General features: G+C 34.7%; 1 non-coding gene across 1 annotated transcript; it reads left to right on the top strand.

Moving 5' to 3' along the window:
• The first annotated feature begins 86,699 nt into the window (after positions 1-86,699).
• LOC129483570 (U4 spliceosomal RNA) lies at positions 86,700-86,838 on the top strand. The gene has a single exon (XR_008658094.1). It is a non-coding gene; the product is annotated as a U4 spliceosomal RNA (small nuclear RNA).
• The last annotated feature ends 57,341 nt before the right edge of the window (positions 86,839-144,179 follow it).

The following is a 144,179-nucleotide window of genomic DNA, read 5'->3' as shown; positions in this document are numbered from 1 at the left end:
TTGTTTTGCACTGCTTTGCTTTTATTTCTTTTCCTTGAATATGCATCTACCTTTCTATGTGCATTCATGAGAATTTTTACCTTTTTCCTAGTTCATAAGTATTTTTATTTTAGTTAGTGAAGAATTGGTGTTTATTTTCTAAAATCAACCAATATTATCTATTAATCCTATAATAGGTTATCATTAACTTTTCATTATATCATTACTTAATTATTTCATTTGTATTTATATGTTCCCTATCTTCTATAGCAAAAACAGTTCAAAGATTTTTAAGTTATTACTCCTCCAATTTTATATAGCTTCTATCTTAATCTAAAATAATGTTTAATACATTTTAATTTTCATGACAGTAATTCTGTGTTCTACCTATCTTACATAAATCATAGGTATTATATTTTTTAAAATGTAATTACGGCTGGGCACGGTGGCTTACGCCTATAATCCCAGCACTTTGGGAGGCTAAGGCAGGCGGATCACGAGGTTAGGAGATCGAGACCATTCTGGCTAACAAGGTGAAACCCCGCCTCTACTAAAAATACAAAAAATTAGACAGGCCTGGTGCTGCACGCCTGTAATCCCACCTACTTGGGAGTCTGAGGCAGGAGAATGGCTTGAACCAGGGAGGCAGAGGTTGCAGTTGCAGCGAGTAGAGATTGTGCCACTGAGCTCCAGCCTGGGCAACAGAGAAAGACTTCGTCTCAAAAAAAAAGGTTAAAATAGTGTGTTTTTCTTCACCTCCTGAGTCTGGGCCAATCTAAGAAAAAAGTAGATACGTTCATATGGAACTACAATATAAGCATTGACACTGAAAGTGGAGTTGCTAAGAATATTTAAAATCTGTGGTCAAAGTCCTTGCAAACTCTCCGTCTCCAGCAATGCTCACAATACAAGTCTCAATACCAGGATATCACACACAGGAAAATGCACATTTTCAGGCTTCATGTATTTAGCTAGACTTATTGTTAAACATGGTAGAACAATAAAACAAGAACATGAATGATTCAGTAACGCTTGCAACTTATAATAAATTACTTCTACCCAATCAAGTAGAGTTAAGAAATGGATGCCCTTCACCAACATGATGAATAGGCACAGCAAAAAGGTGGCAATGTTTCTCAAGATGTAATCCCTCCACATGGAAAGTGGAGTTTTTGTAAATGAAAATCTCTTGCAGCAATCTTCCTTTATTCACTAATATTGACAAGAAATTTCTAAAACTGTCTCTGAAATATTGTGTATATCATGTCTAGACATAATAATTTTAACTGTTCCTTTTTTATAGTTTTTTTCCACTGAGAAGGCCCATGTTTGAATATTTTCATATATTTATCTCTGAAACAAGTTAATTTTACAAGATTCATCATCTAGAAATATATATTCTCTTGTTACAATTTCTGCTTACTTCTCTGGTTTATTATGAAACTTGAAAACATAAGTGGATAAACAATCTCCAATGTGCACCACCTGTGGAATTATTCCCTTCCCTGAAATACTTCTTTTTCCCCAAAGTCAGTTTCACTGGTCAAGACTATGCATTTCTACTCTCATTCTTCACAATATACCTCTTTGCATTGTATTTTCAGGAAATTGTGGTCTTTGGATTAATGTAGAAAGAAAACATGCTAATAACATTAGGAATGCCTCAAAAAGTATAGCTATACTCTCCCCATTTTTCTGAAAACATTTGTTTCTTACTCTTTGTAGTGGGTGTTATTTTAAGTTTTAAAATATATTGAAATTAGCCAGGCATGGTGATGTGCACCTGTAGTCCCAGTCACTTGGGAGGCTGAGGCAGAAGAATCACTTAAACCCAGGAGGTGGAGGTTGCAGTGAGCCAAGTTTGTGCCACTGCACTCCAGGCTTAGAGATTGAATGAAACCTTGTCTCAAAAAAAAAAAAGAAATAAATAAAAGAGAAAAGATATGGAAGTAATTGCAAGAATTTCATTTAAAAGTAAGCCCTTTTTATAAGAACTTTTTAAAGGCATTTATACACATTTTAGGTTTTTATTTGTTTGTTTGTTTGGACAGAGTCTTGCTCTGTCACCCAGGCTGGAGTGCAATGGCGTGATGTTGGCTCACTGCAACCTCCATCTCCTGGATTCAAGCAATTCTCCTGCCTCAGTCTCCCGACTAGCTGAGATTACAGGTGCCCGCCACCATGCCCGGCTAATTTTTTGTATTTTTAGTACAGACAGGGTTTCAGCATTTTGGCCAGGCTGGTCTTGAACTACTGACCTCAGGTGATCTACCTGCCTCAGCCTCTCAAAGTGCTGGGATTACAGGCGTGAGCCATCGTGCCTGGCCATTTTAGGTTGATTTTTATATTTCTGTTTAAATTATTATGTTTTTTAAATTGGAAAAGAAAATGAAACTTAAATATATATGAGTTATGCCTGTGCATTACATCTACATATGTTATAAACTTATTTTTAAAATAATTATTTTATACTATTTTATTATTTATAAAGAACTTAAAAGAAGTATATGGACTTTTATATTTACCTAAATATTTGTATTTTTGGTGCTTTCTCTGAATTTGCATATACTTGTATTATTACCTGGTGATATTTCCTTTCAGCCTAAAGTTCTCACTTTAATATTTATGGTAAACAACTCTGCCAGTGATAAATTATTTCTTTTTTCCTTATCTGAAAATGTCTTTATTCAATGTCTCTGGATTCAATTATATGATTTTTCTCCCCTCAGCTTTATTAATAAATAAAAATTGTATATATTTGCCATACAAGTATTCTAAATCCATTGTGGTCAGTTCAACAATGTTCACAGTATCTTCCCCAACAGCAGATTTCACCTCAAGAAACCACTTTCTTTGCTTATCCATAAGAAACAACTCCTCATTCGTTCAACTTTTATCATGAAATTGCAGCAATTCAGTCACATCTAGTTCTCTTCCTATTTCTACTACATTTAGTACCCTTTAACCCAGTTCTCTTTATCATCTCAGCTCTCGCTCATCCTTTCCAATCTCTGTTAAGTATTTTTCCACTCTTAACCTCCATGTGATCAACAAGATTTTAGTTCCCACATACTAGTGATTACTTGCCATATTTGTATTTTTGTGCCTCGTTTATTTTACTAAAGATAATGATCTCCAGATCCATCCATGTTGCTGCAAATGACATGATTTCAATTTTATGGCTGAAAAGTATTCACACTGTATATATACACCATGTTTTATTCATCCATCCATTGACAAATATATAGGTTGATGCTATATCTTTGCTGTTGTGAATACTGCAGCAATAAACATGTGAGTGCTGGTGTCCTTTGATATATTGCTTTATTTTCCTTTGGGTAGATATCCAATAGTGGATTACTGGATTGAACAATAATTTTATCTTTAGGTTTTTTGATAAATCTCCATGCTGTGTTCCACAGTGGCTGTACAAGTTTATATTCACATTAACAGTGTACAAGCGTTTCTCTTTTTCCACATCCACACCAACATCTGTTATTGTTTTGCCTTTTTACAACAGTTATTTTGATTGGATTAATAACACATCTCATTATAATTTTGATTTGTGTTTCTTTATTGATGTTGAACATTTTCTCATATACCTGTTGGCCATTTGTGTGTATTCTTTTGAGAAATACCATTTCATGTCTTGTCTCCAATTTTTAATGAGATTATTTATATTTTCCTGTTGAGTTGTTTGAATTCCTCATACATTCTGGATATTAGTCCACCATTGGATGAATAGTTTGCAAATATTTTCTTCCATTCAATAGGCTGTCACTTTACTCTGTTGATTGTTTCCTTTGCTGTGCAGAAGATTTTTGGCTTAAAATAGTTCCATTTGTCTGTTTTGTTTTTGTTGCCTATGATTTTGGGGTCTAGGTCATAAATTCTTTCCTAGACCAAGGTCCATGAAAGTTTGCACTAGGTTTTTTTCTTCTAGTAGTTTACAGTTTTTGGTCTTAAATGTAAGTTGTTTATCAATTTTGAGTTGATTTTTGTGTATGGTAAGAGATAGGGGTCCAGTTTCATTCTTCTCCATGTGTCTTGGAGACAAGACATGAAATGGTATTTCTCAAAAGAATACCTACAAATGGCCAACAGGTATATGAGAAAATGTTCAACATCAATAAAGAAACACAAATCAAAATTATAATGAGATGCGTTATTAATCCAGTCAAAATAACTAATTTTCTCAGCACTGTTTATTAAAGAAGGGTTTATTTCCCCAATGTAAGTTTTTGTCAGCTTTGTCAAGATCAGTTGAGTGTAAATATATGGCTTTATTTCTGGGTTCTTTATTCTTTTTAATTGGTCTGTGTGTCTTTTTACCAATACCATACTGTGTTGATTACTATAGCTTTGTAATATATGATGAAGTCAGATAACGTGATGCCAACTTTGATCTTTTTCTTAATATTGTTTTGGCTATTTGGGGTATTTTTGCTCCCATATAAATTTTAGAATTTTTTATAATTCTGTGAAGAATTATGGTATTTTGATTGGGATTGTATTGAATCTGTAGATTGCTTTGGGCAGTATGGTCATCTTAATGATATTAATACTTCTTATCTATGAGCATGGGATATTTTTCTATTTGTGTCATCATCAATCTCATTCGTCCATTTTTGCAGTTTTCTTTGTGGAGATCTTTCACTTTCTTGGTTAAATTTATTTCTGGGTATTTTACTTTAGTGTAGTTGTTGTAAATGATATTGTCTTCTTGATTTCTTTCTTGGCTATATTATTTATGTACAGAAATGCTACTGATTTTTGTAACTTGATTTTGAATCCTGAAACTTTACTGAAGTCGTTGATCAGGTTCAGGAGTCTTTTGGCAGAAACTTTAGGATTTTCTAGGTACAAAATTATATCATCAGTGAATAAAGATAATTGTACTTCCCTTCCTGTTTTTCCAATTTGTATGCATTTTATTTATTTCTGTTGCCAATTGTTTTGGCTAGGACTTAGTACTATGATGAATGGGAGAGTTGAAAGTTTGCATCTTTGTCTTGTTCCAGTTTTTAGCTGGAATGTTTTCATCTTTTTCTGTTCAGTATAATGTTGGTTGTGGGTCTGTTACATATGACTTTTACTACTTTGAGGCATATCCTTTCTGTGTCAAGTTTGTTGAGTTTTTGTTTTGAAAGGATGTCAAATTTTATTACATGATTTCTTTGTGTTTATTGAGATAAACACAATGTGGCTTTTGGCCTTCATTCTGTTGATAAGATATATCACATTTGTTGATTTGCATATATTGAACCATTCTTGCATCCTTGGTATAAATTCCACTTGATCATGGTGTATTATCTTTCTGATGTGTTGTTGGACTCAATTTGATAGTATTTTGTTGATTTTTGTGTCCATGTTCACCAGGGATATTGGCCTATAATTTTTCTTTTGTGTGTGTCCCTGTCTAGTTTTGGTATCAGGATGATACTGGCCTCAAAAACTGTGACAGGAAGAAATACTTTTTATTCAATTTTTGGAACAGTTTCAGGAGGATTGGTATACCAGTTCTTTGTACATTTGGGTAAAATTCAGCTGTGAATCCACTTGCTCATGGGCTGTTTTTGTTGCAAGATTTTCTATTACTGATTCAACCTTGCTACTTATTATTGGCTTCTTCAGGTTTTCTATTTCTTTCTGATTCAATCTTGGTAGGTTGTATATTTCCAGAAATTTACCCATTTCCTCTAGGTTTTTCAGTTTGTCAGCATATAGTTGTTCACAAGAGTCTCTGATGATCCTTTGTATGTCTGTGGCATCATTTGTAGTATCTTCTTTTCATTTCCGATTTTGTTCATTTGGGTCTTCTGTCTTCATTTCTTGGTAGTCTAGCTATTGGTTCATCTCCCATCAGTTATCTTAACTAAGTCATCTGGATAATTTGCTGTAGCTTCTACATCAGCACTTGCTGTTTCATCTTGGGATTTTATGCTGTAGATACAACTGCTTTCCTTGAACCTCTCTGATCCACCTTTGCCAGCTTCACACTTTTCTTCCACAGCTTCCTAACTTCTCTGACCCTTCACAGAATTGAAGCAATTCAGTGCCTTGCTCTGGATTAGGCCTTGGCTGAAGGGAATGTTCTGAATGGTTTTCAGAATCATTTATCCAGACCACTAAAGCATTTTTTACTATCAATAATAAGACTATTTTATTTCCTTATTATTAGTGTGTTCACCGATGTAGCCCTTTTAATTTACTTCAAAAAATTTTCTTTCCATTCACAATTTGGCTAACTCTTTGGCATGTGATGCCTAAATGTTGTCCTTCTCAGCCTTCCTCTCCAAGCTTAATCATGTTTTCTTCACATGCCTTCTTCACTCAGTGTAATCATTTTTAGCTTTTAATTTAAAGTGAGAGACGTGTGACTCTTCCTTTCACTTGAACACTTAGGAGCCATTGTAGGATTATTAATTGGCTTAACTTAAATATTGTATTTTTCTCAGGAAATAGGGAGAATTGAAGAGAGAATGAGAGATAAAGACACGACCAGGTGATGGAGCAGTCAGAACACATATAACATTTATCAATTAAGTTCACTACCTTACATGGCATGGTTTGTGGTGTCTTAAAACAATTAAATAGTAACATCAAAGATCACTGCTCACAGATTACTGTAACAGATGTGATAATAACAAAAATGTTTGAAATATGGTGAGAATTACTAAAATGTGACAGAGACATGAAGTGAGCACGTGCTGTTGGAACAATGGCGCTGATGGTCTTGTTATACACAGAATTGTCACAAACCTTCAATTTGTAAAACACACAACATCTGAGAAGTGCAATAAAGCAAAGCACAATAAAATGAGGAATACCTGTACAATGTCACGTTTTGATCTATGTATACACTGTAAAACGGTTAACACAATCAAGTGAATGGATGTATCTATCACTCTACATGTATCTTTGTGTGTGTGTATTGTGGGAACATTTAAGATCTAATTTCTTAGCAAATTTCAAATATACAATTCAGTGTTATTAACTATAGTCACCATTGCTATACATTAGATCTCCAGAACTTATTCATCCTGCCTAACTGAAACTTTGTGCTCTTTGACCCACATCTCAGCAGTATTCCCACTCCCAGCCCCTGGCAACTACCACTCTACTCTCTGCTTTTGTAAATTCCACTTTTTTAGATTCCACATATAAGTGATATCATAACATACTTGTCTTTCTGTGACTGTCTTATTTCACTTAGCCTAATGTTCTTCAAGTTCATTCACCTTGTGACAAATAGTAGTATTTCTTTCTTTTTAACACTAATAATATTCCAGTGTGTATGTGTATGTGTCTCACACTTTCTTTATCCATTTATTCCTTGATGGGCACTTAGATTGATTTCATACCTTGGCTATTATGAATAATGCTACAATAAACATGTGAGTACAGATATCTCTTTGAGGTCCTGATTTCAGTTCTTTTAATATATATCCACAAGTGGTATTGCTGGAATTTACATTCATTCTATTCTTATTATATGAAGGACCTCCATATTGTTTTCCATAATGGCTATACTAAAGTACATCCTCACCAACAATATGCAAAGATTCCCTTTAGTCCACACTCTTTCCAATACTTGTTACCTTTTGTCTTTCTGACAGTAGCCATTTTAACAGGTGTGAGATGATATCTCATTGTGGTTTTGATTTGCATTCCTTTGATGCTTAGTGATAGTGAACATTCTTTAGTATTCCTGTTGTCCATTTGTATGTTTTCTTTTGAGAAATGTCTATGTACACCTTTTTCTAACTTTTAATCAGGGTATTTGTTTTTTTGCTATTGAGTTTCTTATATGTTTTGGAAACTAAACTATCAGATGTTCAAATCAAGTTACATTCCTCTGTTTATGAAGCTATTGATTTTTACAGACAGCCTGTTCTAGTTGAAGTACCATGCTGTAGATCTGGGTAGAAAATAGCAGTTCACCCAGGTAATAACATGTCAGACTGCTCCTGCTCTTACTCAATGTTGAGTCATTTTAAATAAATAATACTTCCCAATTTGTTGAATACCTTTGGTTGATTTTAATAGCCCTGAAAAGATTCCTAAAATGATAACATTTTAAAATAAGTTTTTATTGGACCTAGATTATAAATAATGATGAATATTTATCTTGGAATTCTTAAGGAATATGTGCAATATTCTCTAAGAAATAAATGAAATTTATTACCCATGTAAAACAAAGTATGTTAATACCATAACCACAAAGGTATACATGGATAGTGCTATTGTCAATAGTGCCACCATTTACAATGCAGTCTTAATGTAGTAAGATTTGCTGTTTATTCTAGCAATGGTGATCGTATTCTCTCACTAAAGTATTTAAGCAAAGAGGGCATTAATCCCTGGTGTCTACCCTTAATGTGTCACTTCTCAGAGGAAAAACGTTTTACCTATAGTACAGAGATATGGATGGCTAACTTGAAGAGTTAAGAAACAAAAGTGGAAATCTTTCCTCTAATCAAGCCCAAGGTTATTTGATAGTGGCACATGTTAAGAGAAAGAAATGAGCTCACTAAAAAAATGCCAATCTATTTTCAAAAACATAAAGTGTGAGTTATTTTAGTGAAGCTTATTGTGCAAAAATGCTTAGTAACATGAATACTTAGTAGTACATTCTTTCAAATGTATTGTGCTATTAAATGTAACAGATTAGAATCATAATTTCTACATATCATTAAAAAGCAGCTGTTGTATTTATTTTCCGACACCAAATTCTTCTCATAAATATACAACATTTATTTAAAATCTGGCATACTTATTCAGAAACTGTTCATTGCATCATTAATTTTCAAACTATAACCTGAAGGTTATCAGATTTTTCATCATTACTATTGTGAATGTTATGTTTAGAAAAGTCATATGTCAAAAATATTTTATAAATGTAGATGGCACCCAAAGATTATAAGAAATATATTGTGACCAAAACTTTAGCATTTTAAGGATCTCTGTCATTACCTACCATCAATTTCAAGTAACAATTGAACTAATAAATAAAATTAAAAGAAACATGCTACTGAGATATGACTACAACAAAAGATTTCGTTTTAGAAGGGAAGACGTGTCAGTAACTGCTGGACAGCAGACTGTGTTCTCTCTTACAGAAATTATCTTTAACAGGTGAGAATTGCTCACTGATCAAGAATAGCTTCCACAGAATAGCCACAAAAGGAAAGCACAGCTCATTAAAATGTTAATAACATGACAAGAGGTAAATGTATTAATGAGAATATTAAAAATGTGAAACAATAGCATTTTTACATGCAGCTCAGTGTTTACATCCAAATAAGCCTAATCATGTGTTAAATATTGTAAAATATATTTAAGTAATAGACATATGAGCATTAAAAAGTGAGATAATGTCAGAAATTGGCAAATAACATGATCACATAGAGATAATAAACCAGGGTAAGTCTGAGAGATATTTAGAAAGCAGTCCATAGTCCAATCTGATTTCTACTTTTTGGAGGCTCAGTTTGTCAACTTTCTGGGTATTGACAGAAAAGGGGAAGAGTAGAATTCAGGAGAGCAGATAGAAGACCACTGGACTAGACAAGAGGCAATCTTGCTTAAATTTAGGATTGCAGGTGGAGATAAATGGTTGGATTGAAAATATGACTTTGAATATAGAACTCTCTGATAGGTTAAATACTGAGATTTATACCACAGTATTAGAAAAGAAATGTGTCATGACAGAATCATAGGTTTTTGGTTTTAGCCACAGGGTCAACTGATGGTATCAGTTGCTGAAATAGAAAATACCAAAGAACAAGACAGATTGGGGAGAAAAGATTCTAAGCCAACAGTTATTGGCATATTAACTTTGAGATGCTTCCTGACATCTAAACTGAAATCTTGAAGATTTTTAAAGATATTTAAGCTGAATTTATGGAAGAGGTATGTGCACCATTGGCTTTATATTTAAAGACATGCAGAGATATAGGGTCATATTGAGAGTGAATGTATTTAGAGAAGATCAAAGGACTGAGTCTTGTGTCGCATTATTTAACCACTCACCAATTGGTTAAAAAATGAGAAGTCACCAAAGGAGAGTGGGGAAGACCTTTAAAGGATACATCATTGACCTTCCCTGAAGGAACATACATTTATAAAGACAGATATGTGCTTTCATTACTATAATAGGGGGAAGCTTTGATAAGTGTATCAGTTGCTGTATGTATAAATAAAGTCCTACTACATTTCATATAAGAAACATGGCCAGGCAAGATGGCATGTGCCTTTAATCTCAGCTGTTTGGGAAGCCAAGTGGAAAGACTGCTTGAGGCCAGGAGTTCAAGACCAACCTGGATAACATAAGAAGACCCTGTCTCTATAAAAAATTAAAAATTGCTGAGCATGGTGGCACATGCCTGTAGTTCTAACCACTCTTGAGGCTCATGTGAGAGGATTATTGGAGCCCAAGAGTTTGAGACTGCATTGAGCTAGGATTACACTATTACACTCCAGCCTGGTCAACAAAGGAAGACCTTGTCTCTGAAACAACAACCAAAAGAAAACAAAAAGAAAAAAGAAAAGAAAGATAACTTTTAGGCAGGGATAATTCAGAGTTTTCTTGAAATTTCTGCTCTGCTTCTTCTCTTCTTTCAAATAATCTGTTCCTTCAAGAGTTTCAAATGAATGAACAATGTGTCAATGAATGCATCACTGTCCCTCATAATCTCCTTTCTCCATTCAGTGCTGGCTGGTGCAGTGTAGTTACTTCTTACACATGGTCAAGCCAGTCATTGACTAGACAGTGTCCTGTGGCTTTGCATGGAAATAAATTGAGATTTATCTCAGTTAACTGAATCAATAAGTAAAACAGAATGATGAAGAAAAGTAGAGTACAGTCGATTTATGTTAATTTCAGATGCTGGTGTTATATTGTATTGTCTCTTCCTGTTGTTTTCAGGAGTACCCTGCTTCCTACCCTTTCTCTGTCTGGCTTTTCATTTATTTCTGTAATTCTGTGACATCTGTCTGCCTCTCTACGTCTTCTTTTTTTCGTTGGATAATTTGATGTTCTATGTCCCTTATATCAAAATGAATCCAGTCATGAACAGGGATCAAAGCAAGTCTTATTAAAGAGAAAACAATTGAGCTGGGACATAAAGATTGAATAAAATTTTAGCTTGCAAATATCATGCTGTGTAAATGACTTCATCCTATCTCATGATGACAATTTGAATTTACACAATTTTTTAAACTCTGGCAGAAGATTAGATAATCATTTAAGTCAGATGGTCATATTCTAGTTTGGACACCTAGGTGAAAATAAACCCTCTCTTTTCAGTTGGGTAAGTTAGACTTAAAATGTCAGAATGTATTTTGTTCCTAATCAAGTGTTTCAATCATTACCACTCATCACGTCTACCACTATGTAAATCAACTCATCTCTTTACTTGCATAAGTTCTTTATACGCAAATTATTATTTCATTCATTAAAAAGTTACTTTCACTCATTCTCTGCGTAGAATAGTTTGCACTGTAACCCATATTGATCTACCCTTATTTCTGCAAATATTATACGCATGTATTTCTCTTTCAGACACTTGGCCCTGATGCTTTTTTTGTGAGGGCTTTTCCTTTTTCCTCTTGGATTTCCACTAAAAGTAGTTATAACATTGACTGTGTTCTTATTCCTCTGTGCCATTCCATGATTCTCTTTCCTTATTAATATTTAAGCTTCATATCTTGTGTCTCACACCCTTTTTTTTTGAGACAGAGTTTTGCTCTGTAGCCCAGGCTGGAGTGCAGTGGCACGATCTCGGCTCACTGCAAGCTCCACCTCCCGGGTTCATGCCATTCTCCTGCCTCAGCCTCCCAAGTAGCTGGGCCTACAGGTGCCTGCCACCAAGCCCAGCTAATTTTTTGTATCTTTAGTAGAGACAGGGTTTCACCATGTTGGCCAGGATGGTCTCGATCTCTTTACCTCGTGATTCACCCACCTCGGCCTCCCAAAGTGCTGGGATTACAGGCGTGAGCCACCGTGCCCCGCCATCTCTCACCCTTTTTAATTATCCTAGCCATCTATTGTCTTGTATGACCCTCTCAAGATGTATACATAGAGATGTATAAGCTTTTTCTTTACACGACTCTGGAAATCATCTTCAGTGATGTTAACATCTATATCGAGGATTCTTCTGAGTCTTTGATTATAAGATTCTTCAAACTTTTTAAGAGGACAGAATTTTATCTTCCTTCTAGATCATCATTATCTTAACTTTTACATGGCAAATTGTGTCTCTTTCCTCTTTTTTCTACAACATTAATACTATCTGTCATCTCCCTTATTCCAGCTCCCTACTATACACTAAACTTGCATTTGTTTCAAAATGATTCACTAATCAATCATATTCTCTGACTTTGCCAATGATTTTAGGTCACTTATTCATTGTGTTTTTTCCTAAGTTGCATAGACATTAAAATATAAATGCTAAATAAAAGAGTATGAAAAAAACTCTATGGAGAAAAATTGTCCTAATACAACCAAACCTATGCTTTTTCAATGCAGACAGCCCAGTCCCAAAAAAGCACCTGAAGCTTGTTTTAGTTTTCATTCTTCTTATCGTAAGAATACCTCAAAGAAGATGAAAAAGATCCTCAAAGCAATGAATCCAAGGAAAGAATTTCATAAAGTTGCAAGATATTGTATCCTCTGTACATAATACATCAAAAGTACAAGGTTTTTCTACGGATAAACTGGAGCTGTCTTCAGAGTCCTCTTTATCAGGGATGCCTGAATATCTCACATGTACAAAGTAGAATACCAAAGGGGCACTTGGTTTTGTGCCTGTAGCAGGTATTTTTTATCGAGCTATACTTTATTCCAAACTCCATATATTCACTCATCTCTCTATCTAGACTTCTGTTGACCAATGGAACTTCTTGTGAGGATAGATACATTTTACATCTTCATTGTGCTATGGTATCCACCAGGCCAATATGGCTATTAAATGAGGCTAGTGGACTGAACAATTGGATTTTTAGTTTAATTTAATTTAAACTCAAATAGCCACATGTAGCTAGCAGTTGCAGTAGACAGAAAAGCTCTAGAGGTATTCACTTGAAATTTTTTGACATAAACTGAGAACTTTAAAAACACGGTCAGTGCTATCAAATGTTATTTTCTCTGCCAAGCATCTTACATATTCACCTATATATGTGGCCTTTTGTATTTTCTAACAAGTTCAGATCTTGTCTATCAGAAACAAGCCAACATAATTGACAATAAAAAAATCAACTTTACCTTGACTCAGCTTTTAGTAGTATTCTTTTTTTTAACTTTTAAGTTCCAGGGTAAAAGTGCAGGTTTGTTACACAGGTAATCACGGGGACTTGTTGCACAGATTACTTCATCACTCGGGTATTAATCCTAGTATTCATTAGTTATTTTTCCTAATCCTCTCCCTCTTCCCATCCTTCACCTTCTTAAGGGCTCCAGCACGTGTTGCTCTCCTTTGTGTGTTCATGTGTTTTCATCATTTAGCCCCGACTTACAAGTGGGAAAATGTGGTATTTGGTTTTCTGTTCCTGCGTTAGTTTGCTAAGGGTAATGACTTCCGGCTCCATCCATGTCTCTGCAAAAGACATAATATCGGCCGGGCGTGGTGGCTCACGCCTGTAATCCCAGCACTTTGGGAGGCCGAGGTGGGCAGATCACTTGAGGTCAGGAATTAGACACTAGCCTGGCCAACGTGGAGAAACCCCATCTTTACTGAAAATACAAAAATTAGCCGGGTGTGGTAGCACACGCCTGTGGTCCCAGCTGCTCAGGAGGCTGAGGCAGGAGAGTCACTTGAACCCAGGGAGGCAGAGGTTGCAGTGAGCCAATATCACTCTGCTGTACTCCAGCCTGGGCGACACAGCGAGACTCCATCTCAAAAAAAAAAAAAACAAACATAATATCATTCTTTTTATGGCTGCGTAGTATTGCATGGTGTATATATTCTTATTTTCTGGTGCAACCAGAAAATTAAAAAGTTTGACTTCTGACCAAATCTTTATCACATTGCAATCTGGATTTTACACTAGAGTATTTCTTATGTCTAAAATATCTTAGAATGTATTTGTATAATATATTGGCAATCTAGATGAATGAGATATTGTTTATGCCTCTGAAAAGGAAAGTGGTGATCTAAAGAGATAGGAGAAATTTCCTTGGGACTCCATATGTTTGATTTTGAGTAGCTGATATTATTACTATTCTGTGAAATCTAAGTCTGTCTTAAATTCTGCGTCAGCTTCTGAGCATTGAACTTTTATTCTTTTTGTTACATATCTTAAAATTACTTTGAAAGATGTTAGATATAAAATATTTACAGTTATGACTTAATTTTGTACTATTAATACTGATTATAAATAATTAAAAGGGTGGTATGGAACTTAATATTTTACTTCAAATTCATAATATCATCAAATCTTGAATACAACATGTGAGATAAATGATTTGTTATTTAGTTCTTAATGTATGTTTATATGATTACAATAGGCATCCCAATCCATCAATGATAGACTTAATAAAGAAAATGTGATATATATACACCATGGAATACTATGCAGCCATAAAAAGGAATGAGATCATGTTCTTTGCAGGGATATGGATGAAGCTGGAAGACATCATCCTCAGCAAGCTAACACAGAAACAGAAAACCAAACACCACGTGTTCTCACTCATAAGTGGGAGTTGAACATTGAGAACACATGGACACAGAGGGGAACAACACACACCAGGGCCTATGGGGGTTGGGTGGTGAGGGGAGGGGAACTTACAGGATGGGTCAATAGATGCAGCAAACCACCATGGCACACATATACCTGTGTAACAAAGCTGCATGTTCTGCACATGTATCCTGGTTTTTAATTTTAGAAGAAATCAAGAAAAAAATAATAAAAATGAAAATTTAAAAAAAAAATCCCAAAATTTAAAATTAACCTTGAATAGATAAAGTAAAGCATTCCAAGCCAAGAAAACTGCATAGGGATATATACATATATATATATATATATGTATACTCACATATATATATAAACACATATATATACACTATATATATGTAAACATATATATATAAACATATATATATATATATATATATAAACATATATATATATATATATATATATATACTCACAAGCACACAAACACACACATATATAGTGGAAGTTTATGCATATGAGCAGAATGAAAATTTAGACTTGAAAGATACCTTTGCAAATTTAAGACCCAATTAGTACTTTCTAAATTTCCTAAGCTTAATACGAAAATTAATAAATATGTTATTCTATATGGGATAAGAGGAAGATTTTAAATGAGAAGGACTGGGTCTGGGTCTTGGGTATGTTTTGATTAGTTGTATCACTTCCATTTCCTCATTAGCAAAATATAAACTATACTAATGTCTGGCAAACCCATGTGGCATTATTGCTGCCAGGATCATATTGCTGTGGGGTTGAGGTACAATGTACATCTCCTCCTCTTTGGTGATTTCGCTGATAATGTGGATTTAAACATCTTTAACAAACTGGGAAAGGTAGTAAAGCTTTATATAGATGGTACTTCTCCCCGTACCTCCTAAAATGTTTTCTTGATACTTTTCGGAGAGAGAAATTGGGCCTGATGCTGAAGGAGAACTCTTCTGTCCCCTGCAAGTCCACTTACATGAACAGCTAAATAAATGAATGGGATTCTGAAGGACTGTATGTGGAGAGCAAGGTTAACCATTTGTGCTTGCTGCATGAGGTCAGAAAATGAGAAAAGAGAATGAGGAAATTTCAGCTGGGTCCTTCCCTTTAATTCTGGGTTTCTTCCCACTCTTCAGTGAATAAGCAATGATGAGTGTTAGGCTGTTTATTCAGATAACCTCATGCCACTGCAGAAGCGAGTAGAGGAAGAATACAAGGAAAAAGGTGTCTCCCAGCCTGTGGAAAGAGGATGGCTATTTCATCCACTAAAGGTATTAAGCAGAAATGTGAGCAAAAGATTCTGTCATTCCCAGAAATGACTAAAATAATATAAAATTCTAGAAATTTAAAATTACTGAGAACTTAATTTATTATTTGATAATACATAAGCAAAAATAATATAATCATAGAACTTATATCATAGCAAGAAGAAATATATATCATATCATAGCAAGAAGAAATATATATCATATCATAGAAAGAAGAAATTGTACTTACCTTTTTTTTTTTTTTTTTGAGACGGAGTTTCACTCTTATTGCCCAGGCTGGAGTGCAATGGTGCAATCTCGGCTCACTGTAACCTTCGCCTCATGGGTTCAAGCAATTCTCCTGTCTCAGCGTCCCGAGTAGCTGGGATTACAGGCATGCACCACCACACCCGGCTAATTTTTGTACTTTTAGTAGAGACGGGGTTTCTCCATGTTGGACAGGCTGGTCTCAAACTCCTGACCTCAGGTGATCCGCCTGCCTCGGCCTCCCAAAGTGCTGGGATTGCAGGCATAAGCCACCGAGCCCGGCCTGTACTTACCTCTTAAAAGAAGGGCTAGAAAATATCTTGAAAAATAGGCAAAGTTATATTGCAGGGACATACATGTGAAAATCCGAATGGAAAGCACTGTCTTGTCAGCATACCAGTTCAAGTACTCACTTTTCCCCAACATATATGGATGACATTTGCTAAGTCAACCAGTGCTCTGAGTTTTAATTTATTGTTAGTAAAATGAGAGTATTTTACATTACTATATCTGAGTATCAATCTCTCTCTCTTTGTTTCCATTGGAAATCCCTAAGCTTGCAGCTGTTTCGACAGCTGAAAATGTCTCCAAGTACCCTAAATAATGACAAATATTTGATTAAGCGGTAGAGATCACACTGCATATTTATCTTTCTTCTATTTCTGCAATAAGAACATGTTTGTTAATGACTATGGGCAGTCTTGAAGAGAAAAGAAGTTAATAGAAGGAAAACTGCAGAAACATGCAAGAGAGAAAAAAGTGTAGACAAAATCGATACCACTGGTGACAGTGGGAAAGGGAGTATGGCCTAAAACTTTCTTTATATCACCAGCTGACAGCACTGCTTTATGCAACCCACTAAGACTTTAGAAATGACTAAATTAATATCTAGTTAGAGTTAATTTTGATAAATTCTAGGTATTACCTATTTTATGTAGCATAAGAAGAGTCTATACAGCAGGTTCTCAAATATCTCCAAGTAGTTGGGTTTTCTCCCACATCCCAAAGGTGTACCCTTTAAATGAATTGGTATGTCTACATCATCCCAGTAGGAGTAAATGTCTGTGTGTGTGTACCTGAGATGAGATGATGTCTTGTCCAATGCTGGTTTCCTCCTTGTGCCCTGAGCTGTTGGGATAGGCTCCTGCGACCAGTGACCCTGAAGCAGAATAAGGAATAAGTGGATTGAATAAAGGAATGACGGATATAAATGATTGTAAAATAAAAATTTGTAAAGTAGATTATAATTACACAAGCACACTCTAATAAACAAGGTGGAATCAAAGCACACAGTGAATGCACCATGTTTGTGATTATTTTTGAATTGAGTGCTGGCAGGAGATGCTCCTGATAATTTTCATTTTCCAAACATTTATTCTTGGTTTTAACCCACCGCCACTAAAACCACAGTCACTGACTGATTCACTGAACACTGGGTAAATAATTATCATACTTGTTTGTATTAATCTTTCTTTTATATATGTATATATATATATATATAGCTCACATTTATTTTACACTTTATATTGGGAAGGCTGGAGGTATTTATTTAGAAGTTTGGAGATGTTTTTGCGACAACAGACATGCTGTAGGATCTTAACTCTTGTTTCTATCTATTAACCTATGGTACAATTGGTTTTCTTACACATCGTTTTGCTTAAATTTGTGGTTTCCAAAAAAATATGGACGATGTTATGCGAGGACTTAATGCATTTCAACACTGCCTGGGTGTAGATGTTGAAGTTGAGTGAGTGGGGATTATAGAAAACTAATACAAAAGCTATAAAGTCAGTGTTCAACATAAATTTGGCTGGGTGAGGTGGCTCATGCCTGTAATCCCAGTACTTGGGAGGCCGAGACAGGAGAATCGCTTTGAGCTCAGGAGTTCAAAAACAGCCTGGCCAAGGTGCCAAAACTCTGTTTATTAATTCATTTTCACACTGCTATAAAGCACTGCCTGAGACTGGATAATTTACAAAGGAAAGAGGTTTAATTGACTCACAGTTCAGCATGGGTCAGGAGGCTCAGGAAACTTACAATCATAGCAGAAGGCTAAGGGGAAACAAGGCACCTTCTTCATAAGGCAGCAGGAAGGAGACTAGCCGAGCAAAAGGAGAAGAGCCCCTTACAAAACCATCAGAGTTCATGAGAACTCACTTATTATCACAAGGCCAGCATAAGGACAGCGTACAGGAAACTGTCCCCATGATTCAGTTATCTTCACCTGGTCTCTCCCTTGACATATGGGGATTATTGAGGATTACAATTCAAGATGAGATTTGCGTGGGGACATAAAGCCTTATTGTATCGCCCTGTCTCTACAAAAATTCAAAAATTAGCCAGGTGTGGTGGCAAGAGCCTGTGGTCCCAACTACTAGGGAGGCTGAGGCTAGAGAATCACTTGAACCCAGGAAGTGGAGGTTACAGTAAGCTTAAGTCACACTGCTGCACTCCAGCCTTGGTGACAGAGTGAGACCCTGTCTCAAAACAAACAAACAAAACCCACACACATGAAATCACCGGAAAAACTGGATGTTATGTAACTTTTCAATTCACCTGCTAATTTTTTCTATAATGTATTTGTTACAAGTGATACAAAATCATCAAAAATATGTTTGCCAGATTTGACTTCCTGGTCATTTTACTGTAAATATTCCGAAACGATTTCCCTGCTTACTAAATCTCATGCAATCATTCAACTTATTAAAATAGCAAATCTTGAACACATGCAATATTGTAAACATTTGGTATGTTACTAAGGACATACCAAATCTTAAGGCATACAGAGAACAGATTTCATTAGTGGCAGATGTGTCTGGAATTGGTGGATTCTTGGTCTCATTGACTTCAAGAATGAAGCCGCGGACCCTCGCGGTGAGCGTTACAGCTCTTAAGGTGGCGCGTCTGGAGTTGTTCGTTCTTTCTGATGTTCTGATGTGTTCGCAGTTTCTTCCTTCTGGTGGGTTCGTCGTCTCGCTATCTCAAGAGTCAAGCTGCAGACCTTCGCAGTGAGTGTTACAGCTCTTAAGGCGGTGCGTCTGGAGTTTTTCTTTCCTCCCGGTGGGCTCATGGTCTCGCTGGCTTCAGGAGTGAAGCTGCAGACCTTCCCCGTGAGCGTTACAGCTCATATAAGCAGCATGGACCCAAAGAGTGAGCAGTAGCAAGATTTATTGCAAACAGCTAAAGAACAAAGCCTCCACAGTGTGGAAGGGGACCGTAGCAGGTTGCCACTGCTGGCTCGGGCAGCCTGCTTTTATTCTCTTATCTGGCCCCACCCACGTCCTGCTGATTGGTAGAGACCAGTGGTCTGTTCTGACAGGGTGCTGATTGGTGCGTTTACCATCCCTGAGCTAGACATAAAAGTTCTCCACGTCCCCATCATATCAGTTAGATACAGAGTATGGACACAAAGGTTCTCCAAGGCCCCACCAGAGCAGCCAGATGCAGAGTGTCGATTGGTGCACCCACAGACCCTGAGCTAGACACAGGGTGCTGATTGGTGTATTTACTATCCCTGAGCTAGACATAAAGGTTCGCCACATCTCCACCAGAATCAGAAGCCCAGCTGGCTTCACCCAGTGGATCCCGCACCCGGGCTGCAGGTGGAGCTGCCTGGCAGTCCCGCGCGGTGAGCTCGCACTACTCAGCCCTTGGGTGGTCGTTGGGACTGGGTGCCATGGAGCAGGGGGTGGCGCTCGTCGGGGAGGCTCGGGCAGCACAGGAGCCCATGGAGGGGGTGGGAGGCTCAGACATGGCGGGCTGCAGGTCCTGAGCCCTGCCCTATGGGAAGGCAGCTAAGGCCCGGTGAGAAATCGAGCGCAGCGCCGGTGGGCTGGCACTGCTGGGGGACCCAGTACACCCTCCGCAGCCGCTGGCCCGGTTGCCAAGGCCCTCATTGCGGGGGCCGGCAGGGCCGGCCGGCTGCTCCCAGTGCTGGGCCCGCCAAGCCCACGCCCACCCGGAACTCCAGCCGGCCCGCAAGTGCCGGGCGCAGCCCCAGTTCCCGCTCGCGCCTCTCCCTCCACACCTCCCTGCAAGCTGAGGGAGCCGGCTCCAGCCTCGGCCAGCCAGGAAGGGGCTCCCACAGTGCAGGGGTGGGCTGAAGGGCTCCTCAAGTGCCACCAAAGTGGGAGCCCAGGTAGAGGAGGTGCCGAGAGCGAGCGAGGGCTGTGAGGACTGCCAGCATGCTGTCACCTCTCAGCAGAGAAAGAAATAGAAAAAAAGTAAGCAAAACTTGATGATGTAGGAAACCCAGATAATATCGTTTATCATTACTAGTCCAAAAATGTCTGAATCTAAAGATTCCATTGAAAATCTTTTATTAATTAGATGTGGAAAATCAGTTAAATGTGTAAAAAATAAAGAATTTTCGGTAAGACCAGTTTATGTTGCTAAACCTATTCTTGTAGGTGAGTTTAGTTCTCCTCGGAGAAATGAGCTGAGGGCCTGAAATTGTAACTCAGTGAATTACAAAATTGTTATTGTTTCCCAAAGTATTATAGTTTCACATTTTCACGTTAAAATTTCTTCTTTTTGAAGATATTTGTTCCCTGTTACCTCTTAAATGTTCTATTTATATCACTCTCTTTTTAAAATTACTCACAGTTCAAAATCCTGCACCTGGTTAGATTTATTCGATTAACAAAATATTTTAAGGTGAGAAAATTAGCTCAGAGTCTCTTTTCCAATCTTTTAACTGATTGATTGCTTAAATCTAATTACAGAGCTGTGCCTTTATTTGGCATGACCATATAAAAGCTTATCCTGAACCCCTTAACAAACATATTCAATATATAATGACCATAAAATATCACCCATTTCCTGTGACCTTACCTTTTCCATGGCAGATCAGGAGGTAGAAATAAATAATATAATGAGACTAGAGTCCTCATTAAGTAAAGGTACAGTTCAGTTTATTCAATTTTCATATGGGTTTATACAAAGCCATGTGAAAATGAGAACCGCCAAATCTTACTTTCATTGTTCTTGCATACGGCATTTTTGTTCATAAATAGAAGGAGTTCCTGATTTTAAAAATACTTCATGTAATTAGCAGGCATTTAATCACACTCATACATAAAGTATGAGTAAGGAATTGAATAAACACCAAAGTTAGGTGTAGTGGGTTGAGATCCCACTTGTCAGCTATAACAGAGAAAGCCTATGATATTTCATGATAAGTTTGCATGTACTGTCTTGTGTTTTGGGGGCCAGGAATCCTTGATCATTACAGGGGTCTGCTGCTTGAAGAATTATCTGTTAGACTGGTGAGCAAAACAGACATATAATATTATAAACCTTGGCTACGTTAGCAGCTTCTAAGATTTCCTTTAAAGGTAAATGGTTTCACATCTCCGATATAAACTCCCTAGAGAACTATCATATTTAAATTTTTATATTTTATAAAATGCTATGTCAAATTTCAATTTAACAAGATTTTTAATACACCTCACAGAATATTTTACACTAGTGACGCCAATAAATAGCAATACGACCATTTGAATGAAGAAGACTGTTTTTCCACTTAAGCTTTCTACTTGTATCTACTTTTTTCATTTTATATTATTTGATCATAAAATTATTTAATAACCCTCAGTAGTCTTCAAGGGAAAGTTGAAACTTCTAAATTAGGGCTTGTGGTGAATAGTGATGTGACATCTCCCTAGTTCTAGTTTAAATTCTACTATTCACTCTCTTTCTTTGGAATAAGTGCACCACTTATTCCAAATAAATCAATCAAGTTATGTTTACTTGAATGTAAATGGTCATTTACATTTCCCCGTAGCTTAACTTCTATCATAAGTAGCTACTTAGGACATGCCTGGCATATAAAATGTACCAAATTAAAATCAGTTTTTGGGGTGCCGTGGCCCATGCCTGAAATCCTAGCATTTTGGAAGGCCAAGGCAGGAGAATTACTTGAGCCCAGGGGTTTGAGACCAGCCTGGGCAACATAGTGAGATCTCATCTCTATGAAAAAATTTACAAAAACTTCATCTGGTTTGCTGATGAACTCCTGTAGTGCCAGCTACTGAAGAGGCTGAGGTAGGAGAATTGCTTGAGGTGTGGAGGTCCAGGCTGCAGTGAGGTGTGATCACACCACTGCACTTAAGCCTGGGTGACATAGCGAGACTCTGTCTCAAAAAATAAAAGAGTTTTTGATTCAAGACACTTTTAAATCATTTTGGAAGATGCATAGATATATGTATTATAATTATACATATATAGAAAGAGATTGATACACCTATAGAGATATGCAGATTAAATAATGTTAATGTATTATTTCCCTATTGCTTTTATATTGTCTGTAACAAATTACTGTGAGAGCCGTGGTTTTTCTCCCGCCCCTTGCGACCACGGGACGTGGCTTTCGCATGCAGCGAACATGCCCAGGTTCCCGAGCTGGGAGGGGACAGGGCATGAATTTGTCAAGTGCCCTGAGTGCCTGTGGCTGTGGGAGTGGAAACAGAAACCACGTTGTTCTGATTTGCACCTTTGATGGCTGAGCCAAATGCTCATTCTATTTAATATTATAGCCGTAATCTGTAGCAAAACGCTTAGCATTATAAAGGAAAGATCAGAACCATTTCAAACCACGAGAGAAGAAAAGACACCAAAGGAAGTCTGGCGTTCTTGGCCAACGGAGCTCAGTCTTGGGGCCTTCCAGCAAAAGATGCCTTCATTTGCCCCGGGGCTTTACTCCCGATCCACGTGGTGGTTAGACCTCCCCGAAAGGAAACAGAGCAGGAAAGAGAGAGGTGGCAGGGTCTTGGAAAAGAGACAGATCCGACAGTTTTGCATTTCAACTCACCCTTCTGATGAATATCCCAGACGGAGCCCCCAGATGAAATGGCCACGGCAATGGCCACGACGGGCAGGGGAAAAACCACAGCTGCCACTGGGAGCCTGCACAGTTGGCTGGCTGGCGCTTGCTGCCCGGTGTGCCAGTGGAACTCTACCTCCTCTGGCCAAGGAATTCAGCTCTGTCTGAACCGGGGGGAAGCATACAATGATTAAAGAGACACATTTGCGCTGAGCAAGGGGTTCTTCCCCCAGCACCTTCCCCTTTTGTTCCTTAAACTGTTTTCTCTTTTTTTCCTTTTCTAAGTGAGGTTTGTTCCCCAGCACGCTGCTTCTGTTAGGGAAGTTAATGGAGGAGCGACCCCTACTGGCTGATAAGTGCAAATTTAGCCGGGCTCATTTGAGATAGTTTAAACAGATTTGCATACAGCCACTTGAAATACTTTTTAGTCCCAAACTTGATTACAGGCTTCAGGCTGAGGCCCTAGAAAGGAAAACCAGATCTGAGGGATCCAAAGCCAGGCAATAGGCACAATGTAAATGGGCAGGGCCAATTCCTGCTGACCAAAGCCCCCACCCCACGGAAACAGGCCATGCTCTGTGGCGTAAATGAGACCTAGGAAACTCAAAGGTTGTCAACAGCAGGGAAAGATGGAGGCGTAGGTAAGGGCAGAAAATTCCTATTCTCTACGCTTTCCCTGTTTTATGGGTGCATGCTGCATTGGCACCCATGAGCAGTACCTGCCAAGGTCACCGGGACACAGGGATAAAAAGATGAAAGAGAAAGGGAGGACACTTGTTTTCTCTCTCCACACCCCGAAGTTCGCTGAAAGAAGGAAGGGAAGTGAGGGATGCCTCTATAGTCTATCTTTCGGAATGAGTAACCAGCTCTCTTCACCACCCCCAGCTTGTACTCTTCTGGAATGTATTCTAAACCATTGGGATTGCTTTGACCCTCAGAATCTGGAGGAAAAAAATGTCTCATAGTCCTCTGTACAAAGATTTGGTCAAATTATGATTTATAACAATTACTGGCTTGGCCTCAGGAAGGAAACATTTATTTCAATACCATCCTGCAATTGGACCTTTTCTGTAAACATGAGAACTAGTGGTCTGAGGCCCCATATGTGCAGGCTTTCTATATCTTGCAGGGCAATCCTGATCTTTGTCGACAGTGTAGGATTGATCCAGCCCTCCTCCAATTTGGGAGAGGCTACTAGGGGCAATCTCAAGGAACTAAAGAAAGAAACCCCAGAGGCCCCCCCAGCAGAGGAGCCAGCTCCCTCTAACCCTGCTCCTTCAGGTCCTCCCCAACTTCCCTATCCAGCTTCAGGCTCTCACATTTGCCCTCCAAGAAATTATCACCCTAGACAAGCCCCAGTCTTACTCTTGCCTCTGCAACAAGCGCCTGGTGAATTTGGCCCCAGTAAGGTCCAGACCCCTTCTCTTTATAGGACTTAAAGCAAATTAAGGGGGCTATTGACAAGTTTTTAGATGACCCTCACAGATCTATAGAGGCTTTCCAGAATTTCACCCAAAGATTTGAACTCTCCTGGAGCGATATTATGTTACTTGTGAATCAGACCCTGATGGATACTAAGAAGCAAGCCACTTTGCAAGTGACAGGGAGATTTGGGGAGGAGCTTTGTATAACATATAGCATCAGGGAAGAGGGTGAACATTATCTAACTGGAAGAGAAGCAGTACCAGTGAATGACCCTGGATGGGATCCCAGTGATGAGACGAGAGACTGGAATAGGAGACACTTCCAGGTGCGCATAATCGGGGTCTTACCTAAGACCAGGATCAAGCCTCCCAATTATACTAAATTGTCCATGATCAATCAGGGATTTGATGAAAATCCCACTGCCTTCTTGGAATGGCTAAGAGAAGGCTTGGTAATGCACACCTCTTTGTCTCCTGATTCCATCGAGGGACAACTAATCTTAAAGAATAAGTTTATTATTCAGGCAGCCCCTGATATCAGGAGGAAGTTGAGGAAACAGGCCCTGGGACCAGATAGTACCTTAGAGAACCTTCTGAAAGTGGTCACCTCGGTCTTTTATAATAGGTCACTGGAATGGATTCTTGAATTTATTATACCCAAGTAAAGGTCTGGGAAATGGATGGAGCCACTTCTGTCAACCCAGAAGAGCACCCAAAGTACCAATGTGAAGAGATCAGGGACCTTGAGCTAAAAATCACAAAAGATAAGTGTTAATAATTAACCTTCCATGGACATCCTCTATATAGTCTTGGCTATGCTTGCTGTTCTTACCTTTGTTTTGTTCTGTATCATGGGGCACAATAGTGTTTTCAGAATAATTAATATATTTCGCTTCTTATTTCTGTAATTGTTGGCACTAAATTCTTTCCTTGTCCAATACACATGTTTAACCTATGCATACATAACTTTATAAGAATTTGTTTTGTTTCTTCTCTCACACTGGGAGGCTACCGAACTCCAAACGGTCAGGTAACCGGAGCCTCGGACAATGGCTCCCCTTTGCCAGGAACCCTTAGATAGACCTCTGGAAGGAATCTGACTTCCATTTTCCCCAAAACAAAGTCCCCTGTCAACAGGAAGTAGCTAAGACCGGTCGTTGTCTATATTCTAACAGCAGTTAGATGTGCCTCTTCAGAGGGAGGAAATGATACGGGAGGAGGGCAGGGAAGTGCTGGGTAGAGAAGGTAAGAGTCTCTGGTGAGAGCGCCACCCTCGGGCCTGTGACTGCGGACCTAAGTGAAAACAGGCACTCCTGTTTTCACATCTGAATGTTGCATTTTCCAAGACCACTCTGGCCTGCCAAGCACCCCATACTGTGCCGGTATAAACCTGAGACCTTAGCAGGCATACACACAAGTGACTGAACATCAAGAGGAGCAGAGAAACAGAGCATCAGGGAATGGCAAACAGTGGCAGAGGAAGGAGGAAAGAGGTGTTTGAAGGTTGAGAGAAGTTCAGCCATTCTTGAGGAAGATTATCTCCCCGCAACTCCACCTTCCCACTCCAGATCCCTAAAGCCACCTCCACTAAAGTCTCCACATTCATCACCTTTCAAACAGTTCATGTGAGCTGAGTCATCCAGGATGCTGGACAAAAATCTGGGTGGGAGGTGGTTAATACTTAGCCACCCGCGGGCAGCAAGGCTTGTAACACACACCTATTGGGCTTTGGCATCTATCCATCTGCATACTCCCCCTTCCCTCAGTGTTTGAGATTCAGGGCAACCCAACAGGTGAGCCACACCCCTGTCACACGTCCTGTGAGGGGAATCAGGGAACTCTACCAGTTCATTATGCATATTTTAAATCAAACAGCTCAGCTATTGAATTAAATTAAATGACACATGTTTGGGGTTGTATTTATTAGTCTTAAATTTTAATTGTATGATCTCAAGGACAATTTGTTGTATATTCTTTAATATATTGATTATGGAAATGCTGAATTTCCTGATTTATTTTCAATGTTAATTAATATGATCAATGTCAAACTATCTACTGATGGTCTCCGCCATTTTTGGAGGACAAATCTAACCCTCTAAAACTTAATAGGTAGGTTATTTTAATTACAAAAAAAATCCATATTACTGTCTAAACAATAGATAGACCACAACTGGATTCTTTTGCTGTACTAGAAGCAATTTCAGTTTATGATCTTACTAAAGAAAAATAACCTATTGCTAGGATTTAAGTTGTAAAAGTGCAACATATAGTTATCTCTATTTAATGATCATTAATTTTATAAATAATATTTAAATTAAAATGTAAGCCATGATGTTTAAATTTAAGTAAAGAAAGAAACTATATTACTGGTATACTAGTTAGGGTTCTCTAAAGGAACAGAACTAATAAGATATATGTATATATGAAAGGGAATTGACTCACATGATGATAAAGTACAGTCCCATGATATGTCATCTGAAAGTTGAGGAGCAAAAAAGCCAGTGATGGATCAGTCCAAGTCCCAAAACCTTAAAAGCAGGGAAGCCAACAGTGCAGCCTTCAGTCTGCGGCCAAAGGTCCAAGAGTTTCTGGCAAACCACTAGTGTAAGGCAAAGAGTCCTAAAGCTGAAGAACTTGGAGTCTGATGTTCAAAGGCAAGAAACATCCAGCATGAGAGAGAGATGAAGGCCAGAAGATTCAATAAGCCTGTTCTTTCATCTTCTTCTGCCTGCTTTTTCCTAGCGATGCTGGCAGCTGATTAGATGACACCCACCCAGATTGGAGGTGGGTCTGCCTCTTCCAGTCCATTGACTTAAATGTTAATTTCCGTTGGCAACACTCTCACAGACCCAAGAACAATACTTTGCATCCATCAATCCAATCAAGTTGATGCTCAATATTAACCATCACAACTGGGTTAATGTAATATGTAGAATATTTGATCATTTAGGCTGCTGACAGAATTTGTGCTGTCAGAAACTGATCCATCAATTAATTGGGAAAAGAAATAACAAATTTTGCAAAAATTTTAAAAATAATAATTCATAATCAAATAAATCATATCCCAATCTTGTTTTTCTTAGAATAATAAAATATATGGCATTCCTGGTATCAGTTTCCTATTTGTGAAATATGGAGGTAGGTTAATTTAGTACTTCGATTTCTTTTATTTTCAATATCCTTATTCCAAAGCGTATAAGGTTATACTTACATAGTAATCATTAAAAATTAAAACAATTTGAAATTGTTATATATAAATATTTAATATATACGACATCACACATTAAATGTAAACTTTAAAATGTATCAATCATTTTTTAAATAAAATTATATGTTTCACTATGACAGAGTACAGGAAGCCTTAGAAGATTTTTCACTAAATTAAAAATACTAGTTTTTTAGATATTTTATTATTCAATACTAAATTCATATTTCGTGGGTTGCCTTATAGTGAGCAATCATTGTCTAAGTGCATAGCCAATCAGGTTTCCACCAGCATGAATATCATGAGTGAATGTATACAAGTTAACAATGATTGATGGTTCCCTAAAGCAAGGGTTGACTAACCATGGCTAGTATAAGCCAGATCATGTCTGCTCCCTGGTTTTGTAAATCAAGTTTTATTGAAAGTTGATTCAACATGCCCAGTTACATGCCTATTGTCTAAGATGCCTTTCACACTACAATGGCAAAATTGTAGTAGTTGCAACAGACCATATTGCCTGCAAAGCCCATTATATAAAATAGTTGTCAATTCCTTTGAGAATAATCAAGAACTAAACAAACACAGAAAACAGTAATATTGAACAATAAGCAAAACGCCAGAGTGAGCATGAGTAACAAATAGAAATTGAGAAATGAATAAGAATGTGCATTTTGTACAAAGGGTTTTTCTGAATTGAGTAAATTAAGTAGATTTCACCTGTAGAGTTACATAAACAAAAATTAAATATAAATATGTGTGTAATACCAATTTAATAAACAGTCTGGGTCTGTGATCTTTTTCCCATTGTCCATGAGCTGGAACAAGCTTAGAGTGAAATAGTTGCAGAACTATCCATGAGGCTTGATGGTTAAACAGTATGGCCAACACACAAGTGGTTGTCTACATCAAATGTAGACAAATGAGTTCTAAACCTAAATGACTGACATAGTATCACTGAAATCATTAAATTATTTAAAACAGTGTAAGCCCCAAGAACTTTATAACTGTAAATGTCAAGAAAGGTCCCTGGCAATAGTTGTGGGTTCTTTAGGGCTTTTAATGACTTTTCATCAAGGGTAGCTCAAGCTCAACAAGTAAGATCTTCTGTTCCTGAACAGAAGCAAGTTTCTGTTGTTTTAATTAATCCCATTGGTTTTTATTATAGATCCCTTGACAACAGTTTGATTTAGGAGTTGCACAAGGCCTAACCTTGAGGATCCAGCGTCCACACTATTGGCATCCTTTCTTAAGAGGAAGAAATTCGAAGCTAATAGACTCCAATGAGACCTACTGTGAGTTCATTCTGTAATCTATTTGCATTATTTTATTTATATTTATATTATATTATTTATTATTTTTATTTATTATATCTGCATAAATTATATATTATATATAAATTATATATATAATTTATTATTACATTTTAATTATATTATTTCCTTTCTTCTATATTGGGAATCTAATAACAAATGATATCCTATAAAGTTACTCTTATTGAAAGGCCACATTAGTTTGGGTTTCCACATTTTTTATTAACTGTCAATTCTATTTGTGAAGTCCAAACTATGAATAACAAAGCATAAATCAGTAGAGAAAAGAGAAAAGGGTTCATTCCCTTCCACAATCCAGTACATACTGTGACCCAGGGAAAGGCAGTGATTATTCTTTAAAAATTTAGTGGTCCTATTAGATGAGACAATAATACTTATTTCATGATTTTTGAATAGTCTTTTGCCTTGACCACCTATAATATATGAGAAAAAAGAAAATAATAAGGAAAAGAATAGGTTAAAACGTGGAAAAAGATTTGCTTTTTAGTGGAATTGACATATCATTTTTATGCAAATGGGTCTTCCCTCTTTCTATTCTGTGAGCTATTTCTCTCAGAAAAAGATTTTTAGACTAATTGTTGTATCTGCCACTTGCTAAATCTGTTTTCTAAATTACAAATTCAGCCTTCGCTGCGGGTGTACTGCCAGCCACTTCTTTCACAAAAGATCTTTGTACTAATTGTTTTATCTGCTGCTTGCTAAATCTGTTTGCTAAATATACCTTTCATTGAAATAACAACAAAACCTACTCAGGAAGCAATTAGCAGGTATGGACAATTTTTTTTGAAAAAAAAGCAGAGCTTATATATTTTAGATTGTGTAGGAGGGCCTGAAAGATAGATGTACAAATAATGTATCAGTCAAGGTATTACAGGACTTTTAGAAGTACATAATGTTACTTCACAAATGCATTTTCCAAGAGTTTACCAAAAGTAGGTCTTGATACTCATGGGCCTAAAATCATGTAAGTATGATATGAGACTTTTTACGTGCTATTATCAAAAATAAATTTTTAAAATATGTGTTCTGAATCTTAAATAATGTTTTGCCAAGGTTTTAAGTTTTCATAGATTTTCTTCTCTAAATCTTAATTAAAATTTGCTGAATATACTATAGTTTTGCCTCAGAAACAGACATATAAAGCACTATGCTTCTAATGGTTAAAAAAGACATAAAATAAACCAAAGGAAAAATTGGCTTTTATTATCATTATTGTATATTACCATGTTGAATTTTAAATTTATGAACTAATATCAATTTTCTTTCTTTAAAAATAATATGTATAAAATTATTCATTTTTAATTGGTTTAAAATCTCAGGAAAACAATCAATACCAACAAACTAAAAAAAATTTAGGGGATTGCTGAATATATGTGAAGCAAATTTTATATTGTTTGAAAATGAGTCTCTCATTTCTGCCACAGGCACAGTTGAGGTTGTGAATTAACCATGTGATTTACTCGACTATGTTGATACTTCTGTAGTGTTTCATGTAATGAAATTTACAAATAATGTGAATTTTCTCATTCCAACTGCATTTTACTAATAGCAGAAAATTTTCTAAATTTCAAGATAAAAACAGACTTCTAATGTTCTAGATTCTCTTTCCGAATGGAAATTTGTTCAAAGTGTTGTTTTAAACTTGTTTACAATGTTGTTTTAAACCTGTTTAAAATTTTAAAACCATATGGACAATGGTTTTACTCTTAGACTTTTAAACAGTACAGTTTTATCATGGATTCCCAATGTATCGTGACAACTTCTATCACAAAATAGTCTATATCTAAATAGAAATTGATAAAAATGGAATAAAACTTTCTCTATTAGAGTGTGTTTGCTTGTAGCACGTTTGGCAACATAAATGGTAGAAATATAAGTTAATCAGTGAATATTAATTTTAAACTATTTATTATATATCCGTGTTTTGAGTCATATAAAGAAGAAATATGTCTATTATTTTACAAACAATATCAACAAATACTTATGGTGGACAGATTGACAATAAATCTGGCCCTGAATGGTACTAGAAATGTGAATATTTTCTTGATGCTCAAGAAAAGAAAGGCAGTATAAATAACAATGTTAATTTTGCTTCTGATGAAATATCTGAAAACAGTAATTATTTAAGTTAGAGCATTCAAAATAAGAATATTGCTTACTCTGCAATATTCTTCATTGCAATTTTAGAAGAACACACACTTACATGTGTATGTGTATATACATGAATATAATTTTCCACCTAATTTGCAATTTATTTTACTAAAATATAAAAAATTTAAACATGATATTCTATACACAAATGCTAATTTAAAAATAAATTAAATGACAAAATTGAAATGTAGTTTTTACTTGTGAATTAAAATACAAACTGTTTAATATTATTGGTAAAATATTATTTTTCCTCCTTTTTATTAAGCATACAATGATGCAGCTTTGATTTATTTAATATTCTATTTTTTTGCTGATTTTTATCCATATATGTTATTGAATTTTTTTTTTTTTTTAAACAGAGTCTCACTCTATCCCCAGGCTGGATTACAGTGGCTCAATCTCAGCTCACTGCAACCTACACCTCCTGGGTTCAAGGGATTCTCTTGCCTCTGCCTCCTGAGTAGCTAGGATTACAGGTATGCATCACCACACTTGGCTAATTTTTGTATTTTTAGTAGAGACAGGTTTCACCATATTGTCCAGGCTGATCTCAATCTCCTGACCACAGGTAATCTGCCTACTTTGGCCTCCCAAAGTACTGGGATTGCAGGCATGAGCCACCATGCCTGACCAAGACATTGATTTTTTATTAAATTACCCTTACAAGGACTTAAGGATGCCATTTTGTCATTTATTCTAAATGACAAGAATAATTGTATGCACAATTTGTTGCTCCTCGGTATTTATTTTTATTGATATAAAATTTTTACTTTTCTTATTAAATTAAAGTGAATTCAATAATTATAAAGAGTATATAGTTATGAACATATTATCAGTATTTCTCTTATATGTATTTATAATGTATTAAGTTATTAAGTCATAATAGTCCCTAAATATCTTTTTATTCCAAATTTTTATTGTAAAATATATTTTAATTTTGACCTGCTCTACCATCAGTTTAGTAAAACTACTATCTAGAAAAACACAGGGACTCAATGTTTGGCACATCTAATTGCCTTGTATGTTTTTTTATTTTTATTTTTTTAGTTTGGTTTTGTGTTGTCTTCTATTCACGTGCTCTGTTTGAAATTCTTTCCTCCTTTGTAATCTGTAATAGAATCTTTCACTTGATTTTTATTCTAAATTGATAACAAACTGGATTTCAGTTTCATTTGTGAAGTATGCACATCCTAAATATAAATGTTTTTTAAGTTGTCTCATTAAAAAAATCATTTTAAAGCTATCCCCTAGAAATCACATACTCTAAGAGTTTTCTATACAGATGCTTATATATTCTAAGTCTTCTGTATTTTTGCTTATGTCTCTGTAATCCAGTCCCATATTAGCAATAGCCTGTAGGTATATTCACATGCTTACTTTAAATTTAATATGCTCAAAATAGAAACTACAGTCATTTCTTCAACAACAGCTCCTATAGACATACTTATTTAAGTCATCACTAGCATTAATATATAAATCCATCTTTCTATCTGATTGTTGCAGCATTTAGATAATTTCAAGGTCTGGATGTGTTGACTACTTTATCTTTTAACAATGGCTATTTTTTCTAACTTTTTTATATAACACATCTTCTTAGATTTTAGAATGAAAATTATGTGCAAATGAACAGTGGAGAATGAGGTAAACATTTATGTTTTGAAATGGGTCTGTCCTTTCTTTTGTCAAGTCATAATTGTAAAGTATTTAGTCACTGTTGTCAGGAGTTGAGTTGGGTTTGGGTTTTGTTGTGGCTACATTTATTACCTTTATACTGAGATGTCAATTTCCTTTCATCTTGGTCAGCTGGTACCATATACTGGATGTGGGGTCTGGGGTGTTGAAGAGATTTTTGTGTTCCTAATCTATTTCCCGCTTTCCGTAATTTCTGAACAAGCCTGTGCCACAGGGAGTGTTTATATATCATTTTGTCCCTTCCACAATAAACAGTAGACTGTCATTTCTGTTAATGGGTGCAGGTGTCAAAGCGGAGGTAGGGTTGGTTCTGTCTTCCACTTCGTCAGCCTCATTGACTTGGCCTGTAGAAATGGAGCTTTTTCAGTGTGACTTATGACAGCCATGATCTGCCTTGTGTCTGAGAGAGCCTTGGGTAGGAAACAGTTTTCACAACTTACCATGACAATACTGATCTCTTTGAATCATTGCTTTGAATCAATCAACCCCAGGAGGCTTCTTGCTCTGCACCAGATACTGCCATGTTTTGGGTCTATTCCTCCCTCAGAAGCAGTGTGCCATTGCCTGGGACTAGGTCCAAGTTGGCAGTTTCCTGCTTCTTTCCCAGTGATATTGCTTATTAGTTTGTGCAAAGCTTGTTGTGACAGCAGAGGTAGTTTGTATCTCTTCCCCCAGAGGTAGATTGCTTCTGCTTCTACCTAGAGGCAGTGGATTTATTCTACAACGCTGGGAGCGGAACTGTTTCCTGCCCATAATGGAGCTGTTTATGGTGTTTACTTTTCTATGAGAGAAAAGTTCCAGAACATGGTCAGGGCTTCGTGTCACTGTCCACGTTAGTCACAGTTTTGTGCCTTTGTCCAACCAAAGGTTCCTCTCTCAGCTCTTTGCCCTGCCTGTAGTTTACCTCATGAGTATCTAGAGGTGAAAAAGACCTCACAAGTTAGTGTAAACTCCATTATGTCTGAGGCTCCCACTACACTCTGTTACTTGACAACATTTGACCCTGAAGAATTTGTAAAGTTTTCATTGTTTTCTTCTTTCACATTTCTAGAGCATGAAACTCTAAAGAAAGAAGCACAAACTCCTTGGTACAATGCTCCATCTTGTGTTTCTTGGAGAGGCTTGGCACCTTGGTTCACCTGGTTACCTTGGAACCACAGCTTCCTGATTGATGCACTTGAGAAATGTTAGGATTCTGTTAACTACCCTGTTGCTTTTTGTTTGTTTGTTTGTTTGCTTTAGGGTGGAAGCAATGTCTACTTGCAGCTTTCCACCTTCTAAGTGGAAGCAGAACTTGGTTGCAAGTAATTCATTTAGGAGGTAATTCCTGCAAACAATGTTGAGTGAATGGGAAAGTGAGCAGCCGGTGGAAGGCAATACAAATTGCGTCAGAGAATAGGTTGTAACTGTATAACTAGAAACCTCTGGGAGACTGTGTAGTGCTTGTCTCAGAGCTTTCTTACCTGAAAATCAAAAAGCTGGGGTACTCATCCACTCAGTATTTTCTCCATCACATCCATCTTCATCAACTTATTTCTAAGGTTATTATGATAGGCAAGTTATTTATTGGAAATTACGAAATTATGAATTTAGCTTCCTACCATTTAACTGGCTGAGTCTGATTACTTTGTCTTTCTGCTTTTCTTCAAAACTGTTAATGCTTTTCATAATTCTAACCAATTTATATATTTTAACATATTTTAGCATGACAGGAATTTTTGAGAAATTAATTTTAATAAGCATATATCAAATTTATTTTGCATTTATATATTATATAATATGAAGTTAATGTTTATTTTGTTTTATAATGAATGATTTATAGAATTCTGGGAGTATGGATAGATTCTCGTGGCAATTTACATATCTCTCTTAATACATCACCTGTGCATATCAGCCCTCAGAATATAAGTAAACCTCTCTGAGCCCAATAGAGTTTATAGTTTCAATTTAATCTACTCTCCGCCTACAGTAATTAATGGCCATAACTGGAAATACAGTAATTGGTAAATGTGTACTAGGAAAAAAGGGCTGTATCTGCTGATTGTTTTGTAATTAATCACCTTGGTGATTAATGTTATACTCAAATCTTCAGGTATGATCTTCAGCTAAATAATATATGACTCCAAGGATGTTAAATAATTTAATGTTCAAACTGTCTATTTCAATCACGAGTTATCACAAAAGCCAATAATGGGGAGTGCTTTCAAATCAAGAGCTCAAATGCCAATTAGAAGATATGTAATAAGAGCCCAGAAAAAAGACCATTGCATTTGGTACAGAAATCATGCAAAAGCAGTTTTTATACAGTTATGGGGGGTGAAAGGGCTTCCAGAGAGAATCTGAGACAAGCGATTAAGTGGAAGTACTATTTCCCCTGCCATGAATGGAAAGACAGAAATGGAATGGCAGCCAGAGTGGGGTGTATTTGCGTCTTTGTTTGCTATTTCCTCTGAGAACAACTAGAGCATATTTATATGCTGATGGGAATTTTCCAGTGAAAATGGCCATTGGGAATTAATGACAGTGGGGGGTAGAAATGCTGAAGTCAAGTTTTTGCAAAAGGTATAGCGTGTGGAAAACAAAAAATAATTTAATGAGTGTGTTGTCCTTACATAAGAACAATAAGACCATAGTAAACACATCATTTTGTAAAAATATAAAACATACATATTATCACTACAAAAGCCTAGGCTGATGATTTGAAGTGTGATAATGAACAAGATTCTGTTTGACAGCTCCTATTTTCTCATTAAGGTAAGAGGCCTTCGGAAAAATGTATGTGTAGGATTACTGGCATATTTAAAGCACATTTTAAATAAAAATTATATATGTTACACTAGTTCTTCATATGATGAGAGCTTTAAAAATAGGAAAATATTTAACAAGATAATACTTATTTTTAGTCTGTGAAATCATTTCCTGTAAGCTCTGAAGCAGAGATAATTATGTTCCACTACAAAAGGAGTTGTTTGCTCTCCTATTAATGTGGATAAGAGATTTCCAGGGTTTTTGTAGGTTTCTTATTTTCCTTTAAAAGTGAAAACAAATATATAGCATTTTTTTTCTTAGTCCTCTTACTGATGACTTCTAGCATGCCTTTGGTTATAAAAATAAATAATTGAGACATATAGCAGACACTTCACTTAAACACAGATTGGTTGTAAGCATAAATAATCTGCAGTATTTTTATAAATCCTAAACCAGCAAGCATAGTCATATATTCATAAAAAGTGAAGCAGCTAAGAAAACATGGGCAACAATATTTTCAACTAAAATATCATGCAACATGATGGTTTTTGAGTAATTATCAGAGACTGATACAAGGGAAGTATTCTCTTAATCAGAGAGTTTTGATTAATTTAATCACACTTTCACTGTGCCTATGAAAATAATGTCTCCACTGGTGTTCTAATTTGAAACAACAGGTTCCTTTTATTATTGAATGAAAGGAAGGTACCAGTCATAATGATAGTATTATGGCTGAATATTCACTCCTGGAAAGTAATATGACAGAAATAATAAAGTTGATTACCAAAAAAGTGAACATTCACTGACATATATTTACCTGGCAAAATAATAGCCATCACTAGCCAGGGATGGAGAAAGACATTGTTCAATTAAATATACTGTTTTTGGCTCTGAGTCTGTTCAATGCCAATTATTTTTATCCCGTTTGTAGATATATCCCACATTCGGAGCATAAATACATTTCTTTAAAATAATTTTATATGTCAGTATTTATACATTGTTACTATTTACTAGATTATCAACTTTATTTCTCTCCCTATTCTCAACTATGGTTATGTTGTTTTCATGTTATGTCATTAACTATTCACAAAGCTGATTAAAATAAACGGATTCAAAAACAGATTTACAGCTATAGGACTCACTTATTTTTTTTTTTTTTTTCTTGAGACGGAGTCTCGCTTTATCGCCCAGGCTGGAGTGCAGTGGCGCAATCTCGGCTCACTGCAAGCTCCGCCTCCCAGGTTCACGCCATTCTCCTGCCTCAGCCTCTCCGAGTAGCTGGGACTACAGGCGCCCGCCACCACGCCCGGCTAATTTTTTGTATTTTTTTAGTAGAGACGGGGTTTCACCGTGGTCTCGATCTCCTGACCTCATGATCCACCCGCCTCGGACTCCCAAAGTGCTGGGATTACAAGCGTGAGCCACCGCGCCCAGCCGGACTCACTTATTTTTAATCTAGAAAACATAAATATATGCACTCCAGAAGACACGGTATTTTATTGACACAAAGAAATGCCAATGGGATCTTGAAAGTGTATGCAAATCTAAATCCAAGCACATCAAAACCCAGGTGTTGAAATGCTATGATTCCTGGTGCTCCAACTCAAGGCCAGTGGCTGAGTTTTGATGTGGAGAAGGTATTAACTAAAGTCGAAAGCATTAATTTGAATTTGGGATGATGCATGGAGCCAGGAGGCAAAGAAAAGGAAGAATTTACCTTCCAGAATCTCTAGACTGGCACAACACTTACCAAGAAATCACATGATTAATTTTGTCCTGTTCTATTTAGCACAGTGAAGGGTAGTGTCCCCAGCACCTGCAATAATGATGCAGCACCCAGAAGTGGCTTCCCACTCCTTATCCATGAATACTCTGGTTCCCTGTCAATGGCTTCTAATTCAAACATCCCTAAAGGTCTATTCTAAACAGTATGTTTTTTTCCCAAGTCAAAGGATCAGAATATTTCCTCATGCATTCTAAGCGCATCTAGCCAGCGATTATGCCAGACACCACGGGAGTTTTGTAGTTTAGGCATTCTCATCAAACTTGTAAGCAGTGACACAGCCAACAGACTTCTCATCACTGTGATGGTTAATACTGAGTGTCAACTTGATTGCATTGAAGGATGCGAAGTATTGTTCCTGGATATAACTGTGAGGGTGTTGCCAAAGGAGATTAAATTTGAGTCAGTGGACTGGGAAAGGAAACCCATCCTCAATCTGGGTGGCCACAATCTAATCAGCTGCCAGCGCAGCCAGAATAAAAGCAGGCAGAAGAACCTGAAAATATTAGACTGGCTTAGCCTCCCAGCCTACATCTTTCTCCCGTGTTGGATGTTTCCTGCCCTCGAACATCACACTCCAAGTTCTTCAGCTTTGGGACTCAGAATGGCTTCCTTGATTTTCAGCTTGCAGATAGCCTATTGTGGGATATCACCCTGTGATTATGTGAGTTAATACTCCTTAATAAATTCCCCTTTATATATACATCTATCCTATTAATTCTGTCCCTCTAGAGAATCCTGACTGATATAATCACCTTCAACATTTTCTCATTTCTGGACTTCAGCTTCTTTTTTTATCAAAACATGGAAGTTCAAATCTCTATGTCATTGAAGATATTAAGGAAGGTAAAACCATTCTGCCCCAATAGTTAGGCCATTGCCTTCACCAACAGATTGACAATCAGCTGGCTCCTGTCAGATTTAGCTACACTTATTAGGGCTGCGAAGAATTGCTCTGGGCTCTTGGAAGACTTAACAAATTCAGCTTCTCCCTTATCAAGAAACAACTTGCTTTCTAGAGCGTGTTCATTCCTACTATGAAACTGTGACTAGGAGAGAAAGTCCATAAACATTTTTTTTTTTTTACATAAAAATCTGTCGTTTGGAAAGTGGGACTAGGTATGCTTCCATCTGGGCAGTCTCAAATTTATTTTTATTTCTGGAAGCATTTTTGACCTGGAAGCATCCTCTGCATGAAAACAGAAGTTCTCAGACAGGATGAAAAGACAGCAGATAAGTCAGCACTGGCTTCCTCCACTTATGCGCCCAACAAATCTTTCAGGAACAGAACATTCTTGCTTAGCAGGTATTTGAGAGCTAGAGTAATGCTTCCTTTAGGCATAGAAATACCATCAACCTGATCCAGTAGGTTCATAGGGACGATTAGCTTGCCTTTATTAACTAAATGAAAACATTTATCTACTAGTTGTTGATTATCACAGTACATTAGAGGAAAACTGAATTTTGCTTTTATGTTGTCCATTCTAAACTTGTTAGAAAATGGCAACTAGGCATCGTAGGAAGCTCCATTATTCACCCAGGAAGACAATATAAATCTGCAGGTTCACAAAAGGGCATTTACCCTGATTTGATTATTCTACATTGTATACATGTATGAAAATATCACATGTACTCCATTGTAACCTAAAATTATGTGCAACTGTGGTATTTTAATAAAAATATAAAAATGTCAAAATATCCATAAATATATGCAAGTCTATTATCTACATTATTATTGCTTAAACTATTGGTGATAATGCATTATGTTTGTGTTTGTAATTTAGTCTTTTATTTGCATTTTGTTATGGCCAAATACTTTTGTAAAATACTAGAAGTAATGAATTACTAAAATTAAAACACAAATTCATATAAAAAGGCATTTATGCTGAGAATGTCCAATCATTATTAATGTGCACACATATACAGACACACACACATATGTATTTCAAATAAGCCTTTAATATGCCCATATAATTCTATTATTTTCTTTTTTAACTCAAATGGCATATTTATTTGAAATTGTATTTCGATGCTATACGATTAATGAAGAGAAGAGATTGTGGACTGCCATCTATCCTATCATGTCCCAGAAGGTAGTCATTTGTGACTATTTTCCTGGCATCATCATTATAACGTCAATTTTTACTCTCAGGAGAGTCACAGTTTAGATGATAAATAGATGGTTCACTGAAGTTAAGGTGATGCAACTTTCTGAAATGTAACATGGGAGAGGTGGGTGAGTTGGAATTGACCAGATTCTAGGATTTTCTTTTTAAAAGTGTTACATTGGCCACATTCATAGAGAAGTGGGATGTAATAAAACTAAAAAACTTCTGCACAGGAAAAAAAAATAGAGTAAAAATGCAGTGCATGAAATGGGAGAAAATATTTGCAAACCATATATCAAAACCATATATCATGTCAGGAGTTACTCTCCAAATATAAATATAATATATATAAATATAAATTGCTACATCACAATAGCAAAACAAAAACAAAACAATAAATAATCCAATTCGAAAATGGGCAAGGAATTTGAACAGACAATTCTCCAAAGAAGAAATATAAATGGGCAAAAAGTAAAAAAAAAAAAAAAAAAAAAAAGGTGCTTAACATCACTAATCATCAGGAAAATGCAAATCAAAACCACAAGAACATATCACCTCACAGCTATCAGGATGATTGTTATTACAAAAAAGGAAAAAAAAAAAGACAAGTGTTGTTTAGGATGTGGAGAAATTGGAACCCTTATACACTATTGGTGGGAATGTAAAATGGTGCAGCCACTGTGAAAAACCCTGTAAGTTTCTTCAAAAAACTAAAAACAGAACAACCATATAATCCAGCTGTCCCACTTCTGGATATATAGCCGAAGTAATTGAAACCAGGATTTCACAGTTACCCACATTCTCATATTCGTTGCACATTATTCACAATAGTCAAGATACAGAAAAATACCCTGAATATCCATCAGTGGATGAATATAAATAAAATGTGGTAGACATGATATGGAATATCATTCAGCTTTAACAAAGAAGGAAATTCTGCCCTACATGACAGCCTGGGTGAACCTGGAGGACACTATGCTAAGTGAAATAAGCCAGTTACAGAAAGACGAATACTGCACGAGTCCAGTTATATGAGGGATCTGAAATAAACTGATAAACACAGAATAAGATTACGGTTGTCAAGGGTTTGTGGGAGGAAAAAATGAGAAGTTGGTGTTCAACAGGTATAAAGATTCAGTTATAGAAGATGTGTAAGTTTAAAAGATCTACTGTACAATATTGTGCCTGTCAACAATACTGTTAAACTTAAAAAAAATTGTTGAGGGTACATCTCATGTTAAGTGTTCTTACCACAATAAAAAAAATTATCTATAAAGATGGTTGAGCCTGGAGCGAATAAATACACAACAATCATGTCTGGAAGCATTTAATAAATTAGGGAGTGTCAGAGAGGTATGTGGAGGTAGAGAAGATGACATAGATTTTTTTTTTGCTTAATTTGATAATGGAATAATGGTCATGAAACAAGACTAGTGAGAAAGTAAGACAACAAATCTACTTTGCAGTCCTCAGGTGTAAGAGAGAGAGAATAAGGAATACCATTTAGGAGGACTTCAAAAAAAAAAGATTTCCTTGGAGAAGAGCTAAGCTTCAGTTAAGGTAAACTGGCAGAACACAGCAGTTTAAAATAACAGCTTAAGACCAGGTGCGGTGGCTCACGTCTGTAATCCCAGGACGTGGCACGGGGGGCAGGGGGTGGGGGGTGGTGGTGTCACCTGAGGTCAGGAGTTTGAGACCAGCCTGGTCAACGTGTTGAAACCCTCTCTACTAAAATAATACAAAAATTAGCTGGGCGTGGTGGCGGGCGCCTGTAATCCCAGCCACTCAGGAGGATGAGGCAGAAGAATCACTTGAACCTGGGAGGCAGAGGTTGCAGCGAGCGGAGATCATGCCACTGCACTCCAGCCTGGGAGACAGAGCGAGATTGTATCTCAAAAATACATAAATAAATAAAATGACAGTTTAAGATATTACCGTATTTCCTGGATAAGAAGCACCAGTTACAAAAGACACAGTAAAAGAATTCTCGCTGTAGGTAGATGGAGATAAAATGAAGGAACAACTAGAAATGGGAGAAGATAATAAGTGGAAATGCTAATACAGTGGGGCATAGATCTGTATCTCTGCATGTGTGCTTCGTTCTTTGTATTGTACTTTAAGAAGTCACAAATAGTACTCAAATTGTAAGAATATTAATCATCTTAGCAAAAGAGTCTTGCAGTACTGGGATTTATAGACAACAAAGAAACACATAGAAGGGGTTAATCCAGTTGGTATGTATAAGAAGTTTATAAAAATTGAATTCATAATTGTGTAGTTTTGAACACTGTGATAATATAAATTGTACACATATAAGAGAAAATCAGATGAGAATAGAGCCATGACAAGGCTGAATATGTAGCAAACAAGTTGTCTATGGTAACAAACTCTACGTGTATTAAAATAAAATGATTTCAAACAAAATGAACAGATACAGCCCTGGAAACTTCCCTGAGGGGAGTACTGGCGGGAATCTAGAGGAATCTCAAATGAGAACAAAACAGAGAATGATTTATTATTATTTTATCTATTTGAATGACTTTGTAGAACCACGTATTTGTGTCTGATAACACCAGAGAAACTGAAAAGTTTCTTCCGAGTTTTCTGGCAGTGACCATGAACTTAATAAACTATGTAGTGACATACATTTGTATTTTGAACTATTTCTTACTAGTTAATACCATTTCTTGCAGAATGTTGTGTAATGGTTTAGAGAGAAACAGCCTTTTTGTGGCTTCTGCTAGTTGAGCTTGGATTCAAGTGTTCAAGTCATCCAACCTCTTATTTTCTCTTTCCATGTTACTGCCTATGAAAGATATGTTATTATTTCTTCTGATGCCCGAATAGCAGATCTATGCATATAGCACAGTGTTAACTAATTCAGGTAGCTTTCCATCTCAGCATATTAGTATTACTTCAGGGAGTAGGAGAATATGGAGTTCTTTTTGATGGTACATGTGTGTTAAATTGATATTGTCCTGGTAATGGCACACTATAGCTGTGAACTCTGTCCATATTACCCTCTTCCATCAAGAATAGATGACACTATTCACAGATAAAAGTGAAAGGATCAAAATCATGATATATTTGGACCTAGTAGTCTCTTGAAAAAGGCAGGGTAGAGGTCAGAACACTTATTTCAATTGAACAAAGTCTACATTTTTGGAATGCTGCTATAAACCAGATGTCATATCAGTAACTGTCTTGAAAGAAGTGTGGAAATGTATAACAGCTATGAAAAGAGATATTCTTATTAAAGGAAATATTTAGAAACATATTCCTGAGATACTGTTGTTTTTAGTCTTGAAAAATTGCTTAAGTAAAATTAAAGTAACTAACTACCTCTAAGTGAGCACAATTTTGAAAGAGAGGGATCTCTATTGTTATGTAACAAATTAAGGGAAAGCACCAAATGGGAACTAGAAGGTAGAAAATGTTATCAATATATTTGAATATTGTAAGTAGAAATAAAAATCAATTAATCATATTTTAACAAACCAATTAAAGTAAGCCTTAAAGAAAAAAAAGCACGTGTTTAAATTTTTAAAGGCAAGTTTCTGACAAAACTCCCTATATAGAAGGTTATAGTTTTTTTTAAAAAGCCACAATGTAAAACTACATTGACAACCAAAACACATATGTTTTAACATGTAAATAAATCTATTACCCATTTCAACAGTGATATACCAAAGAAAGAACTCATTAGCCATTTTTCATAGAATAGTCAAACATGTTAAAATGCTATCACTCCGTATTTGCAAGTTGGCCTGTAGAAATATACTGAAGATTTTTTTAAAAGAAGATTGAATTTAATTCAAATAACTCATTTTAATTTAAATGAAACTAATATAAATCAATCATCATAAAACAGATTGAAATTTCACTGTTAACCATGCTCATAATTCAACTTACATTTAATTTAGAAGAAATAATAGCCAAATTTGTGGTTATTAAAAAAACCTAGAGTTTAATATAGCATAGAATGCATATAATTTTTTTCTTTCACACTAATTGTATGACTAAACAAAATTTATACAGAATATTTCTTTAGTTCTTTATTTTCTTTTCGTGCAATTTTCATATTTGTTTCACTGATTTGTACTGCATTTACCAAAGGATAAGGTTTTTTTGAAGTACAAACCATTTACCATTAGTTTTGGTATCAAGAAAATTAAATCTCACCCCCTTCACTATACTTGTATTCAGTTATCCACAGTTGAAATTGAAGTAAAAAATTACAATGTTGCAAGCCAGGCATGGCTGTGCATGCCTGTAGATCCAGCTACTCTGGAATCTGAGGCAGGAGACTTAAGCTGAGGAGTTTAGAGCTGTAGCGTCCTATGATTGTGCCTGTAAAAAGCCACTCCACTCCAACCTGGACAATATCACAAGAATCTGTCAAAATAACGCAGATACAATTCTTTAAAAATAATTTACAATATCATGATTTCTCCAAATTTTACATAAGACTTAGAGCTACCTTAAGTTAAAGGTAGCAAACAGTTATAACTCATTTTCATGAAGCTTTACGACTTCATCCTTTTATCACTGCAATAATTTTAATTTATAAGTCATTTTTTGAATAATATAGTATATTTTCTTGTCGATTTTTAAAATGCACACTACTTGTAGATTTCTTCTTGCATTAGAAATGAACGATCTGGTGACCACTGGATGTGGTAAATGAGGAAAACTTCAAAAGTAACCAATAAGTAATAGATTAACATAATAATAATAAAACCTTCCCCATTTCCAAATTCCAGTGGAAATACTTACAAACACAGACCAAACATAAATGTTTAACTATGTCTATGCGTGTGTAAATTTGGAAAAATAATAGTAAAAAATATTGATAAAATATCATATATTCAGAAATTGGAGGTGTTTCTACATCTTGATTAAGCTAACAGGGGATACTGTTGACTCTTTCAAAAATAATAGTTTTAAAATAAGGAGCCTACATTTCCAGTTTAAGACAATGGACTGATCAAATGGTTCAAAACATCAGTAACAATGATTATATACAAAAAGGAATATTTTTAAAATGTATGGAATAGAGGTGACAGCAATTGTCCAGAGTTTCATAAATTTTTGGAAAACAGGAGAAATATGGCATCCCATGATCAATAAACTCATGCTGAGAGGGCCCCATTTTAGAACATGTAAAGGAGAAGGATCTGTGTTGGAACTGGAGAATAAGGGTTGTAGAAATCAAGGTAATTGACTTATGGACTGTTACAAAATTTGAGTTACCCTAGGTTTAGATTGGAAAATTATTTTATAAGAACTATTAAGGTATCTAACTTGGATTGGCATATTTCTGCTGGAAAGTCAATACCCATGCTGTATTCTCCTTATTATGACATGTGTTTATTTGTGACCCAATTTACGTCTTTAAAATAATCATTATAACACGCCTTAGGCACATGTACCTGCTGAAAATGAACCATATGAAGGGGGAAAAATTAGCAGAGGAATGGAGTGATAGCCAGTACTGTCAACCTTCAGTATCCATGGGGGATTGGTTCCAGGAACCTACAGATACCAAAATCCACAGATGCTCAAATCTCTTATATAAAATATTGTAGTAGTTACATTTAACCTATGCACATCATCCTGTATACTTTAAATCATCTCTAGATTACTTATAACCAATACAATGTAAGTGCCATGTAAATAGTTATTATACTGTATTTTGTATTTTTTATTGTTGTATTTTTATTTTTTTTTCAAATATGATCTCTCCAGTGTTGGTGGAATCTGCAAATTCAGAAGCCGTGAGTACAGAGAGTCGATTTTACTTCCATGAATCAATAGATTCTTTCAAATATAAATAAAAATAGGCCTAAATGTTGCAAGACATGCTAAGAAAATAAGCAGCAAAATAGGGAAAAGAGAAGAAGAAACAAAAAAAGATTTAAAAATATTGATCTATAATTTATCATTAAGGAGATAAAACTTACTTTTCAAAGTAAATATATAAAATATCAACCAAACTGATTCAAATATATCAAGAGCAGACCTCTTTTCAGCAAGTGTGGATTCTAGAAATTACTACAAGATACTCTCAAAGTTCTAAGGAATATCCATTTACAAATATGAGAACAAAATAAATAAATAAAATAGATATAGCACATTTACTTCCTAAAAAAAAAAGTATGTAATCCAACAAATCCCAGAATAAATCTAAGATAGAAGCCATGAGAAGAATTTAAAAAACAGATCTGAAGGAGAAGAAGAAGGAGAAGGACGAGAAGGAGGAGGAGGAAGAAGAGAGGAGGAGGAGGAGGAAGAAGGAGAAGGAGGAGGAGGGAGAAGGAGGAGGAGAGGAGGAGGAGGAAGGAGGAGGAGAAGAGGAAGAAGAAGAAGAGAGAGAGAGAAAGAAAGAAAGAAAGAAAGAAAGAAGGAAAGAAACAGAAAGAAAAGAAAAAAGAAAGAAAAGAAAAAGAAAGAAAGAAAAAGAAAGAAGAAAGAAAGAAAGAAAGAAGAAAGAAAGAAAGAAAGAAAATTTCTAACTTGCAAAAGGTCAACGTGGTAGTCAACTTGAATTACAGCTTTCAGCAAACACTATGATTCAGCAGCTCTTTAGTAAAGCTGTAAATATTTCTCCTGTAATAATTATAAGGAGATAAGAATTAAGAGTCTGATGTCTGAGGATAGCATAGCAAAACTATAAAGTAAACTCAACATACTAACCTATATTGGACAAATAATGATGACTCACAACAAAGAGGCATTCACTTTCCATCTCCACTTTGGGTTCTCTTCACATCTATAAGACTACTTGTTTTGGACAGGAATATTATTTAAACAATTACTTACTTGAATTATTATGATTATTATTGTATCTTTCAAAATCAGTAGATCATGCATAACTTAAAGTTGCAAAAATATTAATGTAAAACAATGTATAATTAATTTATCTGTGAGATAATTTGGTGGGACTGATAAGATGTGAAAAAAACGGTGTGGGACAAATTTCCTCAGTGTGTATGATGGGGTGCCAACATAAAAGTCCTAATATTATTGAACTAAGATATAGACATTAAAGGTATTATTTACAAGAACTAAAATTACCACTAGGAGGTACAAATACCTTTGACATCAGGGCTAAAACAGCTGAAGCTTACATTTGAAAAATCAATAAATGCAATAAAATTTATTTGTCATTGTGATACTTAGAAGTATTCATCCAATGTGCTAAACATATAAAAAGCCAAAAGTGTTCCTCCGTGTAAGGAAAAGGGTAAAGAATTAAACATTGAAAACAGATTTTTTGGCCCTCGTTTAAAATAGTTTTTATATTTTACTTCTATTTATTAAAATATAGGAAAAATCCAGATATTAAAAGGTACATAAAAATCTATCCAGGTCACTGTGTAGATAAAAGAAATTAGAAATGTAAAGTTGATACTACTGAGAATGAGATAGAAACAGGAGAATTTTTAAAAACTCATACATACTGATTGTACATTTTGCTGAAGTATATGTGATGTTTTGATACATGTATACAATGTGTAGTGATCAAATCAGAGTAATTGGGATATTCATTAACTCAAACTTTTATCTTTTTATTGTATTAGGAATATTCCAAATCTCCTCTGGCAAAAAGAGTAGAAATATTAATTTTTGTTTATTACATATATTTTTTATACCTTCAAAAATATTTATTAAATAAAATTCCAAATATGGTATTAAATTAGATTTAAACATTCAAAATCACCAAAAAAATTTACAATTGTATAACTAAAGGTACTAATTAGTCCTATAATTACAAAAAGTATGGCAAACAATTTTGTAATATTTCCACCCTGATCTAGAATTCCTTACCTCCCACATCTCTCATTATCTTTTTTCTTAAGGTTGTTTTGGTTTTTCAGACAGCCCACTTAACTTTTTCAGGATTATTTTTTAATTGAATAAACATCTAAAGTGAGAGGAACTTCCAAAAGTATAATGCTGTATCTAGAAAGGTAATTTCTATCTCTTTGAAAATGTTCATGTGTTTAATTATGAAACTTGTAAAATATTCAGAAATATACTAAAAATAACGCAGCATCCAATCATGTAACAATTATGCAGATTTCAGGAAATGTTAATATTAGATTATATTTTCTCTTTCCTTTTAAGGTATATCTACTATCTTGTATTTCTTGAGTACTTATCCATATATAATTTTAAACTTTTATACAAATGTTTTTTCATCTATAACATATAATACTGTAATTTATAAAATCTATTTTGCTGTACATATCATTTTGAAACTTACTTTTTTTTTGTTCATCATGGTTTCCAAAGATTTACCTACTTTTACTTACTAAGAGCTAGCTCTCCTCCTCTTGGTTAATTCTGTATGACACATCATTCTATGAATATATCACAAGTTGTTTATCAATTATTTTCCCAACATAGCTTTAGATTGCTTCTTGTGTTTTGCTGTTTTCAAGCTTACATACTACTCTTACTCTATGCATCTCTTTGGGCCCATAGTAGAAAATGAGAATTAAAATATTGTAACAAATACCAAGTTTTTTTTCTAAGTTGCTGCAATAATTTACACTTCCACCATCCATAAGACTGCACACTTCCAACATGTATGCTACACGAAGGTAATATCAAATCAGTATGAAATGGAATTCCTTTGTTGTATTTTGCCTTTTTCTAATTTGCATTGATGTACAAATTTTGATACGTTATTAGCAACTTGGGTTTTGTCTTAAGAATTTCTAGTCCGAAATATACTTGTCCAACTATGTTTTTTTTTTATGGAGTTCTTTGAATGTATATTTATAGGATACTTAATATATTGATGACATTAATAGCTATTGAAATGTTTATGTTGAAAACATTGCCATTTCTGGTTTATCCTTTAATTAGTTCATAATTTCATTATAATATTCTTTTAATATTTTGATATAGCAAGGATTTTTCTTATATGATCACACTGCATTAGAAATACATCAATATCCTGGTATTAAAATGTATTTCATCTCAAAATTTTTGCTTTTCATATTTAAGTCTTTATACTATGTGGAATTGATGTCCAGTGTGAATTTTCACTACAATTTTATCATACATATTTGGTAGCTATCCTAGCATTATTCTTTCTTTGTTTTCCTAGCTGTTGTGTAGTGCAAAGTGTATTATCTGAAAATTATGCACATGTGTGCTCATATGTCTAGGTTTTTTATTCTGACTGACCTTTTTGTCTATCAAAAAAATTTTCATCAGTTATAATTATATGGGTGTTGTGAGATTAGTGCACAGTACCTATAAACTTGTTTAACACTGGAGTTTTTTGTGGGTATGTGCATGTATGTGTGTGTGTATACATGTATGTGTAATGTGTATCTATACGTGTGTATATACATATACATACTGTATGTGTATATGTATATACTATATGTATATATGGTCTTTGTCCATTTTGTGTTGCTGTAATAGAATAACCTAAGACTGGGTTATTTATAAGGAAAGAAATTTATTTGGCCCACTATTTTGGTGGCTGAAAAGTTTAAGATTGGGCAGCAGCATCTGGTGAGGGCCTCATGCTGCCTCCACACATGGAGGGAACCCGAAGGGAAGTGGGTTTGTGCAAAGAGGTAGCATAGTAATGGAGGAAGCAAGAGAGAGAAACCAAGAAAGACAGACTTTTGTTTTTTGAACAACCAGCTCTCTCAGGAGCTAATCCATTCCCATGTAAGTGAGAAATCAGTCCTCTTGAAATGTTTCTCTAGTAATTCTGTTATCATGTATTATCATTTTATGTTAGTTTCGAGATTCCTACCGTTAGTATTTCTTAATAATAACTGATATTTTTTACATTCATGTTCAAAATTTGTCTTGAATATCTTGTGTCATTGAGTGCTTTGTCTACGTTTTAAAATTTAAATATTGAGTTACTTTATGTTGAGTTACTTTATGACTCAACTCAGAGAACCAGCATTTAGTGTTGTAGATCTTTTCTTCATTTTTATTTTATTAATTTTTCATTACGTTCATTGTTTTCATGCTTTTGCATTCTTGATTTGGCTAAAACATTTTTTCCTGCTTCCTGAAATAGTTACTTAACTTATTGATATTAAGTATTTTAAAACATTTGCATTTACAGAAAAAATACTTACTACTTATTGCTATAGATTCATCCCTTAAGAATAGTATTTTTTTGATTTTTAAAATTTTCGTGGCTGGCCATGGTGACTCATGCCTGTAATCTTAGCACTTTCGGAGGCTGAGGAGGGCAGATCCAGATCACTTGAGGTCAGGAGTTTGAGACCAGCCTTGCCAACATGTTGAAACCCCGTCTCTAAAAATACAAAAATTAGCCAGGTGTATTGGTATCTGCCGGTAATCCCAGCTGCTCTGGAGGCTGAGGCAGGAGACTCACTTGAATCATGGAGGCAGAGGTTGCAGTGAGTTGAGATTGTGCCACTGCACTCCAGCCTGGGCAACAGAGTAAGACTCTGTCTCAAAATAAATTTTAAAAAAAGCTTAAACTTTTAATGATTTTAATTTTAAATAAAACATTAAACTTTTAAAGTTTAGAAGTTAATTTGAAATCGTAAGTTTTTATTGACAACAAAGTGTGCAGATAATTATACAGTTTATTTTGTTACTTTGAGCCTTCTTTTGAGACTTTGTATGTGAGCAAATTGAAGTAGACTCTGTATGCTTATAGAAAATTGATATACTTCCATTAGTGAATGATTTGATTTATATTTATCATTTGTTAATATTTTACAAATTATCTATATCCTTATTGCTTTGTGCTTTGATGTGGTTTGGATATGTGTCCCTAACCAAATCTCATGTTGAATTTTAATCTCTAATGTTGGAGGCAGGGGCCTGGCAAAAGCCGATTGGATCATGCGGATGGATTTCCCCTTTTGGTGCTTTTCTGGAGACAGATTTCTCACAAGATCTGGTTGTTTAAAAGTATGTGGCACCTCCACCTTCTCTCTCTTCCTCCTGCTCCCAGGCATGTGAAGTGCCAGCTCCCCACTTCACCCTCCACCACAATTGTAAATTTTCTGAGACCTCCCCAGAAGCTGAGCAGATGCCAGCATCATGCTTCCTGTGCATCCTGTGGAATCATGAGCCAATTAAACTCTGTTTCTTTATAAATGGCCCAGTCTAAGGTGTTTCTTTTTAGCAATGCAAAATTGAACTAATACAGAAAATTGGTACCGAGCAGTGGGGCATTGCTATAAAGATACCTGAAAATGTGGAAGTAGCTTTGGAACTGGGTAACAGGTGGAGGTTGGAACAATGTGGAGTGCTCAGAAAAAAGACAAGAAGATGAGGGAAAGTTTGGAACTTCCTAGAGACTTGTTAATTGTTGTGACTGAAATGCTAATAGTGATATGGACAGTGAAAGCCAGGCTGAGGAGGTCTCAGGTGAAAATGTGAAACTTATTGGGAACTGCAGTAAAGGTCACTTTTGCTATGCATTAGCAAAGGGGTTGGAGGCATTTTACCCCTGCCCTTGGAATTTGTGGAAGTTTGAACTTAAGAGTGATGATTTAAGGTCTCTTACAGAATAAATTTCTAAGCAGCAAAGAGTTCAAGATGTGTCCTGGCTGCTTCTAACTGATTATGTTCCTATGAGTGAGCAAAGAAATGACTTGAAACTACAACGTATTTTTAAAAGTGAAGCAGAGCCTAAAAGTTTGGAACATTTGCAACCTGGCCATAAGTTAGAAAAGGAAACTCCATTTTCTGGGGAATAATTCAAACAGGCTTCAGAAATTTGCATAGCTAAAAAGAAGGCAAGTGCTGATAGCCAAGACAATGGGGAAAAAACCTTGAAGGCATCTCAGAGACCTTTGTCGCAGATCTTCCCATCACAGGCCTGGAGGACTATGAAGGAAAAATGGTTTCCTGTGCCAGAGCCAGGCCCAGGGCTCTGCTGCCCTGTGCAGCACTGGGACACTTTCCCCTGCCTCCTGGCCACTCCAATTCCAAGACACCAACTGTCTCTAAAAGGAACCCAGATACAGTTTGGGCTGCTGCTTCAAAGGGTGAAAGCTGTCAGCCTTGGTGGCTTTGACATAATTTTAAGCCTGTGTGGTACATGCAGTGCAAGAGTTGAGGTTTGGAAACCTCTTGCTAGATTTCAAAGGATGTATGGAAAGCCTGAATGTCCAGGCAGAAGCCTGCTGCATGGGTGGAGTCCTCATGGAGAACCTTTATTAGGGCAGCACAGAGAAGGAATGTGAGGTTGAAGTCCCCTCACACACAGTATACCCATTGGGACACTGCCTACTGGAGCTGCAAGAAGAGGGTCACCATCGTCAAGACCCCCTGAATAGTTCATTAATAGCAAGTTCTCCCTCAAAAAAGCATTAGAACATGAACACAATTCGACCAAGTTTATTGACATTGTAACAAGGTTGAACTTTCCTTCAGTTTCTTATACCTTGTTCCTCACTTCCATCTAAGACTTAATCAGAATGGCCTTTAGTTTTCATATTTCTACCAACATTCTGTTCATGATCATTTATTATTTTATTTTATTTTTCGAGACAGAGTCTTACTCTGTCGCCCAGGCTGGAGCGCAGTGGCGCAATCTTGGCTCACTGCAAACTCCACCTCCCAGGTTCACGCCATTCTCTTGCCTCAGCCTCCTGAGTAGCTGGGACTACAGGCGCCCACCATCTTGCCTGGCTAATTTTTTGTATTTTTAGTAGAGACGGGGTTTCACCGTGTTAGCCAGGATGGTCTGGATCTCCTGACCTCGTGATCCACCTGCCTCGGCCTCCCAAAGTGCTGGGATTACAGGTGTGAACCACTGCGCCTGACCCCATGATCACATAGATATCACTAAGAAGACTAAGCCATTTTTAAAAATTAGGACAGAAATCTTTATTGAAATGTGTCTTTCAGGATATGTTAGCGTACTATATACACACATACATATATACTCTTTAACACAACTCATGGATTGCCACCATTCATTTAACCAATAAATTAAAACTAAAATGATGGGAGGGAAGGGAAGGGGAACTAATGACAAACTTTTCATCTTGTATCTGGTAAGAAATTGTGAATTTCTCAGAATTTCCCTGGAGAAAAGCTGTGACCAGAGAATCTTTGAAATAAAATATATAAATCCCTGTCCCCTACCAAAAATACTTCCAAAAGATGCAGTTATTACAATAAGTGTGCTTCTCAGAACAGGAGCATTCATTCCACTCCCTGCTCTTGCTTCTGCACCTCTGGCTTCAAGACAGTCTGTCCCTCAGTAGGGCAGTAAGGTTCATATGGGCAAGTAGGCTCAGTGCACCTTGGGCTCTGGGGGTCAAGGAGCAGGCTACGGTATGGGAGCCGAGCGAGCAACACTCCTCTGAGGTTATGTCTGGTACATCATCTGACTGACCATGAGTTTTCCAGGTCCTTGTGGATGCTCTCAGGCTGGGCCAGGCTGATGTCTCAGAGTTTGCTGGCCAGGCAGTCTTTCTGTTCACAGCTTTGGTGTCTGTTGGGGGATCCTCTTCACCACTTCCATCACCACTACCTTCTTCTTTGTCCAGTTTTCTTCTGAGTCTTCACCAAAATCACTCTTAGATGTTCCATTCACAGCAATACATTACAGGCCAAACTCATATCAGGTCAGCATTCACATCAAAATACACCTTATTTTTTGATACCAGTTTCTATCTTAATTGATTTGTGCTGCCCTACCAAAATATAACAGACTGGGTAAGTTATCAATAACAGAAATTATTTCTCCCATTTCTGGAAAGTTCAAGATCCGTACCAGGCATTAGGTGTCTGATGAGGGCCTTCTTGATGCATCCGTACATGCCAGAAGGCAGAAAGGCTAGAAGAAGGCCAAACTCTTCCTCAAGCCTTTTTGAGAATACTAAATCTCATTCATGAAGGGAGAGCCTTCATGACTTAACCATCTCCCAAAAGGCCCCAGAGCTCAATACTGCCACCAGGAGAATTAAGTTCAATATTAACTTCAGAAGCGACAACATCATTCACACCAGAGCTCTCATTATTGTAGGGCAGAGTTGGAAGATAGGGCCATGACCACAGGCTCTGCCAGAGCAGGGGTATGGGGTAAAAACACCAAACCCAGAAACAACTTTCTCTGACAGGAAAAAGAAAAATAGCAAAGCAATACTTACTGCTACATTTTTCAAGCATGCAAAAATAAAACATCTAGGGACAACTTACAAGTTTGCAGGAAATTATCATTTTTAAGAAAAGTTTCATTTTGTCTTCTTAAAAAGAGAAAATTAAAGCTGCTATGTCAATTCAAACAATACAAACTAACAGGCAGAAAAAGAACACAGATGTGAGAAGGAATGCAAATCACCACACTAAAAAGCTGAGAAATTACTCAGCAGGATCCAAAAATAATTAGGATCTGAGTGAACATATTGGTAAAATATTAAAAGTACTTTGAAAACTTTTAAGTGACGTTGCGTTTAGAAGGAAATTTCTTCTTGGATAGTATGATGAGACTTTTTTGAAAACAGATCACCAGTAGGGGTTGACAGCTGTTGCAACATTTATTTTTCTTTTTTTAAAAAATAAAACAGAGGTAAAAAGTGAGGTTTCTGTAAAGATGAGTCCTAATAAATAGAAGTATTTCATTGTATTGGGGTACTGTCTACACTGGAATTCAAGGACAGAAAAACCAGAAATATATGACACAAACACGCTTCTTTATTCAAATTCTAGACTTATAAAAACCAAATAAACAAAAACAAAGTAAAGCAAACAAACAAAAAAAGACTTCAAAGTATGGGTTCTTCTGGGCAGAGTTCAAGAAATTTGCTGCTGCTTTCAATTTAACAGAAAGCTTTTTTTAAAAAAGACTCTTTTATTTGATGGAGCATTAAAATGAACAATAATTCTTATCTAGGTGTATGAACAACTACAAAGATTTCAGCTATACTAAAATCTTCCAATTTTAGTGCAAGAATGACCTTTCAATTTTGTTAGTGGATTAAAAATCAGAGTGATATTGTAACTTGAACTAATATTTTAAAAACGTGTTAACACATATTTCCTTATTAATGAAGATTTAAAACTAAAAGGTTTTTTTTGAATTTTTAGGAGAGGCAAAAATTCAAAAAAATATCAAGTAAGGAACCAGAGGAAAAAAATCAACTGGATAGAGCAGAACTATGTGTCCTAAGCTGGGGGAAAAAAATAATGTGAAGCATTGGCTGGTAAAAATAGTCTACAGATAGCTATTGAAGAACCTAAGAAAACCCATTATTGACCCCAACAGACAACAGACAATGAAATTGCAATGGTGTCAACTGGTACTGAAAAGCTTCGGTGCTCTTCTGAACACTGAAGTTAAAAAATTTAAATACAATATAACCCTTGCATGCTTAACTTTCCTTCCTCCCAGTTCCACTCTGCTTCCTCCACACTTCCAAATCTCCAAATTGTGCAGTCACCTAAAATATTTACCAGGTCAATTTTTCTTTATCTCTTCTCAGGATACCTTTGCTAATATTGCCAGGAAAGCTACATAGAGTGACCTCAACACTGCCTTTCTAAGTAATGTTGCTTCTTGTGTCCTCCTGAAGCCTCTACAAACATGTTGCCAGAGGTACTTTACGCTAACACTTCACTGCTAAGGTAAGGAGAATCTGGTGTCAACTTGTCTAGTTAAGTGAAAGGAGAGGTGGCCCTAAATTTCAAATATATCTGTGTGGACACTGTTTATATTTCTGTTTGTAAAAGATTGCAATCTGAGACATAGGAAGGGATTCATCTTGGGTATTTGGTGGATCATTCCACAAACTGTCATAACCCCAAATTCATCGCACCTGATATGTCAACATTTTGGCAGGTGCTTCGGCTTCTTCTTGCCAAGGAACCCTTTCTCATTTCCCATGCATCCATATATTCCTGTGTTCTGTAATCAGCTTGTTGACACAAGACTAGTGCTTCATTTCGAACTTTCATTACCTTAGCTTTATTGTCTTTGAAGCTGCCTAATAGCCATTTGTTTTTAAAACCTAAGCTAACACAGAATAAAAATAAAATACCTCATTCTTTTAGGTTATTGCACCCAAAAACTTTGATTATAATTTCTGGATTATGATTAATAGTCAGTATAATTCCACACTGCTTTTATGAGCTGTAACACTCACCACAAAGGTCTGCAGCTTCACTCCTGAAGCCAGCAAGACCATGAGCCCACCGAGAGGAACGAACAACTCCAGACGCGCTGCCTTAAGAGCTGTAACACTCACCACGAAGGTCTGCAGCTTCACTCCTGAGCCAGCGAGACCATGAACTTACCAGAAGGAAGAAACTCCGAACACATCCAAACATCAGAAGGAACAAACTCCAGACGGGCCACCTTAAGAGCTGTAACACTCACTGCGAGGGTCCACGGCTTCATTCTTGAAGTCAGTGAGACCAAGAACCCACCAATTCTGGGCACAAAAGGTCAGATTGCCTAAAATGGGAAGCCCATCAGCCTCTTTGCAGAAACCCTACAAGCCAGTAGAGAGTAGGGTCCAATATTCAAAATTCTTAAAGAAAATAATTTTCAACTCAGAATTTCATATCCAGCCAAACTAAGCCTCAAAAGTGAAGGAGAAATAAAATCCTTTACAGACAAGCAAATGCTGAGGGATTTTGTCACCACCAGGCCTGCCTTACAAGAGCTCCTGAAGGAAGCACCAGTACCAGCCACTGCAAAAAAAAAAAAAAAAAAAAAAAAAAAAAACCCAAATACAAAGACCATCGACACTATGAAGAAACAGCATCAACTAACTAATGAAGAAACTGCAAAACAACCAGCTCGTGTCATGATGACAGGATCAAAATCACACAATATTAACCTTAAATGTAAATGGGCTAAATGCCCCAGTGAAAAGACACAGACTGGCAAATTAGATAAAAAGTCAAGACCCACCAGTGTGCTGTATTCAGGAGACCCATCTCATGTGAAGAGACACATATAGGCTCAAAATAAAAGGATGGAGGAATATTTACCAAGCAAATGGAAAGCAAAAACAAACAAACAAAAAACCGGATTGCAATCATAGTCTCTGATAAAATAGACTTTAAACCAACAAAGATGAAAAAAGAAAAAGAAGGGCATTACATAATGGTAAAGGAATCAATGAAACAAGAAGAGCTAACTATTCTAAATATATATGCACCCAACACAGGAGCACCACCATTCATAAAACAAGTTCTTAGAGACCTCCAAAAAAACTTAGGCCCCACACAATAATAGTAGGAGACTTTAACACCTCACTGTCAATATTAGACGGATCATTGCGACAGAAAATTAACAAGGATATTCAGGACTTGAACCCAGCTCTGGACTAAAAAGACCTAATAGACATCTACAGAATTCTCCACCCCAAATCAACAGAATATACATTCTTCTCAGCACCACATCACACTTATTCTTAAATTGACCACATAATTGGAAGTAAAACACTCCTCAGCAAATGCAAAAGAACTGAAATCATAACAAAAAGTCTCTCAGACCACAATGCAATCAAATTAGAACACAGGATTAAGAAACTCACTCAAAACTGCACAACTACATGGAAACTGAACATCCTTCTCCTGAATGACTACTGGGTAAATAATGAAATTAAGGCAGAAATCAAAAAGTTATTTGAAACCAATGAGAACAAAGAGACAATGTACCTGAATCTCTGAGGCACAGCTAAAGCAGTGTTTAGAGGGAAATTTATAGCGCTAAATGCCCACATCAGAAAGTGGGAAGGATGTGAAATAGACACTTGACCGTCACAATTAAAAGAGCTAGGGAAGCAAGAGAAAACAAATTCAAAAGCCAGCAGAAGACAAGAAATAACCAGATCAGAGCGAATTGAAGGAGAGACACAAAAAACCCTTCAAAAATCAATGAATCCAGGAGCTAATTTTTTGAAAAAATTAATGAAATAGATAGACTGCTAGCTAGACTAATAAAGAAGAAAAGAGAGAAGAACCAAATAGGCAAAATAAAAAATGATAACAGAGATATCACCACTGATCCCCCAGAAATACAAACTACTATCAGAGAATACTATGACACCTCTATGCAAATAAACTAGAAAATCTAGAAGAAATGAATAAATTCCTGGACACATACACCCTCCCAAGACTAACCAGGAAGAAGTCAAATCCCTGAAGAGACCAATAACAAGTTCTGAAGTTGAGGCAGTGATTAATAGCCTACCAACCAAAAGAAGCACAGGACCAGAAGGATTCACAGCCAAATTCTACCAGAGGTACAAAGAGGAGCTGGTACCATTTCTTCTGAAAACATTCCAAACAACAGAAAAAGAGATACTCCTCCCTAACTCATTTTATGAAGCAAGCATCATCCCGATACCAAAACCTGGCAGAGACACAACAAAAAAAGAAAATTTCAGGCCAATATTCCTAATGAACATCAATGCAAAAATACTCAATAAAATATTGGCAAACCTTATCTAGCAGCACATCAAAAAGCTTATTCACCACAATCAAGTCAGCTTCATCCCTGGGATGCAAGATTGGTTCAATATATGCAAATCAATAAATGAAATCTATCACATAAACAGAACCAATGACAAAAACCACATGATTATCTCAATAGTTGCAGAAAAAGCCTTCGATAATATTCAACACGACCTTGTGCTAAAAACTCTCAATAAAGTAGGTATTGATGGAACATATCTCAAAATAATAAAAACTATTTATGACAAACCCATAGCCAATCTCATACTGAATGGACAAAACCTGGAAGCATTCGTTTTGAAAACCAGCACAAGACAAGGACGCCCTCTCTCACTCCTCTCACCACTCCTACTCAACATAGTGTTGGAAGTTCTTACCAGGGCAATCAGGCAAGAGAAAGAAATAAAGTGTATTCAAACAGGAAGAGAGGAAGTCAAATTGTCTCTGTCTGCAGATGATATGATTGTATATTTAGAAAACCCCATCGTATCAGCCCACAAAAATTTCTTAAGCTTATAAGCAACTTCAGCAAAGTCTGAACTCCCATTCACAATTGCTACAAACATAATAAAATACCTAGAAATACACTTACAAGGAACGTGAAAGACCTCTTCAAGGGAACTACAAACCACTGCTCAAGGAAATAAGAGAAGACACAAACAGATGGAAAAAACAATTGGGCTCATGGATAGGAAGAATCAATATTATGAAAATGGTCATATTGCCCAAAGTAATTTATGAATTCAATGCTATTCCCATCAAGCTACCATTGACATTCTTCACAGAATTAGGAAAAAAATACTTTACATTTCACATGGAACCAAAAAAGAGCCCATATAGCCAAGACAATCCTAAACAAAAAGAATAAAGATGGAGGCATCACACCACCTGACTTCAAACTATACTACAAGGCTACGGTAACCAAAACAGCATTATACTGGTACCAAAACAGATATACAGACTAATGGAACAGAACAGAGGCCTCAGAAATAACACCACACATCCACAACTATCTGATCTTCAACAAACCTGACAAAAACAAGCAATGGGAAAGGAGTCCCTATTTAATAAATAGTGCTGGGAAAACTGGCTAGCCATATGCAGAAAACAAAAACTGAACTCCTTCCTTACACCTAATCCAAAAATTAACTCAAGATGTATTAAACTCTTAAATGTTATACTTAAAACCACAAAAATCCTAGAGGGAAATCTGGGCAATACCATTCAGGACACAGGCATGGGCAAAGACTTCATAACTAAAACACCAAAAGCAATTGCAACAAATGCCAAAATTGACATATTGTATCTAATAAACTAAAGAACTTCTGCACAACAAAATAAACTGTCATCAGAGTGAACAGGCAACCTACAGAATGGGAGAAAATTTTTGCAGTCTATTCATCTGGACAAAGGTCTAATATCCAGAATCTACAAGAAATTTATACAAATTTACAAGAAAAAAAAAAACATCAAAAAGTGGGCAAAGGATATGAACAGACACTTCTAAAAAGAAGACATTTATGGGTTCAACAAACGTATGAAAAAAGCTCATCATCACTGGTCATTACAGAAATGCCAATCAAAGCCACAATGAGCTCCCACCTCACACCAGTTAGAAGGGCGATCATTAAAAAGTCAGGAAACAACAGGTGCTGGCAAAGATATGGAGAAATAGGAATGCATTTTCACTGTTGGTGGGAGTGTAAATTAGTTGAAAAATTTCAGAAGACAATGTGGCAATTCCTTAAGAATGTAGAATCAGAAATACCATTTGACCCAGAAATCCTGTTACTGGGTATATACCCAATGATTTATAAATCATTCTACTATAAAGACACATGCACACGTATATTTATTGTAGCACTATTACAATAGCAAAGACTTGGAACCAACCCAAATGCCCATTAATGATAGACTAGATAAAGAAAATATGGCACATATACACCATGGAATACTATGTAGCCATAAAAAAGAATGAGTTCATGTCCTTTGCAGGGACATGGATGAAGCTGGAAGCCATCGTTCTCAGCAAACTAACGCAGGAACAGAAAACCAAACACTGCAAGTTCTCACTCATAAGTGGGAGTTAAACAATGAGAACACATGGACACGGAGGGGAACATCACACACTGGGGCCTGTCGCAGGGTGGGGGGCAAGGGGAGGGAGAGCATTAGAACAAATACCTAATGCATGTGGGGCTTAAAACCTAGATGAGGGGTTGATAAGTGCAGCAAACCACCATGGCACAGGTGTACCTATGTAACAAACCTTCATGTTCTGTTCATGTATCCCAGAACTTAAAATTTAAAAAAAATTTAAAAAGGAAAAAAAAAAAAGAGAGAGAGAGAGAGAAGTCCGTGTTTGCACTCAAACAATGCAATATGTAAAATACATGACCAACCATTGCTGACTTTGGAGATAGAAGGGCCCCATGAGCCAAGATATATGTGCAGCCTCTAAAACTAGAAAAGGCAAAAAACAAACAAAAAACACTAATTCTTACATAGAACCTCTAGAAAGAAATGTGACCCTGCTGACACCTTAATTTTTTTCCCCAGCATGACCTGCATCTGATTTCTAATCTATAGAGCTGTGAAATATTTGTGTTATTTTAAGCCACTACATGTGTGGTAATTTGTTACAGAAGCAAAAGAACACTAACAGATCTTGGAATCTAGGGATGGTGTATTGCTCCAGAGACATTTTAACAATTATTTTCTCTGAATGCATCATAAAACTTTCTAGATTGGTGAAGATATGAATTTTCAATTTTCTTCATCGGGGAATATGTCTTTACTTTCCAGAGTAAAGTGTTCAATTTTCACTCTCTTTCCTAAAGGGAAGAATGTCTGATGTGACAGTTTAACTATATAAACTCTGATTCTTATAATCTTGGCGCTTCTCTCTTATGCAACCCTGCCATATTCAGAGTGAAACGTCAAGCCTTCATTATATCACTCTTGTACCTTGAGACTCAAGGAACTCCCAGTAGGATACTCTGGAGTAGTAAGTGGTCTATTCTCTAATCCTGAAACCTTATATTTTCTGTCAAGATACAGAAATTTGGGAGGAAGCCAGAAGGTAGGAGAGGAGAGCACAACATCTTTATCTTGAAGATCCCAGCGGAAATATTTTTTTTACATAACAAGAATGTCAGGTGCTGATGGCCCAAACTTGTGTAGGGACCTCCTGATGCTCTCAAGTTTCTAGGCATCTTCTATTTTCCACTCACAATCCTAAGCATGTGGCTCCTCTCAGTTAGTTGTTCTATACATAACACGTTTCTAAAATTTCAGAGAAACCTCAAAGAGAAAGAGAAAGAGCAACATTTTTATGCCAACGAGTTTTGTTTTTTTCATTAGGAATAGATTCGCTTTTTTTTCTTTTTCCCACAAATCCCCACCCAAAATACATACACCTTCTTACATGTCATGGAAGAGAATTGTGTCACATGGTTACTGCTACCTGGAGGGAGGCAGAAAATGAGTTCTTATTCATCTGTTTTTTAAATCTAGAGATTAAAAATCATTTTGGTAATTTAGTAAGGAAATGAAAGAGGAAATGGGTAAGATGTAGAAAACAAGGAGTACTTGCCACACACTGATATGGTGTCTAGTCATCATTTTTAATTTTTTTCTTGCCCACTTTAATATAGATAATTTCTATTTTTGAGTCATTTTAGACTACAATACATTATTGCCTCATTAGAATATCCTATCGTATAGATTTTAAATGATCTATTGGTAATTTATATAAAAATTTGAGGAGATCCTTCAAACCCAATTTGTTCAAAGTTGACAATAATTCCATTCTTCACCCCATTCTCTTGCCACTGCATATGGCAACCTCATTTTGAAATTCCACATGAATTTCATTGCACCACTGTTTAATCAACTCTGGAAACAAGAACCTTGAGAAGAAATCTGGACCCTGTTTTTCTTTTTCTTTTTGTTTTGTTTTGTTTTGTTTTTTGAGGCAGAGTCTTTGTTGCCCAGGCTGGAGTGCAGTGGCGTGATCTTAGCTCACTGTAACCTCTACCTCCCGGATTCAAGTGATTCTCCTGCCTCAGCCTCCCAAGTAGCTGGGACTATAGGCATCCGCCACCACGACCAGCTAATTTTTTGTATTTTTAGTGGAGACGGGGTTTCACCTTGTTAGCCAGGATGGTCTCGATCTCCTGACCTCGTGATCCGCTAGCCTCAGCCTCCCAGAGTGCCCGCTTTTCTTTTAATCCTTAGCAAGCAAACATAATGTGTATTATTTTTACAAAGAAAACATTTGCTGATTCAGTTGTTTTTGTTCATTTCTTTCTGGCAATGGTTTTAAAATCTTTTAGTGGGATGAAGGCAGCCAACATTTTTCTTGCTGGTTGCTCTGATTCTATATCCTTTTCTCTCTATTGTCCATGAATATTATTCCAGAGTTATTTTTCTACATGATTTCATGTCTTTCCACTCTTCAAGTTATCACAGAGGCTCCCATTGTTGGACTTTATAATAATGTCTTACATCCTTAGCAGGAAGAATAAGGCTCATCTTATTTTTGCTCCAGCTTACATTTTTAGTCTTATCTTCTGTCATATGTCATGGACTGAATTTTGTACCCACCAAATCCATACGTTGAAGCCCTAATATCCATGTGACTGTGTTTGGAGATACGGCCTTTAAGGAGGTCGTTAGGTTAAAATTGGGTAATAGGGCAGGGCTTTAATCTATTAGGACTAATATCCTTATAAGAAGAGGAAGAGACATGTGGAGTGTGCAAATAGAGTAAAGGCCTTGTGAGAACGTCTTGAGAAGTCTACTGTCTGTGAGCCAGGAAGAAAAAACAAAAGCCAATCCTGCCTGCACCTTAACCTTGGACTTTCAGCTCCAGAACCATGAGAACATAATTTCTGTTATATAAGCCACCTAGCCTGTGATATTCTGACAGCATGAGCAGATAAATTCATCATTCTTCTTCCAACCACCATCATATCGTACATACTATATTTTCCACTTTAGCTATGTGGTACTTGCTACTCTTTCCAACACATGTTCTGAGGTTTTGGAACTCTGTTTTTCCAGCACAGTGATCCTGTTTAGCTGGTATTTCATAAAGGTCACCTTTCCTTTAAGCTGTCTGTAGAACATGTTTAGTACTGTTGCAAGCATTTTGTGTTCAATTATATGAGTCATTTCTGCAGGTGTTTGTATTTCTTTTTTCTTTTCTTTTTTTTTTTTTTTTTTGAGATGGAGTCTCACTCTGTCGCCCAGGCTGGAGTGCAGTGGCACGATTTCAGCTCACTGCAATCTCCCCCTCCTGGGTTCTCGCCATTCTCCTTCCTCAGCCTCCCGAGTAGCTGGGACTACAGGTGCCCGCCACCACGCTCAGCTAATTTTTTTGTATTTTTAGTAGAGACGGGGTTTCACCGTGTTAGCCAGGATGGTCTCGATCTCCTGATCTCGTGATCTGCCCGCCTCGGCCTCCCAAAGTGCTGGGATTCTGGGATTACAGGCGTGAGCCACCACGCCCGGCAGGTGTTTGTATGTCTCATAAAACTAGGATCTACTTAGTCAAAGCGAGTCACAGTCAAATTGTCTTCACTTTACTTTCAAAAGTGCCTAAGTAGGTGACCTGGAAAAAATAGATGCTCCACAAAATATTAATTGACATAAAATGATCACAGAAGTACAGATAACGAGTTATCAGAGTTCAGAGGACAGATATTACCTGTTATCAGTGATTAAGAATGTGGCATTGGCCGGGCGCGGTGGCTCACGCTTGTAATCCCAGCACTTTGGGAGGCCGAGGCGGGCGGATCACGAGGTCAGGAGATCGAGACCACGGTGAAACCCCGTCTCTACTAAAAATACAAAAAAAAAAAAAATTAGCCGGGCGTGGTGGCGGGCGCCTGTAGTCCCAGCTACTCGGAGAGGCTGAGGCAGGAGAATGGCGTGAACCCAGGAGGCGGAGCTTGCAGTGAGCCGAGATTGCGCCACTGCACTCTAGCCTGGGCGACAGAGCGAGACTCCGCCTCTAAAAAAAAAAAAAAAAAAAAAAAAAAGAATGTGGCATCATTTTGGAGCTATGATATTAAACATATTTTAATTGATAGAATAGATTCAAATTAAACAAGGTAAAGGCAAAGGATTATGAACTATGCTGTATGTCCATAGAGGAAAAAAATACCCATTTTTGCATGATTGAAAATGAATGAAAAATTATACTTTTCCTGTGTCTTTCTCTCTCACTTGCTGTCACACAAACCCATTAGGTTACTGAACTTAGCTATCGTATCCAATATGATAATATGATCAGGAATGTATTTAGGGTAAAAGAAGCCTAAATCTTGAATGAAAAAATTAAAAATAAGCATATATGAAATTCTGAATTAACAAGAGATGTATATCATTTGACTTTTGTTTATTTCATTGGAAAATCATTTCTCTGGCTAGACTATATGAGCTCTATATAAGGTTTAGGAGAAAGCATAATTATTTATTTGGGAAACCACATATTTCACTGTATAAGATACTTTTCACAGAATATTCTTCTTACAGTATACTACTTATGTTATCAGAAATATTTTGAATATTCAATACCATTTCTGAAAAATTTGTGGGTTAAGAAGAATGTTGGGTTGAAACAGCCAAGGTCGTGTGTGTGACCTCAACCTTTTATTTTACTTTACTTTTCTCTGTCATGGTGGTTAATTGGTATAAAAATGAATAGTATTATTACTCTTAATAATGAAATCAAGGCAGTTTGATAAGAATATGGAAATGCATGACATTTTGTGACAGACATTTTGTCTATGAGCCTTTATTCTTTTTTTTTTTTTAGTGAGAGTATTACATTATTTGCATATTTAGTGTAAAGATAATAGGTTTTCTCTACGGTGAAACTCTTTTTGATAATTTATCCATAATTGAATTTGGCTCTTAGTTGGTATCTTGTGTGTATGTAAGTTTGTGTAGTTTAGCATCCTTGTATTATACTGCATGGGTTACTGCTTCAAAAAATTATGCACCAAGGAGATAAATGTCAAGCTCAAAAGTTCAAATTCTTAATTAAATCACCTGCCTTTTTTCTCAGACACAGTGCATAGCAAATGGTCCAAATTTTAAGCAACACTGAGTTACTCTCTTCAATTTGACTAGCTTTGTTTTTTAGCTGCAAAATCTTCTTAGACTTAAAAATATTTAACAAAAATGTATTGTGTGATACATTTACTTTTGGAGTGTGTGATCACTGTCAGTTGTATGATATTTTGCAGTGTTTTCAGAGAAGTGTTGTATATTAACAATGACTGTATCCTTAAGTTGAATGATTGAATAATTGTCTTTTAGAAATGATTTGGAAATAGTAAAATAATGTGAGTTGACAGATACCAGTGATTTCAACAAGCCATTCAGAAACTACTCCATGTGATTTATGTGAGCTTTAACCCCTGAGTTTTAATGTGAGCTCAACTGAATGGCCAAATATATTGCAATCATTTATATATTGCAATCCCCTGGGATTCTAGAGTTTAAAAAATATAGAATTGTTCTCTTAGTGCTAGAAGCTTAAATCCTTTAGAGAATGTACAGTAACTTTTTAATAAGAGCAGTGGTGACTACATCAAACCTACTGTGGAGTAAGCTGTTCCTATAGTTGTTGAGTAAATTCAAATTTATGAATTTATGAGTTTTATCTAATACACGAAACAGATAATGAATACATTAAGTACATATTGTCTCTATACAGTTTTCCCTTGATATCCATGGAAGATTGTTTCCAGGATCCCCCATGGATACCAAAATTCACAGATGCTCAAGTCCTTTATATAAAATGATATCATATTTGCATATAACCTATGCAGATCCTCTCATATACTTTAAATAATCTCTGGACCACTTATAATACTTAATAAGATATAAATGCAATGTAAATAGTTGATAATTTGTATTATTTAGGGATTAAGGACAAGAACAAAATGTCATACATGTTCAGTACAGACGCAACCACCTATCTTTTTTTTTCCCTGAACATTTTCTATTCCTGTGGTTTTGTGGTTGAATCCATGGATTCATGGAACCTATGGAGGGCTAACTGCATTGGCTTCCCTGTATCCTTTGAGAAACTGCTTCTCCTTTACTCCACATAATTAGGGTGAAGCTGTGAGTCCAATGATCCTGCCTTTTATGTCGTAAAGATGCATATAAGACCCATGTTGGCCTATCTGTGTCAATTCCATCTCCTTGGATACGTGATTGTGTGGTGATAGGGATTAGTAAGTGACTAAGCAAAGCCAGAAAGCTTTCACCGATTAAGAATGCTAAAGATGTTGTCTGAATGAAGTGACAAATATCAGTTTTAAAATTTAGAACAAATTGCCTAAGAGGTTAGTATAGAACAAATCAGACCTTATGGAGAGAGGTGTGAGGGTATGAGAATATGTGTGCAGTTATGTGTGTGCATGTGCACATAGACTTGCGTGATTTTGGCTGAAGGGTAAATATTTGATGATACTTTCTTTGTTCACACTGCTTGAACAAAATACCACAAGTTGGTAGCTTATAAATGACAGCAATTTATTTCTCAAAGTTCTGAAATCTGGGAAGTTCAAAATCAAGGTGCTGGTGAGTATTTATTCTTCACTGACAGAGTTTTTGTTGTGTTTTTACATACTGAAAAGGGCACACAAGCTTGCTTGGGCCTCTTTCATTAGATCACTAATATCATCCATAAGGGATCCACCCTCATGATCTAATCAGCTCCCAAAGGTCCCACCTTTTAATACTATCACACTGGGAATTAGGTTTCAACATAGGACTTTTGGGGTGTTGCAAACATTCAGACCATAGTAAGACTATTTGATTTTAACTCTGTTTTGAATTAATCCATTTCTTTTATGTTATTGTAGATTGCTACAAGCTTAAGATGAGCACTGTCCTCCTAATTACTTACTAAGTGTACAGAATAATATTGCTGACTGTAGGTACAATGTTTTTCAGCAGATCTCTAGAGCTTGTTCATCTTGCTTGACTAAAATTTTACAACTGTTGATTGGTACTCCCCATGCTTTCTTCCCCCAGCCCCTAGCAAACACCAATCTACTCTTAATTGGTTTAATTTAGATACCAGGTATAAGTGAAATCACAACATATTTGTCTTTTTATAGTGAACTTATTTCACTTATAGGTTTTCACGTTCATCCATTTGTTGTCTATACAGAATATTTTCTTTTTTTGACTGAATAATATTCTTTTGCATACATATGCTGCATTTTCTTTATCTACTCATCTGTCAATGGACATTTGGGGTGTTTCTATATCTTGGCTACGGTGAATAATACTGCAATAAATATAGGAGTACAGATATCTCTCCAAGATCTTGATTTTAATTCTTTTAGATAAATATTCAAAAGTGGGATTGCTGGATTATATAATAGTTCTATTTTACGGTTATGTGGAATATCCATATTGTTTTATATCGCTTCTGTACCATGTTGCCTTCTCACCAACAGTGTGCATGGATTCTAGTTTCTCTACATCGTTAAAAATATTTGCTGTGCTTTTTTTTTTTTTACACAGTAGCCTTCCTGACATGTCTAAGGTGCTATGTCATTGTGCTTTTTATTTGCATTTCCCTGATGAATAGTGAGGTTGAACATTTTTAAATATACTTACTGGTCATTTGTATGTCTTCTTTGGAGAAATGTCTGTTCAATCTTTTCCCTATTTTTAAAACAGATTACTGATTTTTTTACCATTGCATTGTAGGAGTTCCTTATATACTTTGGAAATTAATTCCTTATTAGTAATATGGTTGGCAAACATTTTACGCCATTTTGTACGTTGTCTTTTCACTCCATTGATTGCTTCCTTTCCTGTGCAGTGAATAAAGCCACTTTGATTTCCATTCATGAGTTAAGTTTTTGTTTTGTGCTTTACTTTGCATTTTTTAAAAGTTGATTTAAATTTAATCTCTATTACTAGGATGCTTTATTAATTTGAAATTATACTCCCAATTCAATAAAACATTTTAAAGATTATCTGACAATTAAAATGCGGTAACAATAGTATTATTTTTTATGAACTACAATATGTGAGTACCATTTTTGTTTTTCTCCTAAATGTCACTGAAAAAAAGGAGAACATTTTTGCCTCAAAATGTATATTTATGTGTTCCTTCCCATAATAAAATAACACTTCAGAATAGCCAACTTTACCTTAAAGATTTTGTTCTAACTCTGTATGTGTGCAATAAATACATTATTAAGAATTTATTGTATACTAGATAGAGAGAGACTGAAAGCCAGCCAGACAGAGGTTACAACCTTCCTTTGTACTTGTGCAGTAGTCGAGGAAATGGTACAAAGAAAGTAAGAAGGAATTCAATAAAAAGAATTCAATAGACTAAATTTTTCAACAAGAGTGAAGACATAATTTGTGTTTAAAGGGATTCCAAAAATATTGTGATGAACAACCATTTACCACTTCAAGGGAGAAGCATTTTCTATCACAGTGGTGACAGCCTCTAACAGTGCTTACATAAACAGCATATGATAGACGGTAATTAAATATATAAAAGCTTATGCAAAACCCAGCTTCACTCAATGATAGACTGGATAAAGAAAATGTGGCACATATACACCATGGAATATTATGTAGCCATTAAAAGGGTGAGTTCACGTCCTTTGCAGGGATGTGGATGAAGCTGGAAGCCATCATTCTCAGCAAACTAAGCCAGGAACAGAAAACCAAAAACTTCATGTTCTCACTCATACATAGGAGTTGAACAATGAGAACACATGGACACAGGGAGGGGAACATCACACACTGGGGCCTGTCGAGGGGTGGGGGCAAGGAGAGGGAGAGCATTATGACAAATACCTAATGCAAGCGGGGCTTAAAACCTAGATGAGGGGTTGATAGGTGCAGCAAACCACCATGGCACATGTATACCTATGTAACAAATTTGCACGTTCTGCACATGTATCCCAGAGCTTAAAGTAAAATTAAAAAAAAAAAAGAAAGAAAAATCTTCTTTGTCGGGGATTATCACTACATTTTTCACTGATTTGAGAGAAACATGCAGCTTTCTGTCTTTGAATGAATGCAATTGTGGGAAATCATATTTATTTCCATCTTAAAAGTATAGTCCTCTTGAAGAGAGATATACCAAAGTCCTAAGAAGGCCTCAGTGACTAGTAGGTGTCATTTAAGTTTGCAGTAGGTGCACATGGAAGGCAAATCAATGATTTATTTTTTTTTTCTGTAAGGTTTAGGCAGATAAAGAAGAACTTTTGCAAAATGTCACTTGAAACTCAAGATAAAATAGAAACTTATAGACAGTTCTCAAGACAGTGAGAGCAATGAAATAGTTTCTCCTTAAATCTCAAACAGTGTTTATTAACTATAAAAATAGAACAGTCAAAAGTCAGAACATCATAAGATCTTTTCACAAACTTGTTTTTTCTCTCTACATACACAAGTTTTGCTTGCTAAGCAGGAAACTAGGGAATTGTTTTCCCTTGTAACTAAAAAAGTTAAATAGTCTTTTACCTCAGAAATAACTTGCATTACCAGTGGTCTTCTACTATGTATTACATCATACACTCATTTCTTTCTTTATATGGAATTTAGGATTTTAGCATGTAATATATACAATGTTCTCTTTAAGGCACCACAAGGCTATAGTTTTTGATATGTTTGACAAATCTTATGCCCTCATTGAAGACATATTCTAGTAATAACATAATAATAGATATAATAAGCAGTGTTACGATATATACATAATAAAATTAACTTTATGATTATATTCCTATTCATCTTTATTTTCATTTTAGTAACTACTTTGTATAGGTTATATAAACATACATTATGTATTGTTATGAATGAGTAGCTTTGTAGCCTTGGTTAATGTTGAGGGATTTTAATATGGTAAGTATGGGATTATTTTGCAAAAAAGTGGTAATTGCTAGACAAATATTTTAACTGCTATTATATTTTAAAAACACAGTTGCACTGAAATATACTGTCATTATTCGATTTAATTGAGTGCATTTTAGGACCAGGTGCTTGCTTACCCTCCCATTTAATTGGGTACTTGTTTTTTCCACCTTAAAGATTTTTCCTCAAGTGCGTTGCCACATACCCAATGTATTTTCAACTTATAGTCAGTTCTTGATTACCTCCTGGGATTACTCCATTATAGATTACCTGTAACAAACCTTGCTTTTCAGAACTTATTGACATTGCTATCTTCTACACTTCTAATTAAGTCATTGCCTGACATTCAGGCTGTTTCTCCAACTAGTAAAGTCTGTTTTAAAAGTCAAACTAGTTTCTGACTGCATTTATACATTGTAAATTTCAGCCAACCATCATAGTTGAATAAGATTTTCAATTTAAGTATTCAAAATTTTCAGTATATTACGGAATATTTTCTTCTATCCAGGAAAGTAAATCCAATAAATCAAAATGTTTAATGGCCTTATTCAAATCTAAGTCATTACAAACCAGAAATATGACAATTACTGAGAGACATAAGGTCATAAAAGTTGTATAGTTTTTCCTCACGTTGTTATGCTTGAAGAATGTGAGTGGGTTGCAAGGGTACAGGGATCCATTCTTTGATTCTTCTCTCAAAGCATCTTTTCCACCGATTAGCTGTTTTTAAAATTTTTTAAATTAAATTTTAAAGAAAAGAAACACTTTTCCTAATTATGCATAGCATTTTAATGCACATTACTAATCTCAGAAATGAGTATTTCTGAGATCAGTAAATATTTATTTAGGCAAAATTCTAAGCCTTTGTATGTGGCACTCTTGAGAGGGAAGTAAGACACACATTCTCTCTCTCTGTTTTCATTAACCCATCTTCGAGGGTCAAGTTCTGTGGGTACAAATGAGTCCATGACATTTTTCATAGTCACTTGCTCACCTGAGGCTAACCTCACCCTCTTCACTGTTGAAATGCTATTTTTGTAATCCCACTCACAGCTCCGTGCCTTATTTCTTAGCATCTCTGGAATTGTCTATATTTGCTCATGTACAAATCCTACAACATTGTTTCACACAGGCCTTACAGCTGCATATTGATTATGCCTTTTCATGTTTTTTCTACATGTGCTGCCTTTTGTTAGAGGAATCTTTCTCTTCCTAAAGTGTTCTACACCCAATACTCTCAAAGTAGTAAGACCCAAAAACTAAACAGTGCTGTATTCCTATGAGTTTTCACTGAACTGGGGCTGCATGGAAATACATCCTCATATAAGTCAAGTGGCCCTCTCCTATAGATTCAATTAGACTCTTAAAGTCCATAAGAACAACATCTATAGCTTAAATTTAGGTAAGTAGATGCCCTGCCAAAAATACTTAGGTAATTATATGTCACAGAAATGTAATATAAGATCAAATATGTATTTATTATATTATTCTATATATGCATAACTACATAGAGACACAAGCATTCATACACATACACATGTATACACATAAATACATATATGAGTATAATTATATAAACACATGTATGTAATTATGTATGTATGATCACATATACACAAGTATGCATATGTAATTATGTATATTATGTGCATAATTACATATGCCCATGTATGTGTATGCAATTATGTATATTATGTATGTATAATTATATATACAGATATGTGTAATTATACACATATATGTATTTATGTGTAATTATACACATATGTGTATTTATGTGTATACATGTGTATGTGTATGAATGCTTGTGTCTCTATGTAGTTATACACATATAGCATAATATAATAAATACATATTTATATATATGCACTTCCAGTTCTAGCTCTCTTGCTTAAAATTTCTTCCTCCATTTACCTCTTTCCTCTATCACTTTACTGTAAGTACCAAGAAAAAAATGAGCTGCATCTTCAACACTTGCTTGAAAATTTCCTTCAGTAAATATCCAAATTTATTGCTTACAAATTCTGCTTTCAAGATATCTGTAGGTTGCACGTTTGATTCTATCACAAACAGGATATCAAGAGTTATAAATAGTAGGCATTTGACTTAAGAGCTAGAAAGAAAGCTAGGAAAAGTTCAAGTTTCTAAGTCTTCACTTATGGATCAAGTACATGAAGCAATTCCATTGAAATGAATTCCCTCAACATTAAAATAAATGTTGCAAAAAATTATCCTCACAAAATATATTTTTTGTGACACTCTCCATTCTTCTAAATAATTATCTAAACTTCTCTTGTCTTTGCTTACTATTGACTACATTTTCGACTTTTTGTTAGACTGTAAATATTTAAATATTTATTTACACTTTTTCTAGGAATGCTGTAAATATGCATCATGTCAATCAGTGGATAAACAAAATAGAAGAAAAGAATGTGATCTGTCTATATCACTTAAATATGATATACTTTGCATCATTATCTTAGGTTTTCACATATGTGTAACTTTTAAGTAGAATTAAATAATTTTGGCATGAATAAAATATGAGTAGTGAACTGTATACCCAGTCAAAATAGTTGAAAATTCAACACAAACTATTTTGAGTAATACTGAAAATTGCCTAAAAATGTCTTTGGTAGACTTTTGGTTTATCTATTAGTATCTATCTATCCACCTATCATTTATCATTTATTTGCCTATCTTTCTATGATGTATCTATATATTTTTGTATCCCTGTATTATAAGTACATATAAGCTTACTAAAAGGATCTGAGCAACACAACTGGGGATATTTCTAGCCAAATAGAAATAAAAAAATCACAGAAACTGGTTTTGTATTTCGTGTTTTTTTGAGATGGAGTTTCACTCTGTCACCCTGGCTGGAGTTCAGTGGCAGGATCTCAGCTCTCTGCCACCTCCACCTCCCAGGTTCCAGCAATTGTCCTACCTCAGCCTCCTCAGTAGCTGGGATTACAGGTGCCAGCCACCACACCCAAGCTAATTTTTTGTTTTTTTAGTAGAGATGGGGTTTCACCATATTGGCCAGGCTGGTCTCGAACCCCTGACCTCAAGTGATCCACCCACCTCGGCCTCCCGAAGTGCTGGGATTACAGGCCTGAGCCACCACTGGTTTTGTATATCATCAAAAAAATTACATTTCGATAACTTAGTCATGTCATTCATTCAACCTTCTTTTTTGGGGCGGGGGGGTGGGGGATGGAGTCTTGCTCTGTCGCCCAGGCTGGAGTGCAGTGGCACAATCTCAGCTCACTGCAAGCTCTGCCGCCCGGGTTCACACCATTCTCCTGCCTCAGCCTCCTGAGTAGCTGGGACTACAGGCACCCGCCACCACGCCCGGCTAAATTTTTTTTTTTTTTGTATTTTTAGTAGAGACGGAGTTTCACCGTGTTCGCCAGGATGGTCTCCATCTCCTGACCTTGTGATCTGCCCGCCTTGGCCTCCCAAAGTGCTGGGATTACAGGCATGAGCCACCGTGCCCGGCCTATCATTCAATCTTCTTATACTACAGTTTCCTCTTCCAAAAGCAGGGCAAATACCTACCTAATAGAATTATTTCAAATGTCGTGTATTAAATACACAATGGTGTTCTTTTTTTTCCCTTGCTCTCTGCATATATGTCCTGATTAGTTCTGTTTCCCTAATCCTTCAAACTTACCACGAATGCATAAATAAATTTGTAGCAAGATATTTTTACCTATAAAACAAAAGGTTCATTGCCCTTTGTGTTTGATTAATTTATTTATTCATCGAAGACATAATTTAGTAAACATATGTATAGGCCACTGTTATAGGTACTAGAAAAATATAGTTTTAAATAAGAAAGACAAGCTATTTTTTTCTAACAGAGCTTACTGACTAGAGGAGAATATGGATAATAAATAGACTATGAAATGATTTAATTACAGTGGTAAGTACTCTAAATAAATCAAAGCATGGTAATGAGATAGAGAATCATGAAAGTCTATTTTATATGGTACTTAGGAGGGGTATTTTCAATTAATTCCTATTAAGACGGAGACCTGAATAAGTGGAGACACAATTATGTGAATATTTGGAAAATAATTACCTAGGAAGAAAAAAAATTGAGAAAGCCAAAATAGCATTGATATAGTTGTATTACATCAGTTCAGTATGATTATAGAAATAAAAGTTTAATAACAGAGGAACTTGATAGAAAACCAAGCTGAGGAAACACAGATAGATGGAATCCCAAAGAGCCTCATGTGAATTATGGTAAGAATTTTAAATTGTATTTAATATTTAAGGTGCTAGAGTATTGAGACCAAATGACAAAAAAATTTGAATTGTGTTTTAAAAAGAATTTTCACTGCTATGTGGAGAATGTAGAGAAAGAAGAGTAGAATCATGAAGACCACTTTGAATCTTTTGCCATGGAATGCATTACATTTGTTTATGGGTGGATGAGAAAATAGACACATTTTCCCCCAAAATAAGTCACTTCACTATCATCAAGCTGATAATTACATTTTCATTAAAAATAGAAAGAAAAATATGATCTCTCTCCACACTTAACGACTTCCCTTTGTTTGAAACAATACAGCATAAAAGTCATTGGGCATAGTGCTATAAAATGAATAATTACGGATAAAAGATCCAAGAATTAGGACATATTTCTATCCCAAAAGATAAAGGGTTTGCTAAGTTGATGGCACTACCAGCTATTACCCTTTGCTCTTTCCTCTATCTATATACTTTCACATGTAACCTTACAGTGTGGTCTATAATGGGCAAGGCTTTCTGCACTGCCCCTTGATTCTGAGCTCAGTCACTTGATTAACTTTTTTTTGTATAAATCTAAGGGTATAAGTGCAGTTTAATTACATGGATATATTGCATAGTAGTGAAGTCTGAGCTTTTAGTGTAACTATCACCCAAATAATGTACATAGTATCCATTAAGTAATTTTTTCTCCCTCACACCCCTTCAACACTGTCAACATTCTGAATCTCCAGTGTCTATTATTCCACATGCTATGACCATGTGTACTACATATTATTTAACTCCCGCTTATAAATGAGAACATACAGTATTTGGCTTTGTGTTTCTCAGTTGTTTCTCTAAGATAGTGGTCACCAATTCCATCCATGTTACTACAAAAGACATAATTTTATAATTTTTATGGGTAAATCGTACTCCATCTGTGTTGCTGCAAAAGACATGATTTTATGGGTAAAGAGTATTACATTGTGTATCTATATCACATTCACCTTGAAATGTTAGCAAGCACGACACAGAGACGAGGAAGAATAGTTTTAGTATTTCAGGTACTGCACTTTTCCTCTGCTATCAACATGAGGAGGACGTGCCTAGGCTAGTTCAAGGTAAAGTATTAGAAATATATGGGCCAGAGTACTGAGGCATTAGATTTCTTCACCAGAACTATCATAGATCAACACAAATCTAACCAACACCCAACAAGCAGATCCTCATAGCCAACCTAGCTTAAATCAGCGAAAGTACTCAAATTCCTGAGCTAATACTCATGTCAGTCAGGTTGTGCGATTGTAATGCAACATAATGGTCACAATATGTAACTGATACAATAGTGCAGAGACGTAAATAAAATAACTATATAAGAAACTTGTGAAAGGACATTAATCCGTTTTGAGGCTTGAGTCTTAACATTTGGAAGTCTTCGGTATTAAAAATATCTTAACCATCATAGGCTTATGGATTAAAATAGCAAAGAGGATTACCTTCCTATTTCCCGTTTGAAACCCTAGAGAAAGTTTCACAAAATGGGAGAGATCTAAATGATGCAAAGGGGTTGGAAATTGCAGGACACAAAATCCTCCAAGTTTTTTAACATTCCTCATTCTATACACACCCTACTTTTCCCCCTCCATGACTGTCACTACCCTTCTGTTTTGTTTTTATAGGACCTGGGATGGAATTCTGAAATTATTGTGAGCCCTACTTCAAATCTACACCCCCTCCAAAACAATAGATGAGAGAGAGCTTATAGTATTGATGCAGTGAGTTACCTGAAGGTCTGTAGAAGTTTGCGTGGGGCTGAGAACAGAATGTAATCTTAAAAGGAGATTCTTTGGGAGGCCAAGGCGGGCGGATCACGATGTCAGGAGATCCAGACCATCCTGGCTAACACGGTGAAACCCTGTCTCTACTAAAAATACAAAAAAATTAGCCGGCCGTGGTGGCGGGCGCCTGTAGTCTCAGCTACTCCCGAGGCTGAGGCAGGAAAATGGAGTGAACCCTGGAGGCGGAGCTTGCAGTGAGCCGAGATCGCTCCACTGCACTCCAGCCTGGGCGACTCAGCGAGACTCCGTCTCAAAAAAAAAAAAAAAAAAAGGAGATTCTGTACCAGCAGGGGGAGATACTTTGGGTACTCCAGCAGTAGATGCACTAAGGATAGAGACAAAGCACAGAGAAAAATGTTAATGAACTAGAGTGTACCTTTGGATAAAGGGAGCATTCAAAAATTCTGGAAGACTAAGTATTTACCACTTAATAGATATAATCTAGTTATTGTTTACTCGACATGTATTTACTGATCACCCGGTATGTGCCAAATATTGATCTAGACTCTGGGGATGCAGCAAATAATTTTAAAAAGAGACAAAAGGAGAGACTGAGTAAATCTGAGTTACTGAAATAAATCAGAAGTGATTGTTAATTTACATGAATTTCATTAGGTACGATGCTTGTTTTCTGGATACTGAGTGTGAGTGATAAAGTATGAGAAATTAAACAGTTATGGAGAAAAATAGTTAATTTCTACATATTTGAGTTAATGCTCCAGAACTGAAACCAATGCCAAGAATAAATGGTATATTTGATCTCTGATGAATATTTTTATATTAGCATGTTTATGAAGATATTTGGATTGGAAAGTAACTCAAGAAAAACAGCATGAATTTTCAGAATAAGAGAACATTGCCTAATAACAGAACATATCATTTGATATAACTATCCTTATTTATTTATTTATTTTCTTTGCTGTAATGGAAAAACAAAAATTGGCAACTTAATTCAAGAAAGTACTGAGTATTTGTTTCTTTCTTGTTATCTGTGAATGATAGTCTGAAATGTCAAAAGTGGTAATTATATGCAAAATAATATGACATAACTTTATAAACATTTAAAATGCATTAAAGTCCACTAAAATTATGCTTTGGTTTCTGAAAGTACAAAATGTCTTTCCTAGAAATACTTGTATGTTGGACCTGGCAGAACTACAATTCTTTCACATTTTAAATAAGAACAATGTAAAACAAGGCTGCAGCTGTCTCAGAGGAACCCTCAATCAATTGTTTTCTGCTTTTCCAGACTCTCATTTATGTAACTGAAACAGATATTGCCAACAGAGCAACTCCAAGAAAGCATTACAAACCATTAAACAATAAGGGCTTCTGACCTGTTATTTTCTTCCACTAAGGTGAATATAAGGATTGAGAATAAACTGAAGAAGTCAAATAGCCAGATTCATTCAAAACAGAGCATGAAAAAAAAATCAGAGCAAATTGGGATGTAAAGCTATATCTCTAGCAGCTTCAGATCAACAAATACATAAACTTTTCATACAGTAACCTAAACAGTAGATTGACTAAGGCATAAACAGATAATCTAGGACTTGTTTATTCAACGTGTATTTACTGATCACTTGTATGTGCAAAGTATTGATCTAGATTCTGGGAATGCAGCAAATAATTTTTTAAAAGTGACAAAATTTTACTCTTTTGGTTGTGATAAGATAGTATTTTCTTTCTTCATTTTTTCCTTTTATTCATTTATTCAACAAATATGTAATGAAGACCAATGATGAGGTGATAGTATGATGGTTCCTAAATCTACTTGGATGAATAGACAGGTTGGTTTTCTGCCCTCATAATGCTGGAAGCATAGTGCATTTGCATGCCTCTAGAGTTGTAAAAAATAAGTGACTTGACTTTCCTTTCTAAAAATATTTATCTAAACTTTGAATTCAGAATTGTAAAATATGGGAAGTAAATTTAATTAATGGATCTAAAGTCTTTAATTGTGAAAGTACCATGGGTGTTCCGAAGTTGAAATTCTATTAGTCGGCCGGGCACGGTGGCTCATGCCTGTAATCCCAGCACTTTGGGAGGCCAAGGCGGGTGGATCACGAAGTCAGGAGATCGAGACCATGGTGAAACCCCGTCTCTACTAAAAATACAAAAACTTAGCTGGGCGTGGTGGCGGGTGCCTGTAGTCCCAGCTACTCGGGAGGCTGAGACAGGAGAATGGCATGAACCTGGGAGGTGGAGCTTGCAGTGAGCCAAGATTACACCACTGCACTCCAGCCTGGGTGACAGCGAGACTCCGTCTCAAAAAAAAAAAAAAAAGAAATTTCTATTAGTCTCCACTCTTTAGCAATCCTTTGAGATATCCAACATTTTAACAACTGTTTTAAACTAATGATCTCTATTGAACTGTTACTGACTCTTGGTGCAAAAATGATTGTGGTTTTGCCATTACTTTTAATGGCAAAACCAATAAAACATTATTATTTGTATTTAAATAATACATTACGATTTTTGTCTCTAAAGTTGTAAGAGGCATATTCATAGTCATCATAGTACAAATTCCTGCTTTGTGGACAGTGAAGGTATTTCATTATGATGCAATATAATTTTGTATTTAAAGTTTTAAGGGGCACATTCATAGTTAACATAGTTTAAATCCCTGCTTAGTGGACAGTGAAGGTATTTCTGTTGATGAGATCTCTCTGGCTCAACTATCCACTTAATTACATCCAGCTGGGCAGACTCAACTGCCAAGGCACAAAGAAACTCATTTAGTAAGTGAACCCTGGCCGAGTTAGAAAAAGAACTTCTTGGTTCTCATTTTCTCCACCCTATGCATGAATAGTTGACCAACGTCTATGTAGAGTCTTCAAAATTATTGCAGCTATCATTTCACAAATTGCTCTTTTCCTGACAGCAAAGACTCATTCAGTTTTCTGAAATTTTGAAGAGACTCTTTATGGGAATACAAATGGTGGTTGTCAGAGAAAAAAAAAAAGCGTGCTTTTTCATCAATCTGACTCAATAGAAAATGAAGTCTACCATAAAATTGTGCTTCTGTCATTCAAGGTCAAGAAACAGTTAAGTAACGTTACTCAAAGGATTCTGAAGCTAGTCGTCCCTATCCTTGTTCCAGAATCTATGAGATTGCTTCTTCCTTTTTATGCCCTTTACCAAGGGGGAGTAAAGCCATTTTGTAAGAGGGAGATTTTATTGCATAATAGAAGAAAATACATTTTTATGCCAGAGTGTTTCTATCCCTAATGTGGTCCCCAGGTTTCATTTACCTTCTACTCCACTTGATTTTACTCTGTACTTTCTTCCACTATGATCTGTGTTCTGGAACCCCGGCTTTCATATTCTATATGGGTTATTGTGTCCTCTGGCTTCTGGTTAGATGCAGCTGTGGGAGTGAAAATTAGGGCATTAGCAGAAGAAGCCATGGAGGGTGGGTATTCGGTGCTGGCTACATTTAAGACGAGCAAGAGGTAGAGTGTCTGAATTTCTCCATGGAAGCCACAGTGCCTTTGGGGAAGTTACCTTTTACTATCATTTTCTCTTCTCAAGTTCAGGCTGAGAAGGACTTTCCCTATATGAGACTGCAGAGGTATCTGAACTGTTAATATTTCTAGGCTGGAAAGAGCCAAGGAAGCAAAAACTGTAGAAAGGTGTGTTAGTCTGTTCTCACACTGCTATAAAGAACTACCTAAGACTGGGTCATTTATAAAGAAAAGAAGTTTAATTGATTCATATTTCCACAGGTTGTACAGGAGGCATGGCTGGAGGGCCCTCAGGAAACTTACAATCATGGCAGAAGGGTAAAGGAGAAACAAGCATGCCTTCACATGGTGGCAGGAGAGAGAGTGAAGGGCGGAAGTGACATACACTTTTTATGATCAGAATTATAATTCAACATAAGATTTGGGTGGGGACAAGGAGCCAAACAATATCAAAGGGAGATGATTATCTCTCGCCAGTCTCTCTCAGCTCCGGCAAAGAAGCACTTTGACTCCTCAGTTAGAGAGTGCTTTGGAAAAATTATTGAATCTCTTGCACTGTGGGATGCCCTAAAACTCTGGTTCCAGCACCAAGGACACACGCAACAGAAAGAGAAAGACCAGAATTTCAATTGCCTTGTAGATCAAGGTACAATTTTTGAAAAATAAAATAGAAAAAAGTCTGAAAACATTAGTTAAATTATTTTCACTTAACATTTTCACGATTTTTATGTTTCTAGAATATAAGCCCAATGAAAACTGTCTTTTGTTTTCATTTTATTTATTAGTTATTTTTTATTGTGGTAAGGCCACACACGATATCTATCTTCTGTTATTACTGTTATAGTAAACCATACTGTACTGTACAATTATAGCTGATATAAGCTAGGTTGGCTATGAGGATCTGCTTGTTGGGTGTTGGTTAGATTTGTGTTGATCTATGATAGTTCAGTTAAGGAAGATGAAAAAATTCTGGAGATCTTCTCTACAACATAGTGCTTATAGTAACAGTATAACTGTTATAAGTATACTTAAGTAGTTAATAAAAACTTTAATGGCATACAAAACCTTTATACTTTTACACTTCCTGCTCTACATTTTATTGCATTTATGTCACATGTTACATATTCTTATACGTTTTATCCCTTAGCATTTTTTATTTTTATACATTAATCATTTAATTTGTATACTAGGATTAAAAGTAGTTCACATACTACCTTTATAGTCTACCATTTTGTACTGTCTATATATTTTCCTTTATCAGCTTGTTTATGCTTTCATGTGCTTTTATGTTGATGTTTAGCATCCTTTTTTCACCCTGAGTAACTCATTTGTTCCTATGTGTGGATCATGTTTCCTTATTACTTTATTTTTATTTACTCCTTGTTTTGGTATCTACAGATGATAAGAAAAACGGCCTTCTCTCCAAGTCCTCCCAGTGTGGCCTCCTATAGGAGAAGGCACTCATCATTAGCCTAGCCAGAGATTCATGGGGTCTTTAAGACCTCTCTGTGTATGCATCTGCAGGCGGCAAGCCATCCAGGTGCCGAGGCAAGAGACCGAGGGCACGAGCTGTTCCAGTATAATAAAATATATAAAACAACAAGAGTTATACTAGATCTAGATCATAGGCATGATTATATATGAATATCATTAATCATTAGTTTGTAGCAATTACTCTTTATTCCAATATTATAATAATCCTCGCTCTATAATCATAACCTAGGAAAAACCAGGCCATACAGAGATAGGAGCTGAGGGGACACAGTGAGAAATGACCGGAAGACAAGAGTGTGAGCCTTTTGTTATGCCTGGATAGGGCCACCAGAGGGCTCCTTGGTCTAGTGGTAACGCCAGCGTCTGGGAAGACGCCCTTTGCCAGGTGGACCGTGGTCTAGCGGCAAGGAAAAACACCAGCTACTTAGTGGACCGGGAGAGGGAGTCTCCCTTTCCCCTGGGGAGTTTAGAGAAGACTCTACTCCTCCACGTCTTGTGGAGGGCCTGACATCAGTCAGGCTCGCCCGCGGTTATCCGGAGGCCTAACCGTCTCCCTGTGATGCTGTGCTTCAGTGGTCACGCTCCTAGTCTGCCTTCATGTTCCATCCTGTACACCTGGCTCTGCCTTTTAGATAACAGTAGCAAAATTAGTGAAAGTACTAAAAGTCTCTGATATGCAGAAATAATGGCGTAAGCTGTCTCTCTCCCTCTCTCTCTCTGCCTCAGCTGCCAGGCAGGGAAGGGTTCCCTGTCCAGTGGACACGTGACCTACGTGACCTTACCTATCACTGGAGATGACTCACACTCTTTACCCTGCCCCTTTTGCTTTGTATCCAATAAATAACAGTGCATCCAGACATTCGGGGCCACTACTGGTCTCCGCGACTTGGTGGTAGTGGTCCCCCGGGCCCAGCTGCCTTTTCTTTTCTCTGTCTTGTGTCTTTATTTCTACACTCTCTCATCTCCGCACATGGAGAGAGACCCACCGACCCTGTGGGGCTGGTCCCTACATGCATCCTCTCTGGACTTGTGCATGTACATTTTGAACATGATTTTCTGCTTTCTTTTTTTAGAAATGTATAATTTCTGGCTTCCTCTGGCATCTATTGGCTGCACCATGTGCCTTCTGGAGTAGCAGCATGCACAAACTCATTTTTCTGTTATCAGATCCCCCAGGCATCTACAGTGTGTCAGAATCCACCTATGCTCTGAGACAAGAGAGACTTAGTTCATTCCCTCAGGCAACTACCTAAAAAGTTTTAAATTTGACAAATGTGTTAGTCATATCTTTCTCTCCCCAGAGATAAGCCAGTCACTGGGAGTCTTCTTGACTATGTTATGCTGAGCTGGAAGTAGGCCTCTGTTGGGTGAGTTTGTACAAGCCTAAACTTTTGCCCTGTTCTTAGTGTTCAGGCATCTAGAGTATGCTAGGTCCTACCAGTGTTCCCAGAGAGTTGAGACAGAAGCCAGTCCTTGGTGCAGCCCGCTGAAAAACTGGAATGTTGCATGCCAGGTCCAGTGCTTTTCCTCCCCTAGGATAAGCTGGGAAGTGAGGTTTCTTCTCAATCATGTGGCACTGTGCTGAGGGACAGGCTGTAAGAGGTAAGTGCACACTTCAAGCTACACTTCAAGCTGTTGCTCTTTTCAGTGTTCCCCAGTCATGCAAAGTATACTTGATCTCATTAGTACTCTTGAGACTGGCAAAACAGAAGCCAATTCCTGGGTCAACCCCACAAAATTTGGAATGTTGGTTACATCATCCAAACTCTTTCCCTCTCCAGGGAGAAACTGGAATATGGAGGTTTCTGCAAGCTCGATCTGTGCAGAGTGAGAGAAAGGGGCTCTGATAAATGAATATGTGCTATTAAAAATCACCATCTTTGTTCTCAGCAGTCCCCAACCTGAGATCATCTTCTGTCAGTATCACTTGGTCAGTCTCCAGAAAGTCAGAACGTTGGACATATGCTCTACTCCTTTCCTTTTTTTTTTTTTTCCTCCAGGGAGAAACTTTGATCTAGGGTTTATCTTCAAATGGTCATGTTGTGCAATGGGGAAAGATAACAATGTGAGGGTGCTTAAAATTTTCCTACCAGCTTCTATGCGGCCGCTTTTGTGTGCTACAGTGCAAGAGCTTTTCAACCGGTTCTTGGATTTCTCATAGGGAATAGTTTTTCCTTGTGTTGTGAAATTGATGTGCCGTCTGGGAAAGTATGGCTTTGTATTTTACCTTCTTGCTGACAGACTTCTGCAAACTTATTTTTAAGGCCTGTTTGCTCTTCACAAAAGTTTGCTAATTTTTAACATATTTTAATTTACTAAATTTTAATTTAAAAATTTGCTAATTTTTGACATATTTAATTTACTAAACTTTACATGACTTTTATGACTTAATCTATCTCTTTTTAATAAAAAGGACAAAAGTAAGTAAATAAATGATGATGATAAAATAATTACTCTGTGATTATTATAGTAATGTGTTACCTTACTGAGATTTATCTTCAAATATTAGCTGAAGGGACAAAGAAGTGGATGATTAGTCCAGATGTAGTATAAAGCTGCAGGATAAAAAGAAAGTGAAGATGGTAGGAAGAGGTAGCAGTGAGGGTAGAAATGAGATGAGGTATCCTGAGTGCAATGCTTTCGGTAACATATATTTTCTTTGTTTATTTGTTATTATTCCCATACAGTCCAACTAGTTCACTTGTATTTTTTTTTAAAGATAGATATCTGTGCTTCAGTATCTGGACCAGATAGTATCTTTAAGTTTCAAATTATTTTAATGGTGATTTATGCATGAAAAGACTAAATTTTCTATACTCCATATATGATAAAATATATACTTAATATAAATAAATTTCATAAAAATATGTAACTGAATATTCATATGACAAAATTTACAAAAGAAAAATCTGTATTCATATTTTAACACATATTAAAGTGATTATAATTTACTTAGGGGTTTGTGGATTAACAAAGGAGTACACCTGTAAACTTTCTTTACATTACTATATTTTAGTGTAGGTACAAATAAGCATGGTTTATTTACTTTTATTTTTTAGAAAATGCTTATTCTTTTAGAAATGCTCATTATTTATCTGAGAATTTTTTTAAAATGCTCTGAAAGGCGCGTAGGTTTCAGAAAGCTCTGGCTTCTCATGCTTTATTTATCCAACTTTCTAAGGCGAAGTAATTTTTCTGTTGCTAAGTCTTAATATTTATCCATTTTAGTTCACCTTTTCGTTAAAATCTCTTGGATTAAACAAAACAGAAAGAAATGTCTTATCTAACACCATTCTCTGAGTTACATTGCAATAATATGCACACAATAAAGTAGTTTACTTACCAATACATGAAAACTGCTTTTCAGCTAGAAATAGAAATGCTCTCCTTGATTGACTTTTAATGAAGATATATACATCTGCAAATGTATCTAGAGAAAGAGAGAACGCAGAGTGCAAGTAAATGCATTTATGAGCCAGCAAGATGTGCAGGCTTTCTTTGTCTGATATTATTGTAACCCATGAGTTTGGATGTAAGTGAAGCATTAGTCTTACAGAGCAGCTTTTCCTACCACTCTCTTTCTCTTCTTTTCAGCCTAGTGTCAAGCTTTCAAACCAAGCCCTCTTTTTCAGATTATCTGATCTAACTATATCAGCCTTTTCTCAGCAATGAATATAAATGTTACATTATTTTCTAAAGTGTAATATTTACCACCCATATTCACTTTTTCTTTTTTATTTAGCCAAATATAGCTGTCTTTTGGTCTTTATAGACCTATACATCCATCCCCCTGACCATGAATGAATAGGCTTAGATTCAATTTCTTCAACCTAGCAACTTTGCCTGCTCTTCTATAAATTTAAATTTGAATCCTTGCTTTGAGATTATTGCACAAGCCTGACAATCAAATAAAACATAGTCCTTCTTCTATAAAGTGCTATTTTCTTACACATGTCCAAATACAAACACCCACAAACCCTTATACATGCATGTATTCCACCAAATTATATCATATTAGAGTTATCTTTCTTTAGCACAAAGTCTCTCCCAGAATATGACTACCAAAATTATTGTCTTTTATACGACGAATAAAGTGACAGTTTAATATTTAGAGCTGATGTCTTTAATCTTTAGCATTTTGTAATTTTTTTCCCTTGACTATCTAATTTCTTCCCCACAGTTCACCAAGGCTGTAAACTATAAGTGAAGTAGAAAGGTATGACAATCATATTACAAAATATTGAAAAGGTTAAAGTAGTAAAGCACCTTTCCCAGGGTATATGAGACATTAAGATTTTGGTATTTTATATTAGTGAAGAGATTACATTGAAAAAGGTAAATGGCACAACAAAAAGTCATTATTTTTAAACAGAAAGTTCATGAGGATTCTATATGATAATCTTTCTTTTGGTCTCGAATCTTAAATAATATTTTAATAATAATTTTAACTTAATTTAATTTAAGCACAGCTAGAATTTATGTATGCATATATGTTTGTAAGTTAAATATATATATATTTATCTTACACTTTAATGTAGTGTCTAGACTCACTGTAATATAGTATATTGTCAATACAATATTCTTTATATTAAAATAAGATTTTTGATATCTTTGGGGGTTACATTCTGTATGATAGAACCCTAACTGGTTGTATTGTTAAGAGTTCAAAGAGCTTTTTAGCTGTGACAGTCCTTCCTGGATATTTGTGTTGAAGTTTGATCTCACTTATGTTTCGCCATAGCCACGTTCTCTTGCCCTGAGATCCAGATTATTACAGCAGAGGTTAGTCAATGCTCTCAAGACTTCTAACCCTGAGGACTTAATGAACGTGGCAGTCTAAACACAGGAACTTGTCTAATTGATTATTCCCCAAGATGACAGTGAATGCAATTTAAGGACAAACTTTTATGACAAGTTGCCACTGAGATTTACATTCATTCATTCAAAAGCATTACTTTAACATCTACTGTCTGCTGGGGCATTGTTCCAGACAAGCAATTCTCAAAGTGTGAACCATGTTACAATACAAGGGTCCTAGAGATTAAAAAAATCATAATAATATTATGATATCTGCTTTTTTCACTTTCCATATCTCAAGAGAATAAAGTCTTCCAGTGAAGTCTTCCAGGAGCTAAACGATATATCACAAAAGATTGTGTATAAAAACAGTTATGAGAATCTAGCTGCCTTGTAGTAAGTCAGACATTAAAGAGATGCACAAAAATATAATATAAAGCCACTATTTCTCAATAAACATTTTTGTTTGGGAAAGTGTAATCTTTTAAATAAGTTATTTTTGCTATCATGTGTAATTATAGTTAATTAATAACGAAAAGAATAACTAAGTTTAAATATTGCTAAGTTTGAATTCCTAATACCATAAATTTTGACAGCTATACACCAAAATGACATGTGGATTCATTAATAATATTTAAGGGTATAAAGGGGTCCTGACACCAACAGATTTGTGAGCTGCTGTTCTAGGTTCTAGAATCTTAATGTTAGTCAGTTTTCTTCTCCTGTTCTCATGAATCCATTATGGAAGTAGTATAGACTATTTTAGAATGATCCTTAGCTATATTACTGTTATTTCCTATTTTAAGCTTTGAGAAAAACTTGTTTTCAACTCTCAAGCAGTTCATGCCAGTTCCTGGAATAAAAAGAACATCTGGGAAAAATCTCAATTAGTGTTGTTTTGTCCTAGTTCTCTTATTTCCAGTTTTGCCTTAGAGATACAAACGAAAGACCCCTAATTATAGATTTTAAAGTTTACCTTATCCTCTTCCATTTGGCTGCTAGGTGATTATACTGTGTAAAAACTTAGCTCCACCTTTGCACAGTGGAAGCATCGTAGCTGATGAGGTTTATCTGAGGTGCAAGTATTGCTAATAAAACTTTCCCCAATACTCGGCCATGACGACTTGAAATACGGTCGGCATTGGCAATCTTCGACAGTCTCTACAGAGAATGAACCATCTTTGTTGAAAAAAACGAAAACAAACGAACAGAAAAAACTTAGCTCCATGTAAAGGACTTTACATTTAACTTTGTGTTGAATGTATGGTCACTTAATTTTACAAACCTCCTCCGTTTAACTTGCCCAGCTGTGTAATTAACGATGGTGCAATATGCAGTTCTAAGACCCTTGCAAGTCAAATTACAAGTTTTCAGAGCCCTACACTTCTAAGACCCTTACAAGTCTAATTATTTTGCATTTTTTGTTTCATATTTACTGCCCCACAAGACAATATATATCCACATTGTAATATACAAATTATTTAATTCCAGGCCGCGCACGTTTTTTGTTTGTTTGTTTGTTTGTTTTGCCATTGCGTTTTCTGGCTCTACCACTGATGTGTACGCATGCCTTTTTCCTCACAAATAATTTCTCATTCGGGCTTCAAGAGAAACCATTTTCCACAGGCTATGGAGAGAGACCTTGGTTGGAAGCCCAGCTCCGCCATGAATTATTTCATCTCTGGCATGTTATCAGCATTTCTAGATCACTAGTTTTTCGTCAATGGAATGAAAATAATTACAGTACCTCTCTTATAAATTTTTCATTAGAACAATATGGATTAAAGCATGAAACGATTTTGTAAACATGCTAGCACAATGAAAATTTTCAAGAAATGCTTGTTGTTAGGATGTTTTTGTTTATTGTTAAGCCACCAAACCTGATGACTTTCATTTCTGCCCATGAATGTCTCTGTATTCTGAAATCTTTCAGTCTAAAATATGCATTAATGTTTTCTTTGCAAACTTGTATACAAGTTACTTGTGAAACAGAGCAGGCTGAGGCCGACTGGTGTTGGAATTTTTTAAATGAATACTATCATTTGTTATATGGATTTTTAAATTTCAGATATTAGTTGTGCTCTTTAAGCTGACATGAAAATAATATTTTGGTATTTTTTTAAGATGAAAGCTGAAATTTGGAATCAAGATGTTTTTAAGTAAAGAAAAAAAGGGCATGCTGCCAATCAAATCAAATCAAACATGAGATTATAATTATGAAATAATTTCTTGTGAAAATCCTAATTCCAATTTTGTCATGGACGAAGATATCTATTACTAATATGAAATTCGCTTAAAATATAAATTATTATTTGAGCTAACTAATCCAAACCTAGAAAAGTACAAAAGCATCAAAATGAAAACAGATTTGAATGTTTGCTTTATTGATAATTATCCCATTAATCACTTCCAAACTTCAATATTTTAAAAATAAAAATCAGCCTCATGTATTTAGTTTTTCGTTTGCTTGTTTGTTTAAAAGTAAGCTCAGCTGGACAAGAAAGTAATTTGAGCAGGAAGAACCTTTGGCTAAGAACTAGTCTACCTGTCCTTGAACTTTAGACCTCGTATGTTCCAAAGTTATTTCAATCAACTTTAAAATCTATGCAACAGGAAAGTAACAATATGCTTTATTGTATGGGTTAAGTCTCACAAATAATGCACTTGCATGTATATGAGTTCTTTCACGTATTCATTTCTTTTCTTAAAATATGATCTCCTCAGAGAAGACTTAATGACCACCTGTCATTAATAGCTGCTTTCACTCTCTTCATCTTACTCTGATTTATTTTTTCCACAACAATTTTAACTCCTGAAAAATTGTATTTCTTAATTTGTTTATTGTTTATTATCTATCTCCACTAGATTGTAAGCTCAGCAAAAGCAAGGTTTTGTTTCTGTACTCTGCTATACATATTTCCAGCTTCTAAAAGCAGTCCCAGTATATAATAGGTTCCTAATAAATATTTGTCCAATGAATAGATCAATGAGTGTGTTTAGAAGTAGAATTTCATTAAACATTTTTAGAAGCATTTAATATGTTTTAGATGATATCTTAAGATATAATTTTATTATTATATTAACTCAACTTTGCAAGAGTGCACAAATAAATGACCGTAATGAATACATGTACATTTTTTAAAAACTGGGTAGTCTGATTTAATGGATGTGAGCATAAACTTATTTCAGAGTTTATTCATATTTAAGTGTCTTCCTTATAAAATACAATGAAGTTATGAAAAGTACAGGTCTATCATATTTTAACATATTTAAGAAAAATTTAAAAAGTTGTCTAATTCATCCATTTTTTTGAAATATATGTTTTAAAATCTCAAAATAAGCACCCATTTAACTAAGTAAATATGAGTGCTAGTCATTACTGGTCAGTTACATTTTTTCCACCTTGAAAATTGTACTCGAAGTTTGAAAATAGACTAAATAACTCCAAAACTTTAAGTAAAATATATGTGTATTTGCTACAAATCTACCAAATGAAATTAACAATTACAACTGCTTTTAAATAATCATTTACCATTTAATATGTCATATTTTCATTTATTTAAATTCTAGGATTTATTTTTCTTGAGTTATAACAATACCCCCATTTATTATTTCACAGTTTCTATCGATCAGAAGTCAGGCGGAGTGTAGCTGCTTCTCTGTTCAGGGTATTACAAGGCTAAAACCAAGGATTAAGCCAGATTGCATTCTCATCTGGAGTATAGGAGCCTTTTTTAGAGTTGAAAACGTATTGATACCTAAATAATCTTTCTGTACTACTTGTTATTTGATACTTTTTTAGTATCAAATATTTGATACACCTTACACCTTTCAGGCGTAAGGCGATGTTTTAGTGACTTATCTAACCCTCCTGAAATTTATTCAACTTTTTTCTCTGTTCTGTGTCCTATAACTTTCCATCACTTGATTTTTCATCCTATTGCCAAATACTACACTCAACTTAAAAAGTCTTGACTGCAAATGTTTCTGTGTTTTTAATTTCTAGAATTATAATAGCTATCTCATTTCTCACAATATATTTAATATTTGAAAAAATGATTTTTGAGTTATAAAGTACTTTTAAAACTTTGAAGTATTTGACATTTTAAAATAGAAAGATGTTTATCATGAGAATCATTAACTATTTGGGTTTTAATAATCCTCTAAGCACTATTTACACAAAAAATTCTTTTTTAAAAAAATTCAACAGGATTTTTGGGAAGAGATGGTGTATGGTTACATAAATAAGTTAACTAGTGGTGATTTCTGAGATTTTGGTGCACCCATCACCCGAGAAATGCACACTGTCTCCAATTAGTAGTCTTTTATCCCTTACCTCCCTCCCACCCTTTCCCCCGAATCCACAAAGTCCATTGTATCATTCTTATGCCTTTGCATCCTCACAGCTCAGCTCCGAAGAATATACAATCTTCGGTTTTCCATTCCTGAATTACTTCACTTAGAATAATGGTCTCCAATTCCAGCCAGATTGCTGTGAATGCCATTATTTTGTTCCTTTTTATAGCTGAGTAGTATTCCATTATATAAATAATTATATATATAAATATAACATAAATTATAAATTATATATATTATAATATATTAAATATATATTATAATATATATGATTATATATAATATAAAAAGAAATTATATATAATTATATATAATTATATATAAATATATTTATATTTTTATAGCTGAGTAGTATTTATATATAAATTTTTATAGCTGAGTAGTATTTATATATAAATATATTTGTATTTTTATAGCTGAGTAGTATTCCATTATACATATTATATATATAACATATATATAATATATTCCATTATATACATTTATATATATATATATAAAATGGAATACTATGCAGTATAAAAATTTTATTTATATATATATAAAATTCCATTTTATATAACACTTGTTGACTGATGGGCATTTGGCTAACTTCTATACTTTTGCAATTATGAATTGTGCTGCTATAAATGTGTGTGCAAGTATCTATTTTGTATAATGACTTCTTTTCCTGTGGGTAGGTACCCAGGAGGGGGATTGCTGAATCAAATGATAGTTCTACTTTTAGTTCTTTAAGAAATCTACACACTGTTTTTCATAGTGTTTGTACTACTTTACATTCCCACCAGCAGTGTAAAAGTGCTTCCTTTTCACCACATCCCCACCAACATCTATTACTTCTTAATTTTTTTTATTACGGCCATTCTTTCAGGCATAAGGTGATATTGCATTGTTGGTTTCTTTTTCTTTTTCTTTCTTTTTTTTTTTTTGTAAGGCGGAGTCTCGCTCTGTTGCCCAGGTTGGTGTGCACTGGCGCGATCTGGGCTCACTGCAAGCTCCGCCTCCCAGGTTCCCGCCATTCTTCCGCCTCAGCCTCCCGAGTAGCTGAGACTGCAGGCGCCCGCCATCGCGCCCAGCTCATTTTTTTGTATTTTTAGTAGAAACGGGGTTTCACCGTTTTAGCCAGGATGGTCTCGATCTCCTGACCTTGTGATCCGCCCTCTTCAGCCTCTCAAAGTGCTGGGATTACAGGCGTGAGCTACCGCGTCCGACCTATTGGTTTCTTTTTTTGACACGGAGTCTCACTCTGTCACCCGGGGTGGAGTGCAGTGATGCAACGTCTCCCTCCTGGGTTCAAGCAGTTCTCCTGCCTCAGGCTCCCAAGTAGCTGGGATTACAGGTATGAGCCGCCACACCCAGATAATATTTGTATTTTTAGTAGAGACGAGGTTTCACCATGTTTGCCAGTCTGGTCTCGAACTCCTGACCTCAAAAGATCTACCCATCTCGGCCTTCCAGAGTGCTGGGGTTACAAGTGTGAACCACTGCACCCGGCTTGCATTGTGGTTTTGATTTGCATTTCCTTGATCATTAATGATGTTGAAAGTATATTTGTTTGCCATTTGTGTATCTTCTTTTGAGAATTGTCTATTCATGTCCTTTGCCCACTTCATGATGAGATTGTTTGTTTTTATCTTGCTGATTTGAGTGACTTGTACATTCTGGATATTAGTTCTTTATCAGATGTATAGATTGCCACGATTTTCTCCCAATATGTGGATTGTCTGTTTACTCTGCTGATTGTTTCTTTTGCTGTGCAGAAGCTTTTTAGTTTAATTAAGCCTCATCTATTTATTTTTAGTTTTGTTGCATTTGCTTTTAGGTTCTTGGACATGAGGTCTTTGCCTAAGCCAGCGTCTAGAAGGATTTTTCCAATGTTATCTTCTAGAATTTTTATGGTTTCAGATCTTAGATTTAAGTCCTTGATCCATCTTGAGTAGATTTTTGTATAAGGTGAGAAATGAGGATCCAGTTTTGTCCTTCTACATGTGGCTTTCCAATTATCCCAGCACCATTTGTTGAATAGGGTGTCGTTTCCCCACTTTACGTCTCTGTTTGCCTTGTCGAAGATCAGTTGGCTATAAGTATTTGGGTTTATTTCTGGGCTCTCTATTCTGTTCCGTTGATCTATGTCTATGTGCCTATTTTTATACCAGTACCATGCTGTTTTGGTGACTATGGCCTCCCTGGTGTGAAACCCACTTGATAATGGTGGATTATCTTTTTGATATGCTGTTGGATTCAGTTAGCTAGTATTTTCTTAAAGATTTTTCCATCTATATACATCAAGGATATTGGTATTCTTTTTTTTTTGTTTGTTTTGTCCTTTCCTGGTTTTGATATTAGGGTAATACTGACTTCATAGAATGATATCAGAAAGATTTCATCTTTCTCTGCCTTGTGGAATAGTGTCAACAAGATTACTACCAATTATTTTTAAAATGTCTAATAGAATTCAGCTGTGAATTCATCTTGTCTGTACTTTTTGTTGGCAATTTTACTCCTTTATATACTTAAGCAGATAGGCCCCATTACATACATTTTCTCAAGATAAGCAGTAACTAGTTCTCAAGTAAGAGGACTTAATGGCATCTTTTATTACACATCCTAAATTTATATGGAAATTGGGGTAACCATCTATGTTAGCACAATTGAGCAACCAGTTAACAATAATTTATTGTATATTTTGTAATATCTAAGAGAGGATTTGAGACGTTAGGCATAATGAAAGGATTTGTATATTTTGTAATATCTAAGAGAGGATTTGAGATGTTAGGCATAATGAAAGAATTCAAACTGGCAAGAGGCAGCCATTATGGTCTCTTCAAAATTTCTTCACTCTATTTTCCTTTGTCCTAGAAAACTCCTGAGTTCTCCCTGGAAGGAGACTAAAGAACAATCCTCTCCAGATGTGTCTGAATCCTAAAATGAACTTAAGGTATGTCTAAGAAGGTTCCACAAGAATTCCTAGACTTCTAAGATATTTTTGTATTCCAATATTTAATGTATTTATACTAGATTGTGTATAAGTTGCTACTTGTTGGGAAATTTTGACTTATTGCCTTATTCTCTTCATTTTTAGATTTTTAGTTCATAGGAAAATAAATTGCTTAATTCTCAATGCCAAATATTTGATGAGAATCTAAAGAATTAAAACTATATTTGCTACTGTCATTCTAAAACTTAGCTACATGCTTTAGCTTTTCAGATACAATTGTGAAAGATATAGTACACATTGCTCTTTTGAAAAGTTTGAGTAAAATAAAATAATGAAAATGCAAATATTTTAAACTTATAAGCTAATTTTTCTGTTTAGTGAACTTGTAGCAGAACTCTGCTTCTGCACATAATATTCTTTTAGAAACCATGTATTATTTCTCAGTGTTGATTTATATTATCATATTCTTATAAACTGTACTGTGTTTCTGTGGTATGAACGCATTTGTACAACTCCTTGCATATGCCAAGCTTGGATAGAAAGTATTGAAAATACCGCAAAGAGGAAAGATTATATAAAATATATATTTACGTTTGATAAGTAAGATTATATGTTAAATCTCACCTGAGGTATTTTAAATAGCCCAGAGTTTGAGAAATGACTGACTGATGATTGTACTTTTTGGGGTCATCAGAATTGACTACATTGCTTTGGGTAAATGTGGGTTGTTTCCCTGAAGGTATGGATTCCCCAACAGACAGTCTTTTGTGGAATATGAAAATTTATTACCTAAAATCCTGCTGTGGGAAGGAGACCACAGGCTGGAGAGAGGCAAAAAAAAAAAAAAAAAAAAAAAAAGACCTTTTTCCTTCTTCTGGTGTGCAGTTAGTTTGGCCCACATTGTAAGGGATGGACAGAAAGACCTGAGACTCTCAGTGATGGTGGCATGAAGGGTAGGTGAGTTCTCCTTTGCCAAGTGGAGAAATACTAAAAGCCTGCCAAGAGGTGGCCTGCAAAGGGACTTGTGATGTGTTTCAGACTGTGCAGTACTTGAATGTTATTTTTCACTGTAAGTTCTTTCAGCTAAGGGAAAGTCTTGAATACCGGCTTATTAAATGAAGTAATTTCAATATTTGTGAAAGCAATTAGAGATTTTTTTGGTCTATTCTTGGGGTGAAGTATAAATGTATATAAAAGTGCATATGCAGTAGAGCACTCTTTGGGCATTGCAACCTATCAGTCTCACAAGGGCCAGAGACAGGAAGCAGTGAGAAGAAGAAGAAGAGCTCTGAATTAAAGGATGCCTAAGACTTGTTTTCAGTATGCATAAATTGGAATATTGGTACCTTCCAGAAATAGTTGGCAGGTAAAACTAAGGGAAACTAATTTCCTTAGGTAAAAATAGGGTGGGTGCAGTAGAGCCATGAATACAGAATTTGTAACATATATATCTAAATTTCAATTTAGCAAAGAATCCCAAGAAGAAAATTACTTGCAATCACTTTCTACAGTAATTTTCCTCTACCTTCCTTGTCCTTAAAAAAAGCTAATATGATGAAGTGGCTGAATAGACCTAGTAGGAAGAGATGCTAAAGAATGGGATTATAGTAATTTATTATTCAATCATCTATAAGATAGTTTTACCTATATGTAATGTAAATTAGGTAGCAAAATTACCTGGGGAAAAATAACATCAGTCTAGTGGCTGAGAATGAAGAAATATCTACAGGAAAACTCATCTCTGGCAAGCAGAAAAGATGAAATTTCATCAAATGAGGTTTAAGGGGAATAGTTCACTTTCACTGGCTTTTTCCATGAAGCAGCTCAAGATATTAGAAAGTGAAAAAAACAAGATTACCAAAGGAAAAAGAAGGGGAAATTAATAAGAGAACACTATCAAGTTTGAATTAAATTCAACACCTATTTAGGTAAGTTACCAGAGAGCTCAGTTTTAAGAATCAAGGAAATCTTGAATGTATACCTAGCAGATACATCGTGATGCTGTTGTTTTTTCTTTTAAAACTATTCTTTTATGTTTTTTTCTTTCCATTTCCACGTGATTTGTTTGAGACAGTCAGTGAGGACACCACACCCTTCACCCAACCCCAATACACACATAGTAACAGAAGACGCATATTTGCCAGTTTTCCATAATGTCCATGATGGGCCAATGGGATTTTTTTACTTGAGAATGAGAATTTTTAGAAAAGATACATGGAATTTGAGATGGCTATTTTTAAGTGACCTGATCAATGAATGTGTTTCAAAAAAGGCTCTGATAAGCCCTCATACTTTATGTTATTAGTTATATATTTGCAATATATATACAGTCATCTGCCACATAACATTTCAGTCAACAATGGACCTTGTATACAATAATGGTTTTATAAGATTATAATACTCTATTTTTACTGTGCATTCTCTATGTTTAGATACACAAATAGGTATCATTGTGTTACAACTGCCTATAGTATTCAGTAGAATCACATGCCATACATATTTGTAACCTAGGAGAAAAAGAATATAACACATAGCTTGGATTGTTGTAGGCCCTACCGTGTAAGTTTGTGTAAGTATACTCTGTGATATTAGGACAATGATAAAAATCACCTAATGACACACTTCTCAGTGTATTCTATTTTTAAGTGACACATCACTGTACATATGTTTTTTTTAATGATTATTAATTTCTCAATTTGGACCCATGAAAAACTATTATATTATTTTAATAACTGCTTACCTTTTACTAGAACTTCCTAAAAGCTGGTTCTATTTTCCAAAGTCAGATAACATTATCTAATAGAGGATATGATATAAATGTTGCCAGAAATCCAGAAGGACAAATTTAACAATGTTAAATATTTCATGCAGTTCTTGTGAGTAAGGTACTATGGACAATATACTACCATATAGATACTCACAAAAATTATAGGTTAAGATCAAACATGAGATGACAGTCAATTGCATTCAAATGATTACACACACACACACACACACACATAAAATATTGATTCATGAAAATAAATATCTTACTTTATTGTAAGAATGAGAATATAGCCGTGTGGCAAAATAGGAATTGAAAAGGAATTTATCAGTGGAGACCTTTGCTGTAATATGAACATTTAGATAAATTGGCAAAGATTTACAAAATCTTCTACTACTGTCAACTTGCTCATGCTAGATGACTCTTTCCTAGGTAGCATATCTCATCTAAACACATTCAAAGATTCGTAGTTGAGTTTAACAAAATACATTTGGGCACATTTTCTGTTGAAATGTTAATTTATGCAGTAAAACATTAATTTACAACTTGGAAGAATTGCAAGTAGAAAATCATGTTATAAATGTATTGCATCATTATATTCTCCAATGCTTAGTCCATATATATTATTTTTCCAAATTTAAAGAGGGCAGATTTTTAAAAAATATAATGTTTTTTGAATCTTCCCATGTTTAGCTCCCCTCTAATTATTTTAAGAGCTAATGTCATTATAAAAGAAGACATTTTGAAGCTCCTCTTCCAAGACTCTTCCAGGCATTTACTAATTTTATGACACATTTTTGTTAGAAAGCACCTGGAAATTGGATCTCAGTGAGTTACCAAAAGAATTAAATATATACATACATATATGTGTGTATATATGTGTATATGCATGCATATATGTATGTATACATATATGTGTATATATATGGTTTTACATTTAAGTACAAAGAATAACATTTAAATACCTGTGCACTGTTTTCTTTAATATAACATTGTATTTCAAAAAAGAAAGAAAATATTAGATCGAATTTTTATTATGCTACATAAGAAAACATGGAAAATTAAATAATGGCATCTATATTGTTTTCCTGTTACTGCTGTTAACAAATGTTTACAAACGTAATGGCTTAAAACAACAAAAAATTATTATCTTATGGTTCTAGAAGACAGAAATCTGAAATGTATCTTATGGGTTCAAATCAGGGTGTCCTCAGAACTGCATTTTCTCTGGAGACTCTAGAGAAGATTCCATTTTCTTACATTTTTCAAATTCTAAAAGCTACCTGCATTCTTTGTTCTGTGACACCTTGTTTTATCTTCAAAGCACATCACTCATAACTCCACTCTTTATCTTTATATCACCTCTCCTCTTTGACACTCTGATAGTTTTGTCTACTTTTATCAAGAACACTTGTGCTTATATTGGGCCCATTGGGATAATCCAGGGTAAACTCCCCATTCAAGGTCCTTAATATAATGACAGGCACAGAGTTCCTTTTACTAAGTAAGGTAATGCAGTCTCACGCTGTATGGTTTAAGACCAACCTTGGGGAGGCATTTTTTAGCCTACTATTCTGTTTCTAGCCTTAGAAAAAGACACAATTTTTTAATGGCCAAGAAGTAAAACAGAATTAAAACCATAGTCTCAGTGTTAGGATGCTGTCCCTCAATTCCATTTAAATATTCTTGTTCTTAAAGCTATGTAACAGATCAAATTATTTAGAAAACAGTGCTATTAAGTGCAAAGTCAGTTGTTGGAGAGGTCAACATGATGGTTGTAGGTACCTTAATAAGAAACAAACAAGACAGAAAAATAGTTTGAACTAATAATCGAACTTATTGCAGACATTTGAAGAGGGACTTAAAAATAATAAATTAAGCAAGTTTACCAATACTGCTAAAAGAATGAGCCAAAAATACACAAATGATTGAATTGATAACTGGTAAAACAGAGAAAAATAAATTTAAAATGTAAGAAATATTTTTAAATGTTGATTCAAAATATCCTTATTTTTAAGAACTAGAAAAAAATCAGTGGGGTTTTTTTGACCTTCAATTCTAAGACATTAAGTTATAATTTACAAAAGATATGATTATACTTACATTTCAAATATGAAATGCAGTGTTGTTAACTATAGCCACATTGTTGTACATTAGATCTCATAATTATGTTTATGTGGAAATCTGGAAAATTATAGAGACAGAAAAGAAATCAGTGTTTGCCATGGGTTTGGAGAAGAAGAAAGGGGGCTTGAATAGTGAAGCATAGGGGATTTCTTAGGGCAGTGAAACTATTCTGTATTAAACTGAAATGATAGGTACATGACATGTACGACTATTAATAGTTGCAGAACTTTGCAGCACAAACAATGCGTTAAAATACTCTAGGAGTTTGAAGGATCTCAGGATGGAATATAGACAGTGATATAAAAATTTAAAATATTAAAAATTATTACTAGTAGTGCAGGGAAAGAGGAAACGGGAAGATATTGGTCAATGGGTACAAAATTACAGTTACACAAAATGGATTTCAAGAAATGTACTTACATACACCACCCTTAAATATGGGGACCATAATTTTCAACCCCATAATTGTGTCCCGATCTCTTTCAAGGAGTACTGTAGGAAAGTGAAGCTTCAAGAAAATAACTACACAGTGAAGAAGCCTGACAAACACTATCTCAGCCAGGTGACCAAGGTTAACATCATCAGTGATGTCATCCTGATAGCATGCACCGTTATTATGGTGTAATCAGAATGGCATTTTACCTGTGTGGTCTTCCACCCAAGAACTCCTAATCCCAATCTAATATTGAGAAAAATATCAGAGGAACCTTAATTGATGAACAGTCTACAAAATATCTAACCAGTATTCGTCAAAACTCTCAAGTCATGTAAAACAAGGAAAGTATGAGAAATTGCCACGGTCTAGAAGTGTCTAAGGAAACATGATGACTTAAATGTAATTTGATATCCTTGAAAGAATACTGGGCAGAAAAATACCATTAGGTAAAACTGAGGAAATCTAAGAAAAGCATGTACTTTGGTTCATCACAATGTATCAACAGCATAGTGAATGTATCATGCTAATATAAAATGTTAATAAGAGGGGAAACCAGAATGGGGTATATGAGACCTCATTGAACTAGCTTTGCAAGAATTTCTACAGATGTGAAACTGTTCAAGAATACAAATTAATTAAGGTAAATCAATTACCCTGGAAAACTCGGTAGTCTTCTCCATCATCACTTTTTTATTGAGAAATATCTTGTCCAGGATATCAATTATTTAATAATAAATGATTATTTTATTGTGATAAGATGTATGAAACTTAAAATTTACCATTTTAATCATGTTTAAGAGTACAGTTTTGTAGCATTACATATACTTACACTGTTGTGCAACTATTATCATTATCCATCTCCAGAACATTTTTATCTTTCCAATTGAAACTCTATTCTCCTTAAACAAAAATGTCCCATTTCCCCATCTCTGTAAGTTCCTTCTCTACAAATTTGAGTACTCTAGGTTGCTTATATAAATGGCATCATAATAATATTTGTCATTTCGTGTCTGACTTAGTTTACTAAACACAATTTCTTCAAGATTCATTCATGTTGTGACATAGCAGAATTTTCTTCATTTTAAAGGCAGAATAATATTTCATTTTACGTGTGTACCAGGTTTTGTTTCCATTTATCTTTCAACTAACATTATGGTTGTTTCTACCTTTTGGATAGTGTGAATAATGCTGCTATGAATATTTCTGTACAAATATCTCTTTGATTTTCTGCTTTCAATCCTTTTGAGTATATACCCAGAAGAGGAATTGATGGATTATACATAATTATGTGTTTACATTCTTGAGGAATCATCATAAAATAATAACTTATTATTAACAAGAATTAGACCACCTGAGAAACATACACTATAATATGAAAAGAGGTTAAAAGAAAGATAACTTATTTAAAAAAACTCTTCACATAATGCTCTTCTGGCAAAGGAGAATTGTAACTAAATATTATAGAAGAAATTTAAAAGGAAGAATAAAGCACTTTAATAAAGGAAGATTATAAAGTAGACGTACAAGAACACAGAGTAGATAAGGCACAAGAAAGACAAAAATATGAGTTTATACATTGAAAGATAGCATCTTATATCAAAAATAATTGATCCATAATTGTAAAAACAGAAACAAATCTTATTACTTTTTATGGAACTTTGAAAATAATGAAAAAATATTTGCACCTCTTCCTATGTAAAACAAATCTAAATAATTTATAAGTAGCATGACAACAGTATATCAAAATTTCATGGAAAAGTTTTAGTACATAAATGTCTAAAATTAATATAAATTATGTTTTTTAACTTCCATATGTCCTCATTTTGATAATAAACCCAATGTTCATCCAAGCAATTGAAAAAAAAATCAGATTGGCCTTGGATTTCTCTAGAGTCATTTGCAGTACCAGTAGACTGTAAAGATCTCAGACAGTTTCACGTGAACTTCTGCAAAATATAAAATAAAAAAAAAATTAGCAGCTCTGCTACTCTGATGAATACACAGCCAAAATATAGCCTAGGGCATGTGCATTGACATAATTCTCTCCTGAATAAATATACAGCCAAAAGTCCCTCAAACAAAAAATGAATGCTAAATAATCCTACTTGTATTTCTGTATACTCTTTCAATGGAAATTTAATGGAAACAAAACATCCCCATACAAATTGAAAGTTGAGAACATGTGTTTAATTTTTTTCCTGTATGTAATGTATATAATATGTTGCTAAGAAACAGGGAAATGATCTCATTTCTCTTACTACCTATCCATATTTGGTATAATTTATAAGTAGTTAAAAATAGTTAATGTGAATTTACAGTGAAAATATTATGTCTTGCCAAAATAAGATGAGAGAAAATACAAGGTACCACCTCTATCCACCCATTACACTTACTATTTGACAGTAAGTTTGTTTGCAAGAAGACAGCAAGTCTACTAAAACCTGAAATGTCTTGTGTAGCATGAAAAATGCCATTCGCTTTTCTAATATTTTGTCTCAAATTTGAAACAGCAAATATGATAAACATTTTAATCAGAGGTGAGAAATAAACATTTTAATCAGAGGTGAGAAATTTAATAGACCTTGAGCCCAGCCCTACAAATAATAACTGCGAGGTCACTATTAGTACTGACATCACAGGGTTTTGACTCATATGGTATAAGCCTATATATAATATTATTAAATTATACATGGAAAATAATGAACACCATATTAATATTAGCTGTTATTATTATATGAGCCATATTCAATGAATGTTTATCAGAGTTCTTCAGTGGCAGGCAAAATTCTGAGTACTATATACCAGTGACCAAAGCAAAGAGTCTTCCCATTGTGAAATTTTTCTCCTAGGGATGTGCTGGGGAAAGAGAATACAGGCAATACAATTTTTTATAATCATACTATTGTATTTATTATGTGATAAGTGCTAAGAAAAATAAATTAAAATTAAACAAGATATACCTAGATCTCAGTAAAATACTTAATTTCTTCTGATACAATAATTATTAAAATATAGAAAAAGTTATAATAACATAGTACAATAATTTAAAATGTAGAGCAAGTTATAAGGGGTTCACAGGACATGGTTGAGAATGGTTCCACTTTTAATTAGGGTAAACCTTACTGAGTAAATAAATACTATAAGCTGTGCACAAATACAGCGATAGAAAGTTGGTGGGTTAATGAAGAAGAAAGACCACCTTTATTTTGGAATATTCAATTTTGTAGAGGTATACAAACCAAACAAAACAACTGCAGGCTGTATTCTGTTTATGTGCTACTGTGTTTGACCTCTACTTTAAAATAGAAAATAACTCAGAGCGACTGCATTCTAAGTTTAGTCTACTAGCTTTCAAAACATTTGTTTTGTCAGTGCTACACACAAGATTTTTCAAGTTAATATAAATGTGGTTGAAATGTATACTAGCTCGTCCTTGAGCTATTGCATAGCCTCTTAACTAGTTGCCTCTCATTGTCATGTTTTTCTTTCCATCTTTCTTACCCAGATAAACTTTTTTAGACGAAATAAATGAATGCTTTACTCACTTGATCACAAGTAGTCAACTCTGTGGTCTACTAAATCAAATCTAAACAGGCTAATCTCTACCATCTTGTGTCTTTTTCCCCAGCTACACTTTCAAATGGCATATCATTTCTTGCACATCACTTATACTGTTGCATTATTCAGCCTTTCCTCACTTTTGTTATTGTGCCAGGAACATTAATCAACTGCATACCTTTCCACTGAAATAATATCCCATCTTTCAGTCTTATACAGCCAATTCTTTTGATTTGTACCAACCAAAATAAACTCTTCTGAAGTCCTACGTTTCTTTGTTGGTGCTCTTTTTATAATATACTTTGGTTGTAATATAATTCCTCTTATTGGTTTATATTCCTTGTGAGTTTGAACATTTTTTTGCAAATGAAACCTAGTTTTGTTTTCTACTCAGAACCAATCTCAAATAGATGATACTAAAGAAAAAAAATATGAGAGTATGAGAGTTGCCATTCTTGTATCCATCACCTTGTGCTCCGAATTAAACAGATAAATTAAATAGATGAAATTACTTTTTATGGAGATACTTTATTTTTACATGGACAAATATGCATGAGAAAACTAGCTCTGCTTTATGCTGTTAACAAAGGAAAGGGTGAAAATAGAGTAGCTATTACTACATAAATAATTACTGCCTTTTATACCTGAAAAAATTCATGTAGCCTATTAGAGAGAAAAAAAAGAGAGAGAAAAGAACAAGAAAGAGAGAGAGAGAATAAGCAAAAGGGCAAGTACAAGAGCATATCCAATATCAAATTCAACATAAATAAAACTGATAGACTCAATACCATTTTAAGAATAATTTACATACTATATATTATATCAAAATATCAATTATTTAGTAAAAATCAACTCATGATTGTTCAAGTTTGAATTACCATTTTTACATTTTAATTTTAATAAAGCCTAGTTTATCAATTTTTTTTTTATGCAATCCGTCTTTAGTATTATTTCTAGAAAGTCATCATTATACCCAAGATCTTTTAGGTTTTTTCCTGGGTTATCTTCTAGAAGTTTTGTAGTTTTGCATTTTCGTTAGGTCTGTAATCCAGTTTTATGTAACTTTTCTGAGGGGTGTAAGATCTATCTAGATTTATATTTTTGTATGTAGATGTCCAGTTGTTCCAGCACCACTTGTTGAAAAAATTATCGTTGCTTCCTTGTATTGCCTTTGCTCTTTTTTCAAAGACAAGTGGACTATATTTATGTGGACCTATTTCTGAGCTCTCTATTCTGATCTATTGATCTATTTTTTTATTCTTTGCCAATGGCACACTGTATTACTGTAACTTTATAGCAAGACTTGAGATTGAGTAGTGTCAGTCCTCTGACTGTGTTATTCTCTTTCAATATTTTGCTATTTTGGATCTTTTGCCTCTCTGTATAAACTTTAGAATCTTTAGAAACTTTAATGATATCCATAAAATAACTTGCTAGAATTTTAAATGGGATTTCATTAAGTCCATAGATCAATTGCGAAGAACTGATACGTTGACAATATTATCTTTTTATCCATAAACATGGATAATTTAGTTATTTGATTTTTTAAATCTGAATCTTGTGGTTTTCTTCATATAGATTCTGTACAAATTTTGTTAGATTTATATCTAATATTTCATTTTTGGGGTGCTAATTTTAAATATTATTATGTTTTTATCTTCTACATGTTTGTTGCTGGTAATTATTATATTTTAAAGTTATATTGAGGAGATAATTGATATTAAACCTTTATAAATTAGACATACTCTCAATTTCATATAAATTTTCATGCTTTACCTGTTGTCCAGAGTATTTAGTACAAATAACTAAAAATAGAAACAGTAGCAGTAATATTAACAATTAAATTGAATAAAGTTAAAGTAGAATAAGGAGAAATAAAAAACTTGACCTATAACCATAACAAGGTTATAGAATTAGTACTCAAAATTCTTCCCAGAAAGAAAAGCCTAGTCCCAGATGGCTTCATCAAGAAAGGAAAATGTTAAGAACTGAAATGTAATCTTTAATTGTCCCTCAGTGTGGAATACATAAGATTGTACTAGATATAGACTAATGTTCTTGATGAGATTATTTAGTGAACGCTGTTCAAAGGATGTATCTGTCAAACATCTTGTCTGTGCTGTTGAAATGTTTTTTTACTTATCTATAATTGTTAAAATGCAGCAAAGGAATGAAACTAGTCTGACACTTCAAAGAGTGTTACATGCCTAGCAAAGTGTGAAACCGGAAAGAATGCAGAAATAAAAGTTTCTTTCTGAGTTGAGGTGGTTCCCAATCAGCACTGATTACTGTAAAAAAGCACATTCTTGTGAAGTGTGATTAAAGATATCACTATTTATGCCTGGGAGTCACAAAAGCCTCACTATATTCTTTCTTAAAGCTAATGTACCGTGCTTCTCAGCATGATTTATAGTTTCTCATGGCTTAGGCTATCAAGCAGAGCTAACTAATTAATTTGGTGATGACACATATGCCAAAGATTTATATTAAACCAAAAAAATTGTTTGAACTAAATTTTTACAGGTAACTTAAATAAAGAAGAAATACCCTACAAATTAAAATGAGGCCAGTATAACTGCTATAATAAAACCTAACAGAGGCACAATAGTAATTGAAAACTTGAGAACAATTACCCTGAAGACCATAAATAAAAATATTTTATATAAAACATTAGCAAATATAAGTATGTGTGTGTGTGAAAATACAGACAAAAAAGTTAGATTTATTACAAGAATGTGAGGTTGATTTAATATTAGAAATATTGATTAATTTACCACATTTTTCCTGCAAAGATAAAAATTTGATCATCTCAATTGACATGGAAATAATAATAATACATTAAAGTTTTAAGCTATGTTAATAGTAGTCTAATACATTTGGATTGATTGTTCTGCTGGAGGAAAAACAGAAGGATCAAAGCAATATTTTAAAAAATCAAAGTGAGGAATAATCTAGAAAAACAGAGAAAACAACAGAAGGCAGGTGACTCTGAATTGTTTCCACCATGATGTATTTTGGTGATCTGGTGTAGGTATCTGAGAGACTGAACTAACATGTAATGGACTAATTTGGAGATAGTAAAACAGGAACCGAAATTCAGTGTCAGCCATACTTGGAAACCCTGGCTAATCATCTCTCCTCTGGGCTAGACCCACATGAGCTAAATCTCTTTAAATAATTTTGTTCTTATAAATGTAAATAAAGAGCTCCACATGCAGCGAACTTGAAGAGCTGAATGAATTGAGGTTGAATTCCAGTGATTGCCAGCTATTCAGTCCCTTGATGAAACCACCCAGCTCCAGATGCAGAACACAACAGCACTAGAAATAATAGTGTTGACTTTTTCTCAGCACATCCTCTAGAGCACCTAGAAACAATGACCCTTGATTCTGGACTGCTAACATCCACAGCGTCTAGTAGGAGGAACGGAAAATCTGTGGAGTAAGAAAATGACATCTTAGCTATCAAATTACTTACATAAGTAATTATTTTAGTACAACATGGTGAGCATAATCTAAGACAAACAGCAAATAAGAAGATAAAACTACGTAAGTCATAATGAGCAGAACAAGTTAAAGACAGAAATATACCCTCAAAATTTTAGTTAAAAAATTATCAGATGCTGTCCGTATGATATATTATTATAGTTTATCAGCTATTGCTTGGAAAACCTAAACTTTTCTCCTTTTTTATCTCTACATTTGTTTTGGAGAGAATTTTATTTTCTCCTACTAAGTCTTGGCATAATCAACCAATTTAAGAAGAGCTCAAATTTTATGAATAAAAGTAAATGATACCCAAATCATTTATAATAACACTGCAGAAAATCAAAGACAGATACATCGTTTTAAAAGCCTGAGTTAGGGTAGGAGGAAAGCTAGATCAGCTCCAATGAGGTAATATTCTGATAACTGTTTTCAGTAGAAGCAGAAAAAAAAAAGCTGTATGTCAGTTAGTTCCATGTATGGAAAGACAAGACAGTAACTTGTATTCCAAGACAAGTTTAGCCTAAAGCTGCCTCTTTACATATTTAAGTTCAGCCTAAAGGTTTTTCTGTACATTGTGAAATATAACAAGTGGAAGTGTAAACTGACCCTAGCCCACACCTGTGCCAATCACTGAGTTTTGGCCAATGAAATGTAGCCAACTGTTTGGACTGTGTTCAAATAAGGTGCACGCTGAGCTGTAACCAATCCAGTTGTTTCTATATCTCACTTCCAATTTCTGTACTCACTTCTCTCTCTCTTTTTTTTCTTTGTCTAGAAGTCTTCCACCACATGGCTTTGCTGGAGTCTCTCTGAATCTGCTGTGATTCTGGGGGCTGCACAATTCGTAAATCGTTCATTGCTTAATTAAACTCCTTTAAATTTAATTAGGCTGAAGTTTTCCTTTAAACATCTCCATCTAGTAATACAAAACTTCTTTCAAGAATTAGAACTTATAAAGATATTTTTAGATGAACCACCAATTTATAATCACTACCAAAAGATAAATAGTGCAAGAAATGTCAAGCCTATTACATTAATAAAAGTAAAGTAATTCTAGATAGGAGCTTGAATTGCAACAAGTTATGAAGATTGAATAAATACATGAGCAGGTTTGAAAATCAAGTAAATATGTAGGTTAATATAAATGAATATTCATGGTGTCCAACAGAAACATTTTAGGGTATTTAAAATACAAATATATTGAATTAAAACATCTGACATAACTGTAAATTGGAAGGGTAGAAATGGAGTTAAAGTCTTTTAAATTACTTGCTCTTTTGAAAAGGAAGGTCAAGATAAGACAAAAACACCTTATTAAGTCAGAGGTTCATGTTTTAATTTCTTGAGTAAAGAAGGTTCACAAAAAATGTAGAGTAAACATCTTAGTTGATGGAACAAGGAAAGCTTCACTTGAGATTTTTTAAAAAGAAAATGGTGTCTTCCTTCCTTACTTCTATTCAACCTGACACCAGATGACCTAATCAGAGCAGGACAGTGAGAATATGAAATACACTACAATAATGAACTGGGAAAACAAAAAAGAAATACACTGCTACTAGTGCTGATACCAAGTTTGCTGCTTAAATTTTCCAATCTTAGTAATCAGACTGTGTTCAGTAGTGTACATGTTCTTAGCAGTTTTTTTTTTTTTAATATCTGGATGTTGTAGGCTAGTAGTTATGGGGATAGCTAGGGTGAGGGCTGATGTCTGTGTCCATTGGAGGGTTAAATTTTAGAATTTGGTTCATTTCCATTGGTTTCTGTCTTAAATGGGATGGATATTCTTTTGTGAAGTTTTTTTCCAGGAGATTTTTTTGCTACCTCACTGTCAAAGATTGTTAAACTATGACCAGATGCTTGAAATACCCTTACAGGAATTTTACAAGGCTTGAAATAAAGAAAACTGAAGCCAAATTTTCAATAAGTCTTTTACACTTAATTATTGAGACAACTGACATAAAGAGGACAAAAGAAATATTAAGCACTCAGAAACCTTAATGTTGAAATAATTTATTTTTATAAGACCTACATGTCTGTAGAATGGATAAACTGCGGACAAAACCTTCTCAAGCAAAGTATATTGAAACAGACAGCATTATTGTTTTGATGAAATATTCCTTATCAGAAAAAAGTCACAGTTCCTTGAATAAGGCTGTATTGTTAAAGTGAAAGGAAGTGCTTTCTATTGAAAACACCCACACTGTCTGGTTTAATGGCTACTTGACCACTACACATAATGCAAAAACATCAGTATGGCTCTATTAAGAATAGGGGACTTTATACTTCAGTCATATTAAATAGAGAAATTAGAACTGAAATAATACTGGAATGAAGTAAGAAGACATAGGTTGAGTCCTAATTCTCCTGTTTAGGATTTACATACTTTCAATTTCTTCCTCTAAGTTTAGGGATAACAATTCTTCAGTTGCCTTCATTTGTGATAATTATACCAATAAAAACTAACACAGGACAATTTTTAAAGTTTATCGAATCCCTGCATAAAAAACTGTTGCCACCTGGAATTACAGAGTTTTTTGTGTTGTTTTTGTTTTTATTCAGTCCAAAGCATATATTTGGGGAACTTTATCTAGATAGAGAGGGGGCTTTAGCCTCCTTGTGATGAAGAGTGAGAAAAGAGATGTTCCATCCAGGTATGTCTCCAGTGGGGCATACCTGAGGGTTTAAGGAATTTGGCTCAGGGGTCATGGATAATTTCCTTGTGTTTAGCAACGTGGTCAATTTCTCAGTGCTTCAAACAACAATCTCAAAAACTTTTATCAGTGCCTGGGAATGTTCAAGACCTCATCTTGGGTTCAAGCCTGCAGGGGGAAATATGCAGCCATCCAGGTTGCAGAGTGGTCAGGGCACTCTGTTTCTTGGTCAGGTTTTACAATAAAACTTAAATGTTGCAAAATAATATAATAGATCAAATTGAGAATTGTATTTCAAATTCATTTTCTTTCCTGCAATGACATAGCAATAGTCTTATCATGGTTGTAACAATAAATTAATATATTTTAATAATGTTAGGAAGCATTATTTTGGCAGCAAAATTGTGATTATCAATGAATAACTCTAATATCTGATGTCATAATTTTAATACATATATGCCATATATAACTACGCATATAATATACATTAAACATAGTATATATAATGTTATATTTAACATAATGGACATACGATTAACATTATATACAATTAAATTACTTTATTCAGAGAAAGTTATCTGATGAGCAATATATGATCCATCCATCGATCCATCCATCCATCCATCCATCCATCCATCCATTATTCCAAACTGATTATTATTTTTTAAAAAGTCATTTATTGGGAATTTAGACAGGGGAAAGTAATTAAAGGAAAAAGAAGTTCTGCTTTGGCATTACAATAATTTATAAATTCTAAAATAACATTTTTCTTAAAAACATTTAGCGTGCTGAACAAAATGCAACACATAATGTATTAAATATATTGCTAGTCTAAGCTTACAAAAATAAATTTCGAAGACAAAAACAAGGAGAGAACAAAATGAAGGTCATATGCATGAGCTAAAACTGGTCATCATTACCAGAAGGGGATGGACAATACTACAGTTTACAGTAGCCTAAAGTATAAGAAACAAAATTGTGTTCCCATAAGTTAGGAGAAACTAAAGACATATTATGAAGGGCAGTGCAGGGGGCTTAAAGAGATACACTCGCAGTAAAATGATAGGAAATATACCTGTCAGAGTCTCAGCTCAAAGTTGAAAACTGTCTTTGGTAAGAATTTGTAATGTTAACCTTAGACTTATGGACACTTGGTTTAGATTCACACTGCCTATTGACTGGGGACAGTCTCAAACCAATTACTTAAGTTAAATTGATTTCCAGTAGGAAGCATCCTGGAAGTACGTGGAAGAAGCAAATTACACATTAAGGCCAAACAAATGTAATTCAACGTTTAAAAATCGTTAAATATAAGAAATAAACAAAGATAAATGAGTAATTTCATAAATAAATTAGGCCTCTCAGAAATTCAGATATGGAATTTATTCAACATAATACAATGTAACTATTATCAAATGGCTATTAAAGTTAAAATACAGAATTGAAAATAAGAGCCATAAGCATTATACTGTAAAACATTGCTAGGAAAAAAGAAATGAGACTGGCTGCCTATTATGATACTTCAAAAAACATAAGATAGATAGATAGATAGATAGATAGATAGATAGATAGATAGATAGATAATAGTGATAAATAGGTAGAATTATATATATAAAATGATATAGATAGATTCCATAGTGATATGAGAGAAATTAAAATCTCAAATGATAGTTTAAACCACAAAGTAGCCAAGAAAAAATTAATACAGAGGGAAAATAAGTAATAACTACAAAATTAAAATATAATAGTTTATATTAGTAGTAGATTTCAACATACTACCCAAAATATAGCACGAAAAATAACAGAAAAGAGATTGAAGAAAAATAGGCCAAATTAAGAGGCATTGAGGACACAATAAAATTGTCTTCATAACATACACTAAATTGGCAGTCAGAAAATAGAAAACAGGAAAAACAGTGAAGATTTTATACTGAAAGAAGAGACTGGAGAAAAAGGGAAACCTTGTCTTTTCAAAGATTCTCAATGAAGTTTAAAAATAATTAATTAAATAAAATTTGCTCTGAGACACATTGTAATTAAATTGGGGGGGCTGGTGTAAAAAGAGAGAAAAGAAAGATGACTTACCATTTTAAAAATTAAAAAGTACAAAAATGATTCTACATATATTATTTATGGATATCAATAGATAGGTATAGTGCTTTGGCTTCACACTAACCCAGTAAAGGACTAAATGTTATTTTCCCAGTTACCAATGAGTAAATTTATACCAAAAGAGTTTCTAAAATGTATCCTTAGTTATGTTAATTACTGTCCCAGCTGAGCTTTGAACTCATGCATTGAAATCTGAGAGCAAAAAGCTAGCATTAAAAGGCTTTTCTGTTGGCACTACTCTAGCTCATCCCTCATTAACTTTTCTGTAGGAGGACAGGCAATTTGACAGTCCTAGTGCATTAGTACAATCTATTATAATTCTGAATGAAGTAAGCATCACAAGGATGCTAAAGTCCTTTCTCTATTTAACTTCCCCTAATAAATGCTTTGAACTAATACCAACAAACAAACAAAACAAAACACACCTCTGTAATTCCAGATGACAACAGTTCATACTTTTTACATATTTTAATGCACGGATTCAATGAATCCCTTTTAAGGTGTGCCAAAGGTAAATGCTTACTAAGATTTACTTATTCTTGTGTAAGTAGAGGTTGGGGAAAGGAACATAATAAAATACAATAAGGTGATAATAGAACATCACAAAGTATTTAATTGCATCACATACATTAATGATATTGCATTGTTTATTACTGAATTTATTTTAATTGTAAATGTTTTAAAAATTTGAAACAAAAAATTTCCTCTTGCTCTACAGTAGAGAGATTGTATGTCATTTTCTTTTGTACCCCATCTAAAAATTTAAATTGTTATAATCTTTACACATAAAAAATTTTATATCACAGAGTATTACTTAACGTAGCAAGTCTAGTCCTAAACTTTTACACCAAACAAGGCAAAACACCAAATCATTAATGAAAAGGAGGAAATATTTAAAGTTTATTTTGTATATTATTTTAAAATAAATGTATTGTATGCAGCAACCCATCAGAAAATTTGAAGAAAATGTGCATAGATTTGGCTAAAATATATGTGAGTAATTTAATAAACTGTGTATATTTCAAAAAAGGACATTGATTGAAAGGCAATATAGTGCCAGAAAAAAAAATCTGAAAATTTATATGCCACAGCAGCATTAATAACCATAATATAAATAAGGAAAACATTTAAAAATATCTAATAAAATTAGACAAAACAAAGTGTGATTAAAAATGCCAAATTTTTAATATCTTAAAATGTCTAACAGATTAGTTGTTAAATTTATATTTAATAATTCCAAAAATATTATTTTTCAATGATAGTCTTTTACATAGAAAACAGATTACAAAATTACAAAATGGCAACCCTATTATGATACTTAAAAAAATTATCTTATGTGTGTATTTGTGGTTCTGTGTGGCGGCAGAACCAAATATGCATGTACATTACCTGTCTGTCCTTAAGAAAACATTCAGAAGGATAAGCCTCAAATAATAGTTATGTCATCTGTGTGTGGTTTCATGTCTATTTAGGAATTCTGCTAGTTAAGAAATGCTTCAGAGAGGGAACAAAAGGCAAACAGATGTATAACTTGCCCAGAGATACAGCATAAGTTATTAGCATGGAGCCAGAATTAAAAGCCAGCTTTTCTTGATGTAGTTCCAAAGCCTGTTTACCATTATATTTAGCAATAACAGGAAGTAAAATGACTGTAAAACTGGTCTGTAACATAAGCATATGAAATAATTAATATCACAAAAACTAAAATAAGACAGAAACATTTTGCTATTTCAGAATAGTGGCATCAACTTGAAGCATTTTAATACTTCAGAATAGTGGCATCAGCTTACAAAAGATATAGAAAAATAAAATTTACAGAAAGCAAACCAAAACCAAAATTGTCTTGAGATTTATAGTTACCAACTTTTACAATTAGTCTTCATCAGCTATTCACTATATTTGTGATGCAAATTTTCCTATATGCCATATGTGTATTGGCCAGATGAATAGTGATTAAGATTTAGAAAAGAATTTAACAATATTTATGCTAATCTCTCAACAATGTAATTGGAAAAGACTTGTTTAATTATAAAACTTATGGAAGTAAAACATCCATCTGTTCAATCATATTTGTAGTTTTTGAAGTAAGCCGGATACTTTTCAACAATAACCACAAAGGGTCAGGTAAGTAAGAAGAAATAATACAAGGCAATTTTTAAAATGAAATGCATAGAAATATTTATATAAAAAATTATCACTTATATCAGATGCTCTATTAACATTTTAAAGATCTAAATTCATTATTATACCAATAAAATAGAAGACATAAAATCAATTTATGTCTACTGTGAAAATTCTATAGTCATTAGCATTATAATAGCTTACTTTATCAACACTCTTATTACCAAAATAAGTGCATTGAATATCCTCTGATTTTTAAAATAAAAAAATGTTAAGTTATTTACTGGTTATTTACATTAAAAAGTGACTTAGAGAAAAAACAATTTTGTCAAGTCCTCACAGGGAAATGTGTAATAGTAGAAATGTGTTTCACTTTATGAAACAGTCATGTTCATAATAGATTATGTGGATATAAACCTCCTGAAAACATTCCATCACATTAGGGAATTTACACTATAAATGAGTCTGAATTATTTTCCAAAGTGAAGAATTATTTCATCATGAATATCAAAATATGCACCTCACTGATTAATTCATATTTTATTATTTCAGATTTCTCAATGTTCTGGGCCTATTTCTTTGAATGATTGTTGCTTTATTAAGATAATTCCCTGATCTTAAACACATAACATAACTTTGTGTGTATTGCCAATTGCACCAGCAGATGTTTATGTTCTAACAATTTATTGTAATGCTATCTTGAAATCTAAAATTTTTTGTGGGATTTTTAAACAATGACAAAATATCATGACCAACTAATTTAAATGGTGATGCTTACTACATAGTTACTACGTCAACATGAGCCTGCTGGCATTAGATCTATGCTTACTCTCTCCATTGAGGTAGAAATCTCAATAATAGTCCATAATTAAAGAAAAATGTTATTAGTCCTGTAAAGGTTTGAGCATTTACCACAGAGAGAACTGGAAGAAGGAGAGAAGGAAGGGAGGAAGAGAGGAAGGGAGGAAAGGAGGAAGGAAGGGAGGAAGGAAGGGAGAAGGAAGGAAGGAAGGAAGGAAAGAAGGAAGGAATGCAGGAAAAAAAGGAAGGAAGGAGGGAGGGAGGGAGGGAGGGAAGGAAAGAAAGAAAAGCTTGAACTCTAATTCTTCAACTTACACTGACTTCAGTTAATCCTAGTGATATGATTTGAATTTGTCCCCATACGTTTATTATTGGAAACTTAATCCCCAAAGGAACAGTGTTAGAGGATGGGGGCTAATGGGATGAGCTTAGGTTATGAGGGTTCTGACCTCCTGCATGGATTCATGCTGCTGTGAACAGGGTTGGTGAGAGTGCATTCTCTCTCTTCTGCTTTTCTGTTATGTGGGGACTCAGTAGTTGTCCTCTTTTGTCCTTCGCCTTCTGCCACGTGAGGACACAGTAAGAAGGCCCACAACAGATGCTGGAGTCTTGATCTTGCCAGCCTCCAGAACTGTGAGAGAATAAATCTTAATAAATTACCCGGTATTTAATATTCTGTTATGGCAGCACAAACAGACTAAGGAAGCTGGCAGGTGAAGAGAGTTGACAAATAATCTGGTTCAAGCCTCTAATTTTGCAATTGAGGACATTGATATGAAGTATGGAAAGTATCTAAGATCATTCAGCCACCTAGTAGAAAATGTTTTAGAATTGACTTCAATACTGTACTCTCCACTGTAATCTATCGATATAAACTACATTGTCTTCCTCCAAAATGTATATGTTGAAGTCATAACCCCTAATATGACTATACTTGGAGATGGAGTGTTTAAGAGATAAAGTTAAATGAGATTTGAAGCATGGGGCCTAATTAAATGTGACTGATTTATAAGAAGGGAAAGAGACATCAGGGATTTTGAGCACAGAAAAAAAAAATGTTATGTGAGGACACAGTGAGAAAACAGCCATCAGCAAGCTGGGGAGAGAGGCCTTAGGAGAAACCAAATCTGCTGACATCTGAATCTTGGACTTTTGAGTTTCCAAAACTTTGAGAAGTAATTTTTGTTTGTTTGCTTGTTTGCTTTAAAATGGCCAGTCTGTGATATTTTGTTACCATATACCTAGTGATATATTTGCTCGATTTACTGGATATAACTTATTTCTTGATTTTGTCTATTTCATCACTCTGGTATTCATCTGACCTGACACCATGCTTCTATCAGGACACCATCTTTGTGTAAATTCTGTTCTGTGCCTTTCGATACTGAATCTATACTCTGATCCTTTTAGTATATAATTGTAATACAGGTGTTTTGGATTGTGAAACAGGGCTCTACCATCATCCACAGGTAACTACTTTCTTTTTGGGAACAGCTCTTGGTTTGTTACTAGGTTTCAGTAGAACCTGAATGCTTCACAATAGGCCGCCAAGTTACCTTGTGACCTGAACTGTCCATTGTGAACTGGGTGTTATCTCACCCACCAAATGATGAAGTTGGGCATACACAGCAATACTCTACTGGAAAATTGAATGACATATACATGATTGGGCCTATGGAAAATTATCCAGATGGTCTTGGACTAATCTAGTTCTTCCTACATTCTTGCTCTTAGTTCTTAAGAATAAATATAGAACATATTGAGAATGCAGTATCCTGAGATAGGAAGGAACTGCCTAAAACATCCTGGGCCTTGTTTTTGTCCCTTCTGGGAATGAGACATCTTGAGTTATGGAGGAACTGTCCAAGACAGCATAGTCTTTGTTCCTGTCTCACCTGGAAAGAAAGATGTCCTTCTAAGCTTTTCCCAGTGATCCGCATGGTCCCTGGAGTTTATAACCTAGGGAGGCTGCCTTTCAGGGCCCTTCAGCTGTGGTACAAGTGGCTCAGTGCAGTAGAGACTCCATCTGTCCCAGGCAACTTTCTTACTCAAAATGGATCCTAGATTTCTTTCATCCCTTCCTGCCAATCTGTACACAATAAATCTTCCTGTCTCACTTGGACTCTGACAGTTTGGTAGCCAGTGCACAGAGAACCTACTCCACAGGGCCCACACAGACCCGGAAGACACAAGTCAGATGAAAAAGGTGCCCAATTGCCCACAGTCTCCATTCCTGCTAAACTACCTTCTCTTCCTAGCCTACACCTGTGCCCTCATGGGGAACTCTCTAAAATCAGTTAACAGAGGAAGAGAAGACTCAGGCCTGGTTTATGGATGGTGCTGCATGATATATGAGCAGTATCTGAAAGTGGACAGTTGCAGCAGCCACAGCCCCTCTGTGGGACATCTTCACAGAACATTGTTGAAGAGAAATCCTCTTGGTGTACTAGTACATCAGGTTGTGCACCTGATTGTGCAGGTTGCTTTAAAGAAGAAATGGCCAGATATACAATTACATACCAATTCATGGGCTATACAAATTTCCTGTATAGTCAAGGACTTGGAAGGAAAAGGATCAGAAAACTTGGGACAAAGAAATTTGGGGAAGGGGTATATGGACAGATTATTTTTGAATGGGGAAGATATTTGTGTCCCACGTGAATTCTCACCAGTTACCTCAAGAGGAAAAATTTAGTAATCAAGTGGTAAGAATGATATGTTCTGGAGATCCCACTCAACCTCTTTCCGAACCACCCTATTGTCACGCTATGGGCCCATGAACAAAGTAGCCATGATGGCAAGGGTATCAGTTATGCATGGGCTCACTCAGGATCGTGCACTTCCCCTCAGGGAAGGCATGGTAATTCTAAGAGACACCGTAAGACTTCCACTCACCAATGGCAACCCTGTATTGACTCCTCTCCATTCCCAATCTACCAGCAGCCAAAACCAACACTGAACCCCCAATATGGCATTATTCCCTGGGATTGGCAGCCAGCTGCTTGATGGCAGGTCAAATATACAGAACAACTTTCAACATGGAAGGGACAGTGTTTTGTTTTTAATGGAGTAGATGCTCTGGATATGGATTTGCCCTCTCTACATACAGCGCTTCTGCCAAAATTACCTTTCATGGGCTTACAAAATACCTTATCCACCATCATGGTATTCTATACCTCACTGCATCCTATCAAGGAACTCACCTCATGGCCAAAGAAGTGTAGAAATGGGCTTTTGATCATGAAGTTCACTGGCTTTACCATGCTACCTACCATCCTTAAGCAGTTGGCTTGATTGGATCGTGATATGGCTTTTTGAAGACTAAGTTATAGTGTTCATTAGGTGATAACTGGGGCACTTGCAAGGATGGGATAAAATTCTGCAGAGGATCGTATATGCTCTGAATCAGCATCTGATGAAACAGGAAACATGGTGCTGTTTCACTGATAGCCAGGATTCAACAGTCTAGGTGGAAATGAGAGTGGCCCTACTCCCTATTACTACTGTTAACCCACTAGCAAAATGTTTGCATTCTGTTTCTGTGACTTTATGCTCTGCTAGCCTAGAGGTCTTTATTCCAGAGGAAAAACGCCTCCACCAAGAGACACGACAATGATTCCATTGAAGTGAAGGTTAAATGACAACAAGGATGCTTTGGGCTCTTCCTGCCTCTGAGTCAACAGGACATGGAGGGCATTTCGGTGTTGGGTGAAATAATTGATTTAAACTACCAAAGGAAAATTGGACTTCCACTCCGCAGTGAAGAAAAGGAAGAGGAAACAGAAGGAAAACACGAGATATCTTAGGATATCTCTTAGTATTACCATGCTCCGTTTTAAGGTCAGTGAAAAACTGTAACAACCCAATCCATACAGGACTAAAAATGGCCCAGACTCTTCAGGAATTAAGATTTGTGTCATCCAGCCAGGTAATGAATCATGACCAGCTGACCTGCTTCCTGAAGAAAAAAGGGAGTACAGAAGGAGTAGTAGAAGAAGGTAGTTATAAATAACAGCTATGACACATGACCAGTTATAGAAAAATTGAAATTGTTATATTTCCTCCTTATTTTGTTATGAATATGTTCTCGTGTATATGTATACATATTGAGCAAATATCTTTGTTTTCTTACTTATTCTCTTATCATGTAACATAAGATATATTGATTTTATATTAGTATTTAAATACTGTCAATTTTACATCAAAGCATTTAAGCTATGAGATATACGGAGAAAAATTAATGTTATTCATGGACCTTAGCTACTCTTCTGTGGAAAGGTTTACTGCATTTTGTGTTATAAACAGGGTGGTTGATTCATGTTAGGTAGAATTCTAACCTTGTTATTGTCTGTATTTGGAGATTAAGTATGGTTTAAGGAAATGTGTATGGGTGCCAAGTTGATAAGGGGTGAATTTGTGATGGTTAATTTTAAAAAATGTTCAGAAGGCTGGTAAAATTTTATTTCTGGTGATGTCTGTTAGGGTGTACCCCAAAGAGAATAACATTTAAATCAGTAGGCTGAGATAAAAATATTTCCCTCCCCAATGTGAGTGTGCGTCAACCAATGCTTTGAGGGCCTCACTAGAACAGAAAGAAGGAAGAAGGGCAAATTCACTCTCTGTTTTAGCTGGGCTGTCCATCTTCTCCTGCCCTCAGATATACGTTCTGCTAATTCTCAGGCCTTTGGACTCAGACTGAATTTGTCATCGGCTTGCCTGGTTCTCCAGCTTTCAGACAGCAAATCAAGGAACTCCTTAGTGTCCATAATCATATAAGCCCTAATTCTCATGGTAAATCAATTATTATGATTTGATTTCTCAAATGTCTCTCTCTCTCTCTCTCTATATATATATATATATACACACACACACACAGTCAATCTTTCTCTCTCTATTATATATATACATATATAAATATCTCTCATATATGAGTTATGTATTTAACTTCTCATAATAAATCAATCTCTATATAGATGTATATATACATATTATGTTATTAAGAATTATTAGAAAATATATCTATATATATAGATATATAGAATATCTACATCTATATCATAAACACACACACACATACATATACACACACACACACACACACACACACACACATATCCTGTTGGTTCTGTTTTTCTGGAGAATCCTGTGATATGGTTTGGCTGTGTCCTCACCAAAATCTAATCTTGAATCTTAGTTCCCATTATCCTCATTTGTCATCGGAAGGCCCAGGTGGACATCATTGAATCATGGGGGTAGTTTCCTTCATCCTGTTCTCATAATAGTGAGTTAGTTCTCCCAAGATCTGATGGTTTTATAACGGACATCCCCCTTCACTGGGTACTCATTCTTCTCCTTCCTGACTCCATGTGAAGAAAGATGTATTTGCTTCTCCTTCCATCATAATTGTAAGTTTTCTGAGTCCTCTCTTATCATGCTGAACTGTGAGTCAATTAAGCCTCTTTCCTTTACGAGTTACCCAGTCTTGGGTATGTCTTTATTAGCAGCATGAGAATGGACTAATACAGTAAATTGGTATTTGTTAGTGGGGTGCTGCTGTAAAGATACCCGAAAATGTGTAAGCAACTTTGGAACTGGGTAAGAGGCAGAGGTTGGAATATTTTGGAGGGCTCAGAAGAAGACAGGAAGATGGGGGAAAGTTTGAAACTTCCTAGAGACTTGTTGAATGGCTTTAACCAAAATGCTGAGAGTGATATGACAATGAAGTCTAGGCTGAAGTGGTCTCAGAGATGAGGAGCTTGTTGGGAACTGGAATAAGGGTGACTCTTGCTATGATTTAGCAAAGAGACTGGTGGCATTTTGCCCCTGCCTTAGAGATCTGTGAAATGTTGAACTTGAGATGATTTAGAGTATCTGGAGGAAGAAATTTCTAAGCAGCCAAGTGTTAAAGATGTGACTTGGGTGCTGTTAAAAGCAGTCAGTTTTTTTTTTTTTTTTATGGAGTCTCACTCTGTCACCCAGGCTGGAGTGCAGTGGTGGGATCTCAGCTCACTGCAAGCTCCGCCTCCCAGGGAGTTCATGCCATTCTCCTGTCTCAGCCTCCTGAGTAGCTGGGACTACAGGTGCCCACCACCACGCTGGGCTAATTTTTTTTTTTTTTTTTTGTATTTTTGGTAGAGATAGGGTTTCACCATGTTAGCCAGATGGTTTCGATCTCCTGACCTCGTGATCCGCCCACCTCAGTCTCCCAAAGTGCTGGGAAAACACAGTTTTATGTGTGCACAAGGATATGGTTTGGAATTGGCACCTATATGTAAAAGAGAAGAAGAGCATAAAACTTTGGAAGATTTGCAGCCTGACAATGAGATAGCAAAGAAAATCCTATTTTCTGAGGAGCAATTCAAGCCACCTGCAGAAATTTGCATAAGTAACAAGGAGCCAAATGTTAATTGACAAGACAATGGGGAAAATGTCTCCAGGGTATGTAGGAGGTCTTTAAGGCAGCCCCTCTTATCACAGGCCCTGAGGACTAGGAGGGGAAACTGGTTTCCTTGGCTAGACCAAGGGCCTTGCTGCCTTGTGCAGTCTTGGGACCTAACTCCCTGTGTCCCAGCTGTGGGTAAAATGGGCCAATGTACTGCTCAGGCTGTTGCTTCCGAGGGTGAAAGCCCCAAACCTTAGTGGCTTGTATGTAGTGTTGGGCCTGAAGGTGCAGAAAAGTCAAGGATTGAGGTTTGGGAACCTCCACCTAGATTTCAGAAGATGTATGGAAATGTCTGGCTATCTAGGAAGAAGTTTTCAGCAGGAGTGGAGCCCTTATGGATAACCTCTGCTAGGTCAGCGTGGAAGGGAAATGTGGGGTGATAGCCCCCACTCGGAGCCCCCACTGGGTCACTGCCTAGTGGAGCTGTGAGAAGAGGGCCACCATCCTGCAGACCCCAAAATGGTAGATCCACCGACAGCTTGTACCATGTGCCAGTAAAAGCTGCAGACACTCAATGCAAGCCTGTGAAAACAGCTGGCACATAGGCTATACCCTGCAAAGCCACGAGGCAAACCTTTCCAAGGCCATGGGAGCCCATCTCTTGCATCAGCGTGACCTGAATGTGAGACATGGAGTCAAAGGAGATCATTTAAAGCTTTAAGATTTGGCTGCCCCACTGGATTTCAGACTTGCCTGGGGCCTTTAGCCCCTTTGTTTTGGCCATTTTTCTCCAATTTGGAATGGGTGTATTTACCAAATACCTGTAACCTCCATTGTATCTAGGAAGTAACTGACTTGCTTTTGATTTTACAGGCTCACAGGCAGAAGGCACTTGCCTTGTCTCAGATGAGACTTTTGACTTGGACTTTTGAGTTCATGCTGCAATGAATTAAGAGTTTGGGGGACTGTTGGAATGACATGATTCTGTTTTGAAATGTGGGGACATGAGATTTGAGAGAGGCCAGGGGCAGAATGATATGGTTTGGTTGTCTCCTCACCCAAATCTCATCTTGAATTATAGTTCCCATATTCCCCATGTGTCTTGGGATAGACCAGGTGGAGACAAATACATCATGAGGGTGGATTCCCCATCTTGTTCTTTTGATAGCAATCTAGTTGTCACTAGATCTGATGGTTTTATAAGGGGCTTCCTCCTATGCTGGGCACTCATTTGTCTTCTTCCTGCTGCCATGTGTTGTAGGATTTGTTTGCTTCCCCTTTCTCCATGATTGCAAGTTTCCCAAAGCCTCCCAAGCTATGCAGAGCAGTGAGCCAATGAAACATCTCTCCTTTACAAATTATCCCATCTTGGGTATGTCTTTATTAGCAGCATAAGAACAAACTTATACACATTACTAATACATTATCAATTCAAATTCATGGCTCTTGCAACATCAACTATGAAGTTGATTAGAACTTTGTAGTTCTAGTGAAAAAACTGTGAAAGTCTAAGCCACTCTTTGTTACAGAAAAGTAAAACATACATGACACATTAGTTTGTAATCAGGTAAAAATACTAAACACATTAATTTCAAAATTTAATTCTGGATAAATATTTCGATAAGAAAAGTAGTTTTATTAATTTTTTTTTACATTTCTCTATGTAAATATACAAGAGAAGTCACAATTTCTTCTAGCAAATAAGAGTCATAACCAAAAACTACTGATGTTGCTAAATAACTGAGAATCTGAGAATCTTGCAGAAGATAAAGGAACACAAATTAGGTGCACGTTAATAAGCCATTGATAATAGACAAAGGATTTGGGGGTTTTAGCCTGGATATAGTAAGGTGCTAGTTGCAGATGATATAAATAAAGTGAAATAATTAGGCAAGTATGTAGAAACTTTTGGCAGCAATGTGAAGGATTTAATAGATGGCAACAGACTAATGTCCAGAAAAGAGAAGTATTTCCTGTAGTTGTCCAAGGTCAAAGTGATTGGGCTAGTACTGATGCAACAGAGGTAGGAATTTTTTTAAAAAAAGGCATTGGATTTTTTAGTTACTAAAGAAATGGTATCAAAGAAATTTTGTGACCAATTTGATGCTGGGCATAAGTGAGAAGAAAGAGCAAACAATAATCCTCAGGTTCCTGCCATGAACCATTGGGCAAAGTTACTTACAAAGAAAAGGAGAGCAGGAGAAAAAGTACAAAAATCTTTCATCACAGAAGATAAGAATCTACCTTTTCCAACACGCTTTAAATTCCATTGTGTGCTGTTGAATTTGTTAGTTGAGGAAAAAAAAAAAGAAAGGAATGTGTACTAAAATTCAAAACATGGTAAAAGTAAATGACATAAATGTTTATAGAATTAAATTTCAACATATTTTCCGATACAAACAATATTCTTAATTAGTGAGTTTTATAGTGTTACAGAATAAAAATTATAGAGTATATCTATAATTACCAAGCATGGTATTTAATGCATGCCCAATAAAACAGATTTTACTGTTGTTTCCAAAGTGCCTCGTGAGTTTCCTTTAACTGTGAAAATACCTTCCAGTTGTCAATATTCATAAAAATAGTGGCTTATCCAGAGTTGCCCTTTCAATATCAAAATACAATTAAAACAAATGGTAAAAATGCAGATTATTGGCAAAAAGCGAATGATAATTAAAGCCTCCAGGGGTTTAACTATAATGAATCAGAATGACAAAATGGATTTTGACTTTCTGCTCAGAACTGGCTTAGAAATCTATCTATTAAAATATTGTCAGGAGATTACTCTGTCAGAACTGGAGAAGAATAAAAGATGTGCGCACACGAAATTACAGTTTTGCAATTTCAGAGTAATTTAAATCTGATATATTTCTTTTAAATTTTATTTCACAAAGGTTTTTTTCCAAGCTGAAAATTATTCTAAATGATATGGTTTCTTTTAGTAGTCACCTTGAAATTATATTACCCGAATCAGTTACATCTATTATTTTTAAAATATATTGCATGATCGGTGTAAATCAGACATTCCCATGTGGATATATCTGGTTTTTCTATAGTTAAAAAAATTAGATTACTATTAGTTTAATACGTTATTTCTATCTTCAGCATGCACTTTATCCTTTTCTGCATCTGGTATGCACAATTAGATAATGCATACTGAACAGCATCAACTGTAAAATATTCAAGAAGATGAATTGCTTCATATAAATTAGAGATGGTAAAGCTTGATTAGTTCATTTTAGGTTAATGCGTCTTGAGAGTCCCTCTGTAATTCTATAAAATATAATACCTGCAATTATACATTAGAAGTAAATCATCCTAAAAAATGAATAGCATAGAAAGTAGTATGTCACTTCTTCATTGCCATTAAATAATGTGTTTTTATAACTTGCCAATATGGATTTTATAGAGTCATTTAAGCCCAAATGAAGACCTATTCAGACTATATTTAGATTCTTAACTTAGTATTAATTTTTTTATGAAAAAACATTTTATTAAATAAAACAATCTCTAAATATTACTTAAAGCTATGAAATGTTTTATACATATGTTGTTATTATTATCAGCTAGTGCTAGGGAAAAACAGAGACCAAAGTTTTTTAAAATTATCCATTATTCTTTAGCATTGAAATCAAGATTTTTTTATCTTGTGGTTTATCACAGAATACACTATTCTATTTCAATTAGTGAAAATTTTTATTTTTAATATGTTTATTCATATAGTTTGGTAGCATACCTAAATGACTAAATTTCAAGCAATATGATACCATTAACTGTTAGATTATGTTTTCCTTTTGGAATTTTTCATCTAGTCACTTAAAATAAGATTTTTATGGGGAAAGGAGAAACGTTATGTACATAAAGCTGAAATATTTATAGTACACATTTCAAAAGTCAATTCTGAATTTTGAATGTTTTACTGGTTATAAATACTATCCATGTTGTCGTTTTTGTTATATATATAAAATTATGAGCAGTAATCTAGAATATAATATAATGTAGAGTTAGGAAAATATAATCAAACAACTTGATATGCAGACATCTGGAAATCAGACTCTTCTACTAAATAAATCTTATAATCTTGTGGTAGAGAAGAACTAATTTCACCTCCTTAGAATGCTAGTTCTTAGTTTCTGCTCTTCAGATACTGGAGCACAGAATAAAGATGTCTCTGCATGAATCAAGAATTATTTTGTTGTTGTTGTTGCTTGTTGTTTGTCTTTTAATCTAACTTTTTAAAGCAATCATTGTATTTAGCTGACCACTAAATCTAAAGCCTACATTTGTGACTTGTGTTTAGAAAGACGATTTGAATAATGATTTTCTAGAAAATAACAAGGTGAGAAAAATGTTAAGGCTATAGAAACTATTAGAAATATCTTTTCTTTCTTTCTATTCTAAGACTAAATATTTATCATCAAGAAAAAATAACAGATGGAAGAAGAAATCTTTGGTATGGTATAAACCAAAGTATGAATCCATATGAGGAAATCAAGACCAATGCAAATGACTTCCTCTTTCCAATGTTCATGAGTAAAATCTCATCTACCTTCTATACAGGATGGTTCTATCTGGCTAGTGTCCAAGGACAAAGACCATCATTTTTACTACTTATGTTTGTATATTGTCAGGAAGATAAATGAGTAAAATTATCTGTTTCTTGGGAAATGATGAAGTATTATGAACAATATGCTGCCCAAATTAACAAAAACATATTACATAAAAATAAATGAAATGAATAGAAATCCAGACAAGAGCATGGAATCAAAAAAAGGGTAGGGTTATATTGGAAGCAGGAGATTTAAAAATATGGAACTAGATATGATTCTCAAAATTAGTTATAGAGCATTCTTTTGAAATCAAATGTACTGTGATAAAGGTAATAGAGAATTAAGAGACGTAGATCTAGAAAGAATGTAAATGGGTTTGCCTAGACTATAAATCAATACTTTTTATTTATTTTATTTAGCCTGTGAGTATATGGAGAGTTTTCAAGTGTTAACTGGAGTCAATGTCAGTAGTAGTGAAATATAGTAAAATAGAGTTAAGTGGTTGCCTGAACCTTCCTGCAGATAATTATTATGAAATATGAATAAAATAATATTTGAAAGCAGTATTGAATGTCTTCAAAATAGACAAAAGAGAGAGGAGAATATCTTTTGAAAAATTGCAATCAAATAGTCTGTTTGTGGCTTTCTTACCTCATGGTATTTTCTGACCGTTATGATCAGAGTAGCCAAAAATCAGTCTTACCAGTAACAGTTGACAGAGAATATTGTTCATGAATAAAAAAACAACAGAAAATTTAAGGGCAAAGTTCTGAAAATAGGGGATCTTCAGTAGACATGATATATAAAATCTGAATATAAACTCTGCCGAGATGCGTTGTGTACCAGTAGAGTACATACATGGTGGAGGTTACAGGGGCCCATGGCAAAAACATATCCGGCAAGGACCAAGCACAAGATTGCCACTCACAGACAGAGGGATGCCAGGTAATGTTTGCAATTCTTTGTTGTTTAAACTGAATGCATTCTTGAGTGAGTGCTCAGCTCACAGGATTGAAAGAGGGTTCTTGCTCAATTGATGTGCCAGAGGACAAAACCTGATACAAGAAGAGCAGGTGGAAATTTAAAATGCAGTCTCCAGAAGCAAGGAAATTACAGAGAAAGTGCTGTGTAATAGCTGAGCATGAACTTTATCCAAATCCTTAACAAACACTCAAATTACACATGAAAGGGGGGACTGCCAGGGATTTAGGCTTAAAAAAATATATTTGCCTCTATAAGCTGTAAGAACCACAACAACAAAAAGTGTTCAGAAGAACAGAATGGAAGACAGACTTGCAGTGAAGTATTATTTATGATGGCTAGTTTTCAGCCAAAAAGTATTAGACAAGCATAGAACAGGATTATATGACCCATATTCAGGAAAACAATGTAGTCAGTGGAAATTATGTCTGAACAGGACTGGATGTTGCATTTCACAGAAAAAAAAGACTCCAAAGTAATTATTATAAACATGCCGAAAAAATGAAAGAAAAATGTGTTCAAGGAAATAAAGGCAGTCTTCAGCAGTTACAGATACATTATATGGTTATATGAATAGAGAAAAAATAAACTATAAAAATTAGAAACACTCTAGTTTAGATGTACACTCTTAAAACTAAAAAAATTATTGAGTCATCTCAGTGGTAGTTTAGAGATGGCAGATTAAAGAATCTGTAAACTTTAGGATAGATTAATGAATATTCCTCCATCCAAAAGATAAAGAAAAAAGGACTGATAAAAATGAACACAGTCTTAATAGACCTTTGTGATAATATAGGGAAATCAAACAGAAAAAAATTAAGATCTTTAAAGAAAAGGTATGTAAGTGCAGATAAAAACCAAACAAATATTTGAAGAAATATTGTCTTAAATTTGTTGAAAAATATTATCTTTTTTTGTAAAACATTTTCTTTTAGATTTTAAAAGCTAAACATTTCCAAGTGGGATAAACACAAAAGAGACTACTTCTAGTCCCACATAAAAATGATATATTTAGTGTATACAGAGGAAAAAGTCATATGACCCTTAAGAAGAAAACTAAAAAACAAATATTGTTAGATGACTTTTCAACAGTAACAATAGAGGTCACCTGCCGTTAGAAGAAAACAGCCAAAATACTGTGAGGAAAAACAAGCCGTAACCAAGAATTGTGTATCCAATGAAACTGTCCATAAAAAAGGAAATATAGAAATGTTCACATAAGCTAAAATATATTGTACTGGGCTCATTTGGCCTGCAAGAAGTGATAGTTCTTCAGGCTGAAGCAAAATGACAGTGACCTCTTGAATCTACAGGAATGAAAAAATGAAGACAAATGAGTAGCAAATATGTGGGTAGATATGAAACTATGCATACACATAGATTGTCTCTGCTTCTCTTAAATTAATTCTTAAAAGCCATTAACTGTTAAAAGAAAAAATTATAACCATTAGTTGCATGGTTTACAACTTTCGTAGAATTAATTTACATGATACAAGAGCATAGAGTATAGGTGGTTTATAAAGGATGATTTATAAATTGCACCCCATCATAAACATGAATTACTAATTTGTTAAATGTAAGAAGATTACCTGAAAATAAAGTGAAATCTGTAATTTTTAGAGTAATGACTAAACAGTAATGCAAAAAAGGCAAAGAAGAAATCAAAATAGAGTAAAAATAAAATATTCAAATAACACAAAATAAGAGAGGATAGATGAAACAAACATAAAAATGAAGAAACAAAAACAGATAAAATAAATTGAAAGCACTTCACCAAATGACAGACATAAATATTACATCACTAATTTTAATAACTGTCAACAGAATAAATATTCTATTAAATATAGAGATTATCAGAAAACCAAAGGAACAAGACTCAACTATATGCTTTCTACAAGATGCACATACACTAAATAATTGTCACAAATGGGTTAAAAGTTGAAGAAAGGGAAAATATGTTATTAATAATAAATCATATGAAAGCTGGAATAGTTTTATTAATGTCAGAAAAAATGGACATTAAAGTAAATTAACAGGGAAGAGAACTTAATCACAATAAAAGGGTCAATGTATTTGGAATACATAAAAATTATAAATGGGCATATGCCTAATAAGAACATTTAAAAATATGTGAAGAAAATAATGAGAAAGTTAAAGGAAAAAATAAACAAATCTGGAAACTTAGATGGAAATTTTAACACCATATCCCAATTGTTGATAAAAGAACTGAACAAAAATCTAGTAAGGTGATCGAACATTTTAATAACCCTATATGTCTAACAGTGCACTCAATTACAGAAGATTACATTATTTTTTAAATGCACATAAAACATTCACCTCAAAAAATTCAACTTCTGAACCATAAGACAGCTCAATAGATTTAACAGTAAATATTTCAGACTTTATTTCTTTATCATAAATTAAATTACACTAGAAGTTAAAAACATCTAACAAAGTCCTGAGTATCTCAAAACTAAACAATTCAATTCGAATCAATCAAAGTGTAAATGAAGGAATTACCAGACAAAGTAGAAAATAGTATACTAAATGATAAGAAAAACTCAATGTATAAAAATTTGTAGAAAGGTGCAAAAACATTCATAAATGTAAATATATGAATTCAAATGCTTACATTACAGTTTTATGAAAAGAACAATAAAAAGTTGTAAAACTCTATCTAAATTGATCACAAAAAAGGAAAAAAATAGGATATTCATTTTTGGTAAAAATCCCAAAATACAAGGTATAAAACGGAACTCCCTCAACTACATAAAGAATATAAAGTATATTATTGGAGAATAAATAGAAAGTGATATGATCTGGCTGTGTCCCCACCCAAATCTCATCTTGAATTGTAGTTCCCATAATCCCCATGTGTCATGGGAGGCACCCGGTAAGAGGTAATTGAATCATGGGGCAGTTACTCTCATGCTGGTCTCATGTTTGCTTCCCCTTCTGTCATGATTGCAAGTTTCCTGAGGCCTCCCCAGGCCTGCGGGATGGAGACAATTAAATTGTTTTCCTTTATAAATTATCGAGTCCCGGGTATGTAATTATTAGCAGTGTGAAAATGGATTAATACGGAAAGGTATCCCATGCTAGAAGACTGGAAGACTCAAATTTGTTAAGATGTTCTGTTTTCCCAAATACGTACAAAGATTTAATGCAATCTCATTAAAAATTCCAGCAAAAGTTTTGAGACTTGGCAAGATGATTCTGAAATTTTTAGCTAAATTGCAAATGACTTAGAATAGTAAGAACTTTTTAAAATAAAGTCTTATAATACTACAAACAAGTAGAACTTAATTAGTAATTTCTAACTAGTTAACTTAAAACCTTAAAGTAATATAATATTGAGTTATTGATCATTTAAATTTTGATAACATGACAAGAATTTTAATATATTTCTAGTCTCATTTAATACATTTTACTACAGAAAATGGATGTATAAGTAACTTTAGGTTATATTAATATATGTGTTCTTATTTAAAGAAATGCATTAAATAAACATTTTGGTATCAAATAATGAATATTTCTTATTTTTTGTTCATTTACATGGGTACAATGTACACCATTTGGGCCATCGTTACCCGAAAAGCCCAGAATTCATCACTACACAGTATATCCATGTAACAAACTGCATACATACTCCTTAAATTTATACAAAGAAAAAAGAAAAATAATGAAAAACTATGTTCCTGAAAGTATGAAATGTCTTCATTGTTCAAGAATATGAAAGAAGACATTAAAATATATTTTGCTAGTTAATGGGTACAATAATGGAGCTGGATAGAATAAGTTCTAGTATTCCATGGTACAATAGGAAAGTGTGTTCTAAATCAAACCACAGATAATCTAACAGTACAGCAATTTTCCTAAAGATTGCAACTCCCATCCATCAACAGCACTTAAGGATTGCCTAGCGTTTCTCCATTAGCATTCTCGTTTACTGCAAAAAGTTCAGTTATCCAATTGCAAGTAACCCAAATATAATTTAATAGTATAGGAATGTTTCTAGTGGTCTTTGGCTTTTTATGTTAATCAACTAAATTTGAAGGCTTAACTCAGCAATCAACAAGAATAACATTGATATAGAAACCAATATTTAACAGTTACATTTTTATTGAAAAGGAAGCCACGCTGGTTAAATTTGACTTTCACTTTATGCTTAGATTTCACACAATGAAGTGCTTTGAGGAAACAAGGGTGTATTTGAGATTAGTCCTAAGGCTTTTCAGAAAGATCATCCTTTCTTTGTTCTTTCCCCTAAGGTAAACCATTTCCATTGTCATAGCACTGACAAATAATTATTTTATTGCTGAAAAACTCTGACTCAGAGAAAATGTCATAGGTATTTTTTTTAATAGCTGTTGCAGTTTAAGCTTTCAGAAATTGCTAATATAAAACCTGTCATTTAGGGGGAAAATAAAATTTTCTGTAAAAGCAATTTGAAAAATGTAATTATTCCTGTGTTCGTGAAACTTCACAGTAGTGATGAACAATAAAAAATATTCATTCTTTCTTAAGGTACCAAGTAGTCACAAATTTTATTTTTTCATTTAAGAATTGATTAACTTCATTTTTCCCTAATGAATTGGGATATATAGTGTGTATGTGTGCCTTGAAGCTGCAAGTTGGCTTTTTTATTCGCTTTTGGCTAAAATTTAAATCTGACCAATTTTAAATTTTAAATTTGACCAATTATCACAAACTGATCAGTTGTCTTGTTTTGGTAAATATCTACATTGGATTATTTCAATATGAAAATATTTAAAGTAGACTGAGGAGTTTCTATATTACAGATCTTTAGGGTTCTGGAAACCCATCTTGCAATTGAGATTACAGAAAATCTCCATTGTATTAACTTATGTAAATCTGTTATAAACATCTTTTGTTGATGACAATATTATGACTGTCTCTCACACTTACCAAATGGGTGTAATATGAATCTGCACTCATTTGAAGGCATGCAAGTGATGCTAAAATCAATGAGAATGTATGTAATTACAAACTTAATTCAGTGGAAATTTATCTAATGAGCCGTTATGACAACCAGAGCTACATGTAACAAGTTAATAATACCTTGTAATACATAATTTGAAGGAAAATACATCTTTTTATTATTTAATATTACTTAAATGGACAGAATAGAAACAATAGAAACCACATAGAAAAATAAATGAACTTTTAAAAATTTTATAATACTTTTACATTTTTAGAGTTTTTTCTCTAGGAATATTTAACGTGAATTCTGATATTTAAAATTATAAGTCATCTCTCAACTTATTTTATAAAAAACTTTGTGTTTTGTTATACTAAAAATGTGTTTCTTGCAAATTACATTTATATGTTTAATTTTTGCATATCAAATGGAACACTATATTTACACACATAATTGGCTTCTTATCTAAGACCTTGACTTGATGAAATGATTAAAACAATTGTCTTGCCCATAACTTGACTATTATTAAAACTGTTTTTATTCAAACAACATACATGAGTTGTTCGTTTTTGTAACTTAGGCATTCATTTTGAAATTGATAAACAACCAATTAATATATGCTTTGATAGCTAATTAAAAATTTAAAACTTTACATGTACATAAGTCAGACATTACCTGCACAATTACCGTATATTTTATTTTCCACATGGCAGGAAAGATTCATTTTTAAGTATTTTTTGGAGCATTATAGAGAAGTACTGTATCTTCTTTCAAAAGGATTCCTTGGAAAGATAAATTTGACAAACATAATAATCTGTTGCACATGTGGAAAACATCTTCACCATTGTTTTACCTTTTTAAGTGGACTTAAACCATTAATTAACATTTCTTTGGCTTATTCCTTTTTTAACGTGCGTATTACTGGTAATAAAATATCTAAACCATGATGTTATTTTGAAGATAAATACGCTGAAGTATGCATAGCTCTATTAACTAGTTACGAGAAGCCCTACAAACATAGGCTTATAAAATTGGGCTCAAATTCTGTTTTGTTCTCTTACTACGTTAACTTTCATACTCATGAGAGTTACCTCATAGTTTCAAAATGACTATAGCTCTACATCTTTTGCAAAGGAGGAAAGGAAGAATATAAGAAAAAGAGAGCCTGAATCAGGAAGGGAAATGCTTTCTCCGGAAATCATTTATACTGTTCCTTAACCAGAACCGTGCACATAGCCAGCCCACCATTATCTGTGATGGATTCAACCAGATAAGTAGTTTTAAATTAGTCCATTGTTCTTGCAAAACAAAATTAGAAAAGGGGGAAAAAGAGAATGAATATATGGCAGGCATTTTGTAAGGTCTTTTCACAGTGGTAGTACTTAGTGCTATTAGTGCTTAGGGAACATAGTAAGGCCTAAATGAATACTGGTTGTTACAATCTGGAAAGAGCTCTAGTGCCTGAGTCACTTTTATAGAGGGGACTTACTTGATACCGAAAATCAGTACTCCAAGATTTTCACGGAAGACAATGGAAAATTTACATCTGTTCTCCTTGTGATTGTTTACAAGGATTTTCACTGGGAATGAGTAAAATGTAATCTTCACATACAGGTTGAATAAATAGAACTATGATACAATTTAAAGGGCTTCATAAGACCCCTGGTTAGAAAAATCTATCACTTGGCTAACTGTAATTGGGACCCTCAGTTAATCATCCTTTAAGCTGTAATTTCCTTTACAACTTAAAACTTCTGCAAATAAAGCGCTTATATTTTAATGTGAAATAAAAGTGAGTTTCTAGATAAACTCATAAGCAAAGAAAATCAAGAAATATTGCAACTTCATGCACTGTTAGCATGTGCATCTTTCTAGCTTGACAATTCTGCTTGTTTAGTAAGCAAATGCCATGCATATTTTTTCTGTTATATGTTCCCTTCAAATAAAATCGGACTGAGAATCCATGATCACAAAATAAAGCTGCTAATTATGAGCTGGGTCACCTTGGATCTTATCTAGGGAAGGATCACTTTCTGTAGAATCGTATCTGTAAAATGTAAACAAATTAAAGGAGAGTATAGATGTATTATATGTGGACATGCATACTAAAAATGTATACTGTTTGTGAACATATTCAGATACTTTTTTTTAAGAACTGAACTATTGTATTTAGAATTTACTTTAGTTGAGCCTTTCTCTTTTTAAGTAGACTGGAACATTAAAAAAATGTTTATTCAGGTAAACTAAACACATATACTATAAAAGCATGTGTATGTGTGGAGTATGGGGATATGCCTGTTATGCAACCCAATTAATAAGATATAGGGTAGAATGAAAGATCGGTAGAGCTTCATGAGGATGCTAGTTTTGTCCTTCTAAAGTAAACACCAAGTAACAAGCCACACTGTGGATGCATCTATTGATTAACTTGCAGAGCCACGTGGTGCTGAGACACTGGCACATTGATCAAACTTAGCCTAGGACTATGTTAATTATTTTTATTGCTCAATTCAGTGTTGTTTGTGTGTATCTGTCTCGGCATGTGTGTGAGTGTGTGGGTGGATGGGAACTACAATAAAAAGAATGAATAGCTCTATTATCATTATTTGGTTAATTAAAAACTGAGACAAGTCGAAATGATTAGCTCTTCCTCCATCCAATTTTTCTGTTAACTTGTTTTACAAAGTTATTTACCAACCATGAATAAAATACTTGGTGATTGTTTGAATGTTCTTGTCTTCCACAAGCTAATGCTGAATATTGACTTACACTTTTTTAATGTTCCTATATGCCTGAGATACACATGATTTGAATTTTTATTTAAAAAATACAGGAAATACAATGCTAAGAAAAAAGGGATTGATTTCAATGCAGAAGAATAAACATTTTCTGTTATATGAGAATGGAGTAATTATAAAAGAAGCAATCAATTATAACAATAAATCATTCTTTTATATTTGAGGGGAAAAAACCTGATAAGAATATTAAAGAATAATTATGTTCTTTCTGTTGATTTTGTTGTGAGACTCCTTATGTCTCCTAGTTTTTGATGGCACATTTTATTGTGTCACTGAAAGCAAGGACCTTAAAAGATATTTAAAATCCTAAATTAATAGATTCTATAATAGACATTGAAAATGTATTTCAACCTTCTCATTTTACATATGAACAAATAAATACAGAGCATTTTGAGACACAGTTGTGAATAAAGTAAATGTCTTCTGTGGTCTTTCTTAATTTATTCTAATTAAGTTTTTCAAACATAATATATAACCTTCTAAATCTCCTTAAAACATTGTGTCATTATTTTAAAGTATATATTGTATAAATAAATGTTTTTAAGAAAATGATATTTTAGAAGAATATACTTATATTTTATTGCAGTGTTTATTAAAATTTAATATTTAATAATATTCAGAATATATAATGAAGGTAAATTTTTACTTTCCCCAATTTTTTCTCAGATTAAAACTTATTCTCTCATATAGGTTATTACTTTCCCCAATTAAAATTAATATATTGTATTAAAGTTATTTAATAAAAAGAAGCTTCAAATTATCTGTTATCTAAACTCCATCACTTCCTCTTTCACATTCATGTTGTACTGCACCAAAATTTAGTGCCTTGAAAAAATATTGGTCAAATTCACAATTGTATGGTTTGACAATTTTGGCTGCTGGTCTTAGCTAGACCCATGTGTACTAGTGGGAAGCTGCTAGTCAGCCAAAAGACTCACCTTCTGGCTCTTGGATGAAATGACAAGGATTACTGAAACAATGGTCCCTTCTCACCTAGCAAATTATCCTGGATTTTTTCATATGGTGATTATCAGGCATGTTTTAAGAAGACCAAGAAGTAGAACAGGACTCAATGCAAAAGCATTTCCAAGTATCTGGTTATGCCATGCTTGCTATTGTCTCATTGCTCACATACTATGAGAAGGACAACCTCATATTCAACATGTAAGAGCACAACCCACATAGCAGAGACAGGAGGGCGTGAATAAATGGAAGGTCATTACCAAAACAATCTAGTAAGCATGGCTCTAGCACTAATAATTTACCTGCTTCCCACAAGTAAAGTACATTTACTCTCTCACAAAATACCAAAATTTTCATATAATCTAAGCATCAGGCTTAAAGTCCTGATCTTTGTGATTCATTGTGATACTGGATATCAATGAGGTACCATATTGAAAAACATGTTATTTTCACTACACAAACACAACTTCTGATGGTGACACAGAATAGAAGAACGACAAAAAATGCTGCCATTTCAAAAGGAGAAAAATGATAACCACATGCATTTCGTGATCCATAGCAATTCTGAAACAAAATTGGGCAAATAGGTCATATTTTCCAATTTCAGGGGAAAGCATGCTCCCTGATGAAGACATATTCCTTTTCCAGTGAGTGACTTCCCATATTTCCTTCATGTTCCCTGGTTCTACCCCCTGAGATATCCTTTATTTTTTTTCATCCTCCTTAGATATTTCTGGAGAGTTCAAAGGATAATATTTTCTTACAGAAATTTTCTTAACCTATTTTCTTTTCATAAAGATGTGGAATCAGAGAATTTCTGGAGTTTGAACAGTTTCAGTGCCTTTCGATAAAGACTGCCAACTTGTTTCTGGGCATAACTCCATTAAGCACTTGGCAAATTATCTATGAGTCTGATTTCTAACAGTTGTAACTCTAAAGACATATCAGAAATTCTTTTTGAGTAATTGTCTCTCAATGTATTAACTGATACATTGGGCATTTAGTTTGCAGAGGGGCAAATCTTCAAAATGGTGAATTTTGTCTAATTGAGAGTAACTAAGAAGTACCGATTTTATTCTTTCAGAAGTCTTAACAAAGGATCTCACATTTAAGCCATTGATCTAATATATTCCATTAAGTTGCAATTTGCCTTCAAATCTTTTAAGTACCAATTGCAATACTGTACATAAGGGGCTTGAACTGCTGCAGATTTTGGTATTTGTGGGAGAGTCTTAGAACCAATCGACTACAGGTAACGAGAAGATTGTAAGTCATCTAAGAATGTATAATAAATGTAGTAGCTTGAAACAACCACCTTTTGTTTGGATCATAGTTCTTTCTGTGTGGCAATTTGGGATGGATATGACTGATTGGGTCTTCTCTTGGGTATTTCATTTATGTGTCTTCATTCTGTGGCCAGATGCAGTTAGCTAGTTGGGTATGTTTCTGGTGATTGTTAGCAGCCAACTAGTAGCAGGTGCACTACATTTCTGTAACAATTTTACAGGATTCTTCTCATGGAAGCAGTGTCAGGGATCCTAAAAACAGCAAGAGGAAGATCAAACCTTAAAGACCTAGACCTTTTCTCCAGCCTCAGGTTTTGTCATGACTGCTATCGTACTACTGGACCAAGTCAGTATATTGTCAGCCTCACCAGTGTGGGTATGACCAGCTGAGAATGTGGATCCATGGAGGTATTAACAAACTATGGTACATTACTGCAACCCTATATCAAACTGACTCCCATTTGATAATCCTCTTTATCTCACTGAACAAAATAAAAACTTGTAGTAAAGATGATAATTTGCATAAATAACCATTATCTTGTCTGTTCAACCTCAGATATTATATTTTACCATTTGAAAAATAATTGATAGGAAAGTTGAAAACAAAATGGCAGTAGTCAAATTAGTTTCTGTGGCTCCAGCATACAATCCACTCTATTCAGTCTACGAATGGCACCACCGACAGTTACTTTGCCTCAAGTATGGGACAATGCAGCTAATACCAAAGTCCTATTCAAAAGTCACACTTATAAAGTTAAAGTAAATTGAGCCTTCTATATTCAGTTCTTGCTTCCTTACACTCTTGCTCATGTATCTTAATGAATGTTCTATTAATTTTGCAGTGACTTTCTTCCTTAATGTTCATAGCTTAATAAACTCTGCCTACTGATTTAAAACCTAATCAATATTCACCAAGTGTTTGCTAATTATTTAAGTAAGAGCATGCATAATTTTGGGGAGAACTAAATCTGATGACAATTTGATGGAAATGTAGTTTATTGCTGCTTTAGGACTGAGGATTTCATTCTGTGTGTGGCTCATTTGTGGGAAGAATTAATACGTGTCTTATTTTAAAATGGCTAGGATTAGTAAAGAAACATCCCTGAAAAGGGGGATAATGACATAACTTTGTGGATGTGATTTTTTGTTTGCTTATGATTTTTATAGTGAATATAGGCTCTGAAATTAAACAGAAACACTACAACTATGGAAAGAGTTTAACTGTTGCAATCTATGAAATGGTATCTCTCTATACTTTCTCAAATAGCCCAATACTTGAGTATTATTCATAGGAATAAGTCTTTCCTAAAATTCTCATAACAATTTAAAGGAAAACTTGAAAATTCTTTAAATATCTGCTTAAAAATCTTCTACTCCATGGATGGGAGCAATAAATCAGAAGACAAAACTCTATAAGGTTAAGTGTTTTACAATAACTCTCTTACTCAAATTTATCCCAGAAGTATACATTTCTTCACCAGCAAAGCTCTTTTCTAAAGGATTAGATAAAATTATAGTGTTAATTAAAAATAAATTACTTCTCAATTAAGAGGGTGATGAACTTAAATGAATAAAATAATAGCCTATCTGGAACATTGAGATAGTTACATTCCTTTTTTATTCTTTCTCACAACCAGGGCAACTTTCCAAAAGGGGCATGCTTTGGACTTGGGGGCAACTGAGAAGTATACATACAGATAATAAATGAAAAAGAAACAAAGCACAAAAGTTAGCTATTTCATGGAGGACATGATATAACTCTGCTATCAGTCATTTTAAAAATTGTAACAACTGGAAGAGATGGCAACTGATCAAATTTCCAAAAGCTTACACATTACATAGGGAACATAGTCATATTCACAGTTAATTTTAATAGTTTGAGCATCTTTGACAGCAGTGGAATGCTATCCACTTAGTTCACAGATATAACACCATAATCCATTAAAATAAATTGCCTATAAAAGGAGCTAGTGTTCTTAAAGTTATGTAAGTGTTGAGAAGGAATAAGGAAAAGGAGAAAGAAATTGTTGCAAAAAAATGTACCTTATTCATTTCTTTATTGAGATCCTCTTTTGCAAAACATAAATAGATAAAAGAAAAAATAAAAATTTTCCTGTTCACAGAATAAAATAATGCACAGAATTATCTTACATCTGTACTATGAAGTGGGCCATTAGAGACCTTCTAAAGTCTAATACAAATAATGCAAAAGCACAAAAGGAGATTAACTTTGCAACTTGACAAATAGACGCAAGAATAAGAAAAAAAATACTTAGGACAATTAACACAAAATATACATCATTACAGACATTTTGTCAATCATCATCATCATCATCATGACCTTCCTGCACCTTCCGTCTATATTTTTATGTCTACTTGGTTCCCTCATTTTGTTTTTGTAACTGATACAGTCATTTTAAAAAACAAGTTAATTTATTCGAGTCAGTGTTTGACTGAACTCACTGATTGTTTCAGAAAATATTCTGTAAATACACACTGCCCAAATGCTGCTGCTTTGGCTTATTGTCTCAGAGACTCCCATATATATTTAAGTGGTCAAAAGAAGCATGTAGTAAATTTTTTATTTCTGACAGTGGCAGCTGCTACTGTTGCTGTTGCTGCTTCTTGAGTCTACTTAGTTTGTCAGCCATTTTCTTCTGTTATATTTCTTTTCCAGTTCTGTGGTATTCCTTTCTTATGTGTGTTTATCTCATATGTCAGGATTTTGCTTTTATTGTCATTGCTATGTCAATACAGCATTTTGAAAAAATATTTTTATTCAGTATAATTGACATATTTTGACTTTGAAGTTTAGGATGACTAAAATATTAATGAATTTCATTTAATGATTTATTAAATTAATATATTTAATGTGACATGTTTATATAGTTATAGTACATCTTTTTTTTTTTTTTTTTTTTTTTTTTGAGACGGAGTCTCGCTCCATATCCCAGGCTGGAGTGCAATGGTGTGATCTTGGCTCACTGCAACCTCCGCTTTCCAGGTTCAAGTGATTCTCCTGCCTCAGCCTCCTGAGTAGCTGGGACTAAAGGTGCATGCCACCACGCCTGGCTAAGTTTTGTATTTTTAGTAGAGACGGGGCTTCACCATGTTGGCCAGGATGGTCTTGATCTCTTGACCTTGTGATCTGCCTACCTCGGCCCCTCAATGTGCTGGGATTGCAGGCGTGAGCCACTGCATCCAGCCATTATAGTATATCTTATAAAAATTTCTGTTCTAGGATAAACTTTATGCATTTAAACTTTATCACAAAAATAATATGGAACTCATCTGACCCTAAAAGGAGTGACATAGGCAACATTACATTACATAGGCAACATAGTCATATTCACAGTTAATTTTAATGGTTTGAACACCCTTGAGTGAAAAGATAAGTCATCCTTACTTGTGAGAGCAATGTTGCAAACATCACACTAGGCTCACACTATTTTTTATGAAAGGAGATTCCATATGGGAATCAATGAAAGAGTTGAAAATAAAATTTAATTGAATGAAAAGGAACAGAAACAATACATTCTCATACAGTCCAAAGGAGGTAAAAATAAGCATCTGTAGTTAATGTTGATAATTGAGAAACTTTAAAAGTATATTCTTGAGTCTTATTAGTTTTAGGTTCAATCAGGTCCCAGTTAATATTAAAGTTTTACTTAAAGATATATCAACCATATAATGCTGTTATTCTTATACTTATTGTTGCCATAAATGGCCTCTCTTTTATTTAGAGACCACACTACAATTCTGGAACTTGAGTTCAGACCCAGGGTGCTCCATGTCTCATCTAATATTCAAAAGAATTTTGTAGTGGATTAGATCATTGAATTCACGGTAGATGACAGATAGGTGATAGATAGATGAAAGATAGATAGATAGATAGATAGATAGATAGATAGATAGATAGATAGATGATAGATGATAGGTAGATATTATTTTGTAGTGGAATAAATCTTTGAATTCATGGTAGGTGATAGATGATGATAGATAGATAGATAGATAGATAGATAGATAGATAGATAGATAGATAGATAGATAGATAGATATTATTTTGTAGTGGATAAAATCATTGAATTCACAGTAGACAATAGATGATTGATAGGTAGAGAGAGATAGATAAATAGATAGATAGATGCTGATAGATATTTAAAGCATATTTATATATGCTTTAAAAACTCTGACAAGAATTATATACAAAAAGGTAAAATGCAAAGGGCATATAGATATTTAAAGCATAAATATGAAGTGAAAAAAGATTCAAAGCACAAAAGTTAGCTATTTCATGGCAGAAATGATATCTCTCCTGTCAGTCATTTTAAAAATTGTATATGCTTTAAATATCTATATGCCCTTTGCATTTTATCTTTTTGTATATAATTCTTGTTAGAGTTTTCAGCAAATAAAAATTGCTCAATAAATACTATTGAACATTTGTTCTTCATTACCTCATACCACCTGCAATGATAGGATTATTCTCATGAATATAATTAAATTATTATTGGCACATTGTAAGTAGGCTTTCTTTAATGTAATTTAATTAGTGCAATCAAAATGCAGAGGAAAATTGACAAGCTAGTGTAGAATTTAAAATAACAGACTACACAATAAAGTATAGAGGTGTATCTGAAGCTTCTTTTGAAAGAGCTTCTTCATCTCTCTCACCAGTGAATTGCTTTAACAGCCCCTTCCTTGGCATATGTTAATCTAATCAACTCAGCAGTGCAGTTCTTGGGAACCAGTATGTCAGTGATGTGTGCCATGTTTACATTTCAGAAAGATAGATAAAGATAATAAACATTGTGATTTATTTAAGTAGGCAGCAGATACTATGACTTGTTATTCTCTCCTAATTAAATAAAATAAATAATGAAATAGAAAATAAAATTGTTTAATTGCAGAAGCAACCAAATCATGGAGGTAGATTCATTCTCTATTTCTGTGTAGAAATTTTTTAAAGGTTATATTGCATAGGTTATTTTTTGAGAAAACTTTTAACCTTACACACTAGAATATTAATTTCTTATTTGAAGAAGAGAGAATGTATTTGGGATTATTTATTTATCTAACAAATTTTTTAATGCTTGCCATTTTCAGGTCCTTTATAAGTCCCCATGTATTCAGAAATTAGTAAAATATAAAAGATCTTTGCCATCTTGGTTCTTAAGGGTGGATGGTGATATGGTTTGGCTGTGTTCCCACTCAAATCTCATCTTGAATTTTAGCTCCCATAATTCCCATGTGTTGCAGGAGGGACCTGGTGGGAGATAATTGAATCATGGTGTGGGTTCCCCCATGCTGTTCCAGTTGTAATGAATAAGTCTCATGAAATCTGATGGCTTTATAAGGGTAAACCACTTTTGCTTGCCTCTTACTTTCTCTCGTCTGCCGGATATAAGACATGCCTTTTGCCACGATTGTGAGGCCCCCTCAGCCACGTGGAACTGTGAGTCCATTAAACCTCTTTTTCTTTATAAATTACCCAGTCTCAAGTATGTCTTTATCAGCAGCATGAAGATGAGAATGAAGGCAGTGGAGGTCCACTTATTGCACCAGAAATGGTTTTTATTCTATATATTATCAAATTCTAGCAAGATTTTGTAACTTACTACGCTTATATAATTTATATGTAAATACAAGATGTACTGTCTTTTATAAAAGAAATATATAACTAGAAAATAAATTATTTTCAAAATAAACTTTTAGGTTTAATTAATTTTAATAAAGAATGAAAGTGTGATTATTTGTATGATATATAATTTTATCTTAAAAATAATTTATGTGTACATTTTGATCATTTAAAATTCGAGCCAACAGATATTTATAAAGCATTTCCAAACATCAATGTTAAAGACTTATTATATGAAAAATATCACCTAACAAACATATAAAAGATACAATTGGTTAAATTAATAATTTAAATGAAGTTCTTTTGTATTATTAAGTCTGTAGACAGTTTGATTGTATGTAGCAAGCTACAATAAAATACTTTAAGAAAGGAATTAACATTCTTCAGACAAAGCCTATACTAAACCTGAACATACTGAATGACTTCTAGATCTGGGAAAAGAAAATAATTAGTAAATAAACAAAATTGCATTTAACACTAGGGAGCTGCTTTTTGACAAAACTTGTGATATGAAAGTAGCTATTGTTCTTTTAGTCATCAGATGTTTCAGTTGTTAATATACTTTGATTATGAAACTTATGGACTTTCCATATGACTGTATTCTTCAATAATATATTTTAATAACTTCAATAGATTGCAAAATTTGAAAACTGTATTCTTTATATTTTGTCTAGTGAAGAAGAAAGACATAAGTTTTATTTACTGGTATATATTCAATCCAATAATATGTCATGTCAGTTAATATCTGGTATGTAAATAATTTACTTTCTTAATAATAATTCTATTCTTTGGGCTGGCTGCATTCCTACAGAGTCAACTTATTAGGTATGAATCCCTATTTATATTCAACAGGATTTTATAAATGTGTTAAATAAAATTTAAAATCACTGATGGATATAACCATAAGCATGCCATTTGAACTTTTTTGCCTTGTAATGAGTGCCCAATACTAAATTATTCGCCAGATATTCTTAAGTTTACATTTGTAAGCTTAATAAGAAATTATTTACCTTTGGAAGCTGTGATTCATAGAAAGATATTTAAGTAACACAATCTTTAGTACTAATACCATTAATTTCTTAATTGTCAGCTAACACCTGCATGATGTACCTCTTTAAAGAAGACAGTGACTGTTGTGAATAATTTTCATGCATCAATCAAATTACATTTCCTTAGTTGCATGTGTCTTATTTGAATAAATAATATGGAGCCCTGGTCCAAACCAATAGCACAATTATAATTTAGATATAAACCCAAATCTGTATCCTGTTATATAGCACACACCTTTTTCTCTGGTAGTAATTGCTAAAATCTGAAAACTAATCCTTCAGTTTTCTGCCATTCTCTGTGGGTAGTCAGATGGAAATAGCACAATATGGTTCGAACATAGGGCAGTGACTATTATATATTTGATCTTAAAAATAAAATAGGAAATAAAATTAGAATAATGAGTATTAACAAAAGAAAGCTAAAACTGAAGCTTTGCAAAAACTGATAAATGAAAGTACCTCTGGCAATACCATTCCATAAAATATTAAGATTTCCTGCACTGAAAAATTTCTAAATATCTTGGGTTTAAAAAATACTGAAAAGTTTGGATTTAATATATACTTATATACTAAATGTCTAAGCATCCAGCCCTCTCCCCATACTTAGTTTTCATAGCTGCTAATAGCCAGTTCTATATATTATGTTGTTAGGACTCTATCAAGTTCAATAGGAAATTATTAAAGAAAATAAGAATCCTCCAGGGAAATGCCACTGCCCAATGAATTATAATAAAGAGTACTGTTAGCAAGCCAAAATAATGAGTCCAGAGCATTCTGTTAACAACTTAGAAACTCAAATTTAAATACAAACCAAATACAAGCATCGACACACATCTTTGAAAACCTATTACCATGAAAGATAGAGACTAAAACAAACAAATGGAAAAAAACAACTTGAAGGGAAGGAGATTCTATTAAGACGAAGACACTTTCACAAGTGAATTATTCATATCAAAGAAGCAGGTGAAAAATTATAGTCAATGGAAAATGAAACAAAAACAATAACAGGGCACTAAAATATGGATAGATTGAAAGAACAGAAAGAGATTCTGGATACTCTAATTATGGGAGCCTGCCACTTCTTAGGCATTAATCACAGACAAATTTACATTTCCATTCATGCAAAAATATTTATACAAATATTCATAGCAGTTCCATTTGAAACAGCCAAACACTGAAACAACCCAAATGTCCTTCATGGGTAAGTGGTGACACACACTGTGGCACATCTTTGCCTTGGAATAAAACTCATCAACAAAAAAGGAGCAATCTATGAATGCATATAACAACTTGGATATTCTCAAGAGAATTATGCTGACCAAAAAAAGCATCACAAAATGTTACATATCATATGACTCAATTTGTATCGTGTTCTTGAAATAACACAGAGATGGAGTCAGATTAGTGGCTGGCAGAGATTAAGGATTGAAGAGGAGGAGCTGGATATGATGGATATGACTATAAAGTGGTAGTACAAAGGAACTCTGTGGTGATGAACAATTTGGTATCTTGACGGCGATGGTGGTTACACAATCCTACACACGTGATAAAGTTGCATGAACGTACACATACACATTGCTTATAAAACTAGTAAATTAGAATAAACTGTGGATTATGCATATGTCAGTTTATTGGTTTTGCTGGTGCACTATAGTTATGCAAGATGTTACTACTAGGAGAATCCAAGTGAAGGGCACATGAAACCTCTTATATATATATATATATATATATATATATATATATATTTTGAAATTTTCAATGAATTGATTATTTCAAAATAAAATTTTAGAAATATGGTAGGCTAAATTTTTAAAAATACTATTTTTGGAAATAGTAATAAAGTGTGTTTTCCAGGAAAAGCATAACAGTCATGGATGATGGGAATAATTCAGAACCAGTCCAAGATGTTCAATAACTGAATAACAACTAACTGTAATGGCAGAACAAAGAACAAATAGAGAATATTATTCTGAGTTACAACTGGCACAATAGTTTACATTTTCTAATCAAAAATTACTTTTCATTGCTCTCCAAAATGAATTTTGATTATAGTACATAGTGCATACTTATAAATGGCTTACTCTCAGTGGGAGTCAGCAAATGATGGCCTGAGAGCCAAATCTTGACAACCACCTGTTTTGGGAAGTCTGAAAAATTAAAAAATGCTTTTAAAAAATAATTTTACTGAATAAAGACAATGTGGTGTATATACACACCATGGAATACTATGCAGCCATTAAAAAGAATGAGATCATGTCCTTTGCAGCAACACAGGTGGAACTGGAGGTTATTATCCTTAGCAAATTAATGCAGGAACAGATAACCATATACTGAATGTTCTTGCTTACAAATGGGAGCTAAGCAATGAGAACACATGGTCACAAATAGGGGAACAATGGACACTGAGGGCTACATGAAGGTGAAGTGTGGGAGGAGGGGAAGGATTAAAAAAATGTCCATCAGTTACTATGCTTATTACCTGGGTGATATAATCTGTACCACAAACCCCCATGACACACAGTATACCTATATAACAGGCCTGAACATATAACCCTGAACCTAAAGTGAAA

Source organism: Symphalangus syndactylus, chromosome 5 (genome assembly GCF_028878055.3).
Source record: "Symphalangus syndactylus isolate Jambi chromosome 5, NHGRI_mSymSyn1-v2.1_pri, whole genome shotgun sequence".
Classification (NCBI taxonomy): Eukaryota; Metazoa; Chordata; class Mammalia; order Primates; family Hylobatidae; genus Symphalangus; species Symphalangus syndactylus.
Note: the sequence above shows the minus strand (reverse complement) of the source record. Positions and strands in the feature narration are given on the sequence as shown.